The 141,116-nt window shown below is 39.6% G+C and overlaps 11 protein-coding genes across 14 annotated transcripts; 6 read left to right on the top strand and 5 right to left on the bottom strand.

Annotated features, from left to right (window-relative positions):
• The first annotated feature begins 14,476 nt into the window (after positions 1-14,476).
• LOC131682690 (mediator of RNA polymerase II transcription subunit 15) lies at positions 14,477-17,186 on the top strand. The gene is made up of 3 exons (XM_058964375.1): positions 14,477-14,672; positions 14,735-14,874; positions 14,933-17,186. Exons 1-3 carry the CDS (start codon positions 14,614-14,616, stop codon positions 17,095-17,097), a joined length of 2,364 nt encoding a protein of 787 aa, XP_058820358.1. The 5' UTR covers positions 14,477-14,613; the 3' UTR covers positions 17,098-17,186.
• Positions 17,187-24,264: 7,078 nt separating this feature from the next.
• Positions 24,265-26,809, bottom strand: LOC131682692 (zinc finger protein 271-like). Its single transcript, XM_058964378.1, has 2 exons — positions 26,738-26,809; positions 24,265-26,664 (listed from the first exon to the last, which is right to left on the bottom strand). The coding sequence occupies exon 2, from the start codon at positions 26,609-26,611 to the stop codon at positions 24,416-24,418; it is 2,196 nt and encodes a 731-aa protein (XP_058820361.1). The 5' UTR covers positions 26,612-26,664; positions 26,738-26,809; the 3' UTR covers positions 24,265-24,415.
• Positions 26,810-36,816: 10,007 nt separating this feature from the next.
• On the bottom strand, positions 36,817-53,591 carry LOC131682694 (uncharacterized). Its single transcript, XM_058964380.1, has 6 exons — positions 53,485-53,591; positions 53,222-53,341; positions 44,335-44,489; positions 44,070-44,278; positions 40,216-40,270; positions 36,817-38,886 (listed from the first exon to the last, which is right to left on the bottom strand). The coding sequence occupies exons 3-6, from the start codon at positions 44,426-44,428 to the stop codon at positions 38,606-38,608; spliced, it is 639 nt and encodes a 212-aa protein (XP_058820363.1). The 5' UTR covers positions 44,429-44,489; positions 53,222-53,341; positions 53,485-53,591; the 3' UTR covers positions 36,817-38,605.
• An 11,533-nt stretch (positions 53,592-65,124) lies between these two features.
• On the bottom strand, positions 65,125-67,742 carry LOC131682691 (zinc finger protein 271-like). 2 transcript variants are annotated; one of them, XM_058964377.1, is made up of 2 exons: positions 67,598-67,742; positions 65,125-67,518 (listed from the first exon to the last, which is right to left on the bottom strand). In XM_058964377.1, exon 2 carries the CDS (start codon positions 67,472-67,474, stop codon positions 65,210-65,212), a length of 2,265 nt encoding a protein of 754 aa, XP_058820360.1. In that variant the 5' UTR covers positions 67,475-67,518; positions 67,598-67,742; the 3' UTR covers positions 65,125-65,209. The 2 variants fall into 2 exon arrangements, with proteins under 2 accessions (XP_058820360.1, XP_058820359.1); XM_058964376.1 differs by having other exon boundaries at positions 67,612-67,742.
• Positions 67,743-73,338: 5,596 nt separating this feature from the next.
• LOC131682688 (zinc finger protein 271-like) lies at positions 73,339-82,606 on the bottom strand. Of its 3 annotated transcripts, none has more exons than XM_058964370.1 (5): positions 82,370-82,606; positions 76,790-76,924; positions 74,783-76,580; positions 74,312-74,736; positions 73,339-74,251 (listed from the first exon to the last, which is right to left on the bottom strand). In XM_058964370.1, the coding sequence occupies exons 3-5, from the start codon at positions 76,122-76,124 to the stop codon at positions 73,490-73,492; spliced, it is 2,529 nt and encodes an 842-aa protein (XP_058820353.1). In that variant the 5' UTR covers positions 76,125-76,580; positions 76,790-76,924; positions 82,370-82,606; the 3' UTR covers positions 73,339-73,489. The 3 variants fall into 3 exon arrangements, with proteins under 3 accessions (XP_058820353.1, XP_058820355.1, XP_058820354.1); XM_058964372.1 differs by lacking the exon at positions 82,370-82,606 and having other exon boundaries at positions 74,783-75,734; positions 75,813-76,580; positions 76,790-78,202; XM_058964371.1 differs by lacking the exon at positions 82,370-82,606 and having other exon boundaries at positions 76,645-78,202.
• A 4,922-nt stretch (positions 82,607-87,528) lies between these two features.
• Positions 87,529-99,655, top strand: LOC131682689 (uncharacterized). The gene is made up of 5 exons (XM_058964374.1): positions 87,529-87,876; positions 97,080-98,464; positions 98,523-98,621; positions 98,683-99,114; positions 99,181-99,655. Exons 1-5 carry the CDS (start codon positions 87,736-87,738, stop codon positions 99,617-99,619), a joined length of 2,496 nt encoding a protein of 831 aa, XP_058820357.1. The 5' UTR covers positions 87,529-87,735; the 3' UTR covers positions 99,620-99,655.
• A 10,015-nt stretch (positions 99,656-109,670) lies between these two features.
• On the top strand, positions 109,671-113,066 carry LOC131682687 (zinc finger protein 28-like). Its single transcript, XM_058964369.1, has 4 exons — positions 109,671-109,907; positions 110,038-111,586; positions 111,648-112,075; positions 112,131-113,066. The coding sequence occupies exons 1-4, from the start codon at positions 109,785-109,787 to the stop codon at positions 113,049-113,051; spliced, it is 3,021 nt and encodes a 1,006-aa protein (XP_058820352.1). The 5' UTR covers positions 109,671-109,784; the 3' UTR covers positions 113,052-113,066.
• On the bottom strand, positions 113,055-114,105 carry LOC131682693 (uncharacterized). Its single transcript, XM_058964379.1, has 2 exons — positions 113,881-114,105; positions 113,055-113,785 (listed from the first exon to the last, which is right to left on the bottom strand). Exons 1-2 carry the CDS (start codon positions 114,001-114,003, stop codon positions 113,159-113,161), a joined length of 750 nt encoding a protein of 249 aa, XP_058820362.1. The 5' UTR covers positions 114,004-114,105; the 3' UTR covers positions 113,055-113,158.
• A 4,682-nt stretch (positions 114,106-118,787) lies between these two features.
• LOC131679421 (uncharacterized) lies at positions 118,788-120,374 on the top strand. Its single transcript, XM_058960153.1, has one exon. The coding sequence runs from the start codon at positions 118,788-118,790 to the stop codon at positions 120,372-120,374; it is 1,587 nt and encodes a 528-aa protein (XP_058816136.1).
• A 121-nt stretch (positions 120,375-120,495) lies between these two features.
• LOC131679420 (uncharacterized) lies at positions 120,496-122,385 on the top strand. Its single transcript, XM_058960151.1, has 3 exons — positions 120,496-121,107; positions 121,204-121,910; positions 122,340-122,385. The coding sequence occupies exons 1-3, from the start codon at positions 120,496-120,498 to the stop codon at positions 122,383-122,385; spliced, it is 1,365 nt and encodes a 454-aa protein (XP_058816134.1).
• A 3,155-nt stretch (positions 122,386-125,540) lies between these two features.
• LOC131682685 (zinc finger protein 16-like) lies at positions 125,541-129,310 on the top strand. Its single transcript, XM_058964368.1, has 4 exons — positions 125,541-125,743; positions 125,945-127,766; positions 127,821-128,245; positions 128,304-129,310. The coding sequence occupies exons 1-4, from the start codon at positions 125,612-125,614 to the stop codon at positions 129,087-129,089; spliced, it is 3,165 nt and encodes a 1,054-aa protein (XP_058820351.1). The 5' UTR covers positions 125,541-125,611; the 3' UTR covers positions 129,090-129,310.
• The last annotated feature ends 11,806 nt before the right edge of the window (positions 129,311-141,116 follow it).

Below are 141,116 nucleotides of genomic sequence, written 5' to 3'. Positions count from 1 at the left end.
GTATGCTACTTCATTTCGGTTATGTCTCTGACATTATCTATCCATCCTTTTAATCTAAACTAGAAAAATTGTTCTGGAAACTTAATAATTGCATAACCTTTTGCAATAACCCTGCAACAGTCACGTATGACAATCGACAACGAATGCAGTACCAGGACAATACTTTTAATGGAGCTTTTCACTTGTTGAGCCGCGATATTCGCAAACAAAATAAGTAAAATGCGCATTGCGTCATTTAGTCGCACATAAAATAAGCCGGTCTTAATGTGTTATACAATTAAGGTTCAAGTTACCTTTTTTAAGCATGTGTTAGAATTGAACGCTTGGTAGTGTGCGTTGGAAAAATTGTGTTCAGCTTTGCCACCGGATTATCCATTTAAACCTTTTTAAAACTCTAAAATAAGAATATCAGTCGATTTATTAGATCATCACGATTCAATTCATGCAAAATACCTGCTGGAAAAACCATCGGCTTAGCTAAATGGTGCTTTTGAAAAAGTGGCTGTGGTTTTTTCATTGCGCAGTTGTGTTACGTACCCCAGCTCGGTGTGGTAGTGTGATAAAAAATCACAGCCACTTTTTCAAAAGCACCATCCAGCTAAGCCGATGGTTTTTCCAGCAGGTATTTTGCATGAATTGAATCGTGATGATCTAATAAATCGACTGATATTCTTCTTTTAGAGTTTTGAAAAGGTTTAAAGGGATAATCTGGTGGCAAAGCTGAACACAATTTTTCTTACGCATACTACCAAGCCTTGAGGTAACTTGAGCCTTAACCTGGTTTTACGGATCGTTATTATAGCAAGATGATACGTAAAAGTTTTTCCCAGTTTGCCCCGAGGACCGAGTATTTTAAGTTTCATCGTGTAGTGTAAAAATGCTCTATAAACTCGTAAATAAGCTTTACGAAGTAACTCATATCAAATCATCAACAGAAAATCATAATTATCTAATTTATCTGAACACGTACTTGACGCAGCAGCTGCTACGCTTTCAACGTCAGAACACAAACTAACGAATTTTTCTTATGTTCCCTTTTTATACGTGTCGAGGTTCATTGGATTACAATGGGGCAGTCCTAGCAACGCGCGCTGCTTGGTCGAAATGTACCGACCAATCATGGATCAGACACTTATTGCTTTTATAAAATCCATTATTTCCGTTATTTTTAGTAATTGTAGATTCTACGGAATTGGATACAAAATTGTTGTATATATTTCCAATCAGATAGCGCAATAATCTTATTTTTTCATTCAGTGCAACGGCAGATATCTATAATATATTAGCCTTCAAAAATCGGGTAAGATTCCGGCAGAAAATTTTGAAACGGGACCCCTATATTGAAACGTTAGAAGTATTCTATTTCAAAATGCAACTCCTAATTTGATATTTTGCAATTTGGCGTGTTTTTAAAAAAACTCCCGAAGTTTCTGAAAAAAATTTTACGCAATTTTGGCTACTCCTAAATAGCTTGTAATACATCCGTTTAGTGGATACTCAAGGACTGGTTCGAACATCTTTACGCGAAAATGTTGTAGAAGATATTATATAGAAGACTTCGCGATAAAATTTCTAAAATCAATTCTAGACCGGTATTGATTACTACAATCATAAACAACAGATGATTACTTATGCAGGTATTCAATAGAAGTTAAACGGTTTGCGAATCTAGTCATGAGGTGTTTTCATGTTAGCAAGAATTGAGTACGTATATAGTAGTATAAGACAAAATGTTTAAGGGGAGGTTTTAATTGAAAATTAGCAAAAAATAGATTTTTTTCTTAGCATTTTTTGAAAGGTTTTTGGTGTCTACTATATTGTGTTAAACGCGTTTTTCGATTCGCGCATCAAACAAGTTCCTACAGGCCATTGTTCGGAGCGACGTTCTGGCCGCCATGGGACGCTCTCGGTTTGAGACACGTTCTTCAGGTAGAAAAGTACAGTGTATAGGTCTCGAGAACGTATTTCACGGCTTGATCTGTAGAGGCATCGCAGACTAAACGTGAGTAATCAAACAACCACAGTCAAGAACATTGTTAGCCATATTTTGGTCGACCATATTAGAATCGCAGTTTTTTGTATTTTAATACATATTAACTCAAATTCTCGTTTATAAACCACAAAACCTTCATTTGTCGATTTTGGCTGAAATACCACTTATTTTTAGTAGGGGTTCGCCATATTGGATCGGCTATTTTGAATTTTTTAAAAACTCCAGATTCGCAATCAGCGATGTCCAAAACCCATAATTCTATGTAGTATTGACATTCTACCACGAATAATTCATCGAAAATACGCTCAAAACTTTGAACGTGTTCTCAAAAGTTTTTAAGTCTTCATCTTTTGACCTCTTGAAAGAAAAAACTTTTTTGTTGGAGGAATGACCCATAAAATCTATAAATTATTCGTATTCACCGTTTTTAGTGAAGCCTAAAAGTGAAAAAAACGGTTAAAAATCGATCTCAAAGTTTGCATTTGCACCATTACAACCAATTTGAAGTATTTTACCCATTCTTACATCATTCCTCCAATAAATTTAGTTTACTTTAGAGCCTTATTATTAGTTTTGTGTTTCAGATCGATCTTAAAGCACCAGGCTATACGCAGTTTTGGTATTCCATGCGCACCTAACCTTAGACAAAACGTCACCACGGGCGCCATTTTGTTTTTTGAAAAAAAATGTTAAATGCAGACGAAAATATAAGTTTTTTGAATCCTAAAACCATTTTCTTCTATAATTTTTCATTGCCTCACAAAGAATTCCAAATTTTGGTCAGTTGAATTAAAAACCTCTCCTTAAAGTAATCTACCTCATTCAATCGTCTATTTTGGTCAGATGCCGATCACATATAACTTTATTAGTTACATCAATATGTATCAATTTTAGCTTCAATCATTCGCTCTTAGGTAATTTTATCATGAGGAACCTAATGTTGCTATCAGTAGCAACATTTTAGTCGCTTTACATGATTGTATATATACACTAGACTGGTTCAATTTTTAACTTTTAGCTCCACCTGGCTTTACTGAATCCTTTTATGGCCCTTAGTAATTGTTCAAATTTTGGTAGGGGAATTGTGGGAAAAACCGACACTGTGGGTAAAACCGACACCCCACAACATTTCCTAGAAATCAAATTTTTATAAAAATGCTTATAAAAATAAACAAAACATACGACAGCAGCGTTCATACTCGTCTGGATGTTAAATTTCGTTGGTAGATTTTAAGGTTTTAACCGAACAAAAGCTTTTCAAATCACCACATTTTTCAGTACCTATTATTATCGGCCTGTCCTATGATCAACTAGGTGCATTGAAGACGAGTTTGAGAAATTCAATATTTTTAATCGCTTTTATAAAAAAATGTGCGCTGTTGGGGTAAAACCGACACCCTATGGTTAGGGTAAAACCGACACGCTGTTAAGATGGTTGTGTATACTTGCGATTCATTTCAAAATACTGGGGATCTTTGTGACACTTCAATTAGCCTATTAGAACACTATAGTATCAACAGAAATGCACGGAAATACTTTTATTGTGTTTATTTCTTGTAAGTCTCTTTAAAAATCAAAAATTGCAATTTTTGCTTATCTGATTCTATCGAAGCTGTTGCTATTTCTGCAAAAAGCTCATCAAACCGAATTTCTAGTGTTCTCTTGGTTTGTCATAGACGAACTTTATCACAATGAGACAATGATCTTATGTATACCCCAATAGATCGTTGATGATCAGAGACCGAAAAATCAAATCTGAAAAAGATAGTTTTACTAAGAAGTGTGTGTGTCACTTATAAGTGAATGAATCCAATTAGCAGAACGTAGAACGCTTGCAAATCTTCTCTTACGAAATAATATGACACTGGAGGTTGCAATGATGTGCGCAAGGATTATTTGGAAATACTCATCAATAAATAATCCTATAGCATAAAATACTCTTATTTATAGTACTACGCTTTCGAACTTTCTCCCCCTCACTACATGATGAAGCAATAAAAAGCACATATTTGCATCATACATACTCACACTTTATTATTCACGCATATATCTCATTTTTAATAAAGATAAAGATTTTAATAAAGTGGAGAGAAAATAAATTAAAGGGGGTGTCGATCTTACCCCTATAGGGTGTCGGCTTTACCCGCAGTGCCTACAAAAAGTCACTGTTTTCCAAGTTTTACAACCAATAATTTTTAATGAAATTAATTTTTTGAAGCGCTGAAAAAATTAAGTCTTGTTAAGAATTTTCTGAAGAAGAATTCTGCATAAAAACTATAATTTTATTGGTTTTGTGGCAACTTAAAAAAATTGTAAAGCTTAAGGTGTCGGTTTTAACCATAATTCCCCTACCGATCGGTTGTGTCTACGGACCCTCCAAAAATTTCAAAGTTTGTATGGAAATTAGTATGGAAAATCGGTTAAAATTGAAAATAAATTTCTAAAAAATCACCTCATCAATCAATTCGTGAGAACACTATATATTTATAAAGGTATTCTTCGACTGAACACATTTGTGGAACATTGTAAGTTTATGAAAATTCGCTGGGAAAAGTTATTAACTAAAGAAGCTGCATGACTTCAAAACAAGTGAATTTTATTATTAATCATAGCAACCCTGTTTGAAAATCTGCATCTACCATACGGGAGCGGTGGGTGGTAAGCCTAGTTTACACTTGTATAACTATTGAAGCAGGGTTGCTATGATTAATAATAAAATCCACTTGTTTTGAAGTCATGCCTCTTCTTTAGTTAATAACTTTTCTCAGCGAATTTTCACAAACTTGCAATGTTTTACGATTGTGTTCAGTAGAAGAATACCTTTATAAATATATAGTGTTGTCATGAATTGATTGATGAGGTGATTTTTCAAGAATTTATTTTCAATTTTAACCGATTTTCCATACTAATTTCCATATAAACTTTGAAATTTTTGGAGGGTCCGTAGACGCAACCGATCGGTACCAAAATTTGCACAATTACTAAGGTCCATAAAAGAAATCAGTAAAGCCTGGTGGAGCTAAAAGTCAAAAATTGAACCAGTTTAATATACACACAGGTGCAATGTATGATGAAACAACAAAGACACCAAAACGTAATCAGTCTAAAACCAGCGGTGCTCATAGCCAAGACAAACATATTAGTTAAAAGCTGCGTCTGGTACCCCCCCCCCCCCCAAAAAAAAAGAGCCAACAGGAAGCTAATACCAAAGACGGCTTGTTATCCGAGGGGCTGAAACAAGGAAGAAGATTTGAACACATGAGCGATGCTGATAACGACATCGAGAATGATTCTCCGAGATGAAAGATCTCTATGTAAAATAGCAAGTTACATGTGCGTGATCTGGCGCACCTACTTAAAAAAATTTGTTTTAAGTTTTACGCATTGTAAATATATGATAGATCCATGGCTTCGTTAAGCTAGTGGATTGAGCCGTTTACGCAAATTTTGGCATCGATCGCGATGTAAATGGAATTGGAGAGTAACTGCATTTCCGAAAACGAACCTTTGCGATGACAATTCAATTTGTTGTCTCCTGCGCCTCATTTTGGTTTGCAACTTGCTCGATCATCTCAAGTCGCAAACACTATTAAAATTGCATACTTTTAGCCCCTCCAGAAACAAAATCCTGGCTACGGGCCTGATCTTTACAGTAAAAGCAATTATCATACCAGAAAATCTGCAAATATAGCTTCAATCTATAGACTAACTTAAACTAAAGAAATTCTGGTTATTCGAAAATTAACCGGGGGGTCTGAAGAACGATTTTTTTTTTGTTACTGGGGTCTGGTAGCTGATACCCAGTTAAACACATTCCGGAACCGCTTCGGATTTTTGAATGCAGTCAGTATAGATTCCAACTCAAATGCAACAACCGGTTCCGACTCAATCGGTTTCAGAATCGGTTATTGCATTTGAGTTGGAATTCACACTTACTTCATTCAGGATTCAGAATCAAATTCCGAACGGTTTGACCGGGTATATTCGCGGGAATTTTTCGATTTTGCTGTTTTGTGCGTTTTGTGATGCAAAAAAAGTGTTTCATGGTCCTAGTTCATGCTACAAACTAAAATTTCACTTGCTTAGTAAAACTTGCAAGAATTCAAATTTAGTTTTTAACTCTCGATGTAACATTAGGCGGTCAGTTTAGTAGTTTTAAGCACAACAGGTGCAATCTAAGTTTTGATCAGAGCTTCAATAATGCCATAAATCCGACATTGTTAATAGAAGAATCAATTCGAACCAGAAAAGAGTTACACTGAAATATGTCCATTGATATCCATTTCATTCGCCTGATCAATTTCGCACCTAGGGGCAGATCACTCTAGGAATGTATAACAAATTTGCATCAAATTAAGTAAAATGCATTTAATTTCCATTTTCGCATCAACTTTGTACTCTCTCGCAGAAAAGTTTACGTTTTACGCTGATCTACTTTGTTCTACGTTTTGTTGAATGTAGGGCTAGCTTTTGTAGGATTTTGACGTCTTACACGCAACCGCAAAATACATTGTAAATTTCAATTTTGATGGAAAGAAATGCATTTAATTTCGCTGATTTTTTTAAAGTACATCACAAGTGTTCTGACCCTAGTTTCGCACACTTTCCCTCAGTTGAGTTTATTGTTTCTACAAAAAACCAGCAACAGTGCGTAAAGCACAATGTAGTCAGGAATCAGGACGTAGAATATATTGGCTCAAATGGCACATTCCCCTTATGTAGTCGGAGATTTGTGCCTTGCCGTGTCTTCTCGTCTGGAGGGAGGATGTAGAATTGAAGGGGGGTCTAACAGCACAAAAACAAACAGGTAAATTAACCTCACAAGTTGAATAAATACGATTTTTATATTGCAGTTGAATTCAATAATTCAATTCCATACGTTCAACTGTCGGTCGGTGAATTAAAATGCCAATCGAAATTAACCGATAAATTAGTTTAAATCAACAATGCGATCAGTCAAACTGTTTGTGCACTGTCTGAAACGGTTGTGTAACGGCATATGTGGTTGTATCCAGTCGAAATAAAAAAATCGTCCGTCACTGAATCGGATCGGAAAGGTGTAAATTTGGCTTTAATCAAGAAATTTTCTGTAAGGATAAATGTTGAACTATAGCACGATATATTTCCAGAAGTCTGGCACTCTTCTATCTTGTAATTCTCAACCCAAGACCCAATCATTTCTAAACGATTTAACCTAGTCAAAAAAGTGGGAAACAGAATTTGAACTCAAAGGCATACTACAACACCTATTCTCCCATCGTTTAAGCGTAATATTGCCTTCTTAACACGATGCTATTAATATACAAAGTACAAAGAACAAAAATACAAGCCAAACCCCGATCATAAATATTATGCGCGAAAAAAGTCATTAAATTTAATCGACCATACAAATAGAGTTTATCCACTAACGTCCTGATAAAGAACGCGAAGCAAAGTGTAAAGTAGAAACAAATAATGAAGAGCAAACAGAGCTAATCACTAAACAACGTGGTCCAAAAGCTGTAAAACATAACGGACTCCTGCGTTGTTAAGTTTGAGGATTGTTGAAAATTTAATGTAGAGTGGTAGAGAAACAGAATTAAAAAATGCAAGACTGAATGAGTTTGTACCCAAGAGATTGCGTGACGAGATCGTAGAAGATGACCTTGATATGAAAGGTACCAAGAGTATTTTTAACGCCAGCGCTTGTAGCTATAGAGTTCGCAACTGTCCAAATTCACCAGTACTTGAGTTTAAGACGTTTCTGTTAACTGCCAGTTTTGCAAAATGTTGTTGCTGGTCTTATTGATGTTTTCCAATTTTGATGAAAATTACAGCGTTTGTTTGTGTATACATTAGATTCGCACTTTGACCAGGACCGGCGATACACTTTTAGCACGAGTGGGTAGTAAGCATAGGGTGAGGGTAATAGATAAGGGATTTGTCTCATTTTCGTAATGCATACACTTGCATTACATTTACATTAAATCACTTGCAATGTGTTTGTGTAAATCAAGTTGTTGTGCATCGATATTTTCAAATGTGTGACCGAGATACATACGTGGCAGATTTCAAATTTATGAAAATGTCCAAAATTTCGAGTGGGTAATTACCCACTCGGTTATTTTCGAGTGGGTAGTACTACTTATACTACCCACGCTATCCGCCGGCCCTGACTTTGACGGAAAGTGGTGGTTAAACGGGCATTGAAAATTGGCCAGAAGAAATAGGTATTTCTCTGATTTAACTTGATGGAAACTAATTCTGTTTAGTTTTTGTGGAAGGGTTTTAGGATGAGTCAAGAATAAGATATACCTTTTCAATTTGTTATCGTTGAATATTATTATACCTGAAAAAATGACAATTTTAAAAACTTTATAACTCTTTACAACAACTTAATTGAGCGCAAGTTTGTATGGATTGATTTTAGAGTAAACTTGCCCGTTTTTTGCGGTAATAATGCTATCACCATTACACAAATGTCATGCTATTAGAAAACTTGAATTGGCTGTCATTTTCCGCATTGTGGTTTTGCAACGATTTTTCACTAAATCGAATAGTAGCTAATAGATTATTTTTCAATTTACTATATAGTAATAGTAATCGATTAATGGAAATAATCGATTGATTTAAAGAATCTGTGTAAAGGTAGTGTAAAGGTTTTTCGGAGGGTATGTTTTATTTAAGTCATATAGATAACAGGCGCCAATCTCGAGTCTCCTGAGGTCGTCCTCATATACAGTACTTCTTTGACATGATTCAAAGTCTGCACTAACAGCCCAACAAACATTGGGAGCTGAACTATAAGACTACTTGCTGATTAAAAGCAGATTAAAGGCTATTTAAGCTGAATAATACTTTCGCTGAACTATTTAAACATTAACAGTTTATTCAACCTATTTAAACTCCAGTACTCGCCAGTTCAAACTAAGCTGAACTATACTACTAACAAATGTAGTAGCGGCAATATTAATGCTTTTATTGAACCATCTTAATTAGACTAAATTACGAGTTGAATAAATGATGATGTTGCCAATACTATTACCTTTAATCAATAAGCTGCACTATGTCTTCAAAAGGTTGTTTCTGCCTATACATTTGCCCTTATACCACCTTTGACTTTTAGCTGAATTATGTGTTTAACATAGGTAATTGTATCTACTCCAAAAATTGACACGATTAGCGAACCATGACGAATGGTAACCGACCTGGGTTCGAGTCCCAATACACGAAAATTATTTTTTTTTATTTTACTTTTAACTGAAATACTGCTCACTTAGAACCCTTTTCTTATTCTATTTGTTGCTTCAACGGTAACATTTATACAGTGTTTTTTTTTACAATTTCATGCAGTCAATTTGCAATTTTAGTTTCGTCCTGAAAAAATGTCTGCTAACAAAAGAAGCTATAAAGTTGGTTCGATGCATTAGTAAACCAAAAAAATAATTCATACCAAGGACTTGCATATACATACACACTTAGTTGAACCCAGCCAAATCCCCGCACAGTCGAGTAATAAGTAATGTTTTATACTGATATATCGGAAAATTCATGATTTTTCGAGACAAAAAGCTCGATTGTAAGAAAATCGTATCTTTTTCAATGACAATTTTGAAACAAAATCGATTTTACCAGATCAATTTTTTTAAGTTAACAACATCGATTGTGACAATCGATGTTGTTAACTTAAATCGCCCGTTCCTATTTCGAAGTAAGTACCTATCTGTGGACTATAAAATCCCTGGAAAAACGTATGATTATTACATTGGCGACAACCGTGCTCATAAATGTTTCAAGTGAGAAAACAGTATATTTTCTAAATGTTTCGGTACATTCCAATCGAGATGTTTTCATATATTACGGTTTAGAAGCAATAACAATAGCAAATTTATTTTGTTGTTTTAGATCTACTGAGTTTTCAGCATGTGAAACCAACGATTTACAGCTTTTCAATGTAAAAGCTTACCAAATCATACGAACCCATTTTTATGTAAATTTACCTTTTAACACAGACTAACAGACATAACACTATGAGGAAATTCCCTCAAAAAACATCGATCCGACAATTTTCCCAGAACACTAGCTCCACCTTTTATTCACGGTCCCAAACACTCATTTACTGGTGGGATACCCCTCAGGTTTGGGAACAATTTTTCACTAGTGGTCTATCCCCAATAGCCACAGTCCCAACTACAAATATATTTGAAATGACCGTTAAAGCGGACGAAGTTTTGTTTTTGAGTGTTATGTCTGTTAGTCTGTGCTTTTAATTCAAAATGGTCTGTTTACTTACTGAACACAAGAGAAAATGTTTGTTCGAACGATTCTGTAAATTTTTAACACCAGAATTGTTACCATGGACCATTTGGTAAATAAATCGACGAGATTGCCACCTTAGAATTATAAATGGCATCAATCCATCATTCAGTCACCACCACTTTCACATGACACAGTTTTGTGACATCCGTAAGTCCTCATCTTGGATACAAAAACGTCTACAATCATTAGTTTTTGAAATTAGTAAATTGTCCAATTTAAAATTTCCGAATGTTCTAAAAATTATCGCATAAAAAAATTATCGTAGGTTGGGATTCGAACCCGAACCAACTAGGTTCACTTAAATCTACAAAAGGCTAGTGTAGTCTTTGTACAGACTCTATTTAGCAGCCTAGACTTTTCGGTACATCGGTGAAATCTTAAGCATTTGATGTATGCAAGATTAGTGCAGACAGTAAGGTAAGTGCTTAGTATTCAACAGGTTTCTGGTTCGAATCGAGGTACGTGATATGATATCCAACAAGGTAATACATTTTTCTCTAATTGTAACGTAAACTAATAAAAGTATATGGCTTCTAAAGAGATTGATGGCGTGTGTAACTTGAAATAAATGTCTTTTTTAATATTTTTTCTATGATAATTTTCTCAGCTGAATAGCGGTAACGAAAAGGTTTATTGATAAAGCTGAACTGTGGTTTTCTTCAGGCTGTATACATGGTGAAGAATTGTTCTTTAATGTGTCTTAATCAGACAAGCTGAATGGTTCATGGTTGAAAACAATCCCATTTGCTTTTGCCGTCTTTGTTTATTATTTGCGTTGCGTTGCGTTGCGTTGCGTTGTGACGATGATTTTGGCGGATTGCACACTGACTTCATCATGTTTGACTGCTGATTATCTAATAAGAGTTGCTTAGGAAGTGGTAAGTAGGAATTCATACCAATCCGACCCATATTAAAACCTCAACAGCATGATAGCCATCATTGCCGGCCGCCCCCATCTCCATCGTTCACGGGGAAGGATAAAGGATAAGGTAGACGGGAAGTGTTGATGCTCCACCTACTTAACGGAAGGACGACGATTCATCAGACTCTTCCATAGGTGTCGCGGAGTTGGTGGTTTGGAAGGGTATCAGGTCTAGGATTCGCTCCAAGCAAACGATGCGACCTGTAAAGCATGTTTTATTAGGTAGTTGTTTAGTTAGTCTTCGAGTGCACGATCACTCGAAAAAGAGATGATCTTGTTTAGTTTTTGGTTATTTTTAAACTCTGGGCAGCCGGCTACCGAGAGTATACTATGTTCCCTAAACAAAAGCAATTTGAACTCCACACGGCCGACCGTGGGAGTATTGCCTAGAAAAGCTAATCTTATCCGCGTAATGGGCCGGATCACTATTTATTGCAACAGTATTTGGACAGAATTCGCTACTTCTTCTCTACGATATATTTATTGGCTTGAAAACTACCGAGTGATAACACATTATACAGGCAAAAATAGCGAGAGATGTTATAAATCAAGGAAAGTATTTCTTATTTTCCATATCGGATTGTTTGTGGAATACAAGTATACGAGCGATAATACCGAACACTGAAGGGAAATATAAAGGATTGTTAACCTGATGCACGGGCTTGTTAGCAATAACGGAGCTTTAAATTAGGTTCATAAAAACAGACGCGGCGAATTTTCAATACGTATTGACCCGTGTTCATAGATACTAGTCAGATTAGTCGTATTGGGGCTAATTTCCGATCAACTATTCATTTTACGGCAATGTTTTCTCGACTAGATCTGTTCGCACCCTCTCATTCTGTTCGCACCCTCTCATTCTGCGGTCTAAGGACCAAATGTCATCAATAGACTTAGACTCGCGTGGAGGCATGAGATAGGAAACTTGTAAGAATTTTGCTATCCCACCGTTTGACTACCAGAATGGATGGGAGAACAGTAATTCTAGCAAATACCGACTACCATAAGAGCGGTGCAAATTTGAACGAGTGACGTAGAGTACTGCACTGAAAAAAGGACCAGGAGTGCGATTTTACGAAGTTTTAGCTTCCGATGGCCCTACATTTTCTGACAAAGTGAAGTTCTTGAATGTTGAGATTTTTATTACTGTTTAGAAAAGCAAACGTATCATAAAGCTAGTGTCAGGCCTTCATGAGACCTCAAGGAGTCACTTTTGGAGGTATTCGTAAATGTAGATTTGTCGGTAGACGGTTCCAAATATAATAGAAAAATACCTAATTTAACACAACTACAGATCACTTGCAACATAAAAAGCTTTTTGTGAAATTCGACAGCTCCATCTTAGGCCAATTCAATAAATTTCCTACATGAAAGTTTCCATTTTTTAAAAACGGTTTTTAAACCAAAGCTTTGGAAGTTAAACCTTGGCGTGGAAGTGCCGGTATATTAATATATTCTGTTACTTAGTGTAGAATTAGATTTCGTCATTTACGGCTAATATACAACCGCCAGAAGAAACTTAAAACGTTGGTACACAATCAAGAAAGGCGAATCAGAAAAGGTGAGTATATGTCAGTGATTCACTAAATACAGACTGGAAAGAGGGTAATATGGAAAACCTTAAGGTCCGTCCAGATTAAGTCTTCGGTACGGAGCAAAACGTCGGCCTAGGAACTCCTAGCATGTTGTTAGTCGCCTCTTACGACATGGGAGCAGTTCCCAGAGGTTCTATTCTTGGTTGAAATAGTGCAAAAAGATTTCAGCCCGCCGGACACCACACGGCTTTTTGCCGTCTTTGTTTATTATTTTCCACTAACTAGTGATGTAGTATTTGTGTCATGCCACGTGTACGTACATGAGCAATAGAAAAGCCTATGATCTGATATATGATATGATTTTTTCAATAGTTTTGGTCTTAGAAATGAAAAAAGGATTGAGACATTAACTCACTGTAATAATCTGCATTAGAAAATTTCGTAACCTGTACATACAGAAAAAAAAAATATTGGTAAAAATAAGAGTGTTCCGCGCTTAGCAAGAAACAACCAACGCCAACTATTAAGTTGAAAGTAAAACTTTCTAATTGATCAAGAAAAATTATCAAAGTAAAAGTTTTCCTTTTAAGAAAATGAAGAATAGTACTCAAAACGAACGTTTTATTTTTAAACTAAGAGTATGCGTTGGTTGTTTTTTGCTAAGAGTGAAAAACTTATTTTTACCAACATTTTTTTTTCTGTGTGCATACACCTAAAAATCCTTATTTATTTTAACTAAAATAAGTTTTCCAGAAATTAATAGTGGCGTAGCTACTCCCCACATATCACCCTCCAACCACCCTTTCCCCTCTCAAGCCTCTTCAGATTCCACCCCATCAGACCCACCTCAGACCACCACCCTATCCCACCTCCCTCAGACCCATCCTTCTCTCATTCCCATCGCCTTCACCTACCAGGCATACCAAAATAAACTGGGAAGTGGTTCGGTTGTCTGTTTTTCACTTCATCACACCAACATTCGAATGCTAAAATAAGTTAACAGAAAGGCAACATTGAACTAATTAGGGTTTCATACAAACATATATGCATTCCGTTGCCACAGAGAACAGACGTCCATCTTCAGCATTCAACTTGTGTAAAATCGCTAACGGTTTCGAAGGTAGTTGTGATATCCAAACCAGGTGCGCTATTGTCACCATGTTTTTTGTGGCTGAGTTCGACAGAATTGACAGCGGTTATTAATCTACCCAGTCAAACTAGTTCGGTTCGAAATTCCAGCATGAATTCCAGCTCAAATGCATCAACCGATAGAGACGAAATCGGTTGTCTTTTTTGAGCAAGATTCCATACTGAATCCATTCAAGATTTCGAACCGGTTCCGGAATGTATTTGACGGATAGTTGGGATAGGTTGGTATGGCGGCGCTAGTGTTTATTGTATATTAATTCAAATGTTTACACACGGACGATGTATCCGGTCATGTGTCCTACTTGTACGTTGTGTTGGCATGTCGGTGCGTCTATGGGATCATATGTTTCGTAACTATATGTATTACTATATTTAGAAAGATTAATTCTGTCAGTTTATGAAATAAAAGAATTTAAATGACCCAATTCGTGTGTATCAAACTCAAAATCTTTTTTGGTTCATGATATGACACATAGGCGGCGCATACCAAGGCATTTTGCATTAGACAGGCTGTTGTCACCTTTGCATCTGATGGTCTTGAACTGCTGTAACATGCTGTCAGTTTTATCATCCCAAACTGTCAAATCGTCAGATTTACATGAGAATATTCATTTAATGTGCATTGTGTCCTAATCGTCCTAATTACTTTAAACGTTGTCAAATCTGTTAATAATTAATGCAATTATTGTAAAAACTGTTTAAATTTTTGGAATAAAATGGCAGATGATAATTCTTGGAAAACTCCCAGCTTTCGACAGAGTGTCGTTAACAAAATGTAAGTATCTTTTCGTCCATTCCTACTAATTTCTTAACTAAATTTGGATTTTATTCGCAAAGTAATGAAGCCATCCAACAATCCGGGATGACTTCCAGTAAAAATGCACTCGAAATGGAGAATCATGTTTTTACTAAGGCCCGAAACAAGGACGAGTATCTTGGTTACGTGGCTCGACTTATTTTACACGTCCGAGAGATGAGTATGTTTTCTATGATCCGACTGGGTGTGCAAAATTTACTATATGGTAATTATTACAGATTCCAAGAATAAGAACCAGCAAAGTGCTGCCAACACTAATCAAGACGGTGGTAACCCTGGTCAGCAGGGTGGAATGCCTGATCCTATCAATGCTCTGCAAACACTGGCTTCCCAAGGAACGCGACCACAGATGATGGGTGGACAGATGGGACCAGGTGGTCCAATGGGGGGTCAGATGGGTGGCGGAAATGCTTCAAATTTGCTACAGACTCTTAATCGTCCCCAGATGCCCATGACGGGAGGAATGGCTGCAATGCAGGGAGGCAACCGTGTCGGGGCAATGGGAGGGCCAAATCAAATTGGTGGAATGATGCCTGGACAGCTACAACCCGGTCAGCCGGGAATGCCCAATCAAATGGGTGGCGTAATGGGACCAGGGGGAATGAGCGGTGGTAAGATTGTCGGTATGGGAAACCAAGCCCAGATGGGTCAAATGAATCCGATGCAAATGCAAGGACAAATGACAGGTGCCGGAATGCAACAAAGTCAGCAGCAAGCTCAACAACAGCAAGGCGCACTAGGAGGACCAAACCAAATGAATCCAATGAGCGGTGTAGGGGGTATGCAAGTCAACCCCGGTGGGCAAATGAATCAAAATGCATTGAATCAACAACTGAATTCAGCGGGCATGAATCAAGCTACAGGACAAATGGGCCAGATGGGTGGTAACAGCCCTATGGATCCAGGAAACATGGGCATCGGCCCAAATCAAGTCTTGCGGCAGCAAATGCCTCCAGGAATGAATCCGAATCAGCAACAAATGGGAATGGGTGGAGGTCAAATGAATCAAGGAGCTGGCGGTCCTGGAGGAAACCTTGGCCAAATTCAGCAGCAAGTAGTTTCCCAACAACAGGCACAGGGTGGAATTGGTGGCATGGGTCCGGGTGCGCCGAGCAACTTACAACAGCAAGGTAATCAGCAACAACAATCACAAGGAGTGCAGAATGTTGGTCCTGGACAGATGAATGCTGGTGGAATGGGACCGGGTGGGAATATGCCAGGAAATCAAATGGGTGCACAAGGTAATTTCGTTCCTATCGGAGCAAATCCTATGGTACGAAAGCCTCAGGATATGATGAGTGGCGGACAGGTGTATCCCGGTGGAACAGTACGTAGTGTAACTCCGAATCAGTTTTTACGACAATCACCTTCTCCATCAGTTCCATCGCCTGTTGGACCGGGTTCTATGGGTCCACAGTCTCATCCAGGCCAAATGATTCCTAGTCCGGCACTGATCCCGTCTCCCAGTCCACAAATGGGAAGTGTTCCGCCGAGAAACATTGGTCAATCTCCTGGATCGAGCTTGAATACTCCCGGGCAGCCTGGCGGGGCTGCTCCCAGTCCCTTGAATCCACAGGAAGAGCAACTTTATCGAGAAAAGTATCGATCCTTAACAAAGTATATTGAACCGTTGAAGCGTATGATTGCTAGAATGGAGAACGACGACGTTGACAAAATCGGAAAATTGAAACGGCTGTTGGAAATTTTATGCAACCCGACACGTCGTATACCTCTAGAAACGCTTTACAAATGCGAAGCTGCTCTTACCAGCCAACTCGGCTCTATTCGCGAAACTTCGCTTAACAATCCACTAGTGGAAGCAGTTTCTGCCAACCTTCAAAGCCCACTCGGGAATCATACGCTACAACGTACATTTCGTCCATGTCTGGAAGCTTTGTTTGGGCCCGACATTAAAAATCTACCAACTCCAGCAAAACAACCACGCTTGAATGTAGAGGAACCACTCACCATTTGTTCCGGTGGTTCGCAAGAAATTCCCCACATTCTACAAGGTGAAATTGCACGTTTAGATCAAAAGTTCAAGGTTTCCCTGGACCAATGCGCCGTCAGTGGAACTAAAACTATCAAACTTATCTGTTGGCTAGATGACAAACACTTGCCGTGCGTCCCTCCGGTTGCCGTTACCATACCCGAGGAGTACCCGTTTACTTCTCCAAGCTGCACGCTGATCGAACAGGAGTACAATGCAACACCGTTTCTAATCCAGGTGCAGAAGTCGTTCCTGGCTAGAATCTGTAAGCTGCCGGAGATGTTCTCGCTGTCGCACCTGTTGGACACATGGGAAATGTCAGTACGCCAGGCATGCTCACCCAATCCGAGCCTGGTGGCCCCTAGTGCTACCAGCGTGCTACTCGGAATGTAATATGATGATGTTTAACCTTTTTGAACGTTTCATACAGATTTGGTCATCCGATTCACAGATTAGCATGCATTTTCATATCATTATATAAAATAATAACTTGACTATCTCATTTATTAACTGAAAGAAATTCGGTATTGTTATTGCTACAACCTACAACCTAGTGAAAATGGCTCTTGTGGGTGAATGGAGAACAGTGAGTCTAGTTATGTAAGGTATGCAAACTAGGCTGGATGGAACTATCCAAGTCAGTCTTGGATATCACATATATTTGGAGCAGCATCAGATGTTGCTTCAAGCGGTTCTCAACTCCCATTCGGCAGTTTTCACGCCGCCACCCGCGTTACGGCTTGGTAAGGCCAAACTGGTGTCGAAGGGGGTCAATTGAGGTTGTCTGACGTATTCTTGATGGTCACATCATTAGCGTTTCTGCGCTAGAATCGACAGACAGCCTTAGTTGATTATAAGATTAGGGACGTATATTTAATGTGGTAAATAATGTCTTTTTCGCTTCAGAAAGTTGATATTCGAGCCAGTAGAACTCCTTGAGCGTCTGACATACGTAAGCTGACCGAATCTGACGAAAAAAACCGTACACTGTGAGGACTGTTTGCCTGAGCGTGGTGAACGATTTCGCTTCGTTGCGGTACGGTGTACGGATTTTTTTTGTCGGAGTTGGTCAGCTTAGACATACGAGTTCCGACGGAAATTGAGGACCCGATAGAGATCCTTTCTATGAGACGGTCGACCTTCAGCGTCGATATGCCGGAAGAGATGAGCGGCGGCAAGCGAGTTTAAAGGCCTATTTACACCCTAGGTGAAAATGAACGTGAACTCGATGCGCACCAAATTGTTTTTTTCCAATATCTCACATATTAGTGTATAGAAATTGATGAAACTGGAACTAAACGATAGTACATTAATATACTTAGCGAATCCATGCACAATTATTCGATATAATTGAATCAGTGCAATAATATTCCTATTCCCCGATCATTTTAAATATTCCACGGTGAAATATGTTCACAGTGGATTTGTCACTTGTTCACCGGGAGTTTAAACGCGGCGATAGACGGAATTGATACGAAGTGGTGAATATAAATGTCATTGCTGTTCACGGTGAACGTTCGTCTTCGAATACCAGATTGCATTCTGACAAACTGTAAACTGTCAGTTGAGCGTGAAATCGTTGTTCACTGATGAAACTGTTCACGGCGTCGTCCACCGTGAACAATAGAAGGTATTCAACACTTGTTCACGTTCATTTTCACTGAGAGTCTAAATAGTGCTTAAGGACGAATACTGCTAGTATGTTTACCGTTTCAATTAATAGTTGATTGATCGGTTCTATCACATTCGCCCGAAAGTCATATACCCGAATGACGTTCGCCCGAAAACCATTTACCAGAATAGACCATTTACCCGGATGTCATTAACCCGAATGGACCATTTACCCGAATGCCATAAACCCGAACATTCACTCAAGCATAATATAAAATCGGTAATTGTCGAGTTTAGAGACTTTAGTGATAGATGTCCGATTTTAATGCGGTTTTTGCCAAAAGGGTGTATTTCAACCTAAATAAACCAAATCCGAGATCGGAAATGTGAAATTTTTAACCAAAGATTGACAAACTGAACAATAACACGTGTGCTTATGCAGCGGAACTGGTGTGATGCGGCTTGGCCGCATATCCGAGGCCAAGGATCCGAAGCGGCGCAAAGATGCTGAGGTTCCGTTGGATGAGGCGCTGATCCACCTGTTGCCGGAGTTATAAGTAAACCTGCAATCCTCTCGTTTTCCCGGTTTACTCAAACATAGGGGCTATAGCTAGTTTAAAGCCGACTGAGCGGCAGCGAACCAGAAAGCGATGTGGCACTTTTAGGTGTACTGTCCGACGCCGCTGATGTTTGCTCTTCAGGTGCAAACTGATGCATAATATGCATTGCATATACGGCACAGTTGTCAGCTCGAGCGGTGGAATCTCGTGATAAACCGGACAAAATAATAAGAAATCTTTCGGAAACATCATCAATCGAGGTAAATATATATTAAGATGTACCGTTAACAAATTGAATCAATTAAATTAGTAATTATATCATGCATGGTGGAAGTTCATTTGACATAACGTCGTTATAGTAAATAGTAGCTCATAAAGGTTATGTGGCGAAGCTAGTTTGCGGTTTTGCCACAATTACCGAGGTCGAGGAACCGGAGCGGAGGTCCCGCCTCAGCAAACCATTGGTATCCATTAAAAAATAGGGGTTGATTCCTTCTTTAAATATGAGCAGTTCTTTGAGTTTGCATATCAAATAGCCCTCGCATTAAACTGGTGATCCACTCGTTTGCCCGGTTTACTCATAGGGATTGATTCCTTCTTTTAAACATGAGCACCTCTTTTCCCACAATTAGGGGTTGATTGCTTCTTTCAAACATGAGCAAATCCTTGGATCTGTATGCCAAATACGTTTGCAAGGAAACTGCCCTAGTAACAATTGTGGTTTTATGATAGTTTTGTAGCCACTGATAGATTGCACTTGTAGCGTGCTATAAAACTTCAATTGTTACTTGGGTGCTGATCCACTCGTCTGCCCGGTTTACTCAAATATAAGGGTTGATTCTTTTTCAAAACGAGAAATTTCTTGAATCTATATACCAAATAGCTCTCTACATAATATTGGATTTCGAGACAGCTGTGATAAACGTTGCATAGAAGAGTTTTTTTTTCGGTGCTGCCCTTCACGGATGATTCTTCCATTTAAACCAAAGTTTTTTTTTCAGAAAACTAACACAACTTGTTCATCAGACAAAATATTCGGAAGCTCATCGAATACAACTCATTTACAAGTTGTCGCCTTGGCTTTCTTGCCCCATCAAGGTATTCCAATGGCACTCGAAGAATTGAGAAAAAGTTGTCCAAAGGTTCTCGACTATTTTTTGAATTACATTAGTAAAAATTGTATTTTCGGTAGGAAGGAAGCTAACCAAAAAGTTTCTCGATGACCGCTCTTTCCCCCCGCTTTGTGGCCAGTTTTCGAAAATGTATCGAAAAAGATTCCTACACTGAAAAAAATCCAAACGTTAATTCTATGTGCTTCAAACCGCTTAAAATTCATATGAAGAAGAAATGCTATTGTTATCACGCGGACACATACCTTCTATGTGTCAACTGTATAAACTATGTATGCACAGTGTGCATTGCACACACATAGTTATATGTGCATATTGTTATAGAATGGGGTTTTATGTGCCTAATAGGTAAGAAATGTGAATGTAAGATTAATACTTCTTGTAAATACACACATTAGGTTTATGTGCCAGCAAATAGTGTCTATATGCCTCCGTTAATTGCAAAAATCTATGTGTAAAATCAATAGGCACAACGTTTACCTTTTTTGAGTGTAGGACCATCAATAATGTGGAAGGCAGGTACAACAAATGGAACGGTTTGTTAAGCCGTGGAAATCCTACATTCTATGGTGTGTTGAAGCAGTTGCAGCTTGAAGAGAAAAACCCTAGTACGGATGTTTTACGTACACTACAAGCGGTATCGATAGCTAAAAAGTCTAAAAAGAACTCACAAAAGGACCTAAAACTGGAAACTCTAGTTAAATCATACAGACCAAGTGATAGGATTAGCTATTTGACTGGTATAGCTTTAGTGTTAATTTCTTCATAGCATTAAATGTAATAAAATTTGTGTTTCAGCTTAATAAATTAAATTTTTTCGATTGACATTTCGATATTTTTCGGGTATACGTATATGGAATTCGGGCGAATGACATTCGGGTTTATGTGACAAATGTCATTCGGGTAAATCGACACAGATCTTTCATTAGGGCCTAAGTCGCAATGTACTCAAATGGAGAAAAATCAGTTTCAATATTCGGCGAAGGTTTTCTAAATGTAGTTTTTATTGTAGGTATAAATTACTTTATGACCGTGTTTTTCCGGAAGCATTTTTCGTTAAACCTTATGACAATATAACAAAGAATTCAATTCCTATGTGCTTTTAGTGGGTAGAAACTAAAAAAATGCTTACGCCCAATTTGCATCCCAGTCGTGATTTCGGCCTTCAGCAACCACCATTTGCGGAAGGGCTAAACCGTGTACATAATTTTCAGAAGGGCGCGGCAAATGGGCTAAACTGACTCTGTCTTGCTAGGTAGGGCTGGGTAAATGGGCGAGCTTGACAGTATACTTTTTAATAGGGCTCAGCAAATGGGCGCATAGAAACCCAATGTAAAAGAAATATTCGGATGTTTATGTGCAACAACTATCGAGTAGACATGATCATCCCCAGGAGGGAACTTCAGTCTCAGAACCCCGTCATACATGAGGTTCCATAGCACCGGGCCAAGGATCGAGCCCTGCGGGACTCCGGCGGTAATCGGAACCCTTTTCTGACCGGCATCGGTCTCGTATAGCAGTACGCGGTTCTGGAAGTAACTTTCCAAGATCCGGTACAGACCCACCGGTAGACTAAGCCGGTGTAACGAGAGCGCGATGGCATCCCAGCTTGCGCTGTTGAATGCGTTCTTCACGTCAAGTGTCACTAACGCACAGTATCGAATACCTCGCCTTTTCCGTTGGATCGCTATCTCGGCAGTATTTATCACTGAGTTGAGAGAGTTCACTGTGGACTTACCCTTCCGAAAGCCAAACTGGTTGCTTGACAGACCATTCGTACCTTCCGCGTACGGGGTTAGCCTGTTGAGGATGATCCTCTCAAGCAGTTTGCCAGTCGTGTCGATCAGACAGATTGGTCTGTACGCCGATGGGTCGCCTGGCGGCTTCCCGGGCTTCGGCAACAGCACCAATTTCTGCCTTTTCCGGGAAATCGGCACTCGTCAAGGCATCTCTGCATAGCTAGCCTGAACATGTTCGGGTTCGCTATGATCGCTGCCTTGAGAGCGTTGTTTGGAATTCCATCCGGCCCTGGAGCTTTGTTCATTGCTAGGAATTTAGCCACTGCGAGTAGTTCTTCATTCGTCACTGGAGCCACCATTTCGGCCGTGCCCGCACTGTCTCGTAGTGCAGGTGGCCAGGGGCTTGTGGCTCGAGACGGGAAGAGTACTTCGATAATCGTTGCCAACCGGTCCGGAGACCGTTCTGGGGGTGAAGAGTCCCCTTTGGTCTTGGCCATCGCAATCCTGTAGGCGTCACCCCACGGATTCGCTTTGGCACTCTCACACAGGTTGTCGAAACACGCTCTCTTGCTGCTCTTGCTCAAGCACTTCACGGCAGTTCTCTCTTGCATCCTCGGTGCGAGCTCTTTGCATCCTACGTCTAGCTCTGAGGCAGGCTGACCGTAGAGCTGCAATCTCGGCACTCCACCAGTATACAGGGCATCTGCCGTTTCTTGGCAGTGTTTTTCTCGGCATAGTGGCGTCGCACGCGCGTGAAAGAACAGCTACCAGCGCATCCCCGTTTAGACTGTCGGTGTTGGCCTCCAGTCCCAGGGCCGCGGTGAAAGCTTCGCTGTCGAGGTGATTGGACTTCCACCCGCGTACCTGACAGCGATCTCCCGCCCTCGGATGCTGCACACCATAGTTGATCCTAAAGCGGATTGCTAAATGATCGCTATGGGTGTAGCCTTCGTCTACCCTCCATTCCATGCCTGGAGCCAGACTCGGGCTGGCAAATGTTACGTCAATCCACGCCTCCACTCCGTTTCTACGGAATGTACTAGCGGAGCCATTATTAGCTAGCACAGTATCGAGTTTCGCAAGCGCCTCCATTAGCGCTTGACCCCTGCTATTTGTACAGCGGCTGCCCCACTCCACTGCCCAAGCGTTAAAGTCTCCCGCTATGACTACCGGTTTCCGGCCCACTAGGTCCGACGAGAACCTGTCGATCATCTGGTTGAACTGTTCTATTGGCCACCTTGGTGGGGCGTAGCAGCTGCAATAGAACACACCATTGATCTTGGCAATCGCCACACCCTCGGCGGAGAAGTGTATTGCCTCTTGAACCGGGAACCGTCCCGTTGTACAGATTGCCACCATTCCAGACCCGTCCGACACCCAATTGCCGTTGCCGGCAGGGATGCGGTACGGGTCTGATAAGAGGGCGACATCTGTCCTCGACTCCGAGACCGACTGCCACAGCAGCTGTTGGGCTGCTGCACAATGGTTAAGATTTAGCTGGGTGACGTTCACGGCTTCTTCTTATTTGCCTCACCGAAGGGACACGAAGGTCCGCCCATAGCATGTTTATGGGCTTGCTTCTTAGCGGTGCAGATAAGGCACTTGTACGCCTTAGTGCAACCCCGCTCCTTATGCCCCTCCTCGCCGCAGCGACGACATAGTTTGCTCCTGTCTATGTTCTTGCACTCGTAGGCTTTGTGGCCGGACTCAAGCCACCGATAGCACCTATCCACTGAAGGCGGTTGGGGTATGCTAATAGGGCATACCGACCAGCCGATCTTCAGCTTCCCTTTCTCGGTTACCTTTTTGGCATCCGCCTTCAGTAGCCTGAGGTAGGCTACTGGGTGCCAGAGGGTTCATCTCTAAATCGCACAGAGGCCCGCTCGATTGTGACGTCGCATTGTTCCTTAACGGCTGCGACGACATCTTCCGCGGTCGTGAACTCGTCCAGATGCTTACACTGGAAAGTCATTTCCGCCCCTAGCGACCTGACTTGGGCGCCTTCACCAAGGACCTCTTGGGCCAAGGCCTGGTATACCGCACTAGATTGTGCGCCTCGCTTCAGCACCAGAAGCATTTCTCCCGTGTTGGTGCGTCTCACGCTACGCACATCTTGCCCAAGGGCTGAAAGGCTTTCGGCCGCCTTCATCGACTTTAGGACGTCGGCGTATTTGTCCTTGTCGCTTTTTAACCACAAGGCCTCGCCTTTGTCCTTGGCCTTCTTCGCGGGCCGCGGTACCTCCGGTGTCGGTGCCGGCTTCTTCCTGGTGACCAGCCTCCAGCGGTTAACGCCCCCCTGCCCGGTCGCGCCGGGTTGCTGGTACCAACGCTCTGCTCAGCGAGGTCACTCTCGCCCTCGCTTACCTCGGCCAGACGGCGTTTGGCCTTAACGGTTGCACGCCGTGTGGTGTCGGTTTTTGCACCCTCGCCTGGCGACTTCCTAGGGCGCTTCGTGTTTGATTTGTATTTCACTTCTAGTTCTAATTTTGATCATCGTCATAATTTCAATAAGAAAAGTAATTTATCGAACAATGCTGGGGAAAAAATTTATTCAAAAGGATAATTTCCTTGACTTGATACAAAATTTCTGTAACTGACAAGTTTTCGTTCTGCTTATAAATAAATTACAAATAAAATAGTCACTCGATCAAAGTAGCTACACGTTCGATCACTATTCATTCGGATGATGTGTCTCATAATGAGCCCGTAGTTGCTTGCCGATGTGGGTCGTAAAATCACACCCATCATACATACACCGGTTAAGTTTGTTTCCAGTGTGCACTGCCATATGCAGTTGAAGATCCCGATTTCGGATAAACCGTGCCTCACAAAACGCGCACGGAAACGGTTTATCGTTGAGGTGAATTGACCGCTCGTGACGCTTACAGTCAGTCGCATAACGGTACGTGTTGGAACAGTATTGGCATTTGTACGGCCGGTTATCAGTATGGGTTGCCTTGTGTCTTTTCAGGTGCGGTTTCGTGCCGAAAGCCATCGAACATTCAGAGCATTTCCAAGGACGGTCTAGTAGATGATTGATAGCGATGTGTGTTCGTAGTTCACCCTTAGAAGCGAAGCATTTACCACATGTACTACAATGTTCCGAAAATACCTTTTCGTGACACCGACGAATGTGGATATTAAGGTTGTATTTGCTTCTGAATATTGCATCACACTGATGACAGAGAAACTCCGGTTGGGTTTGTTCGTGACGGTTTGCATGTCTTGCGAGAGCATCTCGAGTTACATACTTTTGACCACAGCAAGCGCATTCAAATTTTCGTTCAGTTTGCGTTCGAATGTGAGCTTTTAAATTATTCTCTTTCGGAAAAGTACGTTTGCACAAATAACATGGAAATCCATCTGTAGTTGCAGCAAAGAACGTGTTGTGACTTAACTGCTCCACATGATCTTCACGACAATGCACTTCCAAGTCTTCCATCGACGGATATGATTGATTACAACTGCGAAAGCAGCAAAAGTATTCTTTTGCTTTCGGAATCTCAAATTTCACCTCAACCAACGTATCGTCTGTGCAGTGTTCACCTTCTTCGACATGTTTCTTTATGCTATGTCTCTGATCAGACTCAAACTGACAATTTTTATCCTTGCAGATGTACTTTCTAGTTCCACCATATTCTCGTTGGTGTTTCATAAGAAGTCGTTTTTCGGTTAAACTTGTGTAACATATTAAACATACAAATGACGGTTTATTGCCACCGACGTTGAAGTGAACTTTTCTGGAATGTTTCAACAAGGACGTGCCATCCTTGAATTCTTTGTCGCAACCACAGCAGCGATTGTCTGGTTCGTAAACTGTTTCAATATTTTCGTCGAATTTGTGTCTTTCCTGTTCAGATGAATCCAATATAGGGTGAAATCTGGTAAATTCAAAATGCAATTCTAAGTCTACTCTTTCCTTCGTTAAGACGTTGCATATTTTGCAACGGTAAAATAATTTTTGATCTCGTTTTTCGCGGTGTTGTAAGAGTTCTCTTGTCGTATGAAATCGTTTATTACAATCCGCGCATTTAATTTTTGACCAAGCCTTTTCTTGGCTCTTTTCACAAATTGTTTGATGCTCTACCAGATCATCTGCATTTTTCAACAATTTACAGCAGCAACAAATAACACCACTGAACAACACCTGATCGTAAAGCTCCGTTTCTTCAACAATAGAGAATAGTGATAATAGTTCTCCCAGCTTTGGATCCAACTCTGGATAATGAAATGGATCTATGTCAGATTTATTTTGCCTTGTTACTGCTGTTGGCCGATGCTTCGGATTGAAGCTATTCTTTGGCCCAGAAAAGACTCGTTTTCTAAATTGTCTTTTCAGTGCAGCTTCTGACTTTAGGATCCGATCCCTCAAGCGACAACTTTCTGCTAGCTTGCCAAAGCAGTCCATGCATATATTCTGAGGAAGTTCATCTCGTTCGGTGGGACGCGCAACTCCAATGGTTTGATGCATCATATCCGTAATCAAATCACCCTTCCCTTCGCAAATACAGTACAATGAAATAATCTCGTCCATATTGGTCGATGTACAGGTACGGCAGCGCCGCTCGACGTAGGTCACCGTTCCTTTCTGCAGCAGCTGCTTCCGAAATTGACGATTTGAGGCATGACATTTTTTTCGAAAAGTACAAGCCTTGTTCAAATCTTCCAAACATTTTTCACATACGTACTGCGGAAGATTAACAAACTGTCCGTCTAACGACGTCGGGTCAATGGATATGATATCTTTCATCATATCCTTCACCAACTGCTGCTGGGTGTCACACATGCAGTACAGCGATATAAACTCCTCCGTTTCACTCCGAAAACATATGCGGCACCGTAGTACCTTCGTCTGCTCATCTTCCATCCTTGTTTGTTATCGACTGTAGCACGTTCGTATTTAGACAATAATAAGTTGAACTACAAAATGAATTAGTGGTTTGTAAATAAATTTTACAATGAAGGCCAAAATAATTGAAATTATTATGTTTACCTATGTTTATAATTTTGATGGCAGCACAAAGTATCGTTCGATTAGAGTATATACACGGTCAAATGAAACAACCCAAAATTGAGTTCAATGAAACTAATTCGGCCCGGTCAACGAAAAAGCGACTGCACTCTCCCTGTCAAAAAAAGCGGACGAACATGGTCAGGCGATTTAAAAAGTTTGACGTTTCACTCAACTCGCCTGTGCTGATTGCCCCTAGGAACAAATGCAATTTGCGAATGCGATTTAAAGGCAATTTCAATACTTAGACAAATTTTCTGGCGGCTGAAATGGACTTGGTTGTTTTTTTGCGTTTTTCAAACATGGTGGCTCATGTTTGGCTTAAGCTTAAAATAGTTTTTTTAAACAATTGGCGTGTTCTCGCTTGTATTTTGTTTGTCTAGTGCACTTCATTTAGCCAACGAATGTGGGAAATTGTGGAATCGTGTGTAAATATAGTGGAACAAGATCTCTGACCTAAACTCAATTGAAGAATCAAAGCAAAACTAAAACGTGTTGTGAGACACCTGTCTGTCAGGCCTGCAATTACAAAAAGGATGATAGGTTAATTTTCATAGAGGAAGTGAATTTCTAAACAATATTCTTACAGGTAAATATGTACAAATTATTTTGATATAGAATATAAAAAAATGGTAAGAAATTACTTTTACTTTATTGCGCAATTTGGTAAAGTTATAGTTCATGAAGTTTTCGAGTATTGATAAAACTACTCTGAATTATAAAAGGTTATGTTATTTTTGTCATATCGCAACCATGAACGTCCTGCATTACGTCGGAGAATCCATCCGTCCAATAAAGGAGGCTTACCAGAGAAGTGCAAGAGCTGCTTTCATTTATGAAACACTGGATAGGGAATTATGAAAAAGGTGGTAAAACCAAAGATAAACTCAAGATTACCATGTTCCATATAAAACAGTCATAATTCATGGTCCACGCAATGTGAACCAGTGAACCAAATAATAGCAAGCGTATGCTAACCCCTTGAATATAAGCGTCGTTGCCGTCCAAACGCTAAAGTGAAAACACCATGGATACCTGAGAAGCATTGGTAAACAATAAACAATCCTATTTTTTTCGTTCCATGTCTTTCAACGAAAGTTGTAAAAAAATCCCATTTTATGGATACAGTTAAAACAAGTATCACACTACAGAAAAGTCTTTTATGTAATAAAAGTGAACTTCTTTTTCGGTCCCGGAATGTGTAGAAGGAAGCCCACGAAAGCAAAATTATGTGTTATCACGGTTTTAGACCAAATACTATTGCCTTTCACGGCAAATCGATTTAATAATATAAATTTAAAAAAATGTGTAGTGTGACGGTGACTGATCGCAATTATAATTATACCACCAGTGTCGAGAAATATCATAATAAAAATGCTTATCAGAGCCCTTTTCAATGTTATTCCAAGGTGCAGAACAAATTAAATGCGATAAATGTTTGTCAATAATGTGATGTTGCTATGCATACGACACTAGGGACGACGTCTACAAAGACGTCATTTGTTCAATTAGCAAATTGTCACTTTGACAGTGAACCGCATTCACCGAGGGGTCACATGTGAGTGGTACATGAAAAAAGCGTGACCATTCTATCTTGAGTTTATCTTTGGTAAAACTTCCGAATGCACCAAAATAGCTCAGGCACGCGTGAACAACACATTTTTTCTTTTCTGAAAAATAACCAATGTCAGCGGTTATTAAAACAGAAAACTATTTAAGTAACGTCAGGTTTTTGCCGTTATATCTTTGATAGATTTCTATAACTTACCTAACGTTTTTATTGCCGTTTTAGATTCCGTGTTGAAGATATTAGAGAAAGTTTCGTAAATACCAAAAAAATTCACCGTAGTTTGACGGATGCCAAATTTCTCATCATCATTTTTACATACTTGGCATCTGTGAGTCAATCACGCTTTGATTCGCCAATAATAGGGATCTTTAGGGGTGTGCGGGTTAAGGCATATTCTGATGCAGATTAGTACCGTGAGTTAATATCTCAGTCCTTTTTCAATTTTTTGGCCCGAAACTATTGAAAAAAAACATTTTTTAGTTTGTTTCCTTTTAGGACAATAACACATCCAAACCCATGCGACTTGCACGACCCTATAGGTTGCCTTATCAGATCTACCATAGTTTGCAGATGAAACTTGGGATGGCAGGTTGCTAGCGGATTGACAAAGTACCAGATCATGCTGTGTGGGGTGCTGTCCCGGTTAACAATGAGGCGAACGAGATATTTGTAGATACGTCATTTAGTAGGGCAACTGTCAGTTTGCTGGTTGAGTTTAATTTGGTTTTTTTAAATTTAAAAATCATAAAAGAATAATTAAGGTTTAAGAATGATATGAGTGTACTCGTAAGGACACCCGCTACCAATACATATGAAAAACTGGCACAATTTTTCCAAATTAAAGATCCCTATTGCCAGGATCTTTGCACAGTTTATGTTCGAGTTATGTCAGGGTTTAGCTCGGTTCTTGTCAAAATTTGCCAGAAAACGCAAGCGAAACCGAGTTTGCCCTAGCTCAACTAACCCGACAGGATACGGGCAGAAAACTGACAGGGCTGCCAAACCAAGACTTACAGAAATCTAGCAGAGCGGTCTCTGCCAGAAAATTTCCTCACTGGGTTATCGTTTTTCCATACTCGACCATACAAACAACGGGTTGTTAAGAACGGTCACCATACCAAAATATGCTTTTTTCCATATACATTTTGACAACATACCATTCAAGAACCGTCGAATAGTCGAATGATAGCGATAGAATATATCAATAGTATTCCCAATATGGTGAGTATTATATGAATAGTTTGGAAATGGTTCCGAAGCTTTCTGTAATGGTATTTATTTATGCGGGTTACTTTCGCTGTATAGCACATTGGCCTTTTACTTTTGGCTCTTTGCCAAACTTCAAATATTTTTTGGCTGATGGCTATTATGTATGTTTTTATGTTTTAAAAATTATTCTGAACACATTTAAAATATTCATAGCATAATTTCACGCGCATTTGATTAAAGTATTATTAAATTAGACGAACAGGATCGGGAAAAGTTCTAGTTCTACTGATTTGTCCCAATTTGATTATCAATCAAGATATAGAAGCAATTTACACCTTGTACGTTTTTTATGTATTTGATAAGTTCCTCTTCGATAATTTTTTTTCCAACAGCCAGGCTTCAGAATCGGCTTATTTAAGGTGTGTATAAAGCTTTGTTAGTGTCCATTTGATGTAAGTATTAACCGGAATAGTTTACGTTTTGTTTATGGGCCCATTTGAAATGCTCTCGTCGATTTGTTATGACCAGGGTGGCCAGTTAGAATTCCTAAATATCGGTAGGGTCACTAAAAGTTTATCGGTAGGCCGGGTTGTTGTCCCAAAAACGTAGTATTGACATAGAATTATAAAATCTTGACAACACAGATCTCAGACCAAATCCAACCCAAAAAATGAATGTTGAGTAGGATGTGCCCAAAATCAATAAAAATCGGTAGTTTTCGGTAGGAATAACAAAATATCGGTAGTTTTGCCTTGGTCGTCTGTGGATCGGTAGGGAAGACCAAAATCGGTAGGACTACCGATAAATCGGTAGGTCTGGCCACCCTGGTTATGACCTCTGGCCCTCGCTTTTGGCCACAGAGAACAGACGTCCATCTTCAGCATTCAACTTGTGTAAAAATCCCTAACGTTTTTGAAGGTAGTTGGGATGTCTCCACCAGGTGCGCTACTTTCGTCATGTTCTTTAGTGGCTTAGTTTTACTGAATTGATAGCGGTTATACCTCTATTCAGTCAAATCGTTCCGGAACCGGTTCGGACTTCTGAGTGGATTCAGTATGAATTCCAGCTCAAATGCATCAACTGATTAAGTCAGAATTGGTTTTCTTTTAGCCAGATTCCACACTGTATCCATTCAGGATTTCAAACCGGTTCCGGAATAGATTTGACGGATAGTTGGGATAAGTTGGTGTGGCGGCGCTAGTGTTTTTTCGTGTATTCCGTGCTTTTCCCAAGGACTTGTGACGATTATTTTTCGTCGCAGCAACCCAGTCACCGTGGCAAGCAGAAAGTTAGCAAAAGTTGAGCAAAGGGAAATTGATTCTGGCAGCGTTTCTGCCAGTATTTTACACGATTTGTGCGAGAATTCTGGCAAAGAATTTGCTCAAATGCAACAACCGTTTCTGACAGAAGCGGTTAAACTAACCGATGCTGCTCACTTTTAGCCAGAATACAGCCAGGAATGTACGGTCAAGAATTCGCTCAAATGCAACAACCGTTTCTGACAGAAGCGGTTAAACCAACCGATGCTGCTTACTTTTATCCAGAATCGAGCCAGAAATGTACGGCCAAGATCTCTGCACGCTTCCTGTCACATCTTTGTCAGATGTTTTGCTCGATTCGTGCTAAATTCTACCAGGTAGGAATTGCCAGGATCTTTGCACAGTTTATGTTCGAGTTATGCCAGGGTTTTGCTCGGTTCCTGTCAAAATTTGCCAGAAAACGCGAGCGAAACCGAGTTCGCCCTAGCTCAACTAACCCGACAGGATACGCGCAGAAATCTGACAGGGCTGCCAAACCAAGACTTACAGAAATCTAGCAGAGCGGTCTCTGCCAGAAAATTTGCTCACTGGGAAGACTGACTGAAATCTACACGCAACCATAAAATAACCTACAGAATAAGTTCTTTTAACTTAAATTTAGGTACTTTTGAGTAGACATGTGCGCCGATGTATTTTTGATCGGCGGCGGCGTAAGCGACATTTTTGACCGGCGGCGGCGGCGTTGGCGGCGTCACGCCGTTGGACCCAACCGGCGGCGGCGCGCCGGCGTATGTCGGCGTGTGAATATTGATGCCTATGTAATTAAAAAAATTCTTGGCAGTACCATTCCTTTCCCAAATTTTCGGTTTCTTTTGTAAGGGACTTCGCAGCATACAGCCACATACAAACTGACCTGACAGATTGAAGAGAATTCTGAAAAAAGTAATCGCCCACGGTATACTGGCGACATCTGTTGCATACATTGCACAAAAGGTGATTCTTGCAACCATGTCAAATGATTCTTTTTCAACCGTAGCTCTAACAGTACCCACCCTGCTAGCCAAATCATAAATGGAAGGCGGGATTATTTTTACAGTTGTCAAATTTAAAGAGCTAAATAGAAAAATCGTCGATGTCGCATACTACGACTTCCCATGGAATAGTGGTTGCAATGGGCAAATTTAAAGAATGCAGAGTAACGACTGCAAATCTACGTCCCATCATAATCATTTATTGTTCTATATTTAGGAAATTGAGCAATGGTAAAATAGTTTTTGTTTTGTTTTTAGGAAATCAATTCCTGTTAACGTTTCATTGTTTTTTGTTTCTATTTAGTATTCTGTGCCATCGCTCTTTTAGAATCCTGCAGACATCAGGTACCATAACACGAGGCGTTAATAATGGCATTAATGCGCAGAAATGTCACTTTTAATGATCGTGTAAGGACACTTATTACACTACTTCATTTTTCAGGCTGGCGTTTACTTTTACTTCTTGTAAGTATAAAATCGCCCCGATGATAAGGCATACAATTCCGTGGCACTTTATTTCCTTTCAACGGCAGATTTGTTTCTAAACATGTCTGATTGACAATGGTCTGAGCGTATCTTTAGTTTTCGCAGCTCCTCCCCCCGCCAATTTCTCTATCAGTTCCGATTAGATTCGATACACCGAATCAATTAAATTAGTAACATCCTATTATGTTCTTACTCACCGATCGGCATCCTGTAGTAACCTATGAAATGATTTTGAACAACTCTGCCTTGGGCACTTCGACAAGAATGCATTTCGCATTTCCGGCCCATTTTGTTTGTTTTGGTTTGCATGAGATTAAAAAGGCGGTAACATTTTCGGGTTGGTGCGGAAACTAATGTCGCTTTTGTTTGAAGCGAAACTGAGTCAGCTTTAACCCCAACTGGTGTCAAAATGTATAAGCTGACAGCACTTGGGGTTAGAACCTGACTCAGTTCCGGGGTCAAGCAAAAACGCTATTAGTAACGCATTTAGCTCTGTGTCAAAATTACAGACACTTTATACACAGACTAGCGAAGTGTTCAAAATTATGATGAAAATTCATATCATATTGCGTCTATTTGTCTGTGATACCGGGCTGGTGCAACTGACACTGAAAATCTTTCCGAAGTTAGGCTCAACCACACGACGGTTAATTTATGAGACCAGAAGTCTTACCCTCTGCATAGCCACTTCAGTGCACCAGCGTCGCGAAAAGTTAAGATAATTCTGCCCAATAATTTTTTGAGAAAAACATTTAGGTCACGATTTAATCAATGAACTTCGTATTGAAAACAATTTTTGTGTTTTCACAAAACTAGCGCACACAAAAAAAGAAACAAAAATAGCGTTATACTCTAATGTAAAGTTACTGTGGTTGTGTCTGAATACGTTTACTATTTTTATGATTCTAATTCATAATTTGAGGATACACAGATTTGTATTAACTTTATCAACTAAAATAGACCACAAATTCTCTTCGTGGTATCGTGATATTTTAGTGCTGAGCTTACCGTCGGATTTTTTACACAGAGTAACGTGTCTAAGAGTTTTCTTAATATTTCACGGACATTTTGGCTATGTAATGTATTTTTGGTGTTCAGTACAGTTTCATTTTATTACGAACATTACACTGAATCCTAACAAGAAAATAACAATCCTTGTATCTAATGCTCGCGCCTACTAGACTGATCGCTAGCAGTTGTACACAACAGATCACGTAGAAATTTCAAGACCAGAAAGCAGGGTGGCATTCGGAAGCGCACAAGAAACAGTTCTCGAATCCATGAATAGTCTGAGTTACTTGAAATTGTTTACGTAAATACATTAAGATCATGCAGAAAATTAATTACTTCGTGAACTATACCATGACCTGTTTACTAGGAATCAAGCACAAAACCGCAAATTTCATTAACTATAGCTTGAAAGCCGAAGTGTTTTTTGAATTTGAATTTTAACTTATATGCTCGGAATCATATCCAGTTCACGAAGCAAGAATGGATCCATGAATAATATTCCGAGTGTCGTGTAATGGTTATCGAGAAAATATCAAGGCTATTTTAATTTTGTAATCCAAATGAAAACCACTAATACCAAATAATGATCAAGATGTGATAAAACATGAATCAGTTAACGTCGTATATTCCGTACATAGATAATGTTACTAGATTTGTGGATAAAATTATGAGTCAACAATTGAATTGTCGGCGTGGGAAAAATGCAACGGCGGCGCGCCGCCGGTCTACCGTTCGGCGTCGGCGTACGTTAAAAACTACCGGCGGCGGCGGCGTGGCGCGGCGGCTCACAGGTCTACTTTTGAGCTGTGCATCGCTTTCACACTTATATTAGTGTTTTCAAAAACAAAACGAGAGATTCGACTCAGTCGAGGTCTTCCGTGGAGGAAGGTACTTTTGAGTTGTTTGGGGTATACTCAAAATTAGGTAAATTCAACTTAAATTTAGGTAAATTAAACTCAAGGTTGAGTTATTATTTTTGCCGTAGTTCAATGGAAACTACCTTCAACACCGAGGTGTATACAGGTGTACACATTTTTTCTATATGTGCATCAGCTGTCACTTTTTTCGGACAACAAGAAGAAATGAAGAAGAAAACAGAAGCACGTGGTCCCATACTTCATTCTGATTGGTTAGTGATGTAAACATTCGCTCTTTTGCGATCCCGGACGCCATACTTATTTTTACCACGTGCTTACAAGCTTCGTTTCGATTGTTCGGTTTGTTGATTATGTGCTTCGTGGTCCTGGGCCGCCACGATTAATTTCACTAGCAACAAACCAACACACTCAAACTTGACGAATGTGAACACCTATACTATAATGCATCTCGCTTCAACACGGTTTACCTAATTTTACCTTCCTGCACGATACCACGAGATTGAGTCAAAAGTACTCAATTTTAGGTAGTTTTTCGGTGGCGTGTAGCAAAACGGTCTCTGCCAGAAAGTTCCCTCTAAGAACGGTTGGTTTCAAAATCGTCCAATGAAGGACATTCGTTGAACCAATTTGGACAACGTCCAAATAACCGTTCAACAAACGCCCATCGTTGGACCCGCGTTGAACGATTTTGAAACAATTTTTTGGACGTCTCAGTGGGTTTGGTGACTGGGATGCTTATTTAGAGCCTTCTAGTTAGAGTATGACCAAGAGGCCATGCCGTATCCAAACGAACATGAAATTTGACGTATTCACAATAGAAATACGTCAGATTTCTGTTCGTTTGGATACGTCAAACGCGTCTTGACCGCACTCTAACTAGAGTGCTCTAGGATGCAGGTCTTCTAAAAATAAGTTTGGTCGGTGAGGTACGGGTTTTTTTTTCATTTTCCGGGAAATAGTATTCCGCGATATGGTTTTCCGGGAAAGGATACATTCCGGGAAATGGAACATTCCGGAAAATAGTTGAGGAGGGGGGCGGTCTTGGAAGTTGCTACGTTATTTACAAGGTTAGAATTTTGTGACAAAATGCCACGAGGGCCGAAAAGAAGCTACGTCATTTGTGTACGGCATCCTACCCAGTGAGCAAATTTTCTGGCAGAGACTGCTCTGCTAGATTTCTGTACGGCTTGGTTTGGCAGCCCTGTCAGATTTCTGCGCGTATCCTGTCGGGTTAGTTGAGCTAGGGCGAACTCGGTTTCGCTCGCGTTTTCTGGCAAATTTTGACAGGAACCGAGCGAAACCCTGACATAACTCGGACATAAACTGTGCAAAGATCCTGGCAATTCCTACCTGGTAGAACTTAGCACGAATCGAGCAAAACATCTGACAAAGATGTGGCAGGAAGCGTGCAGAGATCTTGGCCGTACATTTCTGACTGGATAAAAGTGAGCAGCATCGTTTGGTTTAACCGCTTCTGTCAGAAACGGTTGTTGCATTTGAGCGAATTCGTTGCCAGAATTCTCGCACAAATCGCGCAAAATGCCACGCTGACCGGGTACTCGCAGAATTTTATTTATGCATCGATAGCATACTTTTCCATCTGCCTCTCGTTTCTTCTGCTGTAAATTTTATGCATTGGGCATATTCGGTCAATCCACTCATTGAATGCTTACTAGAAGTATATGCATGAAAATGCATAAAAATCACAGCAGAAGAAAAGAGACGGGAATAGAAAGTATGCTAACTATGCATATTTTTGTTTCTCAGTGTAGCCACTACACAGCAAAAAAAAAATTGTGATATTACATCATAATCGCTGCACAGCGCTCTTTAGATTGAGTATTGTGATATTACTCGATTGAGCGCTACACTAGAACGACGTACGCGAAACGATGTAATGTGAAAGACGTGTTGTAAAACGGTGTGGCGATCTCGATGTAATAGCGAACGATTGAATGGCGAACAATGTAATGTCGAACAATGTAATGGCGAACGATGTAAAGACGAACGATACAATGGCGAATGATGTTTTGGAGAACGACGTAAGAGCGAACGATGTCATGACGAACGATGTAACGGCGAACGATGTAACGGGGAACGATGTAATGGCGAACGATGGAATGGCGAACGATGTAATGGCGAATGACGTAAAAGAAAACAAGGTACGATGAGGTACAGAATAAATATCGAGCAAAATTTTATGCTCAGAAACGCTTGATTCAGTTTTCTGTTACATTGCTTAAATTTCGCTATTTTGGATGAAAGTTTGGCAGCTTCATTCACACACACCACACACACACACACACACACACACATATATATATATATATATATATATATATATATATATATATATATATATATATATATATATATATATATATATATATATATATATATATATATATATATATATATATATATATATATATATATATATATATATATATATATATATATATATATATATATATATATAATGCATGAAGCTGAAAAATTTTCAGCAGAAATATCAAGAAATTTTATGTAAACAAGAATACCGCGATCGAGTATTTCTGATAGCAATATTTAGCTCGATGTTTATTTTGCACCACCATAAATAACCATTACCAAGGATTATATTTTCGTATTCACTCGATTCACGAACCAATACTAAAGACTAAATAAGTTGATTGCTGGAATTCTTTATAATTTTTTTTGTTCGATCACGATACGAAATAAAGTTAAATCAAGTTTAGTTTTTGCTATGACTATGACTATTGCATTGGACCTTTTGGCTATACATGGTTCATGTAACTGAAAATAATATAAGCATATTGAACATTTAATCAAACATCAATCTTAGTAATTACTCAAAATGAACTTTGAATCACTTTGTACTTTCCAAGAATAAAGGTAGCATGCTGTTTCTCCAAACCTCCATAATTTCGCTAACATTTACCGTTACCAATTTATTTTTGTCTAGTCAAGTTACCAATTTATTTTTGTCTAGTCATTCCTACAATTTTTAATCAGGATTAGGTCAATATCCTATATAATATTACTGCAGTATCATGTCTTTGATTATCGCAAATTTATCATTTTCGTGTAGCAATTATTCGTTATATCTGGTTATATTTGCAGCGCCTTGAATTGCTGTATAATTGATGTTTGTATGTACAATTTCGTATTTCAATATAAAGCCTCGCTGCAAAAAATCGGCTGATAATCCGTTCAGTTTCGCTCTTTTCTACCCTAACATAGAAGCTATGATTTGCTGTGGTGTGATTTCTCGCATTCTGCATAGTTGGTTCTAGCTCCAACTTTGCATATTGTCTTTACTCTGTAAACACAAATCCTGAAACTGAAATCGACGAAAAGGTGGTCAATCCGCTAAGTTGTTGAATCCAGATGCGCTCCCAACCGCAAAGTAGGCTATAGCGCGGCGGTACAATGTACTGGGGTCGTATTCGTTGATATAATTAACTTATATGATAATCTTCAGCTAACATTCGATCCTTCCGAAACTACACTTGGAGTACATGCATCGACATCAATGCAGCATTTTGTAAATATGTTTCGCACTTTGCATATTACCCAGCTGTTTAATTCGTAATAATTACAACACTTGGTTATATTATAATCGATTAAATAAGTTATAGGAAACTAAGGAGACTTGCTGTGAAGTACTTCTCAATTATTAGCAAAAACGTGTCTATATTTTCGAAACATAATTGTATACTTGATCAAGCTTCCCTGACGTGACAAGACTTGTATGGAAAAATACACGTAATTTGTAAGAAATTGAAGGATTAATTCTTGCATGTTACAGTGCCGTTTTGTATATTACATTGAACACGTTTATTGAATTTTGCATTAGCTGAAAATCTGGTCGTCTTTCTAATTTTCCCTACCCTACCGTTTGAAGTACAGTAATGTTTCGATTATATCACGCTTATATATCCATATATGTATGCATGTATCTGTGTATATACATATGTATATGTACGAATCAAAGTATGAAAATGTAAATCAGTATGTATATATTTAAATGACTGTATATACATGTAGCTCTATATTGTTTTATACATATATACATCCACCTGTATATATAACTAGGCGTGATATAATCGAAATATTACTGTATAAATCATTTTCGTATCCAAGAATAGGAGGGCATCCTTGACATGGAGGGCAAAACACTATTATTCGAGTAATACCATATAATATCAATATAATGAATGAGCAGTTCTAATATATAGGTATGCTAGCTGATCAACTCTGACGAAAAAATCCGTACACCCTGCTGCAACGAATCGCGATCGTTTACCACGGTCATGCACACAGTCCGCATGGTGTACGGATTTTTTCGACAGAGTTTGTCAGCTGTATGCATCATTTCGATTGTCTGTTTATAACAAACATGTCTATACGGTGCTTTTAAATTTAGCTATTTTCAGCATCAGCGCACGTACTAATCGTTGCTGCTGCCCGACTAATGTGGCCTTTGATCGAGATCCTTTGAACGGGTTAAGTTTATAAAAATATAGTTGCAAAAATTCCAAGGTTTTAGATAAGTTAGATGGATATGAAAAATAATACACAAAATAGACCATAACTAGATGCTGAATGGCTAAAATAAAACTTTCGAAGTTTTCGCTAACCCTACTGTTCTGTGCATGAATGTAGTATGATTGTCTCGTCGAACCTGGAATAAAAACAAATATGGTATTAAATTTAAAATTGTAATGTGGTCTTATAGCACTGACAAACCGACAAGACTGATGAAAGGATTTTTGTATAAATTATAAGCATACAATTTTAAATAAATTACGTTGAAACAGTTGAATGCCCGGCATCCAAAAGGGATAAGCCACATTTATTTGGAAAGTGACTTTTTTGCATTTTTAATAGTTTTAAGTAATCTACCTGTACTGTAATTTGAGAAATTTAAAAAATTATTTTTAGCATTTTTGCATTTAGCAATAAAAGTTGACCATAGAGGTAACCCCAGTACCAGCTGGGATCGAAAAGGGTGTAACCCACTTTGTATCTTATGGAAACTCGAGATTTCTCGTTCGATTTTCCGAGACTTTAAGAAGTCAGGGCAGTTTTTTCTTATGTAAAAATTAATGCTGGTTTAACGTACGCTTGGGGGCACGATCTGTCAGCCATTTGGGGACATTATAGGTCACTACTATTAATGTAGTGTCAAGTGATTAATTTCAATTGAAGACTTTCAGCCATTTCCCAAAGCTCCACTGCGCAAACCGTCGAATCGAGGCCGCAAGCGAGCAGCTACAGCTCTTAAAAACAACACCGAAGCTAGAAAAATTTAATGAAAATTGTGGGTTGCTCCCTTTTGGACGTAGGCCATTCAGTTGTTCCCTCTTTATAGTGAGTTACACTTTCCGATTTCATGCGTCAATTGTAATAGAATATAAATCTAGACCTTTTATTCAAAACGTCATATCTACAATGAGTGACTCTCTTTATTTACTTTCTCTTCTGTTAATAATTCGGTCACTTTAACATTTACCCCTCAACTCTTTGCATAATATGCTAGTTAAAACCACCGTCTTTCGATCTGTACTGTAAAATAAGTGAAAAGTGTTATAGTGACGCCGTAAAAATTGAAAGAGAAAGTAAACAAAGAGAGTAACTCATTGCAGATATGACGTTTTGAAAAAAACGCTCAAGAAATGTCTTGTAGTAAAAATCTGGGCAAGATGCATTTGTCATAGCACGAGTCGCTGAATTGTGCATCAACTCTCTAATAATCTCGTGCCAAATCTTAAAATAGAGTCTCATGTCGGTTGTAGTAAACTTATACAGTAATAGATCGCTGAATGAACCACTATATCGATCCAGCTAAAGAAGTTGTGCAAGTAATCGAGTTGTTAATCAGTTCGAGTAAGAGATATCAAAAACTAACCAAAAACAAAAAAATAGTAAAGAAGTTAAAAGTCATTGTGGGTCTTTCAATAAAACTAAAACTATAATCTCAGTTTTGTACGTATATCATAAATCCACTAACCTACTATAACAATCGTTGGATGAAGTTTGTTTATCAGATCGCTTGAAGTTTCTTCCTGCAATGAGAGAAAGTTTCGTTGTGAGCTTTATTGGTTTTACTTGTTTTCACGATAATATATTCTCGTTGCAGTTGAATATTGAAACAGCCTGCTTTCAACACGCGTTTGTTTTCTGTTCTGGATGTAAACTCAACGTTACAACTAGCATAGAATGATTCAATATATCGTAAACAAGTTGTGACGGTATGCGCCCTCATAGAACAAAACAAAAACACGTATTTGGAACGAACGCAGCGCAGATGGAAAATTGGTTGCCTTGTACCAAAAACTACATATAAAGAAGACTGGTAACTCTGTCCAGAATCTGGAGACATCAGCAACACCTCTTGCGTGTAAAGGTAGTACTTTTCAAAGTGATTCACCAACACATACATACTTTTACGTCGAGCTTCCTACCTTCGTACAATAGAGGTGCTGTACTGGGAAGGAAAGGGGCATCAGTCTTCTTAATATGTAATCTTCACATGTACGCAGCCGAATTTTTTACCTTGAAGAAAGAGGCGAAGAAGCCTTGCGTAAAACTATTTCTAAACTAATCTATTTTTAACGTAGATATTTTGCTAGCTACGCAAACAGGCGTTATTTGCATAATTGTACCATGTACATATATTGCCATGACATGGGAGAAAAATGCGATTTAAAGTTAGTTAAAAAATACTGTAGCACGACATAGGAAATATCTGCAACCTTTAACTAGCTTTTATTACTGCGACTTATGGGTTTTGATCAGTAGAGTTGCATTAGTTTGAAATAATTAAAGAATAATCAGAATATTAATTTATGTACCTCCAACTGACAAATTATTTCGCTGATATCTTCTTTCAACATCCTGGATATTCCCACCATTACATCCATATCCTCAGCTGTATCTGCAATGTGCACGTTTTCGTCGCGGTATGTTTGAGATACCTTGATTATTTTTTCACGCTTTTTAATAAAATTTTCAATAAATTGATCTGGTCGCACTCCCGTAGCTTCAGAAAAATGATATTCAATAAAACTGTGTTTCATTACAATTGGAAAGTTTTCCATCAATTGACTCAATGGGCAGTGATCAATTTTGTATCGTAGGTAACATTTTGTGGTTTCGAGCAGTTTTTTATCCCAGTCTTGGTTTTCATACAATTGCTTCATTAAGAGATTATCAAGTAGGAGAGGTTCGCCAGAAAGGGAATACTCCGCTTTTATACCAACTCTGCACTGCCTCATTGGATCGTCGCCAAATTTCTGCTTTTTGTCATATTGACCAGATTTATGCGCTCGGTTCAAATATGAATTTCTATTCTTCAGTTTTTCTGTTAAGCTACTAGATCCGTTCCCAATTATCATGCCATCGTCGTCCATATCAATGAAGAATGAGTACATCGAAGAAACAGTTTCAGCTACCCGGCGAAAAGTTGAAATAGGGATTGACGGCGTAATATTTCGCAACTGACCAACGATGTGGTCAACCAATCGATTGTAGTCAGTTTCATTCAAAAAACTTTCTTTATCATGATCCACAGTCCGATCTAATTGAGTCACAATATCACGTGGTATACTTGACCAATCGATTTCGAACTTGGATAGCAGTACTGCCGTAGAAGCATCTATTTTTGTTTTGCGTTTCAAAGCAACAAGATTGGAACCGCTGCAAGATGTAGTGTGCGATCCTACAGGTTCGTTCGAATAGTCTAATTCTAACTTATACTCTATTGTAACATCTTTTTGCTCGAATGATCGTTTCATCGTACATGAAGGTTCTTGATCTTCACACTGATTGGCCAAATTCATTCCTGGAACGTCATCGGGTAGCAGTGATTGAATCATTTTTTTAGGTGGGATACATTCATCTGCTGCATCAGACTGCGAATTATGTACCGATTTAGATACTCGGTTGGGTGATTGGAGAATTGAATTTAATGTAGATGTGGTCGGCGAGCTGGATTCGATATCATACTGAAATTTAAAAAAAAAACATTGTAGTTTCATTAGTTTTACCAAAATAAGGAACTTTTTGACAACTCAATTCTTTTGTCGTGATTACGACATACCTTTCAATATTGGACCCCTTTTCAAAATTTTTGAATAATGATAGGTATACTATATTTGCACTAAACAGTCGGAAAAATGTGCATCAATATTGTATTATATTTTGAAGTATTCATTATTTCTATAAACTGAGCCAGAGCAGATTTTTAGAAAATCTACCGAAAGCGACGTACAGAAAAACTAAATTTATATTTTAAATGACCGTTAAAGCGGTCGGAGAATAGTTTTGGAGTGTTATGTCTTCTAGTCTGTGCCCAAGATGCGCTTATTTGAAATATGAGAAGATGGTATTGCTTGAGGCTCTAAAAACTAGATTCTAACAGCACTGCGCACTTACTATTCTTCTATAAAATTCTTCTCAGAGACTGGTTAGTTCGAATGATCTGTCTATGAAAGTACCATCTCTATCATTTGAAATACATGTGTTTTGATAGCTCGCAGTTTTCAGTAGCAGTTTGATCCCTCGCACTTTGAAAGTGCGGAGTCCAGGTTAGTGGGAAGCGCGCAATAATATAGGTTTGTTCTAGTACACCATTCCTGTTCGGAGCAAACAGGAGCAAAAAACCAGGATTATCTCTCTGCTCCGGAGTGCTCCTCTGTTTAATTGATGTTTGTTGTTAGGCTCATTTGCCCACGAATCACAACTACTTGCGCACACCATTGTACCGTCATATCAAATGGACAAATTTATCAAACATGATATAGTTCAAGGAATCCGCACGAGGCGGTGATAGTGTGCAAAGTAAATTTAAATTCGAAATGATGATCGTGTTTTATTTAGCGAACTCTTCTCAGTGCCATGTCTGACAGGTCTGTGATTTTGTGTTATTTAAGGTGATTTTTCTATTTCACAAATAATTGTATTTTTCGGTAGTGCGCAGAAAGAGCCTTCTATGTCGGTATGGATATCACACCTAATCACAAACGAAAGCTGTTTTTCAAATATTTTGTATATAATATACGGTTGAGGTAAGTTGGAGGTGACGCATGCGGGGCAAGTTAACGGCACTATTCACAGTGCAAAAATAGTCATCAAAGCAAGAGATTTTTTTCTTGTGTATCTCGGCAATGCAAGGGACATTTACTTCGCCCAATCGCCTGCAAATTTTGAAAATTTGCTTTTCTTCGCTTCACATATTATTGTCTACAAAAATAAAGACAACGCAACAAGTTTATAAAATTCAGAGATGTTGTCAACAGTCTACCCTTTATGCAACGTGTTCTATTTGGCTACCTAAATCAAAGCAGTAAAAAATCACAACTAGAAACACCACCAACTAGCCTCGGTCTCTCCTACTGAGTGTTCTATTATCTGAGGCGCACAGTTTCCCTATTAAGAAAAATCGCAAACTTCGAGATTTTGGCTATGGAACATTGTCCGCGTGCTCTTTCTCTAGGTCTTTATTACCCCAAAACATCACAAACACTTTCAAAACAAACTCAGTGAATTTAATAAAAAAAAGGTAAAGCTTTGTAACGAATTCTTTAATATTGCTCGTAATCACAGAGTGCTAATTAAGTATGTATATGGCACCACTACCCAGTTAAGCTCAGCAGGAAATGAACCTGGCTGGTTCCAGTTCGCACACGGGCTCTAGTGACACAACCGACTCTAGTTAGAATCGGTTGTGTCACTAGATCCCGTGTACGAACTGCAACCAGCCAGAATTCCAGTTCATTTCCGGCTGAACTTTACTAGGTATGCGTGTTGTCAATTTGAAACTGAATGCGATTTCCTATTCATTCCAATAATGATTGTGCTTACCAGATATTGAATGTCATCATACACAAACGTCGATGCTTTCGAAGCAGCGTCGATCGATGATTCAAATGGAGTCCAACTCTCATCTTTCTTTAGTAACATCAGTACTAATCCTCCATCCGCACATGCATCCACAACGTCATTCTCCATAATGCTGGATCCGTCCTCTTCCAAAACTATTCTCGCATACTCCTCATTAAAAAAATGTTGTGCTGTTAAGTAATAGAATTGCTTTAATTGATTGAATTTGAATATTTCCCCATACTACCTTTCTGAAACAAATTAGCCACTGTTGGAATGATTTTGACGAAGGTCTTCTTTCGTGATGAATTGCAAATCCTAATTAACTTCGATGTATTCATTATTCGATAGGATTGTTTTGTTGAGTTGATAAGATGTATTGTTTAAGATGCGAAAGTAGCCCTGATGGGATGCAAAATAAAAAGAACATTTTGGTTTAGTGTCATATTATAAAATCATATTAGGTATTCTTCCAATTCAAAAGATCAGGTAATAGATAGTAGCACAGAGAATAGACATATAAGCTAGAACAAACTTTCCCGAAAAACCTGTGTAAACATTTAAATGAAAATGCGTTGAAAATCACCATCGCATACTGGTTTGCATGCGTGAGTCACCATTGTATCCAAGTTTGCATACAAGTCCTGTATAGCGACGACTGGCCGATCGAAGCGCCGACCAGTGGCAAGTTGCTACTTGCTGTTGTCATTTCAAAGCGACAGTTTAATTTATTACGCAAGTTGAACACTTTACTTTTATGTCAGTTCTCAGTGATAGTAGTGGCAAAAGTATGGAGGACAGGAAAACCAGAAGAAGCAGACCAGTAAAAACTCTAGGGAAAAGAATTGTAATGAGTTTCATTAAAGCTCGTGTAGAATAATACCTCACTTCGTTATATCAAACAATTCTACACATTTGCTAACCTATTAACGCGAAATTTGGCCTAGCCAGAGTTCATGTTGAAAATTAGTCAGTTAGGGTTAATATAAATTGTCAAAGGTAAACTGAAAACATGCGTTTGATAACCGCACTCCAACTGCATTGCATTGATCATTGCGCCACCTACAAATGTTTGTCCACCGTTCCAGACGTCTGATTTATTCGTAATTTCAGTTGCGAGTGTTTATACACATTTTGAATCAAGCCTAAACGTCTGTTATTCTAGCACTATTAGCATAAGCGCAAGTATACCGGAGACAGACTTGTTCCTGCGCATTAAGGATAACTGACTTGCAAAGAAACGTTTGGAACCGTGTAAAAGGTTGTTCTGCTCCGAACGATAGTTCTTGGAGTAATTTCCTCATGGTGTTATATCTGTTTGTCTGTGGTTATAGTTTTCAGTGGATTAATCATGTTAGTAAAATATGAAAGGTAAAGATCCTTTCTAATATACACCCATGCAGACTACAAAAAGTGAATATATACTTCCTTTGAAAGACTTACCCTATTTAAGCGGTATAGCATGCTGATGGAAAATGAAGGTTCGTCTATCACAAGTGTAAATTTTAAGTGGCGTGATATCGGCTAAACTAGAGAGCTCTACGCACTCATATGTTGCATTGACGTCTTGATCCTCTATGTCCACTTGGTCGACTATATTTAAACCTACGTCGGTAATTGATTCAACTGTGATTCTTTTTCCGTAAACAGTTATGCTTTTTGAATCGGTATTATATATAATTCCTTTTATGCGCAGCACAAAATAATATGTTTCTGAATTGTCGTACTCCAGAAATATACATACATCTCTCTTAAACGAATATCCGTAATAAATCATGGATTCTGCGTATGTATACGATGCATCACACATAGCAAAAATTTTCATGAGTTGCTTTTCATCTTCGTTGAGGTCGTCATAAGTTTTAACAACCTGATCGAATACTATTTTGTTATGGAATCGGTTCTCATTATTGCCTAGTAATGCTTGCCAGTACTGATGGCGTTCACTGCATAATTTGAGAATGTTTTTGTAATTACTGGCGTGACGCAAGGTTGTTTTGAAATAGGAATGCTTTCGTTCTCCTGTCAGTGTACAGAAAGGCATTAGTGGTCCCAACTGCAGGATCAAATGGGGATAATGCCATAGATAGTGATGTTTAGGCCGAAGAGGTGAGGAGAAAAGCTCTGCTCTAATTCCAATGTAATGATTAATAGCCAATCGCAAAATTCCAATTTGTCTTTCTGAAATTATTGGAGCAGTTATGAGATCAGTTATTTGTTTAAGGAGCATCAACATCTTAAACTCTCTGGTATCGTATACTCCGCCAGTTTTCATCAACAGCATTGGTAACAGTTGTATTAAACGCCACACATCTACGGCTTTACTTGTAATACAGTCCTTTTTAATGTTCAGGGTTATTTGAGAATGCAGCTGTAATTTTTTGAATAAATAATTTATTCTACTCGCGAGAAACTTTTCGCCAATGAATCGTTTCCTTATAAACGCACGAAATACTAGCATAATATCATAGTTGAAACAACCAAGAAACAAATCATGTGCTACACACGGTGGTAATCCATAATCAAACAGTTGGAATTCTTGCAGTTCGTTGAAAATAGTCCGTTTTTTAATACCTTTTACAGCTTTTCCAGTCATTTCCATTTCATAGATATCCTTCTCATACCGCAATTGATTTCGAAGTTCACATCTTTGCAAAGGAGCACTTCGAAATTCTTTCAAAGTGGTATAATAGTATCTCGAAAAATATTCCTGTGTGGAGAAATTCGCCGACAATCCTGCCATTTGGTGTGTGCCAAGATTATCTCCTAGAATTGCAAACAGTGTCCCCCGAACAATACGTGACGATCCCCGAACGGTAACTGTTATTCCGAGAGTCTCTAGTTCCATTAGATCCTGGATCAATACCTTGAAAATGTTCTCTGTTGTGAATTCTAGTAGGTCCTTTTCAAGACAGAGTAGCGCAAGGAATGTGTTTTCGGTGCTAGCACGTTGTGAAGGATGAGTATTTGCTATTGTGTAATAAACTCCAACTATTTTGTGACGGTTTTTAGCATCACCTAATGGGTTGACGATCCCGAAGGAATCTTGATACAAGAATATTGAAATAACATTTGCTTGATTATAGAATCGACTGTTCTTGTAACATAAACCATCGGTGAAATCGGACATAAATCCTGTTACTCTTCCTTTTTCAGAGAAAATTGCATCGTAATTTGATTCGACTTCGAAAATAGATTTCAAGGTTTCGAGAATGGGAACATAATAAAGAAAACATTCTTTTCTCATTTTGTTCAATCCGAGATGAACTTTGACGGGATCTACGTATTTGAAATTTTGTTTAAAATATTTTTTGCGCATGTAATCCGAGCGAAATATCCCAATTCTCTCACTGAACAAAACAATGTTTAAATCTTTAGTGCTAAAACGTGTCACAATTTCATTTTTCTCAAATTCAGATAGATGAAGCTTGTCAGCAAGCTTTCCAATAGTTTCTGCGTTGTGTTTCTGTTGTATCATAGATAACTCATTCAAATGTTCTACCACTTGTTGTACTGCTTCATTAGCTACATGGTGCTTTGATAGCAGGTTCAAAAACATCAAACCAATTGATTTCTCAGCATTTAGAATATAGCTTTCATCGTTCTGTGTAACAGCACTGATATCAGTTTCCTCCGTATTATTGGATTGCAGGGATGACGATCCCACTGTCCCATCTATTTTTTCGGTTTTCGAATTGAAAGTAACTGGCTGCTTATCTCTATGATTATGATAGTACATATTGTGAATGGATAAACTGTTTCTAGTCATAAATGGCTTTGCTCTACAATTCAATGGACAATAAACCGATATGCCTTGCGAAAGGTGATCCCTGAGATGTTTGGCCATTGTCTGGAAACTATTGTGGAAATACAGGCAACCGTCAGCAGTACACTTTAATATTGAATCGTCTGATACACGTTCGATTGAGTGACAACGCCTTATATGTGCTACAAAAACGGTGTAGGTCTTGAAAGTGATGTTACATCCGTTTATATTGCATTGAAATGATCTGCTGAATCGATGTACGTGAACATGGGCTCTGTAAGCATCGACATCATCGAATACAGCTTTACACTTAAAGCAAATAATTTCCATAACACCTGTTGAATCAAAGACATAGACATCAAATTTATATTAATGATAGCATTACACAGTATTTAAATATGGCGCCGTGTCAGTGCGTTCTGTGAGTCATAGGAATACCTCACAGGATTCGATGCTTGATATTCACGGACTGCATCATAACGTTTCAAAATCGGTGTACTTGAAAAGATTCCGGGAATGGCCAGGATCGATTGTGTAATACTAGTCAAAAGCGCGTTAGCCTATACGTATTTATAAACGCAGCTTCAAGCACAATCATACAAACGCCCGTTTCCACGCGATCGTGAATTGTACACTCCCGAGAGCCCCGACTCTCGGTCTTAGAAGCCTAGGTCTTTGCCTACAGTTGAATTTGCTGCATTTTTCCAAGAACAAGTGCAGTATTCTAGTCAGGGCACTGACAGGACATTGCAAACTCAATCATCACATGGTAACTATTCAGCATGCTGCATATTATTCGTGTGATCTTTGTGAATCAATAATGAAACTTCATATTATTAGATATGTAACTGCCATGCAGTAATGCAATTACGTATCCGGATTTTTTGTTCTTCATACATAGATGAGCCTATGTACAGAGAGCTGAAACTATGCTATTGTTCCTAACCCAGTGTGATTAAGAGCTATAGCTTAAGCCGTATTTGAATGACAATATCTCTTCGGGGGTGTTGTTGGTCTGTTACCCCAATATCCCCTCGGGGGTGTTGATATATCCGCTCACTGTTTAAATAATAATTCTGAATCCCTCCCGGGGTTGGATATTTTTTTGCATTATTTTCCTTACCCCTCACCTTACCACTTTCCCAATCCTTCCCATCAGAGAAATGATGAAAAAGCAAATCATGGCAAGGCAAACCCGTCTGTCCGTTGACTGTGCATGTAAATTTGCCAAAGAGCATATTATGGCATTCACATGGGAGCAAGCAACATCATGGCAGTGTGAGGACGGGATTGCCCCTCGTATATCAACTATAATTCATGGTCGCAACATTTTCTCGTTCATCCGCATTGAATAGATCACCTGAACAAAGAATTTTCAAATATTTTCTATAACTAGAGATAGCAAGTGAAACTACTTTATTGGTTAAACTTACTTTTCAATGTATTTTTTAAATTATGCCAAACGACCATTATGCCAAATGACCATCATGCCAAACGACCATTATGCCAAATGACCATTATGCTAAATGAAAGTATGTGTCACCTAGTGTTATGCCAAATGAACATTATGCCAAATGAACTTATGCCAAACGACGTGCTCCCGAAACAAGGATTGATTCCTTCTTTAAGACATGAGCAGTTCTTTGAATTTGTATACCAAAATACCGAGACCAAGGGAGCGAGGTGGTCATCGACCCGCCGTCAGAATCGGCGACCCCTCACCAGCAAACCTACGACCCACTCGTTTGCCCGGGTTACTCAAACATAGGGGCTATCAACTAGTTTAAGTACCATACTTATAGCGTTGTGGCGTAGCCACATTAAGTGTCACTATTGAACATAACAGAGATTTCAATGTATATTTCAAATTATGCCAAACGACCATTAAGCCAAACGACCATTATGCCAAATGACCATTATGCCAAATGAACATTATGCCAAACGAAAGCATGTGTCACCTGCTGTTATGCCAAATGAACTTATGCCAAACGACGTGCTCCCGATAGCTCGCATAGTCAAAATATAATATCAATGTTTCCAATAACTTTTATTTTATCGATGTTCCTTGATGTATCAATCGATAAATAAACTTCCTGTTAGCTATTGTTAGATTTTACACATCGGAGGACAGAGGTACCAAGAACAATAATATTAATTTCACAAAATGCTCTACAAAAACCTGTTTTAATCCACCTAGCGGTGCAATTGTGCCTTTCTCATTTCTCTAAACTATGGCACGGAGGCTTTTTATGTTCAACATAATTGTGTAAATGTCCATTACATTCTTAGTACACTTTGCACTTATACACAATGGCATGCCAGCCACGAACTTGATGAGCTACTTGTCGACGGTGAAACACTTGAAACAAAAAATATCATACTCCATTAGCCTAATCAGCATTAGATCAATGTTATCTGCTATCTGTTATCTGCAATGTTGCTAACTCATTTTGTCACGCAGGGGTGGGTATGTGAGGAGGGCGAAAGTCCCATGAACGAACGACTTCCCAGCTTAAATTGGTATGCTTTGTGATATAGTGGTGAAGATGATGGGGTTGAAAGGTAGGGGTATGAGGGCTGGATGGGGTGGTGGTCTGAGGGGTGATTTAAGGAGATTTTTAAAGGAGGGGAGTGAACAGTAAAGGGGGGGGGGTGTAACCCCTCTCCGTAAACCATCAACTACGCTTCTGTTAAAATCCAGAAACCTTATGCGAGTCGAAAAAAAAATTTGGACCTCCGGGATTAGGTTAACGTTTTTCAGAGTGATTGCATAACCTTTCTATATGAGAAAGGCAAAAATGTGCCAAAATCCAAAAAAGTGAATCATCGTCAAATTTTTTTCGAGTTTGCATCAAATCTCGACGTTTCATGCACCTTGAACACATTTAGCATCAAAAATAAAAATTCTATTTTTAATTTTTCCTATAGTTTATATGAGAAATTTCTGAAATTTCCTATAGTTTATATGAGAAATTTCGGTCGTAGTGCAATATATACCCAATATGCAAAAATAACAGTTATCATCCCACCCGCAGCAAACGTCAAAACGGCCGGGAAGTTAAAATCGTAGATTGGACTATTGGCGTGCGGTTAGGGGTTAAGCACCCTTCACACCACAACCATGAATATCAAAACATAACTTATCAAGTTAGCATGAAGACAGCATTGAACAGTGTCAACACGTAGCTCATCAGGTTTGTGGTTGTCTAGCACTTGTATATATGTGCCAAGTGTAATGAGAATGTAATTGATTTTTCTCCAATTTTATTGAACATAACTCGCCATGTAATCTAAGTTTGGATATATGACAGACACAATTGCACCACAAGCTGGATTATAATAGATTTTTCATTAGCAATATTGCTTTGAGGAGCAGAAACATAAGGCTTGTTCCAGTACACGTTTCTCCTGGTACTGGAACAAACCTATATTCAGTTCGCAGAATGCCCTTAATCACATATACATATATTTGAAACCCTATACATGTTCGAAACGAAGATCGAACATGCTATCATGAGCCTACATTAACGCATACCTCATCAAGCAGCAAGCATAAACACCGATGTGGCTAAGCAAACAATATTCGATGCGACAAATGTTCACTTTAGGTACCTCTTTCCCTGTAAAACATTTTTCTTTTAGAAATATGCCGTTTAGTGTTGTAGATTCATAAAAGCAAAAAAACTTTCCATAATTCATTATTAAACTTGAAAAATAAGGTTGTTACTGTGCTACCGAAAGTAAGGTTTTTTGACTAAGCTAATGTGGCTATGGTATATAGCTGAATACGCCGGACGAGATAACCGCTTACTCACCATCTCTGATCCAGATTTGCTTGCGTTTTCTACGATGGGTTTAAAGTTAGCTCGGCCGGCGGATCCTCAGCGCTATGCGGTCAAGTCGCATCACTCCAGCTTCATCCAAAACCACACTTTCGGCAGCACAATATTACTGTAAGGTTAGTCAATAAAACAGTTCGTGAATAAATTATAGAATTTTTCTCTCTACCCCTTTTTGAAAACTTTACAAATATAGCGCCTTATGAAAAACATGTTTTCAGTTTACATGGGAAAAGTACCTAATCAGAGCCTTCGTTTCCGATGCATCCAAACACTTGTTTTCGATCAGGAATATCGCCAGCATACATTTCAAATTCATTCGTGAACACCTATGTGCTATTTTGGGCAAATTTTGTCGTTCCGGTTTGTGCAATTCAATAATTATTGACAACTAACACAATGCAACTAAAACATGGCCTCCTGGCAGCGGGCAAGCGTGTACAACGAAACTGATTTATTATTCGACAAAAAAAACCGTGTACCCGATAACAATTAGAAAATAAAGCTCAAAAATGTAAATATGAAGTGCAAATGCATAGATATTGATAGAATGATGATGACGCTTTACTAAACTTTTTGTCCATAATTTTCTACTAGTTATTGGGTATAAGGCAATCAGCTTATGTAAAATGTTGTTACAGTTCTGCTGTTTGGTTTTTATGAAGATCTAACACCCTGTGTGGAAAAAACTGCTTTTTCCGTTTTTGATTTTTGTCGATTCTCTCTCCAACCTTAACAAGTGAGCTTATGCAGCGGAGCTAGTGTGATATGGCTTAGCTGAGGCCGTTGGGCAAGGTGTTGATCAACCCGCCACTGGAGTGATAAGTAAACCTGTGATGATCTCGTTTGTCCGGTTTACTCGAACATAGGGGCTATAGCTGGATTCAAGTTTTCGGTTGACTAATATGACTACGCCACATAGCTTTCTGCTGTACTGTTCGACTACGCTACCGCTCAGTCGGCTTTAAACTAGCTATGGCTCCTAAATTTGAGTAAACCGGCAAAACGAGAGTTTACAGATTTACTTGCACTTCCGGCGACGGGTTAATCAATGCATCGTCCTACGGCCTCGGCTATGCGCCCAAGCCGCATCGCACTAGCTCCGCTCTATACGCTCACTTGTTGGACCATTATGTCCGCGTTAAAATTCAACTTCTATCATAAAGAAAAGAGAAAAGCTAAATTTTACAAGGTGTAACTGATCAAAAAGGATCAAGAATGCTATCATGAGCGACGATAACGCATATCTGATCAAGCATCAAGCAAAAACATAGATCTGGTTCAGCAAGCAATAGGTCTGTTACAGTACACGAAAGTTGTTCCGGAGTAAACAGAAGCAAAAAGTACTTACTCCGGTTAGCTACCAGCAGAAGAAAATACAGGAACGAGTTTCTCCGTTTGCTCCGGAGTACTTCCAGTTTCACCTGGTACTGAAGCAAACCTAATATTCGCTTCCAATGCATCCAAACATTTGCTTTCGACCGGGAATATCATCGGCATTATATTTAATTTTATTCGTCGATACTTACATGTAATTCCGGACCAAATTTTCTCGATTGATCTCTAAAATATGGTCGCCTGACAGCGGGTAAGAGTTTGTGCGAAATGTAATATTTTCGGACTAAAAACAAACATCTACGTCCATAAATCTAAAAAAACAAACAATTATAAAAAAATTATGTTAAAAATGCAAACATGAAACGCAATTAGCACAGATAGTAACAGAAAGATAAATTATATTGGGTATATAATATATTGAGCGATGACAAACAGAAATGCAAACGAAACTTACAAGATTTGTTCACTTATCCAATGGTTGGATGATAGAATATCGGCACGGGAGCGTGATATTAGCAGGACACGATTTTTTAAAGGAAACTATTAAACAATTTTAACGAAACAAATTAAAACATGAACGGCGATCGCCAACAATTGAATCAAGCATAAATATTCTCACACGAACGAAATCGAGACGAAAGAGAAAGAGGGGCGGAAGTGGAATATGTAACGCGTCGAAAGTTATCGATACACTGAAATTTTTTTTTATTCTTTTTAATATAGCGTTGGTACGTGTGATATCACTATAATTTGACGAAAATAATGATGTGCATACATTTGATTGTAATGTTGTGTCGAAACGTGTAATAGTACAAATTTATCAATGAGCGATATCACATGCATAAATGGAACAAACGTTTATCAGTTTAATATTACATTATTTTGACAGGACTATTTTCCTACATCGTTTTCATTACAATATTATATCAATTCGAATACAATGTACTGTTAAAACGATGTAATAATCTCAGTACGTTGTTTTTCGTTATATTAGGAGATTGAGGTATAATTGTATCTAAAGTAGCACAATATTATACTATTATTTACCATTACGTCTGAATGTCATGCACATCATGAACATCGCATCAACCATTATTACAATTCTTTTTGCTGTGTAGGCTGAATGAATGTTTTGTCTGTGTTTTAAGTGATTACACAAATCTAGGGTGACCATACGTCCTGATTTCCCAGGACATGTCCTGGTTTTTCACTGACTGTCCTGGTGTCCTGGGAAGTCGAGGAAAAAGCTTGATTTGTCCTGGTTTTTCTTCTGTAAGTCTGATAACGGGTGTTCAAAAAAAAATATTGGAATTTTTTCAGTCATGTAGTTAAACAACAAAAAACAAAAGAAATCGACGAATTTAGTATTTTTTAATAAAAACAATGTTCATTCTTCAAAAAACCTCACCAATTATTTTTGTACACTAAAGCACTGAGGGAGCCGAAAAAATCGCCAATGGGACAAGCTGGTCGGATTCTTTTCTTTCGGCACGTACGCTCTCTTTTTCTGCTCAAAATACTCCAGCGTTTTTTTTTTTGCGTAATGGGTAGACGCCTTGTCCAACCAGAAGACTAGAGATGGGCCATTCGTTCGCGAACGGTTCAAGTGAACTGGTTCTTCGAAGAGAATGAGCGAACGGAAGTTCTTTTTAAAAGAACGGTAGTTCTCAATTCTCTTCAAAGCGACTGAACTGAACCTGACCCAAAGCCGTTTGGCGAATTTCTCGGACCGATTTTTAGGCGAACGAATGAAAATGAACCGACGTGCCGTCCCACAAACCGCTTTCTGTGCTCTCCCAGAATGGAACTGGCGAAGAACGACTCATCACATTCTCTATTTCTCTAGTTATACATCATGAAGAAATCGCTACCCTTGATGAACTTGTTAAGCATACAGGGGTATAATAGTTTGGGCACCATCTGTTTTTTTTCAATTTGTTTATTTGATAAGGCACGTATGCGTTAGCTTAAAGGTGCCATTTTTTCATTGTTTTACATTTTGAATTTCTTAGAACTAGGGGGTTACACAATTTCAATATTATTTTGTTTTATGTAATGAAACTAAAAAAAAACTTTACGGCTAACTTATACATATAAAAGAGGGTATAATATAATATTCGTAAGATTTGGGGGACGGGTCATTTTGTGTGTTCTTTGTATAGTAATTCACTTTATGATTTTTAGAAGGGAGATTGTAGGAGAAATTAATTATTAACTAAGCGGAACATTTTACAAGCTTATTAAATAGAAATAACTAGAAAGAGTGGTTCAAGATTAAGGGGAATTAATTAGGGCTATTTTAAAGTAGTGGTACTGTTGGGCATTTCTTAACGAGATTAAATATTGATCAACTAAACCTAAGCACTTAAGTTTTGGGAATATATTCAAGGGGAGAAGGGGGTGAAGTCATACATCTGTGTATCAGAGACATGGGAGGGAGAGCGGACAAGGCTGAAGGGGGGGGGGGGTGAGATATAAACTTTCAGTTTCCGGCATCAGGAATCAACGACCAGGATTACAGATTCGAACGGATGTATCAAGTATTGGGACGCCGGGCGGTTTTCCTCGAGCCGGCAGGGGTTCCTCCAGACGATTTCGTAGTACGGCTCAGATACGGATCGGGAACACACCGCGCTGCGTGTGTGATGTTGTACTGTAGATCTCGTGTTGTTGGTTCATTCGACAGATGTTTTGTCTCGTCTTGGAGTCGTATCAAACCATCGTTGGGGTACGGTAGGCGGAAGAGGGCACTTCTGGGAATAATAAGAGAAAAGATAGGGGCATTTAAATTTGGATATTGATGGTTTTGAGGAACGTGTATATAAGGGACATGTAGAGAATATCGCGGCTTGCTAGTACATCTCGAACCGGGACATTGGGTGATCTTCCTCGGGCCCGAAGGGAATCGAATAGTTGAGATCTGGCAGAACAGTACTCGGCGCATGCCCAGACAACATGTTCGATTTCGTGATAACCATTGCCACAAGCGCAGATACCGCTATCCACGAGCCCAATACGCCGGAGATGTGCGTCCAGCGTGTAGTGATTGGACATGAGCCGAGACATCACGCGAATGAAATCCCGACCCACATCCATCCCCCTGAACCAAGGTTTCGTCGATACCTTAGGGATTATCGAATGTAGCCACCTTCCCAGTTCACCATTGCTCCATGAAGTTTGCCAACTTTCGAGGGTTCTCTGATGAGTAATACTGAAAAATTCGCTGAAGCTAATTGGTCTTTCATATATGTCACCTTGCAAAGCGCCCGCCTTAGCTAAAGAGTCCGCTTCTTCATTACCTGGAAAGGAGCAATGCGAGGGAACCCAAACTAAGGTAATCTTGTACGATCTTACAGACAAAGCACGCAGGCGCTCCTAGATTTTCCCCAGAAAATATGGAATGTGCTTTCTAGGTTTCATTGAACGGAGAGCCTCGATTGAGCTGAGGCTATCCGAGACAATAAAGTAATGATCGGTGGGCAAAGTATCAATGATCCCAAGGGTATACTGAATAGCAGCAAGTTCTGCGACGTAAACTGAAGCAGGATCATTGAGTTTGAATGAGGCGGTGAGGTTTTGATTGAATATACCGAAGCCAGTGGAGCCGTCGAGGCTTGACCCGTCGGTGTAAAACATCTTGTTGCAGTCGACTTCTCGAAATTTACTATGAAAGATGCTTGGGATCACTTGCGGACGTATGTGATCCGGGATTCCACGAATCTCGTCTTTCATGGATGTGTCGAAGAATACAGTTGAATCAGAAGCATGAAAGAGATTGACACGGTTGGGATAGTATGAAGAAGGATTGATATTTTGTGCCATGTAATCGAAGTACAAGGACATAAATCGGGTTTGAGAATTGAGCTCGACAAGCCTTTCGAAATTTGTAATTACTAACGGGTTCAAGATATCGCATCGAATGAGCAATCGATATGAGAGTTCCCAAAATCGATTTTTCAGCGGAAGGACGCCCGCCAGCACTTCTAAACTCATCGTATGTGTCGAGTGCATGCAACCCAAAGCAATACGCAAACAACAATATTGGATTCGCTCTAGTTTGATGAAATGTATGTTCGCAGCGGAGCGGAAACAGAAACTCCCGTACTCCATCACCGACAATATTGTTGTTTGGTACAGCCTGATCAGGTCTCCTGGGTGGGCACCCCACCATGTTCCGGTTATTGTACGGAGAAAGTTGATCCTTTGCTGGCACTTCTGTTTCAGATACCTAATGTGACATCCCCAGGTTCCTTTGGAGTCGAACCAGACCCCGAAATATTTGAAAGATGAAACCTGAGCAATAGTTTGACCCATTAATTGAAGCTGTAGTTGCGCTGGTTCACGCTTCCTTGAAAATACGACTAGCTCAGTTTTCTCCGTGGAGAACTCGATACCTAGCTGGAGGGCCCAAGCAGACAAATTGTCCAAGGTATCTTGCAATGGTCCTTGCAGATCGACGGCTTTGGGACCTGTAATAGAGACCACACCGTCATCTGCAAGCTGCCTTAGCGTGCAGGAATTGACAAGACATTCGTCAATGTCATTCACGTAAAAGTTATAGAGTAGGGGGCTTAGACATGAACCCTGGGGAAGACCCATATAGCTAATTCGTGATGTCGATAAATCACCATGCGAAAAATGCATATGTTTTTCAGACAGCAAGTTTAGCAAAAAGTTGTTTAGAGTCGGTGAAAGACCATGCTGGTGCAGCTTCTCAGAAAGAATGTTGATAGAAACTGAGTCAAAAGCCCCCTTTATATCTAGGAAAACTGATGCCATCTGCTCTTTGCTAGCATAAGCCATTTGAATTTCTGTTGAGAGCAACGCAAGACAATCGTTCGTCCCTTTGCCTTTGCGGAAACCAAATTGTGTATCTGACAGTAAGCCATTTGCTTCAACCCAATTATCGAGGCGAAACAAGATCATTTTCTCGAACAACTTTCGGATACAGGACAGCATTGCAATCGGTCGATACGAGCTGTGGTCGGAGGCTGGTTTTCCTGGTTTTTGAATGGCGATGACCTTCACTTGCCTCCAGTCATGAGGGACAATATTACCCTCAAGAAACTTATTAAATAAATTCAACAAGCGTCTCTTGGCAGAGTCTGGCAGATTCTTTAACAAGTTAAATTTGATTCTGTCTGGCCCTGGGGCTTTATTGTTACATGATAAGAGAGCAAGTGAGAACTCCACCATCGAAAACGGTGTTTCGTTCGCGTTATTGTGAGGGGACGCGGCGCGGTAGATCTTCTGTGCCGGGGCGGAATCCGGACAAACCTTCTTGGCAAAATCGAATATCCAACGGTTTGAATATTCCACGCTCTCATTGGTACTGTTTCGGTTTCGTAAGCGCCGGGCCGTACTCCAAAGAGTGCTCATCGATGTTTCTCTCGTTAGTCCGTCGACGAACCGGCGCCAGTAGCTACGTTTTTTGGCTTTTATCAAACTCTTCATGCGCGTTTCCGCCATCGCGTACTGTCGGTAGCTAGCTGGCAGCCCGTCGTCCCGGAAGGTCTTATACGCAGCGGCCTTCTCCGCGTACACGTCTGAGCACTCTTTGTCCCACCATGGATTGGGAGGACGCCCGCGTGAATTCGCGTCTGGTACGCGTTTAGTCTGAGCTTGAATCGCGGTATCGAGAATCAAGCCAGCCAGGAACCCGTACTCTTCCTCCGGAGGAAGCTCTTGTGTCGATTCTACTTTTTCGGATATCGCGGACGCGTAGCTCTTCCAATCAATATTTCGTGTGAGGTCATACGAAACATTGATTGTATTCGGTGGCCCTGAACCGTTAGCAATATTAATTACGATTGGCAGATGGTCGCTGCCGTGGGGATCAGAGACTACCTTCCACATGCAATCTAACCGCAGCGATGTCGAGCAGAGGGACAGATCTAAGGCGCTCGGTCGCGCTGGAGGGGCAGGAATCCGTGTCATTTCACCCGTATTCAAAATGGTCATATTCATGTTGTCGCAAAGCTCATGGAGTAGGGTAGATCGATTATCGTCATGAAGGCAACCCCATGCCGTGCCGTGGGAGTTAAAGTCACCTAAAACTAGCCTCGGTGCGGGGAGGAGTTCCGCAATATCGCAAAGCCGTCGGTGGCTAACTGAGGCTCTAGGGGGGATGTAGGTGGAAGCAATGCAAAGTTCTTTGCCTTTAATTCTGGTTTGGCAAGCGACAACTTCAATGCCTGGTGTCGAGGGGAGGTCGATCCGATTGAAAGAATAGCACTTTTTGATCCCCAAAAGTACTCCTCCGTAAGAGTCTTCTCGATCCAAGCGAATAATATTAAAATCGTGGAAGTGTAGGGTTATTTCTGAAGTGAGCCATGTCTCGCATAGGGCAAATGCATCGCATTTCAAATTATTTAGTAAGATTTTAAACGAATCGATTTTCGGGATAATACTTCTGCAATTCCACTGTAGAACAGTGATTAAATCCTTGATCTCGTCCGATGAATTAGCCATCGAAGGATACAATCGCTGAAAGGAGCGGCCATTTCGCAGTGAACTGCATCAAGAATGTTTTTACTGCGGGGAGAAAGCTTATCAAGATACTTTTAAGGGGGTCAGAAATGTTCAACGCTGTAAGAATACGGTCCACAATGTCAGAGAAATTTATTAAGCCAGCACTGTTTTCTTTCTCTGGCTGAGATATGGGAACACTTGGGGTTTTTGATGTTCCTGGAAGTGCTGGGAACTCCTTTTCTGAGCTCAGGTTACTGAGACCGGGAGCGACTTGCTTCGGTTTTACAACAGTACTTCCTTGAGTAGTTATTTTAGGGGGACCATGAAGAGACACCTTCTGGCCTTTACGACGAAGCTTGGAAGAGGAAATGTTCTTCCTTTTTCTACTACTTCTAGGCACAGCAGAAGATGTTCCCTCCTGGGGTTCATCACAGTCGCCTTCGTCAGTAGACAAGTTGGTAAAGATGTTCGTAGAGACAGGTGGCGTAGCTATCTTAAGCATTTCTGCAAAAGATCACTTAGAGCGTCCCTGAAGGGAACGCTTAAGATTTTCCTCGCGCTGTTTGTACGCGGGACATGAAGGGAGATCATGTGGGTTTCTCCCACAGTAGAGACACTTTTCGACATCTCTACCACAGGAATCATCCGCATGATTCCCACCGCATTTCCCACAGCGGGCTTTATTGCTACAATGGGAGGCTGTGTGTCCCAATTGTTTGCAATTAGTACAGTTCATGATCCGCGGCACAAAGAGGCGAACAGGTAGACGAACCTTGTCAAAGAGGAGGTAATTGGGCAGGGCAGAGCCGGCGAAGGTCACCCGATAAGAGTCTGAGTTGACGTATGTTTTCTTCCCGTCAGCTGCGACTGATGCTGAATGCAAACGGTTGCATTCCAGAATCTTCACTGGCTTAAGCATGGGGTCTTTGAAACAGCCAGTCCCATATTTTAGCAGGTCCTCGCAATTCAGACTCGAATCGGAAACGACCCCACTGACTTCAACCCTGCTAGCTGGAATATACACCCTGTACTCCCTCGTAAAGGGTTCGTAGCCAGCAATATCATTTGCCTGAGTTGAACTGTTAACAACCACCCGAAGCTTATCAGGGCGAATTTTCGATATTTCTGTCACGGCCGAATACCGGTCTGTCAGAACGCGAGAAATCTGCAACAGATTCAAACACTTTTTTTCTTTGGTCCGAAAGAAGATCACAAATGGCCCGGTGGCCGAGCTCGGATATACTTTGAGCCGGGGAGCCGATTTTGTTTCGACGTCCATCTCACCTTGAGACGAACCGCCGTCAGGGGAAGTCATTTTTGCACGGGCCTATTGCCCAGTGCACGTTATTAAGACAACCAAGAAGGGGAAACGAAAACTAATACTTAGCTTGTGTAGGTAACGGTATCCAGACGGCTTACTAGAAGAACACTGCTTCACTTCACTGACCGGCTAACGGTACAGAAACAGAAACACAAAAGAAGGGAAAAAATACTGAAACCTCAACTAGGCGTAGAGTGTGCAAATAACCTTGAACGCGGATTAACACTATTTGTCGCTATAGAGTGTACGGACCGATGACAAAAGACTTCTATCTCGACTGAGTGCTCGATAACGAATGAGCACCATCTGTTTGGTTCCTCTCCAAGAATCGAATGTTTTGAGAGACATTCGCTAGATACAAGTAAAATATCAGCTGAACGGAAGAACGGTTCATCTGAACTAGTTCTTTTTACAGAACTGTTCAGTCGGGAATGGTTCTTCGAAGTGAACTGGTTCGCCCATCTCTACAGAAGACGTACTTCCTATCCGCATGATGCTCTTTTAAGAAAGGCAGAATAATATTCTCAAAACACTCCTCCTGGTACACTTGTTGATTGATGGCCAGACCGCTCGGCTTGAAACACGGCTTTGAAATCTGTCTGCCCGATATGGTGATCTACAGCAATTTTTTTTTTTAAATTTGTGCTTAAGCTTATATTTTACTTTGGTGAATGTGGCCGACTTGTCGCTGGAAGAGAAGCTGTCATTTCCTCGAATGTGGGTCTTCAAGAGCGGAAAGTAACTTTCGTCGTCCAGCACGAACGACGTCTCGTGGTAGTTCTTCGTCATCCACCGGCACTGCGATTTCACGATCGCTATCTGCTCGTCCGTGTACTCGGGGAACCGAGTCTTCTTTCGACAGATGATGTCCTCCATCTTGAGGGTCCGGTGAATCATGATATGGAATATGGTTCCGTCCTTGTTGTCTAACAGCTGTTTCAACGCTTCCTTCTTCTTCGTAATTATCTCCGCCGGCCTTCCGCTCCACGCTCCGGGATGCCAGGATCCGGTAAACTGTATTGACGGGAACGTTTTCGTCTCGAAAGTGGTCTACCGTAAACTTTTTCCACGATGACCATGCGTTTCGTAAAACCGTACAACACGCTCGCGGAGTGCTTGCTGTTTCGACGCCATCTTCGATTGAACTGACAGCACCCGAGCGAAAAGAAACATGCCACCCATTTCTAGGGTGTCCAGAGAGCAATATATTTTGGAGACTTAAAAATTACGCCCTTTACTTTAATTACAACATGGTATTGAAATCATTCTCATCTATTTAACACCCGTTTTATTTCTAGTTATTGAGCTTTCGCTTTATTTTCTCTGCTCCAGAGTACGACAAACAAAACTTAATTCACTCGAATCTCCCAATTGTATCATACGATGCCTTTTTTAATCTCTCGATAGTACCTCGTTATTTCTTTGTCAAACTTACTTTTTTACATGGAAATTGAAAAGAGAAAGAGGCGTTCGTATGTACTTAGCATATGCATGAGCTGTAGTATTTTTGCAAGAAAATTTGGCAACCGAACAAATCGAACCGATTTCAGTTGTGGACCAAACTCTGACCGCTATCAATGTCGATGAAACAATGATTACCAGAGTTTCTTTTTGGCTTAAATCGTCTTTCAATCTGGGATCCGAAAAATTTCCTTTCATACATCTGAGAAGGCACATTGAAGTTTTGGTGACTCTGCTTCTTCTAGAGTTCTCTTGCTAGTGGCAGTTTTTCGTTTTACCGGAAATCCACTTCATAAAAAGGAAAATGGCAAAAAATCAATAACTATCGTGAAATAACTTCATTGAGCGCTCTCTCGAGCTGGTGATTATGGAATTCCTCAAGGATCAAAGCTAGTTCCCAATTATTCTAGTTTTCCATCTCAATCGGATCGGAAGCTAAAATCGCTCTGCTTGTTTACAGTGCAATGAATCAAACGAACGTTTCTACATATTGGTAGTACGCGAGGATAGATCGTGCAGACGCGTGTCAGCCTTATCATCGTCAATCTAAACGAATATCTTGATTCTAACATTGTCATGCACAACGACGTGTTGCATGTTGTTTCCCACGGCCAAACTTTTCGCCATGGCCAAAGTTTTAAATGCTATTAGTACCGCATCACGAGTATGAGCCTTTATTAATTGTTCCACCTCGCGAACACAAGAGCGACCACAGTATTGTACCGATGATTGTTAAATTTTGCTGCTGAGTTCCAACCATTTTTAAATAAACGGTCGATGAAAGTAACGGTTCTTTATTGTTCACACTGCCCTCTAAGAACGGTTGGTTTCAAAATTGTCCAATGAAGGACGTTCGTTGGACCAATTTGGACAACGTCCAAATAACCGTTCAACAAACGTCCATCGTTGGACCCGTGTTGAACGATTTTGAAACAATTTTTTGGACGTCTCAGTGGGCAGTTAAACTCATTCCGGAACCGGTTCGGACTTCTGAATGGAGTCATTATGGATTCCAAATCAAATGCAAAAACCGATTCCGACTCAGAATCGGTTGTTGCATTTGATTTGGAATCCATAATGACTCCATTCAGGATTCCGAATCAAATTCCGAATGGTTTGACCGGGATGTACCGCGCTATAGCTATAGTAAAGCAATCGAAAGATAACAGTTGTCCCAAGCCACCCACTGAGACGTCCAAAAAATTGTTTCAAAATCGTTCAACACGGGTCCAACGATGGACGTTCGTTGAACAGTTATTTGGACGTTGTCCAAATTGGTCCAACGAACGTCCTTCATTGGACGATTTTGAAACCAACCGTTCTTAGAGGGCAGTGTGAACAATAAAGAACCGTTACTTTCATCGACCGTTTATTTAAAAATGGTTGGAACTCAGCAGCAAAATTTAACAATCATCGGTACAATACTGTGGTCGCTCTTGTGTTCGCGAGGTGGAACAATTAATAAAGGCTCATACTCGTGATGCGGTACTAATAGCATTTAAAACTTTGGCCATGGCGAAAAGTTTGGCCGTGGGAAACAACATGCAACACGTCGTTGTGCATGACAATGTTAGAATCAAGATATTCGTTTAGATTGACGATGATAAGGCTGACACGCGTCTGCACGATCTATCCTCGCGTACTACCAATAAATTCACTACAACCATCATGTCAGAGTACGTATCCAATGCGAGTTACGAAACCGATTCCTTCATCCTTCAATATGAAATAGAAGGTGTAAGCAAATCTCAAATCACGCTGTGCACATATGAAGGACAGATCCCTAAGTGCCAAACCATGTGCGAAAACCTCTAATGAAAAACATCTACTGCGAGCAAACCCAACAACATCAACTAAATCACCAACAACCGAAGTTACAGCTCAGCCACCAACGAATGCTGGAACAACAGAATCTACACACAGCGTGTCCGATCATTGTGATGCGCCTGCTACTTACCATTCAACTGCCAGCACCTCCAACAAAAACTAAATGACAAAAAATACGGATACACGATAGTGACCCGTCCGTCCCACAAACAACTCAAACCAGGTAATCGTGAAACCCCATACGACATCAAGAGGGCAGCATGGACGAAAACGTCACTTAGACTAAGTGACTTACATAGCTTCGCGCCTGGGCATGGTTTCATAGCTGGACAGTGAACAGCGACTAACAAAGTCAAGTTGACTAAATAACAGGGAGTATGAAAAATTGCGCTCAAACTGATACTACTGATAAAATGGAGAAATTTGAAATCAACGGTAGGTTGTGCAACTGTTTCGATCATAGCTTTCAGATCGAAAGAAAATGGTTGTGATTGGAGATTGCCAGATATAGCATAGGGAAGCTACTTGGGACCGTTGATGTTTCTGCTTTACTTCAATGGCTACTTTTACATTCCTGCACAGACGATCTCATAATATTTCGTCTCATTTGCTCAATTCAGGATTTCCAATTTCTGGTTTTTTACTCGCGTCATATGGTCACCCTACACAAATCTATTTGCGATATAACAATGGATTGAGTTTGTTGGATATGAGCTATATAACCAACTGAAGTGTAATACAGTTGGAGCAGAGTTAGATCGAACACGTCTTTTTTGTCGCGACTCGCAAATGTTGGATGATTTTTTGCTTTGAGCATATACCGATTCGCGCTGCTTAGGCAATCATTCGATTCAATCTCTCAAATTGTTCTCTGAACAAGAGTCGAAATTACGCAGTCGGTTTCTAAAATATGATAACGAAAAAAGCATGTTTTTTCATATTCATTTTATTTATATGGAAATTACATAGTTTACATTAAACAGTTTTAGTAGAAATAAACTTAAACCTAGTACATTGTTATTCAAAAGAAAATTATATATTTGACGTAAAACAGATTTTATGGAATTGAGAAACAACCCAAAACATCATGCGGGTCAAATCAGTGAACTTCGCTGCAATGCTTCTTCAAAAGTTTTGCAATGTTGGTCGAAAATTGGCAATCATCAATGTTACAAGCGTGTAGCTTTTTGCCGGTGTGTACGGTCATATGCAGCTGTAGGTCGCGATTCCGAATGAAACTGGCGGCGCACATCTCGCAGTGAAAAGGTTTGTCGTTCAGATGAATAGCTCGTTCGTGTCTATTACAGTCACCCGAAGTACTATACGCATTTGAGCAGTACGAACATTTGTAAGGCTTGTTGCCGGTATGGGTTAGCTGGTGTCTTTGTTGCTGTGCCCGTGAACCAAAACCCACCGAGCACAGGTTGCACTTAAAGGGCTTATCTGTAACATGAACATTGATTATATGCTGCTTCTTAGAGAGTTTGTTATAAAATCCTTTTCCGCATGTTTCACAAATTTCGGAATACGGCACCTTGGTATCTTCGTGAACGCGTACCACATGTTTTGTGAGCGAAGATTTACTCGCAAAGACAGCTTCACACTGCGAACAAGGGTACTCATAAGTAACCCGAACAGACGCCAAATGATTACGCTTTTCGTGGTGTTTAAGAGCATCACGAGTGGGAAACTTACAACCACAGAAACTACAGATGTGGTTTCGCACGGTTTGCGACTGAATATGAGCCTCGAAGGATTCTTCTTTTGGGAAATGCCGTTTGCAAAGTGGACATACTCCCTCGGTTTCATCCTGGCTAAAGTAGCTGTTTGCGAGCTGTTGTTCGCCATGTTCAGTACTGACATGTTCCTCCAAGTTTAACATTGTCGCGAAACTCTCCAAACAATTGCGAAAACAGCAAAAGAACTCCGCTGCCTCCGGCTCAATCGGAAGATATTCCAATGGTTCTGGGATCAGATGAACCCCAGCGTCTATGTGCTTTTTCATAAACGTACGTTGATCCGTACTATATTCACATTTCGGTTCACGACACTCGTACATTCTAGTCCCAATGTATGCCATTTGATGTTTCATCAACGCCTGTTTATCAGAAAAACTACTGTGACAAATCAGACAAAGAAATCGGGGAAACCCTTCCATATCGCCCTGATGTACTTTTTTGATGTGTTCAAAAAGTGTTTCTCCGTCAGGAAAAGCAAGATTACAGCCACAACAGCGATTATCTGCGTTATGAGTTGTTTCCACTTTCTCATCAAAGCTCAACCGTTCCTCTTCCGACAAATCTAGTATTGGATGAAAACGAGTAAACTCGAAATGCAGCTCCAGGCTCAATTTTTCTTTTGTCAATACATTGCAAATCTTGCATCGGTAATAATATTTTCTGTTGCGATTTTCTTGGTGTTCTGCTAATTCTAGAGAATATTTGAAACGCATGTTACAATCATTGCACTTGATAGGGCTCCATGCTTTCGTTTTGTTCGAGTGATAAAGTGCCCGATGTTTTACCAATTCTTCTTCTTTTTCCAATAACAAACCGCAGCAGCATATAACTCCGTCAAAGTACAACTGTTCATAATATTCGGCATCTTCAGTAGTATGAAACAGCGGCAACATTCGATCTGCTTCTAAATCGGGTGAATCTAAATAAATGAACGGATCTTGCTCTTCACATTCTGTTTGACGTGATCTAGAGGGGTTGGTTTTTCGTTTCTTTTCTGGGATCGTCCAACCATCCTCCTCTTGGTTCAAATATTCAACAAGATAAGTAGACGGATCGTCGATACAAGGTTCGACTTTAATCAATTCTGACATTTCTTCTTTGAATTCCATAATCGAATTGAGCATAAACTCTCTGAATGTGCAAGTCGTTGTCAATTGTTCGAAACACTTCGTACAGATGTTTTGCGGAAGTTTATCATGCTCTGTCGGACGCACCAGTCCAATGCTATCCTCTATAATATCAGCTATTAATTTGTTGTCTCCGGCGTAGATACAAAACACCGATATAAATTCGTCCACATCCGTTTCGTTGCAAAGTCGGCAGCGTTCTTCACTACCTTCGATTGATATTCCTTGGAAAATGTTCCGTCTGAATATGCTGTTTGTACGAATGCACTGTTTACGAAAGCTGCAGGCGGTGTTCAACCGTTCGACACAGTCATCGCAAACGAACTGAGGCAGTCCGTCGTTGGCGTGAGGACTGTCGAGTTTTCCCTGCCGAAGCGTGTCTCTGATCATGTTCGCAACCAGTTGTTTTTGGGGAAAATACGTACAAAAAAGGGATACTAATTCGTTCACATCGTACCGTAGGCAGATACGACAACGAGGATTCGAATCTGAAGCCATTGATAGATCTTAGTGAAACGTAAATCGATGGAACAGCTTCGGGCCTGCAGAATGATATAATCGATTTATTACAATGTTCCTAACCATATACAAAGGAAATGCTTTAATAAGAAGATACGTAACCGATAATAATTCACCTTTTACACTATTTTTAACCTTTAGTATTCACTAATAATTTAGTATTTTATAAAGAACATCAACAATCTTGCAAAAATGTGAGAAAGAGAAACGGACGCGTATTTATACTGTCATGTCCGTCATGCCAGGCACTTTCAGACCAGTGCAGCCAGAATTAACCCATTCCCGGTCAAGAAACCGGCGCACGAGCAACGTCGGGCGAATTGAACATTTTGACGTTTGACTCTACTCGCCCTCTAAGAACGGTTTGTTTCAAAATCGTCCAAATCAAAGGCCTTAGTGTAAAGGTACGCAAAGAGTGTGCAAAAAGTGAAGCCGAAAAAAGTCTACCTATCGAGCAAAATTAGAATCCAGCTTTGCTGCAGAGGTATCAGAGATGGATTCCAATTGTGCTCGATAGGTAGCCTTTTTTTGACTTCACTCTTTGCGCAACTGTTCTCTATAGACTGTGGTCCAAATGAAGGACGTTCGTTGGACCAATTTGGAGAACGTCCAAATAACCGTTCGACAAACGTCCATCGTTGGACCCGTGTTGAACGATTTTGAAACAATTTTTTGGACGTCTCATTGGGCGCCTTTGGTAATTGCTCCTACACAGAGAATAATATTTTAGTAAACAATACAAAAAAACTATTACAGAGAACAGACGTCCATCTTCAGCATTCAACTTGTGTAAAATCTCTAACAGTTTTGAAGGTAGTTGGGATATCCAAACCAGGTGCGCTACTGTCGTCACGTTTTTGTGGCTGAGTTCGACAGAATTGACAGCGGTTATTCCTCTACCCAGTCAAACTAGTTCGGAACCGGTTCGGACTTCCAGCATGAATTACAGCTCAAATGCATCAACCGATAGTGTCGGAATCGGTTGTTTTCTTTGAGCAAGATTCCATACTGAATCCATTCAGGATTTCGAATCGGTTCCGGAATGGATTTGACGGATAGTTGGGATAGGTTGGTGTGGCGGCGCTAGTGTTTATTGTATATTAATTCAAATGTTTACACGTTTTTTAAATATTTTTGTTCGATCATGGATGTCTGTTCTCTGTGCCCAAAGGGTCGCATTGCTTCATCACGATTCGTAGCATCTGTCTCTTCTTCGCAACTGTTCGGATACTGCCCGAAACGTCTACGACGCCATACCAGACGAAGGGGAAGCGATTCACTGATGGAACCCACACTACACCTAAAACACGCTCATATGTGTATTCATTCTCCAGTATTAACATGCTGTGCGGCGAACTAGGTTCCCCGAGACGGTCGAGAACCTCCTGCGAGTTGGGCAGAATTTCAACGAATTCGAAGCCCGCTGATGTGTGGATAAACTGCACTTGTGTAAGCTGTATTGCTTCCTTTACCCAGTTGACACTGTCAAGGAAATCATTTACGTAACGGTTGTAGATTATTGCGTTTGCCGCTCTGATTCCACGTATTCGAGAGCGTTTTTTAACTGGTTGTCCCGAGCATAACGACATTAACTATGTATGTCTGAATTTCATCCGACGGACAGTTACGCCACAGAGAACAGACGTCCATCTTCAGCATTCAACTTGTGTAAAATCTCTAACGGTTTCGAAGGTAGTTTGGACACAGAGAACAGACATCCATGATCGAACAAAAATATTTAAAAAACGTGTGTAAACAATTGAATTAATATACTAAAAACACTAGCGCCGCCACACCAACCTATCCCAACTATCCGTCAAAGCGATTCCGGAACCGGTTCGAAATCCTGGATGGATTCTGCATGGAATCTAGCTCAAAGAAAACAACCGATTCCGACTCCATCGGTTGACGCATTTGAGCTGGAATTCATGCTGGAAGTCCGAATCGGTTCCGGACTAGTTTGACTGGGTAGAGGAATAACCGATGTCAATTCTGTCGCACTCAGCCTCAAAAAAACATGACGACAGTAGCGCACCTGGTTTAGATATCCAAACTACCTTCGAAACCGTTAGAGATTTTACACAAGTTGAATGCTGAAGATGGACGTCTGTTCTCTGTGGTTTGGATATCTAAACCAGGTGCGCTACTGTCGTCATGTTTTTTTGTGGCTGAGTTCGACAGAATTGACAGCGGTTATTCCTCTACCCAGTCAAACTAGTCCGGAACCGATTCGGACTTCCAGCATGAATTCCATCTCAAATGCGTCAACCGATTGAGTCGGAATCGGTTGTTTTCTTTGAGCTAGATTCCATGCTGAATCCATCCAGGATTTCGAACCGGTTCCGGAATCGATTTGACGGATAGTTGGGATAGGTTGGTGTGGCGGCGCTAGTGTTTTTAGTATATTAATTCAAATGTTTACACACGTTTTTTAAATATTTTTGTTCGATCATGGATGTCTGTTCTCTGTGGTTACGCCATACGAAGCAAAGTGACCAGAATTTTCAGGAAGATCTCTCGGATATTCGAGCATATTGCTAGCTTGCCTTCCCTGAATCGTAACAAAACGTTCACTAGCGATAGTAGTATATCCGAGTCCTTGATGGACCGTACACAAATGACGCATCTTTTTTATTGCAATAGCAAATTGCGTTCAAAATAAGCCCATTTCATGACGATATCACAGAGAACAGACAACCATGATCGAACAAAAATATTTAAAAAACGTGTGTAAACATTTGAATTAATATACTATAAATATTAGCGCCGCCAAACCAACCTATCCCAACTATGCGTTAAATCCATTTCGGAACCGGTCCGAAATCCGGAATGGATTCAGTTGGAATCTTGCTCAAAGAGAACAACCGGAAAGAAAAGGTGGAATTCATGCTGAAAGTCCGAACCGGTTCCGGAATAGTTTGACTGGGTTGAGGAATAACCGCTGTCAATTCTGTCGAACTCAGCCACAAAAAACATAACGACAGTAGCGCACCTGGTTTGGATATCCCAACTACCTTCGAAACCGGAAGAAATTTTAAACAAGTTGAATGCTGAAGATGGACGTCTTTTCTCTGTGACGATATAGTGTTGATAGTATTATTTTGAATTCTATGTCATGGAACATGGAGAGAAGTTATCTCAGTTCACAATCCTGTAGCTGCCAATGATTCTAAGAAGCATACGTTTAACTAAATTACTAAATTTTGTTTGGTTGATTCCGAAGAGAAAATTCAATTCAGCTACTAAACTAAGTCTACTAGTTAGTAAGATTAGCTAAGTAGCGAAAACGGAAAACTTACCACATGAAAAACGCGTGAAATGTAACTTGCGTCAAATAAAACTTATTTCTCTGTGGAATGGAGGAACATTAAATTGTTCTCTCTAATTAATGGGTTTTGAAGCCCGTCAAAAACAACTAAACTTAATGCTACGACGCACAACTTATGACCCTACTCTTCTCCTAGTCACAAATTTGGTAATCCCCCCCTGCCACCAAAAATGCTACGTCATTTATGCATGGTCCCTGAGAAGCATGTCGTTGAATGCAACTCCACCAGCCTTCGCCGCCGCATCATCACACCAGTCGGATTTTATTTGGTTTCTTAAGATTCGTCACCACTCCTAACGGAAGGTACCACACTTGCCGAGGGTTCGCGTAACTCTTTATACGATACTTTTCAGACGTACTGCTTCTGTTCGTAGCTCTCAATTTGATCGTTGACCCTACTACATAGCTCAGGATCTTTTGCCAGTCGTTTCCCCAAATCTTTCAATCGGCTGATCGCCATTTGGTAGTTATCCGAGAAGTTAACGTCACCCTTTCATTAAGTGTAGATTTTTTGTGTTTCGAATTCATCTCGCCAGTAACTAGCATCATCTGAATTGGACGATGTATCTACACTAGTACCCAAATCAGCACTAGTTTGTCACAAAAAAATCCAAACAGTTCACACGACATATGTGAATGTCTAAGCAACTGACTTATCCTGGGTGATGTCCCGGGAAGCAAAACAGAAGCTCTGGTTTGCTGATGAGAAAGCGAAAACGAACTTTTGTCTTATGGCTAAGGTGCTACACGCCCGGGATTATGCAATCCTAATTCCCAAAAGTGAAAATTGGATTAAACCAACTTGCGCATTAAAGGCACAAAACCTAATTTAAGTGTTGATTTTTTGTGTTTCGAATTCATCTCGTCGGTAACTAGCACCATCACCCTTTCGTCAGAGCATATCCGCTTAAATACGAGTTCTTCTTCGTACCGCAGTATCTTCCAGAATTCCAGAACGTGCTCACTTGTCCTCGTCGGATTCAACCTAGTAAAGTTCAGCCGGAAATTCCGGGTCCAGTGACACAACCGATTCTAGTTAGAATCAGTTGTGTCACTGGATTCATTCCCGGCTGAATTTTACTGGGTAGCTACTGCGTCAAAGCGGCATCTTCAACTCCAAAGAAAACATTCGCATCCAATCGTGTAGGTCACTGTTTCTCATCTCTCTAGAAGCATGAACGCGCACCTGTTCAACTGAACCTTCAGTACAGTTCGATGTACCTTCCCAGTCTACTAGACAATTATTACGCAGGACTAGAAAAACTCTAGAAAGAGAACTGCGGAGACTCCATTTTGGATCGATTGGATTCGCGTTTAGCTGTCAAAAAACGAATCCAATCGAACATTGCCTATCCAAAGAGAATAGGGAAAGAGACGAAGAGTGAAAATCAGTCAAAACGGCAACACTCCCTTTATGATGATTTCAACACTAGAATTTTGGCAACCGCTTCCACAGGCAGCGCTTTAAATGACTCCTATTGAGTTCTACAAGATGACGACACAAATGAACTCATGATGAATAAAATTCATGTTTGACAATTCTCGGTGGTTTGTTTACTTTGTCAGTTGCGTGAGTGCGAGTGCAACGGGTACTCATCTGTTTCATTCGAACTCACGTAACTTCAATGTAAACAAACCACCGAGAATTGTCAAATGAAGTTCATCCGGTTCATTTTGTGGGGTTATGTCGGTGGATGTAAAACCTAATTATATTTTGAAAACAAACCGTATGTCGATCGGTGGATTTGTTTATCAAACGATGCGCATTTCGAAACAAAGACATGAAATAATTTTAAAGCTTGTTTTTACTCATACATATACTCTAGAATGCACCTCACAATCACGATTGAACCAAATTCTGACGAAAATTGAAATTTATTTTTTGATAGATGTACAATACTTATCTCCTCCAACTGAGGCGTGAGTAATGTTTATTTACATTGCACGATTGGTCTGCTCAATAAGGTATTTTTGGCTTCACACTATTCGTCTCTTTTCCTATTCTCTTTGGTGCACGGTTAAATAAAACAACCTGCAGAATAAGTTCTTTTAACTTACTTTTGAGTTGTGCGTCGCTTTCGCACTTATTAGTGTTGTCAAAAACAAAAAGAGAGATTCGACTCAGTCGAGGTCTTCCGTGGAGGAAGGTACTTTTGAGTTGTTTGGGGTGAACTCAAAATTAGGTAAATTCAACTTAAATTTGAGTATAAAAAACCTATCAATGAGTTGTAATTTTTGCCGTGGTTAAATGGAAACTACCTTCAACACGGTTTACCTAATTTGAAGTTCCCCCACGATACCACGAGATTGAGTCAAAGGAACTCAATTTTAGGTAGTTTTTCGTTTCCGTGTGTCAATCCGGCTTTAGCTTAGTCTTCTCACTAAGTTAGTGCCGGATTCTGATGAGACGGAGTCGAAACGCAAATTCTATAACTAAATAATGGTGAAATCAGCATTCAGTCCTGCAAAATTGCCAACAAAACAAACAAACAATAGATAAAACAAAGTCAAAACAGACATTTAATCCTATTTGGATCGATTTTATGTATTTGAAAAGTATTTTCAAATATAAATTTGATACCACGGCGGGTTTCTGACATCTCTCATTTTCACCTCATAAAACTCGATGCGAGTTAAATATGGTTGGTGGAAACTTAACTTACATGCTATGAACACTTGTCTTTGTGAAGTTTGAACTCACTTAACTTATCAAAATCATCACCGCGAAAATCACAAGCATACAGCTTTCGGCCAGTGTGCTTCCTTTCGTGCAATTGAAGGTCCCGTTTGCGAACGAATGAGTCGGAACATGTCAAACAACTGAATGGTTTGATTCCCAAATGAACAAGCTTTTCATGTCGAGTACGATCGCCAGAACCTTTGTACCGATTATCACAGCCATGACGGCATTTGAACAGTTTTTCTCCGCTGTGAACTCTGTGGTGGTGTCGAAGCATTGTCTCATTATTGAATCCCATTGGACACAATGAGCATTTCCAGGCTCGTTTGTTTTCGTGCATCAGCATGTGATTTAACATGCCAGTAGCAGACAAATATTTTCCACAAATGATACAGACGGTCTTACTTGGGGGTACGATGTTGGGCTTTCGTTTCCATTTGAAAGACTGATGATTGACCAATGCTGCCGAATTGCGGAATCCTTTCATGCACACCGGACAGTTGAGATTTTCTTTCCTACACAAATTAGCGTTGTATTCCCGCCTTTCAGTGTGACTTTTGCTGCTGTGCTCGATTACGCTATCGTGAGAATTACTAACGAAATCGCAAAACTTCATACAACAAGCATACTCCACTTGATTGTCACCGATAACGTAGAACTTTTTTCCGTCGGCAGTATAGTGATACGCACCGGATATATGGCGTACTATTGCTTGCCGTTTTCTAGTGCGGAACGCACACGATGGTGTCTGTAAATAACGAAAGAATGTTATTGACTCAAACATAGTGCTGATATTAAAACGATATACCTTACATAGGTATATTTTTCGACTTTCATACATTGCTTTATGCTGCACCAACTTTTCCGCGTTCGCAAAAAACTTGTTGCACAGATCGCAGCGTACGCTTTGTAGTGTTTTTCGCTTCCCATATCGTTGATGTTTCAATCTGCGGTGTCGCACCAGCTCCTCTTGTTGTTGAAATTGTTTCTCACAACCGCAGCATGTGAAGCAATCCTCGAATGTAGTATCGTAGTGCCCTTCAATTTCCACTCGCTGCTCGTCGGCGTGGATGTGGGACTTGTGATTAATTAGGTCCGTTTTTCTCCACATAACGGTTCGGCAAGGTCGGCAATGATAGTGCGTTCGAATAGAAATTATAAACGCGTGGTGAGATAAGCCGAGCTTCGTCCTAAATCCTTTTCCACACGCTGAGCAACGATATTGACATCCATCTAGAACAAAATGTTTTTAAAAGGAATAAAATGTATGTAAATGTACCTTCAATTGGCAAATGTTTTTCCTTGTAGTGTCTGTTAAGATCTTCTTCCAATTCAAAAATTTTTGAACATCCACAACACATTCCACTTTTTCGTTGCAGTATTTCGGTACTTTCATCTATATTACCGATTACATTGAAATGTTTTAAATCAGGCATATATTTTTGCCAACGAAAACGTGGAAACTTTTTTTTGTGCCCTTTGGTACAATGCCGTACTATACAGGACAATCTATCCGTAGTGAATTTACAACTCTCAAAAATACATTGATATTGGTTGCTGTCAACTTTTCGATCCATGTGTTCCAGAAAATCACGTTCATTTGGAAAATGCAACCCACAGTATGGACAAGTCGTATCTTCTTCGTCTATCGTTCCGGTTCGTTTATGAACCAGATAATAATGGTCAATAAGCTGTTTTTGGTTTGCGTAACCATTGCGGCAAGAAGGCACACATTTGTAGATAATAGTGGTCACTCGTTTGTATTTGCCTGAAGCGATCATTAGTGCTGATTTGTCTATGTGAAACTTGATTTCGTGCCTCATGAGCTCTATCTCAGTCAAAAAAATCAATTGACATGGTTTACAAGATTCGTAGCAGTCTTGTTTCAATTTGTTCCTGTGAGCGCTAAAAGATGAATCAGACTGGAAGCTTTTAAGGCAGAGTTTACATGTAAATTCTCCACTGCCACTGGACTGCGAGTGCTCCTTCTTACGATGTTCTTCAATATCTGCTTCCGTGAGAAAAATGTTATTGCATCCACAGCAAATCGGGCCTTTTCGTTGTGCGTTTTGATATATGCTTCCAGAAATCTCGAAAACATCAAACAATCCGGTAACATCTGAAAGTTTCCATTGTCTTGGCATTTTAAAACCAGCTGAATCATCTTCATCGAATATATTGTCTACAAGGATCTCATTTGGAACTTCTTTATCTGATTTCTTCGGCTGTTGCTGCAAAAAGAAATCATCTGAATCATCATCCTCATCAGAATCTATTTCAATATCGTTGCCAATTATACTATCCACAACCTCAAGGGTCTCTCTTGGGACTTCATCAGATTTCTTTGACTGCTGCTTCAGAACGAAGTCATCTGAATCATCACCCTCATCAGGATCTGTTTCAATATTGTTGTCGATTATACTATCTACAACCCCAATCGTCTCGTTTGGAACTACTTCATCAGATTTCTTTGACTGTCGCTGCAGAATTAAACTTGAAATTTCACTGTGATTCGAAAAATTCAACATACAACCCACGCATTGGGGGCTGACCTGTTCCAGCTTAAACTCCAAGCTGCAAACAGAGCACAAGTATTTTTCGATTCGTATTTTTTCAAACATTTCATCATCTTCTCAAATCAACCACAGAGGTATGATTTCAGCATACAGATCAACGATCAAATCGGTTGGATTCTCCGACTGAAACTCCATCCTTTACCAGGTCTTCAAAGCAGCATTAATCTATTGATTCTTGTGTCCATATCCCTCTTCTAAATCCACCAAGCAATTATTACAGACGTATGGCGGTAAACCATCGCGATTTTTTCGGCAAACACCAGTTAGAAGTAGCAGTAGCTGATCAATTTGGACATTCCAGCGGTCACTAAGACTAGTCATTTCGATTAATTCTTCAGTGTCTTCCCGCTTACAAAGTCGACAACGGAAATAGTCTTGCTCTTTCCCTTCGGTACACTTTGGTTGCATGTGAGACTGTTTGGAACGTTCGAATAGCAAATATATCCGGTGAATCTGGCCTAAGCAATATACACATACATGATTGGAAGAGTTAGTGCCACACTACAAGAAAAATAACAATATTAAATTTATAAAAAAATGTATTTACAACCTTAGTTAAAAGTACTTTTCAGGTCGAGTAGATACACAAACAATTCTGAAAAAGCCTTAGCTTTAATTATTCTAGAAATCCAGTAACTATCTTTAACTGTTTATTATTTAATACTAACTGGAAACTACTACCTACGGAGCTGACTTGCGCCGACACTTACCAAGGAACCAAGCGTAGCATCGAGTATTTCTGACACTTTTATCTTGTGGATATACCGTACATGAATTCTCAATCAAACTGTTCGTCGTGGACTGCAGGCATAAGCGGCATCGTACATCCATGGCAAGGAAATTCGCTTATCAGATGAACGAACGGAATAAATAGTTGTTTTTATTGATATTAGTTGGATAAAATTTATCTACTATTAAAATTTAATAGTGTTGTTTTTGTTGATATTTAATTCTCAAAAATGATATCACAGTGTTTAGGGCAGCTATAGGTTCCACAGTCTTAATTCATGAAATATTGTCGCGCTTATAATAAAATCTCACATAGCGGGCGTCTGAAAGGCGCATCAAATATAGCCGCAGTTGCTCCGCAAGCAGATTTCAGTGGAGCTTTATTTTTCTGCCAGCTGTGTGCTTTTCGAAAGCTTCAAGGAAAAAGCAAGGAAATATTGTGCCTTGCAGGATAATTGCTCGATATGCGATTATATGAAAGATCAAATGAGATAGGCGCGTGACAGCCGCCTATATAAACTTATGGACAGCTTTTCCCTTGAAGCTTTCGAAAACCACACAGCTGGCAGAAAAATAAAGCTCCACTGAAATCTGCTTGCGGAGCAACTGCGGCTATATTTGATGCGCCTTTCAGACGCCCGCAATGTGAGATTTTATTATAAGCGCGACAATAGTTTTAAAAACGTCGTGTTGAGATATCGTTAAGGCCGATTCCCAGTAAAGTTCAGCTGGAAATGAATTAAAATTCTGTCTGGTTCCAGAACGTATTCCGGCTCCAGCGAAACAACCGATTCTAACTAGAATCGGTTGTATCACTGGAGCCGGAATACGTTCTGGAACCAGCCAAAATTCTAATTCATTTCCGGCTAAACTTTCCCAGTCACCGTGACAAGCTGAAAGTTAGCAAAAGTTGAGCAAAGCGAAATTGATGCTGGCAGTTTCTGCGAGCATTTTGCGCGATTTGTGCTAGAATTCTGGCAAAGAATTCGCTCAAAGGCAACAACCGTTTCTGACAGAAGTGGTTAAACCAACCGATGCTGCTCACTTTTATCCAGAATCCAGCCAGAAATGTACGGCCAAGATCTCTGCACGCTTCCTGCCACATCTTTGTCAGATGTTTTGCTCGATTCGTGCTAAATTCTACCAGGTAGGAATTTCCAGGATCTTTCCACGGTTTATGTGCGAGTTATGCCAGGGTTTTGCTCGGTTCCTGTCAAAATTTGCAAGAAAACGCGAGCGAAACTGAGTTCGCCCTACCCACTGAGACGCCCAAAAAATTGTTTCAAAATCGTTCAACACGGGTCCAACGATGGACGTTCGTTGAACGGTTATTTGGACGTTGTCCAAATTGGTCCAACGAACGTCCTTCATTGGACGATTTTGAAACCAACCGTTCTTAGAGGGTAGCTTAACTAACCCGCCCTCTAAGAACGGTTGGTTTCAAAATCGTCCAATGAAGGACGTTCGTTGGACCAATTTGGCGTCAACGTCCAACGAACGTCCATCGTTGGACCCGTGTTGAACGATTTTGCAACAATTTTTTGGACGTCTCAGTGGGTTGCCACGGTGACTAAGATTTCATATTGAATGCACAGAGAACAGACGTCCATCTTCAGAATTCAACTTGTGTAAAAATCCCCAACGGCTTCGAAGGTAGTTGGGATATCTAAACCTGGTGCGCTACTGACCGGTCAAACCATTCGAAATTTGATTCGGAATCCTGAATGGTGTCAGCACAGAGAACAGACGTCCATCTTCAGCATTCGACTTGTGTAAAATCTTTACCCACAGAGAACAGACATCCATGATCGAACAAAAATATTTAAAAAACGTGTGTAAACATTTCAATCAATATACAATAAACACAAGCGCCGCCACACCAACCTATCCCAACTATCCGTCAAATCCATTCCGGAACCGGTTCGAAATCCTGAATGGATTCAGTATGGAATCTTGCTCAAAGAAAACAACCAATTCCGTCTCTATCGGTTGATGCATTTGAGCTGGAATTCATGCTGGAAGTCCGAATCGGCTCCGGACTAGTTTGACTGGGTAGAGAAATAACCGCTGTCAATTCTGTCGAACGCAGCCACAAAAAAAAACACGACGACAGTAGCGCACCTGGTTTGGATATCCCAACTACCATCGAAACCGTTAGAGATGTTACACAAGTTGAATCGCTGAAGATGGAATTCTGTACTCTGTGCTTTAACGGTTTCGAAGGAAGTTGGGATATCCAAACCCGGTGCGCTACTGTCGTCCAACTGAGACGTCCAAAAAATTGTTTCAAAATCGTTCAACACGAGTCCAATGATGGACGTTCGTTGAACGGTTATTTGGACGTTGTCCAAATTGGTCCAACGAACGTCCTTCATTGGACGATTTTGAAACCAACCGTTCTTAGAGGGTACCCAGTCAAACTAGTCCGGAATCGGTTCGGACTTCCAGCATGAATTCCAGCTAAAATGCATCAACCGATAGTCGGAATCGGTTGTTTTCTTTGAGCAAGATTCCATACTGAATCCATTTATTATTTCGAACCGGTTCCGGAATGGATTTGACGGATAGTTGGGATAGGTTGGTGTGGCGGCGCTAGTGCTTATCGTATATTAATTCAAATGTTTACACATGTTTTTTTAAATATTTTTGTTCGATCATGGTCTTTGTGGAGTCAGTTTGGATTCCCACTGAGACGTCCAAAAAATTGTTTCAAAATCGTTCAACACGGGTCCAACGATAGACGTTTGTTGAACGGTTATTTGGACGTTGTCCAAATTGGTCCAACGAAGATCTTGCTCAAACAAAACAACCGATTCCGTCTCTACCCACTGAGACGTCCAAAAAATTGTTTTAAAATCGTTCAACACGGGTCGAACGATGGACGTTTGTTGAACGGTTATTTGGACGTTGTTCAAATTGGTCCAACGCACGTCATTCATTGGACGATTTTGAAACCAACCGTTCTTAGAGGGTATCGGTTGATGCATTTGAGCTGGAATTCATGCTGGAAATCCGAACCGGTTTCGGACTAGTTTGAATGGGTAGACGAATAACCGCTGTCAATTCTGTCGAACTCAGCCACAAAAAAACATGACGACAGTAGCGCACCTGGTTTGGATATTCCAACTACCTTCGAAATTGTTAGAGATTTTACACAAGTTGAATGCTGAAGACGTCCGTCTGTTCTCTGTGGTTCGTATAAGGGAGCTGGATAAGCTTCTCGTTTTAAGTAATTTTTCAGTGCGTTTTATGGTCTAATAGCGGCTTAAGCAGCTTTCAAGTTCCATTAAAGCTTAAGCAGCTCGGAAGTTCTCTGAGAACTTTATGTGAACTTTAAAGTGTGCTTTTTAAGTATTATTCGAACTTTTGGTTGCTTGGGACATGACCGGGAACTCTAGTGGGGAATTCACTCTTCTAGAATCTGAACCGCCCACTGAAAATTAAGCATCCTATCCTGAACACGCGAATATGCAAATGGCCACACGGTTACGAAACCGAATTTATACACTCGAAGCCACATACGTGCTGGCACATGCGACAAACATGTGGACATACAAACGCTTGAGCCCTTCGCGATTATCCACGCACACTGTGCTAAAGTGAACTTTTTAGCACTTATAAATAATTAACCCTACTCCAACCCACACCAAATCCTCTCACATGGCGTTTTGGTGGTCTACATGGACCATTCGGCCATTATCCCTCCTATCATCGGTCTTTAACTTACTTGCGCTCTCATTGCCCCACCAAACGCTGCAAAATGAAAATCCAAGTAATTTGAAAAAGGAAAAGCATCTGACATTTTATTTATTTCTTTAGTGAAATCAACAAAAGTTTGCATCAACCTAAACGTGTGACTTATCAAAGCAATGCGCTTGAATTGTTTTCAAATTATTTGCGGTAAACCCACACTTCTCAAGTAGGCAGTGATATACACGTGAAGTTGTATGATAAGTTGTGTCACAGGAAATGTCATTCGCATACAATTTCAACCAATGAACATCCATACTGTGCTGGACCAGTTTCTGAACCGTTTCACATACACGTCTGCAGCTTTTGCACTTGTAGTGAATGTGATTCTCCGTTCGGAACTTTTCTCTTTTTTCGAAAACGAACGAATGCTTGCCAAGCCTATCATGCTCATGAAAATTTTTATCCTCTGTGAACATTGTTTCGCAAGGCTTGCAATAATAATATGTATCCTTTTCCATCTTTTTCTTGTGATAATTTAAACCAGATATACTTTTATAATTTTTCAGGCAAAATTCGCAAGTATTTGGGGAATTTTCTACAGTAGCTTCTTTGGGACGATGGGTTTTTAGGTGCGCTTCTCTATCTGCTTCGTTTATGAAGATCTTATTGCATACACAGCAAATTGGACCTCGTCGACGAATTTTCTGGTAAAAACTACCTATATTTTCCACCACTTCAAAACGTTTAAACGCATTCGATTTAGGTTTAGCGATAATTTTCGGTTCGCTATCGATGATGATATTCTGTAAAAAATAGAATATTTTAAGGATGGCAAACTCATTTCTAATCACAGCTTCGAAACAGCAGACAGCTAACCGTTTTCTTATTTATTTACATAGGTACCTGAACAGTCTTGTGGCCACTATCTGAAGAAGAATCGCCAGTAGTTGAGTTAGGTTTGCAACTAGAGTCGTGTAAAGTCTTGTGTGCTCCATCGTTTGATTGACAAACGACCGTATTAATTATTTCATCACTTTTCCCTGTCTGCTTGGTCTTTTTTATTAAAACGTTCGTCATTCGCTGATTATTGGTTCTGTTACCTAAATTGCTATTTGGTGTTCGATTGTGCCGTTTAATCACGTCGTTTACTTTATCGTAATTTATGAATTTAAGCAAGCACCCGTCGCATTTCGGGGCAAACAGATTCACCGGAATTTTCAGCTCGCAAATTGAACAAATAACTTGTACAATGTAATTAGGTCGTAATCTGCTTTTAAACGGGATAGCCCTCGCACTTAAATCAACAATCAAATGAACTTTATTATCGTCCTGGAATTCCATCTTCTCCCAAGAGCGGAATTTCTCGTTACGCAAGAAAAATTCCGAATCCAAGCTCTGTCGTTTCAGATCATAAGCAACATCCAAAGCCTTCAAGCAGATTGCACAGATATACTGCGGTAAGCCATCGCCCGGTTTAACGCTTATACCGGACACGACATCAATCATAACCGCAATCGATACATTCCACGCATCACAGATACAGGGCAATGCTGTCAACTCATTAACGTCCTGCTTCGTACATATTCGGCAGCGAAAGTATTCGTTTTCCTGTCCTATCGGACACTTTGGCTGTAGATGCGAAGCACAGCACATTTTCAACAGCGCATATGATTGATCTAATCTCCCCAGACAGTTGTCGCAAATATGCTGCGGAAGTCCGTCGGTGTCGTGTACCTACAAATCATTAAATTCTTCGCTGTAGGTTAATAAATTGCATTTTATATAATTACATGAAAACATTGTCCAGTGCACATTTAGTTGTAAAGATCTCGAAATATTGTAAAGGTTCGTATAATACATTGCATTACCTTCGTACCAACGAGAACGTTGATCATCTCCGAAATCAATTTCCGTTGGGTGTATGTTTCACAGGACAGGGAAATCATTTCGCTCGCTTCGAATTGCAAGCAGACACGACAACGTAGACTCATTTCTTGATTTAAGATTATTGTGAATTATATTAGGACCAAAACATAAAACCTTCAATCTGTTTACCAAAATCAACATCGAATTCAGAAGAAAATGTCATCCGGTCGCTTGGGAATGTGGTGGTGGCTAGTGCATGAGGTCCAACGATGGCGTTTTCGCGCTCGTATTTTGAAATACATAGCCAGGGCCGAAATTAGTCGAGTCGAACTTGTTTCACTAAATTCTCGACGAACATATGATTACGGCTTAAAAGCCAACTGTCAAAATTCTCTTTGAAAGGAAATTCTGGACAAACCGTTACTGGCTAAACACAGTTCGTAGCAGTTAATGGAAGAGAAACCTTTTCTCCTACGTTTATTATTAACATCTGTGATTGGCGAGTAACGGTTTGTCCAAAATTTCCTTCCAAAGATAATTTTGACAGTTGGCTTTTAAGCCGTAATCATATGTTTGTCGAGAATTCCACTTAGGCTGTGAACCATTTGGCGATTTTTTTAACCTTTAGTTAAAATTTGACAGCTGCGATGACCACAAGTTGGTAGAAGTGTGAACATTTGTCAACAGTTGTTACGGCATTTAATTAGCAAGGGACTGGAAGGTGAAGTATATTTTTCAATATTTAGCGCCATAGTACTCAAGGGAGAGCAAGGAGTTGAAGGGAGAAAGTTTAGAAAAGCGTGGAAGGATCATATATGCAAGCTTAGAGCTCACCGGCGACTTAACTTTTTGTCTGCTACCGCAGGAGTCAGGGTCTTTTGGCATTAGAAATGCGAATCACTTGAGTCTACGGCATGTCCGGACAAGCGTAATATAACTTGTTACTTCATGCTGTCGGAACCGAAGTAACAAGTCATTTTACGCTTGTCCGGACATGCCGTAGACTCAGGTGATTCGCATTTCTAATGCCAAAGGATGCCCTGATTCCTACGGTAGCAGACAAAAAGTTAAGTCGCCGGTGAGCTCTAAGCTTGCATATATGATCCTTCCACGCTTCTGAAAATGGCATCAATTCGGTTCTATAGTCGCTTATAGAACAAAGATAGCAGAGCTTATAGCACAGAGAACAGACGTCCATCTTCAGCATTCAACTTGTGTAAAATCTCTAACGGTTTCGAAGGTAGTTGGGATATCCAAACCAGGTGCGCTACTGTCGTCATGTTTTTTTGTGGCTGAGTTCAACAGAATTGACAGCGGTTATTCCTCTACCCAGTGAAACTAGTCCGGAACCGGTTCGGACTTCCAGCATGAATTCCAGCTCAAATGCATCAACCGATAGAGTCGGAATCGGTTGTTTTCTTTGAGCAAGATTCCATACTGAATCCATTCAGGATTTCGAACCGGTTCCGGGATGGATTTGACGGATAGTTGGGATAGGTTGGCGTGGCGGCGCTAGTGTTTATCGTATACTAATTCAAATGCTTACACACATTTTTTAAATATTTTCGTTCGATCATGGATGTCTGTTCTCTGTGCTTATAGGTTCAATATTGTACTTTAGTGCTGCTTAAAAGCCACTTTTTGTGAAATATTCGGCTGATGTACTAGCAACTCCAACTTTTTCCACAGCGCCTATGGAGATATGTCAAAACAATTTGTACTGGGTAGAACCCACTGGTTGAAAAAAAAACAAAGAGGAAAAAGTTATGTTTTAGTATAAAAGTACACTTAAGCGCCAGTATGTTACTTTTCCTTCCGAGGTTCCTTTTTCTATATATTAAAGATACCAGTGGCAATAATTAATACCATTAATACGTCAATCCCTAGATCAATCCCATTAATTGCACATCAACATGTCAATTTTTTTCCATTACAAGATCAATACTTTTATCTTGTACTCTCTACTCTAGTATTTGTATTTGTATTTTATTGATTACTTCAACTGACCTTGTATGTGGTCTTATTGAAAACTTATAGCTACAAAAACATAGAACGTAATCATTCCATCGGCGTCATACAGGCTAGAGAACATAAAAATCAGTTCAAATTACAGAAAAAAAATTACACAGGACATCACTCGACTCATTATCATACACTGAAAAAAATCCAAACGTTAATTCTATTTGCTTCAAACCGCTTAAAATTCATATGAAGAAGAAATGCTATTGTTATCACGCGCACACATACCTTCTATGTGTGAACTGTATAAACTATGTATGCACACTAGGGTGGGGCATCGTTATATGGAAAAACGTAATCATAGCCGCATCAACCGAGCACAGCACTTTTTTGGTTCCTTTTGGGGTCCCAAGCAACTGTGCAAAATTTGTGGTCGATTGGTGTTGACCCGGCGTAGCGCATTGCGTTTGAAATTTGTATGGAGATTAGTATGGGAAAACCTACATTTTTGCATTTTTAATTTTACAGACTACAATTATTACTTTAGTATGCAAACAAATAGATAGTAGTGTAGTCCAGGATATGCTGAACAACTTTGCCGAAGGATGTATGGTGTTAGTATGTCTCTAAGCCAAGTTACAGCTGTTCAAAGTTTGATACATCGAATTAAATACCAGAAATCATTTTTATTGCCAACACTGCCGGTGTACCAATGGTATTTCATAGAGCATTTCAAAATAACATTATATATTTTAGTTTTACCACATTGGTATGTTTGGATGAATTATTCAAAAGCCTTAGCTCAATTTCATGAGCGTAGGTAGTTGAGCAATAGGGCGTAGTGAGGGGGGGGGACTTTAATATGTAGAAATTCGAACTGAAATGTTGTCGAGTTGGAATGTTCAGATGAATTATTTCAAAACAATTACACAATGTCCTACGCATAATAGTAACGATGAAATAAAACATACTGTATCCTATTGCCTTGACTTTTATCAATAGAAGTTACGTTACAGACTGAATCAACTGATGTCGAGTTGATATGTCAGAGAACTGCATTGATTATATTTCAGTTTAATAGGCACTATGATTTGATGGGATGCTCATTTCGATGCTGTTCGATCACCTGAAGCAAAAATTGTTGTAGGGATCTGGTGGATTTCATGTTGAAATCCAGAAATTAGCTTCACGCTTCGTGATCGAACAGCATAGAAATGAGCATGCTCTCAAATCATAATGCGTATTAAACCGAAATATAATCCTCTGACATATCAACTCGACATCAGTTAATTCAGTCTGTAACGTAACTTCTATTGATAAAAATCAAGGAAAAGGGATACAGTATGTTTTATTTCATCGTTACTATTATGCGTAGGACATTGTGTAATTGTTTTGAAATAATTCATCTAAACTTTCCAACTCGACAACATTTCAGTTTGAATTTATACATATTAAAGTCCCCCCATCCCCTCTCACTACGCCCTACTGTTCAACTACCTACGCTCATGAAATTGAGCTAAGGCTTTTGAATAATTCATCCAAACATACCAATGCGTTAAAACTAAAATATATAATGCTATTTTGGAATGCTATATGAAATACCATTGGTACACCGGCAGTGTTGGCAATAAAAATGATTTCCGGCATTTAATTCGATGTATCAAACTTTGAACAGCTATAACATGGCTTAGAGACATTCTAACACTATACATCCTTCGGCAAAGTTGTTCAGCATATCCTGGACTACACTTCTATCTATTTGTTTGCATACTAAAGGAAGAATTGTAGTCTGTAGAATTAAAAATGCAAAAATGTAGGTTTTCCCATACTAATCTCCATACAAATTTCAAACGCAATGCGCTACGCTGGGTCAACACCAATCGACCCCAAATTTTGCACAGTTGCTTGGGACCCCAAAAGGAACCAAAAAAGTGCTGTGCTGAAAAAACGATCATTTTGCCCCACCCTAATGCACACACATAAGTTATATGTGCATATTGTTATAGAATGGGGTTTTATGTGCCTAATAGTTAAGAAATGTGAATGTAAGATTAATACTTCTTGTAAATACACACATTAGGTATATGTGCCAGCAAATAGTGTCTATATGCCTCCGTTAATTGCAAAAATCTATGTGTAAAATCAATAGGCATAACGTTTACTTTTTTTTGAGTGTACATATACGAACATGAAAATCAATAACAATGCATGTATAGATCTAAGCATATCGGGAACCGGGTTTCCATGTAACATTTGCACGGTTGATGAATTCGCGATATTTGACACCACGGGGCCATGTCGTTGCATCCAATACAATAGACTTCCATTCCACACCAAGCTCGATTTTAAATGAAATGTAGTCCAAAGTATCACTGGCCTTCCAAGCTGGTACTAATTTTGTTACTTCTAATTTCTCGCCTTCACTAATCCCAACAGCCTGTCTAACCATATAGCTCACATCAGATTCGGTTGCGCTAGTATCGATGTTAGAGAGAAACAGCAATGCTCGTTATCTTCATTCGTCGTATTGCCCGGTGGAAGAATATCCGTTCTATTGACATGATTATTCTTTGGGCGACTTTGAAGAACTGGCGAAGACACTGGTGTTGATTGGCGGATCGCTACTGTACTGAAATTGGATGCCATCACCGAGAGCGTGTTCAAAATATCCTCGATCTTCGCATTCATGCTTGCCATCTCATTGTTGATTTTCGTAGGCGAACATTTAGGAGAAACAGGCACTGCGTGTTGTGTATCGCACATCATTAAAAATCCCTTCAAACAGGTATCACATAGCCAAATAACGTTATTGGTACAGTAATGTTTCGATTATATCACGCTTATATATCCATATATGTATGCATGTATCTGTGTATATACATACCCGCATATTTGGTGACCATTCCTTTACAGGAATGTTTGTTAATTTCTCATCGAGAGGTCCTTTTAGAAAAACTTAAAATTATTACAAGTCAAAGAAATTGCTTACGTATGCGGGAACCCCTCGACGCGGTTAAATTTATTGACAGCCCTTTAAATGAAAACCGTCCTTTGTTGGTCTAAATCGTTCTCTATATTCCTTATATTGGTCGAAATTGATTTTTTGTTGGACGTCCAACAGTGCAAACGCGTCAGAAACTTTAGCCAGAATTCTGGCTAGGCTTCGTCGGAAATCCGACGTAAATGACAACCGCTTCCGAGTTGAAATCGTTTGTTAATTTAACCGGAATTCTAGCTCTTTTCTGACAGGCATTACCGGCTCATTTTCTGGCAGGCATAATAAACGTCATTCAGATTCAGCCGCCTTTCGATTTTGTGCGTTTTTGTGATTAGTATTAATATTGTTATTCTGCCAACTGGTTAGCTGCGTGAAGTTTTTGCTGATAGCTGTAATTTTCAACGGAGCAAAATGACTAGTGAAGTTGTTGAAGATTTACGTTGTCGCGTTTGCCTCGAGACGGAAGTAAATGAACTAATGTCCTTGTTTTGCGTTGCCTCCACTCAAAAGATGCTGCTGGCACATATGGTTCTTGCTTGCACAGGCGTCCCGGTAAGTATACTTTATCAATGAGTTATTTGAAAAGCGTTTTTAGGAGCAGTTCAGCGAGAAATAAGACAATATATATAGACATAAAATTCTGTGAAAAATTTTCGAGAATAGCATTTTTGTCGTTTCGCCACAGTTGCCGTACGGCCGACATTCGGCCATGTTAGAATAGATGTGGGAGTATATTCTGACCAATTATAGTTCAACATTTTATCGTACGATGAGAAACAGCTACACTTGCCAGAAGTTGGGTCGAAGTCGTGTTTTTCTGTTCCACAGGAGAAATCTTTCACAAGCATTGTAATAACTGCGGGTTACACGGCAAGCTCCCACTGAGAAGCCTAAACAAAATCGTCCTACGATGGACGTCGACCAACGTTGGTCCAATGAACATCCTTCGATGGATGAGTTTGAAACATATTTTACTTATGGCGTTTTCGTTTCTGACCGTGCAAGTCGATGCTATACTCATTAAAACTTAGGTGTAATCAGTGTCTATTTTTGCAGTACATCTGTGAAGCATCAAGAAAAAAACGAAAACGAGTTTCCGACTCCACCCAGTTAAGTTCAGTCGGAAAATGAGGCGAAGTTCTGACTGGCACTAGTTAGTATTCCGGCTCCAGTGACACAGCCGATTCTTATAATCGATTGTGTCGCAGGAGCCGGATCTCACCGAGAACCATTCTTAGGGGGATACTAGAGTCAGCCAAAGTTCCGGTTGAACTTACTGGGAGATATCGTGTTTGGATCCGTGTTAGAATAGTCCCGGTAAGACCATGCGGAATCCTGAATGAAGGTAAGTAAGGATTCCAGCTCAAATGCAACAACCGATTCCTAAACTGATTGAGTCAGGGTAGGTTGTTGCATTTGAGTTGGAGTCCATACTGACGATTAAGAACCGGGTCCAGGATGGGTTTAACTGAGATAGCCCCATAAGAACGGTTGGTTTCAAAATGTCCCAATGAAGGACGTTCATTGGACCAACGTTGGATAGTCAAAATAACCGTTGAATAGACTCCATTGTTGGACCCGTGTTGATCGATATTAAGTTTTTGAGCTTCTCAGTGGGATGGAGACCACCTCATGTTTTGAAGCCAATCTCTGGTCTTACGTTATATATCTCCGGGTGAGACGAAAGATAACACACTTCTTAGAACGGGTTTTAATTTTTCTTTGTAATATACTTCTAGGGGTGGACGTAGCGTAGTTGGTAAATCGATTAACTTGTACGCAGCGCACCTGGGTTTGAGTCCCGACCCCGCACATAGGGTTAGAAATTTTTCATAAGAGATTTTTCTATCCCGAAGAGGCGAATGACCTTAAGGTTAAAACCTCTATAATCTAAATATAAAAAAATTGAACAGTCTAAGTAGGGATAGGATTTTTGTGGAAAAAGTCGTTTTGATCTACATGACCTGGTCTACGCGGAGGGACAAAACAGCAAGTAATATTGGATATTCTAGAGGTACTCTGAGGAATTTTGATTAGGTTGTACTTCCCACAGTTCACATTGACACGAAAATCAATGCAAAAATTTTATTTGTTTACGTTGCAGGGTTACGTTATTGTTCGGGAGTAGGTTGCAATTGGACGAATTTGGCTGAACTGCCGTTCTACGCAAAATTGTCCCATGTTATATACATGGGACTCCCGTAGAACATGGGACAAATATGCTTATAACGGCAGTGAAGTTATTTCAGCAGTTATTTAAACACGGTGAAATGTTTCTTATCAATCAGCTAAAGCTACATGGTTCAGACACAGAGAACAGACATCCATGATCGAACAAAAAATATTTAAAAATCGCATGTAAACATTTGGATTAATATACGATTAACACTAGCGCCGCCACACCAACCTATCCCAACTATCTGTCAAATCCATTCCGGAACCGGTTCGAAATCCTGAATGGATTCAGTATGGAATCTTACTCAAAGAAAACAACCGATTCCGTCTATCGGTTGATGCATTTGAGCTGTAATTCATGCTGGAAGTCCGAACCGTTCCCGGACATTTTTGGCTGAGTAGAGGAATAACCGCTGTCAATTCTGTCGAACTCAGCCACAAAAAACGTGACGACAGTAGCGCACCTGGTTTGGATATCCCAACTACCTTCGAAACCGTTAGAGATTTTACACAAGTTGAATGCTGAAGATGGACATCTGTTCTCTGTGGTTCAGATAAAAAAGATGGTAGTTGTTAAAATTTATACCAAGTTCACCTTCTTCACTTTCAGTTTGTTGCTTCTTCCTCCTATTCTTATTATTATCATCTGATTATACTGTCACCTATCTTATTGACACTCGCGCACATGATCGTCCCTTAAACCGCCATCGTCAGCGTAAGAGGTTAAAATTATTTCGTCGCAACAGTTATAAAACATTCTAATCACAGAGAACAGACGTCCATCTTCAGCATTCAACTTGTGTAAAATCGCTAACGGTTTCGAAGGTAGTTGGGATATCCAAACCAGGTGCGCTACTGTCGTCATTTTTTTTTTGTGGCTGAGTTCGACAGAATTGACAGCGGTTATTCCTCTACCCAGTCAAACTAGTCCGGAACCGGTTCGGACTTCCAGCATGAATTCCAGCTCAAATGCATCAACCGATAGAGTCGGAATCGGTTGTTTTCTTTGTGCAAGATTCCAAACTGAATCCATTCAGGTCTTCGAACCGGTTCCGGAATGGATTTGACGGATAGCTGGGATAGGTTGGTGTGGCGGCGCTAGTGTTTATCGTAAATAAATTCAAATGTTTACACACGTTTTTTAAATATTTTTGTTCGATCATGGATGTCTGTTCTCTGTGTTCTAATCATTCGACCGTTCCTATCCTAATGCATTATTGATTTCTCGAAAGAAAATGAAAAGGGATAGAAATTTATTTCGGTATAGTGTATCATTTGTTTCTACGCTGATTGCAAATCGCGGGTCAGTAAGGAATACCACCAAATTGATCCGACTATGTACCGTTTATCACTACTACGTTATGCTCTACTGACAACATATGATCGTTGCTTATTGAATATTCCTCTCCACGAACTTACTGCTTCTGGCCGTTGGAAAATTTTTGAGTATAGGCTTTGACAACTACCTATTGATTCAGCTGCTGATAGTCTAATCTGCTGGCATGTTGTTAACACAAGGACAGGTAATCCTATGTTGGACAATTTCTTTTGAAATTACTGCAAGCTTCCCTAACAACCGGCAATTAACTTTTGTCGGCGCTCGTCTTTGGTATTTCATTGGCGGTTGAGTTGAAAACATGTATCAGTCAATCAAAAACAATGAGGAAACAGCTCATTTGCTTTCTTCCAATGTTGATTTCGAAAGAGGAAAACGTTATGATCTCCTTAGGTATATCTAATGGGGCTATCGAGATTCTTCGATTGGATTTTCTCAGAGGCGACGCGTCGGTACGTTCAACCTGTTCATTGAACAGGTAAGCCAAATCAGACAAACCGAAACCCATTTCAAGTTTAAATTACCTGTAGAACCCTACAAAAAATTTCAATGAATAAAATACAATAAAATAAAACACTAGTTATTCAGATTTGAACGATAAACCAACTGGTCTCCAGTAAAATTTCAGAAAATGGATTCACCAGTTCATCCTCAAACATGCACGCATCTCGTACTCTCACCGCACGCTTTTGATGGAGTAGCAACAACAGTATGGGTGATGGCTGCAACAGGTTTTTTTCCATTCTCTTTTGCACCGGTTCAAATCAAATATTGAACCAGCTCTGTGTGCGAAACGAGAGCGCTTTTTAATTTTCCAACACGCTTTGCAGTAGTGGCATACGTTCACAGCTGTCGGTCGAACGCTTGTTTTCTTGGGTAGTCTAACCAGATGTTTCTGCCCTTGGGACATATTAGTTATAAGCACGTATGGATTTGGTTGGTTCAACGAAAGTAATGAACCATCTTTCTGCTTCGTAGAAATTGTTTGTTCTTTGTATTTACACATTGAAAACATGTGACTGAAAATGTAAAATGGACATAATGGATTTCATTCGAATCGTTTCGCGTTCTATTGCAATAATGTTAAGTCTCTTTCTTACGACATTTTGCCAGGAAAATGATTTTTTTGGAATTGAATGTGGAACATTTTAATTTCTCTCCTGTTTGGTAGAATTTATAGATGATTTCAAACAGGTTAATAAATGTTTCAACCTCTCTTATACAGAAGAAGGAATGATTCTCGGTGTAAAAAAAAGATTCTACATTGGAGGTTAATTCCAATCATAACAAGACTTATGACATTCAATAACGCCTTTAGACATGTTTGTTGAAATTTAAGTTGAGAAATCTTTTTCAATGCGAAGTAAGTGGTTGCCTATACGGACAGGGATGCCGTTATGCCAGATTTATCTGGCACAGCCAGAGTTTTTTGCAGCTTCCAGACAAAAAGACAAACTTCTCATTCTGCCAGATTTTTAAATTAAAGAAGTATTTGCACACATATTTTGACAATTTGGGGCATATTTTGCCAAATTTATCAAAAATCGATTGAGAAATTCTGATGACTTTGAGATCGCTGTTAAGTGACAGATTTTGCCAGACATTTTTAGATGATCACTCAAATATTCTTTGAAACATAGTAGCAACCCTGTATACGGATGTAATATATCTTTTTTGCTTTTTTGTGCGGGACTCTCTTGAATTAGGTATTTCACAAGATGTTTGTTTGATAATTCACCGATGGGTTTTGACAACAAATTTGTTTTGCTCAACTCCTGCGATCACAAAAACCCGTCCGCCGAACATCTTTCGTTGGTACTATTCGTTCGATGTTAGAATCGTCGATTTTGAGGGATTTTGTGGTATTGAACAGGTTGACGGTGGAACCACGCGTCGCCTCTGGATTTTCTTTTGTTAAAAGGTATTGAAAAAATACCTGCTCAATATTTTTATTTAGTGAACTTTTAATTCCTTTGGCTAGAAACTGCTTACCGTGTTGGTTGATAATGGTTGACAAAGGATCGGACTTAAAATTAGAAAGATATATGATGAAAAATTGCGCTCGATCCCTTAAACATATGTAACTTGGGTATCGCCCAGCAAATACGAGACTCCCTTCCTCAACACCTCAGGGTCGGCAAACGCTCGTGGCTAATCGCGGCCAACAAAACACCTGATCTTTATCCTCGAGCAAATACAACTTCGATTTCCATTTTCGTTGACATTTTTATTATTTTCTCCCACTTTCTTGCTGTCTATCTCCTACCTTAAAACTATTCTTCGGTTTTCTTCGGGGCCGTTGTCGCAGCCACACCACCACCGTATTCCTGGTTTCCTCCATTGATTCTGCGGTCCCACACTGTGTTGTACGGATTCATAAAACCGGGGAACGAAAAACTCGTCTGCAAGCTGGAACGCAGTCTCTATGGATTGAAGCAAGCCGCGAAAGTCTGGAACGACACAATTAATGGACTACTAGTGGCAATCGGCTTCAAGCAATCTAGGGCAGATCCATGCTTATACACTAAGCGTTTTAAGGGTGTTTGGATATACCTGCTAATTTATGTTGACGATATGATCGTGGCACTGTTTCGGATGAAATCAACAAAATTGAGAAGGATTTGCAGAAGTGTATCAAACTATCTTGTCTTGGAGATATTAATTGTTTCTTAGGAATCCGAATAACGAAGGATAGCGCGGGTTTCTTCTGTATGGATCAGCAAACTTACATAAAAAAGATTGCGAGTAGATTCGGACTAGAAAACGCAAAAGGTTCGAAAGTCCCTATGGATGCTGGGTATTACAAGGGCCGTGATGGAAGTCAAAAGCTACTGGACAATCAACGCTATCACAGCCTTGTTGGGGCGCTTCTTTATGTGTCTGTGAATACTCGGCCTGATGTGGCAGCTAGCGTGTCGATACTTAGACGAAGAGTGAATGATCCTACCGAGGCAGACTGGACGGAGCTGAAAAGAATAGTCCGCTATTTGCTCAAGACAAGTGATTATCGTTTGAAGTTGATTGCGAAGAGAGAAGTGCTAGTAAAACTTTGCGGATACAGTGATGCGGATTGGAGCAGTGACACTTCTGATCGAAACTCGAACACGGGCTATTTATTTCAACTGGGCAATGCGACAGTAAGCTAGGCCAGTCAGAAGCAAGCTTGCGTGTCACATTCTAGTATGGAGGCGGAGTATATTGGCTTATCGGAAGCATGTAAAGAATTGGTGTGGCTACGGCGACTTCTTGGGGAGTTCGGTGAAACACAGAAAAAACAACAGTGATTAACGAAGATAACAAGGGATGTATCGACTTCGTAGAAGTCGAGAGACAGCCGAGAAGGTCGAAGCACATCGACGTTCGGATGTTTAATACCAAGGATCTCTTGAAGAAGGGTATCGTTACGCTACAGTACTGCTCGTCCGAAGAAATGATTGCTGACGTTTTGACCAAACCTTTGGGAAGCATTAAACAGGTTAAGTTCTCGAAGGAGATGGGTTTGGTGAACACAGAGAGTAACAGCGGTGTAGCTTATTGAAAAAATCGAGGAGGAGTGTTGGTGTGAGCGATATTTTCCTTTCGCCGCCACTGGTGAAGTTCATCAGTTGCTTGTTTGGCAACCCTATAGAGAAATATGTGCTATACCTTTTAAAAATATCTTTGTCATTCCACGCCAGTACGTTAAATAAACAACACGCATATTATAAAGTGTGCCGTCTCTTTATTTGAAGCGCGAATTACCGAAAGTAATTCCGGTCGGTTGTGTCCACATTCCGCTGCATAACCTGTGTTGTGGTCGTTGGTTCCCACAGAAATAACTGCAAAAGTGATCCGAAGATTGAATGAAAAGGGCCTTAAATTGAATAAAGAGAAAGGTGTATTCAATCGGCCTGAAGGTAAGTTCTTCGGCCAGGTGGTAACAGAAGACGGCCTGAATGCGGCCCCTGAAAAACTGGAAGCCATACCAATACTGAAAACATCGACGAATAAACAGGAGCTTCAAAAAGTCCTAGGGATGATCACCTATTTATCAATATTCGTACCAAACCTGTCGGAAGTTACGGAGCGTATGCGACGGTTACTGATAAAGGATGTGGCGCGGATTTGGGACGTCGAACAAGAGACAGCGTTTCAAGATATAAAAAATCTAATGTTACCACAGGCATTCTATGATGTGAACACACCTGTCACATTATCCGTTGACGCCAGCTCCAAAAGCGCTGGGAGCCGTCCTGTTACAAAATGGAAAGCCTCTCACCGGCAGAAAAAAAACTATCCGCAGATTGAGAAGGGAGCGGCTGGTATCAGCTTCGACTGCCGAAACTTCCATCGGTATGCTGGTGGAAAAAAGCTGATAGTTAAAACTGACCATAAACCCCTGGAGTCCATTTTTAAGAAGCCTATGGAACGAGCACCACCAAGACTGCAAAAAATTCAGCTTGAAGTTGCCCAGTACAGCCCTACTATAATATACAAGAAAGGATGTGATATTCCAATACCTGGCTCCAACGACATGGCTAAAAAAGTGCAGCTGCAGCTGCCGAAGGAAGTTGCATCGGAGTTAAGAGAGCACACAGCTAAAGATTTGGAAATGCAGTCACCGATAAACATGGAACTAAATGGCTGGCCCAGTCAAAAAGATGTTTCACCACTTCTGCGTGCTTCAGGGATGAAATTAAATCAGTTAATAATTCCATTCAAGTTAAAAAAAGATGCTCGAAGCAGTACACAGTGGCCAATTACTTTTTTGGATCAACATGAACAAAGATATTCAACAGCTGGTTGACGGTTGCAACATGTGTCAGCACAATCAGCGCAGTAATTAAACTTTATTATTAAAAGAAGTTCCTGATCTGCCGTTTCAAAAAGTTGCCTGTGATATATTTCACTTCCTAGGTAACGACTACGCCCTGATAATCGATAGCTATTCAAGCTTTTTTTGATTTTAAGCGGCTTTCGGAGGCATACATCCGAAAACATAGTTCGTGAGTTGAAGACATGGTTTTCTGTTCATGGGATTCCACAGATCCTACAATCTGATTCCGAAATTTTTCTGAAGCATGGGGTTTCGAGCATCAAATATTGAGTCCACATTTTCCCCGTGTTAATGGAATGAAAGATACGTGTAGGTGGCCAAAACATCCTCAAAAAGTGTCGAATGAAAGATTCGGACGACTGGTTCGGTCGAATCTACCAATGACGATGGAAACATTGAAACCCAAAGTGGTTACTAACGTAATGCCACAGAGAACAGAACAGGCATCCATAATCGAACAAAAATATTTAAAAAAGGTGTGTAAAAATTTGAATTAATATACGATAAACACTAGCGCCGCCACACCAACCTATCCCAACTATCTGTCAAATCCATCCCGGAACCGGTTCGAAATCCTGAATGGATTCAGTATGGAATCTTACTCAAAGAAAACAACCGATGCCGTCTATCGGTTGATGCATTTGTGCTGGAATTCATGCTGGAAGTTCGAACCGGTTCCGGACTAGTTTGAATGGATAGAGGAATAACCGCTGTCAATTCAGTCGAACTCAGCCACAGTAGCGCACCTGGTTTAGATATCCCATCTACCTTCGAAACCGTTGGAGATTTTTACACAAGTTGAATTCTGAAGATGGACGTCTGTTCTCTGTGGTAATACTCTACTGCAGGAAAGGCAGGTGCAAAAACTATATGCAGATAAAGGAGCGCAGGATCCATCGAAGTTTGCAAGAAGAGATAAAGTGTTGCTGCAAGATCCGAAATCCTACCTGTGGTCGCCAGCTGAAGTGCTTCGAAGTTTTAATAAGAAATTCTCACAATTTACATCGTCGTAAAGCGGATGATACTAACGATATCGAGTCCTCAATTCAGCAAAATGAAACGGACAATAACGAAGAGGAGAAATGAAATGAAAATAACCCCCAGCAGTCACAACCGTGACTACAGAGGGAGCGATGCATCCATGCCAGAAATGCTTTACCTATCAGTAACAGATGAAGCGAAAGAAGCTGTTTCACGTGGTATGACCCAACTTGGTACAATAGTTAAAAGCGCGAAACGTTCGGATTCGAATATTATTGAATCGTCTAAAAAGAGAAGATGTGACGTAACCTATTAATACATACTTAATTAATTGTAAGCTCACCTATTCTTGTATACACTTTGCACTCAATAAAGACATCAGTTTAACACGAACCTTATAATAACTATCAGACTCTTCTTTAATGTTACATCAATCTATATTTTTAGATTTCAACTCTGGATCAGCTACCGCAGCTGGCATGTGATGGTTGCGTTGGTAAGTTGGATGTGGCCTACGCTTGTTGGAAACGCTGTCGCCAATCTTGGGGAAACTACAAAAGGAATCCCGTTGCAAATGGTAAAGACGACGATTACTGTTGCAGAATATGCCTTAAGCAAGATGCGCAGGAATTTGTTTCCCTTTTCTGCATTTGTGACAAACATTTGTTAAAGATTAGCGAAATAATTAAACAATATGCCGGTCTGGACATAACTGAAAACGACGAATTTCCTCAATACATTTGCAACGAATGCCTGATCGAGCTGAATGTTGGTTTCAATTTCAAACTGCTTTGCCAGCGTTCGAATCGCACGCTACGGAGACAACTACCACAAAACTATACAGTAACACTGAGTGAAGATATACGAGCAAATATTACGCAGCAATATCAATCAAGCCCAGAAATACCATTGGATACACCGTTGGATGGTTCACCTGCTCCTGAACCAAGAACAGTAGAAGTTCCTCCAGCACTGAAAACCCCCATAATTAAAAAGACGCAGCAAAGTGGTGGGTTTAAAACTAACACAACCATAACAAAGCAGGTCAGTCATCCCAGTATTATAATCAATCCAGCGAGAAAGATAATTCGTCCAGCAAAAGTCCATATGACAACGACTATATCCAAGACTGTTGCTGTTGACCGTTGTGTAAAAACTTCACCACCAAAACAATCAAAAGTACTTTCCTTTTCAACCCCAAGGGAATTTAAAAAACTTGCAAGCACAATTGTTCCCAAATCAAAGTTTATCAGTACCCTAACTCCTTGTCGATTCAAAGTTCTAAGTAATGAAGGTCGTTATTCTGTGTCACAAATAACAACTTTTACATGCTCCGCATGCCAAATGCACTATACACTAAATGAGATACGGGAAAAATGCATTAAATGTAATTTACCTTTCAAAAACTTTACACCATTCAAGACAAATATTAAACCAACTTTGGGTAAACCACACGCGAGCTTCTGTTGTAATCAATGTAGTTACTTCAGTTCAACGCATCCCGCAATGGTTAATCATTTAAAGCAACATGATAAAAAAGCACCGGTCAAGAAGAAAACATCACCGCCGTCCCCAATAACGCAGCCAGCAGAAATAAAAGAGGAAATGGAATGTGTTATCGAGCCAGAGGTGGGAACAGATCCACTGGCAACGACTACTACTACACGACGGCAAAGTATTGACACGGAAGAGGCTTTTGAAGGGTTTTCGGACGTCCCTGCGGCTAAGAAATCGAAAGATTGTGACACATTTGATGTTATAATCGAATTGGACAGCTCCGATGATCTTGATGCACAAATGCAAGAAATGTTTGGACTAGACGAAAGCCAAAGGTAGTTGTTTGATTTTAAATTTTATTTAAGGTACCTAATTTATTACATATATATACAGTACAACGAACGTACCGATAGCTTCGAACAACGAATTGGACAATATAAGTTCGATGAATTCAGGAAGCGACGTAGACCAAGACGTACGTGGATACGAAAGGTATCTGTTAGCAATGAAATGAATAAATGTTAACTTTTATTAATACTATTTGATGTTCTAGTGACAGCGTCAGCGACTCAGAGGAAAATAGAATCGATTCAAAAATATTTGACCTATTGCAAGAAACTGAACACTACTTGCTTTTGTTTTTAAATGGAACTCTTTGCTGTGGTTGTTTGAGGTTATTTGAATCACCTGAAGACTTGAATCTCCATCACAAAACTGCCCATATTCAGCGTCGGTTCAACATTGCAGAGTTGAATTGTACTATTTGTAAGACAATTTGTAACGCCGTTCATGAAATCGGAATGCACCGATTGCTAGCGTCGAAGAAGATTTTCTACTTTTGTAAAATTTGCTCACAGCTTCTGATATCGGATGCAGACTTTGAAGACCATCGAATTTCCGAACACCCTACAGTCGCAGCAAGACCGAGCGAAGCAGACTCGTTTGTCTCACCTAATATGTTGGTTACAAGGCTGGACGAAACAAGGTACGTTTTTGCGATCCAAATTTATCAGACATATAAAAGCAACTATAACAATAATATCGATTTCAGCGCACTAACTGAACTTGACGCAAAGCTAACTGCTGATGACAACGTCACTTTTGATGTGATTAAAGAGACCGATACGTACCAGGTTTTGTATCTGAAGTGTTACTTGTGCTGCAACTGCAATCGGATGTACAGGTCTAAGCTAGCACTTCAGGTGCACTGCGTCGAATATCATCAAGTTCATAAGAATCAATCAGCGCCTAACCAGTGCGATAAGTGTCATACTACTTTCAAAACGGAATCACAGCTTGTACGTCACCAGTTGCGGGGCGCCAAGAAAATGTACTACTCATGTAAATTATGCCGAAATATTGTGCTCGAGAATGAAGTTGACTTCGAGATGCACTGTGCCGCTAGACACTCCAAAATGAAAACAACGGCCAAACTGCTCGATCCTACAGAAAAAGTAATGATGCTTATCCAGAAGCAGCAAGTTGGTTGATTCAATTGAATTTCACAAATAAAAATTTTCATTGTACCTATTTGCTATGAATACTTCCTATTGCATAAATCGGTGAAAGAGCACCTGCCAATTCGATGGTCTGCATATGTGTATATTTGGGGCATTTCAAATTTTTACGATATAGGGGGCGGGTATAGCGTAGTTACTAAATCGATTGCCTTGTATGTAGCTCACGTAGGTTCGATTTCCAACCCCGCACATAAGGATTTTCCCAATAGAGATTTTTCTATCTTGTAAAAGGAAGTGAGTGACCCTACAGGTAAAACATCTATGATCGAAATAAAAAATCTTACGATAGTCTGAGATGTAGCAAGCTGATATCAACTCGTTTGTGGTTTAGTTTCGCGAAGACTTGAGATTTTCGCGTTACGTAATTTGTGAAGATATATGTGTAGTAAGTGTCAAGAAAATAAATGTAAGATCTGACGGCTAAAAAGCCCACCAAACACCCACAGAGCACGCAGCCATCCATCACAGGCAGCAGTTTCTATCACCCACCACTGGCAGCACATATCGAGTAGGCGGATGGTGGCGAAAACCACACAACTTCAGGGCGGGAATGGGGCGGAATATTGTGACGACTAAGGAATCAACTGTGGGTGAACGACCAAGCCTAAGAACGCCATTAGCCTGACAACCATATAGGAAAGCGGTACGAGAAAGTTGAATACTAGTTGAAGCTGGGAGAAAAATGGTGAAGCAAGAAGAAAAAAAGTTCCAGTAATTTTAAGTGCAGTGTCCATTGCGTGACTAAGAACCTAACTGATCGCACCCAGGTAGAATTTCCTGAACCCAACCAACCGCATACACGAAAATTACTAAAGTCCAATATCAAATATTGCTACAGGACCCTTATAACCTAGAAAATCTCTAGAACGAGGTAGGCCACCGGAGTTTCACGACCCGCCAACCATCATAAAAAGCGCGATATAGTTGACCGCCATTGCAGTCAACGCCGACGCCATTGCCATCTTTCGAGCTGCCTGGTGCCTGGTGTAATGCCACCATCGACACCCGGAATAAACTGGGTTTTATAAGTATTTTCTTGGCAATAGTTCGCGATCGCAAGCCTTCCCTGAGAGGTGTAGAGAGGGGTCGCATATGTGCTGAGAGTAACGACCCCACCAGTTACACCTTTTCGGAGGTACCCACATTACGGCAAAGTAAAACCAAGCCGGTGTGGCAGTATGATGCGAGGAGTCGATTTTGGGATTAGACTAGTTCACCAATTTCTGTGTTCCTACCCCGTTCGTCGTGACGAACGACTTACCTATCAAAATAGTGGCCTTTTTCAAAATTTCATAAGAAAAGTCATGTAATATTTGTTGTACTTGTGAGGTGTAGATTTATCTCAGTTTCGTACCCCTCAGTCTCTTACTCAACAGTGTCCTACACCGCCAATAATGCCTAGTTGTGCTGGCACCGCTGCCACTGCAAAGCGCTAACATCCGCCACGATAGTCCTTTGTCAGCGTCATTGTGCATCAGATTCTCGTGGAGGTAAGTCATATACAAAGGAGGCATCTACGTGTCGAGTGATTTCCTAAGTAATAATAATAAATGGCGTCCTGTAAGATATCCGGCGCAAATCGTGAATTTTACAGTACTGAGCAGAATTAATCAATTTCTTTGCCATTTTGTCGAAAATATGTTTAGCAATGTTGTTTTGAATTTTGGAGTATGCATGCCACACATTAATAACGAAAAAACTTCTTTTTTTTTAATCTTTCGAATGGAACAATTAGGTGAAAATTTTCAGCCCACCACGGCCAGAACTGTCAATATGGTACAGTAACCAAACACTAAAATAATGAAAAGTTTTAAATTTGGGTCCACTACATTTCTATTATCATTGGAGCTGTTTGGAGTAAACGGGGCTTCGAATGGCTGTAAAACACCGAGAATGAAATATTTGTGAGCAGTGCACGGCTGAAGGATTACAATTCAACTAGTTTGTGTCGTAATGTGCTACTAGCAGAGACCATTATTTTTATTTCAGATGGTTGGAAAGTAGCTTATACATCGGAAAATCCTATTTCAAAACATCCGACTGACTCAAAAACAGTCGAATCAACGTCGAATCGTTGGTCGAATGGTGCTATTTCAGCTCGTCAGATTACATTTTTTCGGGAGACTGCATATCAACATCCGGATAGAAGATGATTATTAGGATGCGGCCGCCTCCGTGAACTGACTGCATTATATGCTAAGATATATTGAAGTAGTTCGAAAATAAATTTTGAAACATCCCAACAAACATTTCGTGGTTTTATAAACGTTTTAACAGTTGCTTTATTCAGCTCTAGCTGAACATTGGAAGTATACGTATAATCATATATCGTTTATTCCACCCTTAAACATCCGGGATTTGGAGAATTTATTCAGCTTATCTGATTAAGACACATGAAAGAACAATTCTTCAGCACGTATACAGCCTGAAGAAAACCACAGTACAGCTTTATCAATAAACCTTTTCGTTACCGCTATTCAGCTGAGAGAATTATCATATTGTTAAAAAAGACATTTATTTCAAGTTACACACGCCATAAATCTGTTTGGAAGCCATATTCTTTTATTAGTGTCACGTTACAGTTAGAGAAAAATTGTATTACCTTGTTGGAAGTCATATCACGTACCTGGATCCGAACCAGCAACCTGTTGAATACTAAGTACTTACCTTACTGTCTGCACCAATCTTGCATACATCGAATGCATAAGATTTCACCGATGTACCGACAAGTCTAGGCTGCTGAATAGAGTCTGTACAAAGGCTACAGTAGCCTTCTATAGATTTGAGTGAACCTAGTTGGCTTGGGTTCGAATCCCAACCTACGACAATTTTTTATTTCATTTTTTTAATTAATAATTTTTAGAACATTCGGGAATTTTAAATTAGATAATTTATTTATTTCCAAAATGATGATTATAGTCGTTTTTGTTTCCAAGGTGAGGATTTATGGTTGTCACAAAACGTTTAGATAAGTAAAAATGGGTGTTATATGAAAGTGGTGGTAACTGAATGATGGATTGAAGTCATTTATAATTCTAAGGTGGCAATCTCCTCAATTTATTTACCACTCCCTGTCAAATGATGTTCTTTCCATTGTGATTTTTTTTGGTAAGCGGACGTCGCTGTTCGAATTCAATAGTTTATTTATTTATATCAACTAAGTTCGCCAGCGTGAATAATCATTTCTTTGTACCTTTGTTTGCAAGTCGATGGATAGAAAAAAATCATGGTGACAATGCTGGTGTCAAAAATTTATAGCGACGTTGGAACAAAAAGTTTCTCTTGTGTTCAATATGAGAATATTCATGTTTCAAGTAAACAGACCGTTTCGAATTAAAAGGTAAATTTACATAAACGAGGGCGCGTGTGATTTGGTAAGCTTGTGCATTGAAAAACTGTAAATCGTGTATTTCCCGTGGTGAAAACTCAGTAGATATAAAAAAACTAAATAAACTTTCTTTATTTCTTTATTCATTTATTGATCTATAGCTCCTTAACTGTAATATATGCAAAACATCTCAATTGGAATATACCGAAATAATAAAAAAATCCTTCACTTAATAGTAAAAAAAAATTGTGTGTGTGTTGGGACTCGAACCCAGGTCGGTTGCCATTCCTCATGATTTGCTAATCGCGCCAATTTTTGTAGTAGTTACAATTACCTTTGTTAAACACATAATTCAGCTAAAAGTCAAAGGTGGTATAACGGCAAATGTAAAGGTAGAAACAACCTTTTGAAGACATGTAGTGCAGCTTAATGATTAAAGGTAATACTATTGATAACAGCATCGTTTATTCAACTCGCAATTCAGTCTAATTAAGATGGTTGAATGAAAGCTTTAATATTGTCGCTATTGCATTTATTAGCAGTATAGTTCAGCCTAGTTGGAACTGGCGAATACTGGATTTTAAATAGGCTGAATAAACTGTTAATGTTTAAATAGTTCAGCGAAAGTTTTATTCAGCTTACATAACCTTTAATCTGCTTTAAATCAACACGTAGTCTTATAGTTCAGCTCCTAATGTTTGTTGGGATATCAAAAGAGATTCTAAACTCGATAACTGGCTTTTTATTTGAAATTGTTTTATCGCACTTTATGAAACATTTTTTGGCATGCTTTTTATTTTTTTTATTAACAGATTAAGGCCGAAGTGGCCTGTGCCGTATACAAAAGATTCCTCCATTATTCTCTTCTGTATTGTTCGTTATGCGGGTTTTTTTTAAGGGGCGGCTTATAGGGCCTACGCCAACCACCTGTCTCGCCGGTGGGCCGTCGTGCCAGGACTGCTTAAGGTCCCACCTGGACAGGTTTACATCTTCCGAAGAAGGGTAACCCCCCCCCCTTCCCTGCCAGCATACGACCAAAGTTCCCACCGGGGTTGGTTACCCGATCTTCACTAAGGTTACTCGTATCCCAGTCGACGCCACGAGGAGGCCAGGGCTAGGAGTTACTGGGCAGGAAGCTAAGGACCGCAAGTGGGGTCTATTTTATGCCTTCAGGTACAAGAGGCTTACGCACTGCCCAGTCATTGTCGACCATTTTTGGCATGCTGCTTTGGATATATCTTGTACGATAAAATTGTACATACGCGAGTTTAACCCAGTTAACGTTAGAATGTATCCCGGTCAACGTGGCAAGCAGAAAGTTAGCAAAAGTTGAGCAAAGCGAAATTGATGCTGGCAGAGTTTCTGCGAGCATTTTGCGCGATTTGTGCGAGAATTCGCTCAAATGCAACAACCGTTTCTGACAGAAGCGGTTGAACCAACCGAAGCTGCTCACTTTTATCCAGAATCCAGTCAGAAATGTACGGCCAAGATCTCTGCACGCTTCCTGCCACATCTTTGTCAGATGTTTTGCTCGATTCGTGCTAAATTCTACCAGGTAGGAATTGCCAGGATCTTTGCACAGTTTATGTCCGAGTTATGCCAGGGTTTAGCTCGGTTTCTGTCAAAATTTGCCAGAAAACGCGAGCGAAACCGAGTTCGCCATAGCTCAACTAACCCGAGAGGATACGCGCAGAAATCTGACAGGGCTGCCAAACCAAGACTTACAGAAATCTACACTGTACCAAAAACGAAGAGCAAATTCATATGATATTGTTTATGACCCAGCCCTTTAACATTTGACAGTTGTGTTTTGGATGGCTGCCATTTGATTTTGGTTGCAAACTACATTTCGTTCATGTATGCAAGTATCAAATAATAGTCATACAGAAGTTATATGCAAAAGTTTTGAATTTCAAAATAGCTACTGTACAGGATTGAAATGCGATAATTAATTTTTCAACATCCAAGATGTCGAATTTTAACAGATATTCTCTTATTTACTGTATATATCAAATAGGGGAATCAAATTACTTCCATTATTTCTTAGTATGCGAGTCATCACAAAATTGAATGAAAAATGCTCGAAGAACAAGATGATATTTTATTGGTTTTTGAGTGGACCGTCAGTTCAAATCAAGGAATGTGTTATCTATATTTAGTTCATATATAAAACAGTTCGCTTTTATTTTATTCACGGAATTTAAATCTATGTTTAATTTAGCCTGTCATGCGGCACATTGAAATATTATTACCACGATCTATGTACTTAGTCCTATCTATATCTAAACCTTTAATATCACACAAATTCAACCCTAAATTTTTAATATAACCTAGCTGCCTATAGTCACTTTTTATGATTTTTTTTATAGATGTCAATATTTTTGAATGCATGGTGAAATACAATATGTTGGTTATGTAGTGCATTATATAAAGAGTTAAGTGCCATTTACACGATTTGTCAGTCTTTCTTCGTACTGCACGTCAACGAAAGGTATAAATTAATTACCTATAGAACTTTTTTTAAAAGGGCTAATAAGCATGCTGTCAAATCTCACTCTGAGGGGAAATTCCACACAAACCATTACTTGCCGATCATTAGTAACAGCAGTAGACGAAAGAGAAAACTTTTCTCTTTCATAAATTGTGGACATCCGTTCTCGATGAGCTACGGTTTATTCGCAATTGTCTCTTCAAGTAAATTTTGACAGTATGCTTATAGGCCGTTTACAAAAACACGCGAGCTCATGATGACATCCTAAACGAGCTTGTTTACTAGGTGTTGGAAAGTAAAAGTTTCAAGTTTTTGAAGTGTGCTATAATCAAAAATCCCCATGTTGACGTAAAAAAGCTCTCTAAACTATCAAAAAATAAGGTTAAAGTTTCATGCAATACTCAATGGAAACGTTCACACACAATGACACAACGGCACGAAACGTTTTAACGTACGGAACGTGTGAATGTGCGCATAAGACATGCATTCAACTTATCCTGGCGAAACGGTGACGTGACTTTGATGTTGTGTTCCGTTGATGGAAACTGACGAATCGTGTAAATCGTATTTTAAGGAGAAACGTGTACAAGTGATAAAATTATTAATAAAAAGATACATGGTATACACATTTAAACACATTTGTAGAGAAAAGAGCTTATAACTACTAGAGGACGCATGTCACTGCTACCAGATTCTGAAACCGATTGAGTCGGAATCGGTTGTTGCATAATCCATACTGACTCCATTCAGAATTCCGAACCGTTTCCGGAATGGGTTTAACTGGGTAGAGGTCGCATGTCGCTGCTAACACTGAAAATTTATCATCTCGCTCTCACATATGCTAGGCACATTAGTACTTCCACCACCAGAACTTGTAGCGGAGTTGTTTAAGGCTGATCGAAATGTACAATTAAACTGCATTACCGGGTTGTGGTCATTTTAGTAGTTAGGCTCACAAACAAAGAATCCGGTGGTGAGCGTTAGCTAGAAAATATTCTCACTATAGATGATTTTGAATCACATATAGTTGGAAAGCTGGGAATTTTTTTCGCCTGAGGAAAATTGCTTGTGCCACACAATTGGACTAACAAGCGATAGGATTATCAATATTTCGTTAGCATTACATTTTTCTAAAAGTTTAACGATATTGAAGACGTATTGAAGATTTTGTCCTTTGCTGTTTTACCCATCAATTTCTTCCTAATTATCAAGGTCACATCGATGTCGGTTGATGGTATTTTACTGCAGCTTTGTACAGTTCTTTCAATTTAAATTCCAATAACAATAACTCTATGCTGCGATTAGAAAAAAAGGCAAGTGCATTTGATTTCTGACAGCAGGAAACATTTTCCGTCGAGGAAGCGTTTTCTTCAAATGAACCTCTCCGATTAATGTGATCTCCACCGGATTCAGTTATCATTTCACAGATGCTTTTATTTCGTCGTACTCGTAGTTTTCTTTTTCCGTTGTCGCCTTCTTTCGCCTTTAAAGTACGTTCTACCAAGGTCTCGCAAAGTTGTACCAGATAATCGGAACAATGACAGTGTACTTCTTGAAAGGCATCGGCCAAGCATCTCTTTGGCCACAATCGAACACTTGAGCGATGGCGATTTATGATAGTACATATTCGACGAGGTTGACGGTCATTGAAACGCCTATGATAGTATATATCTTCAATGCGAGTTTTCTGTGAAGTGTTATTAAAATTAGTTAATGAATAAAGCTATTTTTAATACTACACACCCAGCCTGTATGGATGCCGACTCGCAGAATCTGAGCGGTGGCGATTTTGCTCTTTCCGTAACAGCGTTACCCAGCGCATCAATGGCATGGTCTAGAAACTTGTTACCGATCAGAACATCGACAATGGCATGAGCAAATATCTCTTTTTTAAAGTCAACTTTGATACCGGAAGAGAATTGGGTTTTCTTCATTTCATGCACACGAAAGATACCGTCACAAACACTAAAAAAAATCCGGCTTCCAACAAATCAGCCTACGGTGCTTAGTTCAGGATTGTGATTCCGATTTTGAATCGCAACATGGAGCTTGTGGGTAGCAATCTGAGCGACTTCGACGACCTGCAAATACGGAAAATACAAACCTCAACCAATTTCACTTTCCATCATCTGATATGCCTCATAACTAACACAAAATGCATAGAAATGCTGAGTTTAATTAATTTTATTACAGAAACGATTTTCTCTGGAGTACTTCCAGTTTCTCCAGGTACTGGAACAAACCTAATATAAACAATATTTTGCTGAAGTTACCCGACGCACCAACGAACGAAAATAGTGTATACATTACACTTCCAGTGTTGCGGATTTAATTGTTTCGTTGCTTTGATTTTCAAAGTTCGTATTGTAATTGTAAATGCAATTGATACTGAAACAAATGAAAGCTTTTCATGTTAAAGATATTTTTCTTTTTCGAATCACATTAATGATTTTGTATATCCTTTCAAAAGAAAAGTTAAAAACTTTTGAAGGTACAATATTATTTTTTGTATGCAGTGCAGATCATGGCAATCCCTCATGGGTTCAAACTCCACACAGCCCTTCAGAAAGACTATAAATATAGTTCGTGTCATATTGCACAGTAAAGTACGATTCAGACGATACATCAGCTTCCGTCAACGTCAACGGAACGTCACCGTTCCGTCAGGATAAGTTTAATACTTTTCTCTTGTGCCCGTTCACATATGCCGTACGTCAAAACGTTCCGTACCGTTGATGTTGTGTGTGAATGCTTCCATTTAACTGCATGTAACTTATCCTGACGGAACGGTGACATTCCGTTGACGTTGACGGAAGCTGATGTATCGTCTGAATCGTACTTAATTAATACCAGAATACCGGACTATGGTGATGATGTTTTTATGGGTTCAACCGGTTCAACTCATTTCAAACACCATGAGCTTGGGGTATTATTGACTTTTCGTTTGCTCGGGACATCGTTCGCTTGTGTCACAACATCCTGAAATTTATTTAATTCTCTTTCGTGATCTAGTGTATCCAATAAGGAAATCAGACCAATATGCACACAGGATTGGCCATTATCCAAAGCCGTAAGCGGAAGACAGTCGAGCATGCCCGTGAAAAATTTCCAGATTTGGCATACCTTTTAACCCTCCGGAAGTCGCGCTTATGGCCCACTGAACGAGCAGCCGCTGGTGCACTAAGACGATATCGCTAGATTTTCAGAGCTGCGTGCACTAGCGCGACAGGCGGAAGGTTAACTAAATTTCTAACTAGCAGGACCGCGATCCTCTTACGATTCAGAGCCTTTATGATCGGTAATAGCGTCATTAGTTCGACCGAGCAATAATTCCGACTAATGTCCAATTAACAGATAGTTAGTGTTCGGTGCCCTTCCACCTATTCTAAAATAATTCATCTGATCGTAAAACTGGTCGTACTCAAACTGTTGCCGAAGTTTTATCTCTTGTACATTTGACTACTTAGACAGTATTTCCTTTACCTTGTTACATTTGAGCTTCGGTCAGCTGTTTGCTCTTTTGTAGTTCCAAGGAAGTTGCTGATGATATCGTACATGCCCAACTGGATCTTTGAATCAAGACGCTTGTATCCTTCCATAGCACCGGTTTAGATTTTTTTTTGGGAACGCTACAGTGGAACAAGCAACGATATTTGCAAAACTTTTTCGCAAACGCATGCGGTTTTTGCGACTGCACTGTTACCATAGAAAAGAAAACAAAATATAGTAAAGCTTCTCTCATGATCGCATGAAGCGCTTCAAACGATTGTCATTTGATTCAGTCCTAACACTGAAAACAGATGAAACACGAATGATGGAACAGTGTAAATTGTGATGATAATCATATATGCCATCGCTTACTTTATTCGAGTGCAAGTGATTCATTTGGTGTTGTGCTCATCATGTGAAAATCATAAACCAGCTCATTGCAATACATACATGAAGTCATTCGATTTTGAACTCATTCTTTTTTCGGATGATTGCCATTCGAAATCATCAACATCGAGTTTTCAGATAGTTCGTATTACAAATCATTCGCTATATTGCAACAATTTTTGTTCAGTGTAGCAGAGCGGTCTCTGCCAGAAAATTTGCTCACTGGGCTCTGCCAGAAAATTTGCTCACTGGGAAGACTTATACACAGAAATCTAGCAGAGCGGGCTCTGCCAGAAAATTTGGTGACTGGGAATGTTCGACGTTCGTCCGCCTTTTTCTTGACTGGGAAAGTCCATCTGACTTTTTTGTCAATGTTTGGAATATTTTTGTTTGTATCGTATGTATTTCTAACGCATCATTGACCAGTGGATTGCCTTATCATGGACATCCGATGCCGCTTGTGCCTACAATCCGAGACGGATGATATGACTTCGATTTCGTGCACGGTATTCCCACAAAATAAAAAATTATCGGAAATACTCAGTATTACTCTGGGTACGTTGGTAAGTAATTTTTACTGTGATCAGTTCCGTAAATTTTTAATTTTTTGATAATACCTATAGGTATTATAATTCAATTATTCCTTGTAATCATTATTCCTTGTAATCATTATAAATATTGGTTCCTTCTCAGTTTCATAACGATAACCAACTGTCGATGCATGTGTGTGAGCAATGCTTAAGCCAGGTTAACCGGATGTATTTGATGTGGGAACGTTACAAAAAGTCGCATCTACTACCAAAGTGTACGAAAGGGAAAGAACAAGACTATTTCAGTTGTCGACTATGCAGACGAGATGACACCGAAGAATTGATCGAACTGATTTGCCTCAGTGAGCGCTGGGGCGTGCGAATTGATCGGATGCTGTTGTTTTTAACTGGATTTCACCAAAAACAACGCGATGGTTTACCTCCGTACATCTGCAGAAGTTGCCTGGTAAATTTGGAGGACGGATATGGATTTAAGAATCAATGCATCGATGTCGCTCTGAGGGCCTGGCAAAGGATGGAGTTCCAATCGGATAATCCAAATGATTTGATCATCGATCCATACGCTGAAATTATTCCTCTCTGGTTGGTTCGGGAAGAGACGTTTGAAAAGATACGAGTCGAAAAATGCTTGTGCTCAGTTTGTAACCTAGATTTCAAGCTGGACGAGTGCAGTTCACGATGCATGGGGTGTATGTTGAAGTTTTCGAATCACCATGAATTTTCAAATGATCTTGTGCAACCACAGTCGAACGAAACTGTTTCCACTGTAGCTTCTGAGGTTGTAGATACTATCGTCGTGAAACCAAAGGAAATAGCCTTTGAGCCAGACCAGCGTAACTTAACGGATCTTACGAAGCTTTTCGAGTTTATCGAGGAGGAATCTGAAGGCCTTTATAAAAAGATACAACGGAAGGGTCCGATTTGTTGTGGATGCAACAGATTGTTTCTCACAGAAGCCAGTATTGAGAGACACCGTAAAAAGGAACATTCGGAGCCCAGCGGCAGTGGTGAAATGACCTGTGAGCTCTGCCTTAAAAGTTTCCTAAATGTTGCAGCTCTCAGTCTTCACAGAAATAAACTGAAAAAAGATATCTATGACTATTGTAATCAATGCAAAGTGATTCTTTATTCAGAGGCAGGACTTCTAAGGCACGAAAACGCGTATCACATGGAAGAATGTTCACAAACAAAGGTGGCAGGCAAATACATACGGACAATTTCTTTTTTCTATGAATGTTGTGTGCTATCCTGCCGTAATCATTACGTGACCGAGCAAGAGTTGCTTGATCATTGCAATCTGGACCATAAGCAAATCAAAATGCTCGACCAAAACAATATGTGCCAATATTGCGGGTTGAGCTTTGACAGTGAGCATTTTTTTCTGGAACACAAGGAACGAAAAGTGAAGCGTAAACAATATCAATGCATTATTGATAGTTGTAAATTTACAGCAAATGTACAATCCAGTATTGTAAAGCATTGTGAGAAGAAACGACATAAATTATCTGGTTCATCGAAACGTTCGAAAAAGTCTGTTCCTGAAGCTAAACATTTTGATGTTATTGGTAATGCAGACGACATAACCGACATACTTCACCGGAAAAGTGAAGTGTGTTGCGGATGTTCTCAGCTTTTTGAACTGACAAAAGATTTAAAAAAACATTGCACAGAAAAACATCCGCCCATTAATGGTAATTGTTTACGCCCAGTTTTTCTTTCAAGTAACGTAGACTAACTCAATTTTTTTTTCAGATGAAAGTTTTTATCGTTGCACGGAGTGCCAAAAGAGTTTCGATACGGCATTCGGTTTATCTTTACATGCACACGCAGCTGCTATTCGAACTCACTACTATTGTCGACCATGCCAAACTTTTATGTGGAACAAAAGTGATCGGAACTATCACAAGTCCCGCTTCCACACGAATGATCTACTAGACGAAGTTGACGGGTGCTACGCTGTCGTGCTTGAAGATTTCTTCACTTGCTGTGGCTGTGAAGAACAATTTCAACTGCAAGAGGAACTGACACAACACCGCTTATCGAAACATCGGCCTACTGTGCAGCGAAAAATAAAACCACCATACGTACGGTGTGATTGTTGCAAAAAGTGTTTGGCTGACTCAGATAGGCTAGCTCAACATCAAGAGATGTACGAAAGTCGAAAGATATATCTTTGCAAGGTAGGGCACACTACCGACGATGTTTACGCATTTTAAAATATTCCGTTATTTTTAGGTATTATCGTGTGTGTTCCGAACCAGAGAGTTATCGTCAATAGTGCGCCATGTGTCCGCTTCGCATCACCGTGCTGCTGATGGAAGGAAGTTCTACGTTGCCAGAGGACATCAGGATGAATACCGTTGTTGTGTCCCAAATTGCGATTTTGTTAGCGATTCCTATGATGGCGTAATCGAGCACGGCAGCGACAGTCATGCTGAAATACGGCAGCGCAACTCCAATTTTTATAGGAAAGATGAACTTCAGTGTCCCGTGTGCCTCAAAGGGCACCGCGACAGTGCAAGGTTGGCCAATCATCAGTACGCGAGAATGAAGCAAAAAACTAATCGCAGGTGTTGGTTTTGCCAGAAAATCTTCCGATGTGATGAATATAAGGTACATCTGGAGCATTGTAAGGTTGAATATAAGATGAAATGCCAGTATTGCCCTAAAGAACTAAGCAATGCAGCTGATTTGACACAACACATGCGTACGCACCGTCGATCCCAGAGAGACGCTCAGAAAACCGTTTGTATAATTTGCGGCAAATATTTGTCTAGAAACTCAATGGTATATCACATGAAGGGACACGAGAACAAACGAGCCTGGAAATGTACTTTGTGTCCGTTGAGATTCAATAGTCAAACACTGCTTCTATATCACGGTAGAGTACACAGCGGAGAAAAAATGTTCCAATGCCGTCATGGATGTGACAATCGGTACAAACGGTCTGGTGATCGTGCTCGTCACGAAAGGTTAGTTCATTTGGGAATCACACCGTTCCGTTGTTTGACGTGTTCCGACTCATTCGTACGCAAACGAGACCTTCAACTGCACGAAAGGAAGCACACCGGGCGGAAGCTTTATCCTTGTGATTTTTGCGGTGATAGCTTTGATAAGTTAAGTTTGTTCAAACTACACAAGGAAAAATGTTCATAACCATTTTACATTTTACTTGTATTGGTTTTATTATGTTAGTGAAACTCACATATCTCATACTTTTTTTTTTTTCTAAATGGGTATATCGAAAATCAACCGAAATCGACTTATTTTTGGGTCAACCCAAGCAAACTCAATCCGTGCAGTGGAGATCCGTGGTTCAAGGGATGTTGATCCATCATTTCAACCTCGCGAAATTTAGCCCGTTTCATAGCCTGCCGTATTCGATCCCGTTCTCGTTGTGCACGTATTTCTTCATCGGTTCGATTGGCACGGCGCTGAGCCTGTCGATGTCGGGCCCGTTCCCTTTCCTTCTCTCGCTGTTCCGCGCTCATCTTGGCACGACGCTTAGCTGTGGATATCCGTTGACGTTCGCGATGCAAACGTGCCTCTGAAATCCAGTCTTTATTGTTCCCTTTTCGGGATTCGTTTTCGATTCCCGGCAGTATATCAAATGAATTTGAGTACTCCACTGGAACGCTTAGCACTTCCGGCACCAATTCCAGCTTGATAGACGTAGTGTTATTGTGACGATTTAGTTCTTGTCCTTTTGTCTGTTGATCTGCAGACTTCGGTGGGTGTGTTGTTATATCTGTATGATGCTTTGGCTGGGGAAATAACTTCAAAAAGATTTCTTCCGATTCTCGACACAAAAGTATGAATGCATACGTCTCATCTAATCGTACCGTACAGGAATCGCACAAGAACTGTGGTAATCTTGTGTCTTTGACTAGCTAAAATGGAACCGTATTCAATAAAATTACAATTATAACATGCACATGACATTTTATACTGTGATGTCTTTCTAAAAGTAGAAATAAATAATTACCATTATTCTTGTACATTCAAAGATCATCTCCTGTATTGGTTTGTTGTGCCTTATAGAATTGTTAGAAATTGCAGTTGGTAGTGAAAAGATTTGTATTCGACATAATCGACAGAATACCGACATTTTTATAGAAAACTTGAGAAAAATGGCACGCAAATTGTATAAAATAATCCAGTTTTTGCAATAACAACAATCACAAAAAAATTTTCGACCTCGCAATCGCAACTGTCATTACCAGGGATGCCAGCAAATATTTCTTGAAATCGGTACCCTTTTTTAACCCGTTCCCGGTAAAGTTCAGCCGGAAATGAACCGGAATTCTGGCTGGTTCCAGTTCGCATTCCGGCTCCAGTGACACAACCGATTCTAGTTGACTTTTGATTGAGGCAATATCCCAGTCACCGTGGCAAGCAGAAAGTTAGCAAAAGCTGAGCAAAGCGAAATTGATGCTGGCAGAGTTTCTGCGAGCATTTTGCGCAATTTGTGCGAGAATTCTGGCAAATTCTGACAGTAACCGAGCAAAACCCTGGCATAACTTGGAAATAAACCGTGCAAAGACCCTGGCAATTCCTACCTGGTAGAATTTAACACGAATCGAGCAAAATATCTGACAAAGATGTAGGAGGAAGCATACAGAAATCTTGGCCGTACAATCCTGGCTGGATTCTGGCTAAAAGTGAGCATCATTGGTTAGTTTAACCGCTTCCCCAGTTACCAAATTTTCTGGCAGAGACCGCTCTGCTAGATTTTTGTTAGTCTTGGTTTGGCAGCCCTGTCAGATTTCTGCGCGTATCCTGTCGGGTTAGTTGAGCTAGGGCGAACTCGCCCGGTCAAACCATTCGGAATTTGATTCGGAATCCTGAATGGAGTCAGTATGGATTCCAAATCAAATGCAACAACCGATTCTGAGTCGGAATCGGTTGTTGCATTTGATTTGGAATCCATAATGACTCCATTCAGAAATCCGAACCGGTTCCTTGAATGAGTTTAACTGGGCGGTTTCGCTCGCGTTTTCTGCAGGGATGCCAGGAATATTTTTCAAATGTTTTCACATTTCATAAAAAATGTCATCATTTGTCTTCAACAGCCAGAATTCTGAATCGATTATTGATTTTGAGCCAGAATTCTGCCAGAAATCAGACACATCCGAACACATTTGTCTTCAAAATGATGAACACGTCTTCACAACATTTCAAATATCTTCAAAATGAAGACAAATCTTCAAATCTGACATCCTTGGTTTTCTGGCAAATTTTGACAGGGACCGTGCAAAGATCCTGGCAATTCCTACCTGGTAGAATTTAGCACGAATCGAGCAAAACATCTTACAAAGATGTGGCAGGAAGCGTACAGAGATCTTGGCCGTACATTCCTGGCTGGATTCTGTATAAAAGTGAGCAGCATCGGTTGGTTTAACAGCTTCAGTCAGAAACGGTTGTTGCATTTGAGCGAATTCTTTGCCAGAATTCTCGCGTAGATTGCGCATAATGCTCGCAGAAACTCTGCCAGCATCAATTTCGCTTTGCTCAACTTTTGCTAACTTTCAGCTTGCCACGGTGACTGGGTCTGTCAGAAAGTTAGCAAAATTTGAGCAAAGCGAAATAGATTCTGGTAGCGTTTCTGCCAGTATTTTGCGCGATTTGTGCGAGCATTCTGGCAAAGAATTTGCTCAAATGCAACAACCGTTTCTGACAGAAGCGGTTATACTAACCGATGCTGCTCATTTTTATCCAGAATCCAACCAGGAATGTACGGCCAGGATTTCTGTACGCTTCCTGCCACATCTTTGTCAGATGTTTTACTCGATTCGTGCTAAATTCTACCAAGTAGGAATTGCCAGGATCTTTGCACAGTTTATGTCCGAGTTATGCCAGGGTTTAGCTCGGTTCCTGTCAAAATTTGCCTGAAAACGCGAGCGCAACCGAGTTCGCCCTAGCTCAGGTTTGACAGGATACGCGTAGAAATCTGACAGGGCAGCCAAACCAAGACTGACAGAAATCTAGCAAAGCGGTCTCTGTCAGAAAATTTGGTGACTGGGATGCTGTTGCCAGCTAATAATCAATATATTCGCAAAGTCAAATTTACGTCCTCATATGGTAACTGTCACCATATATTTTTTCTTAATGTGAGATGTTCTATTTTTCGAGCACTTTTTTGGATCAGATTTAGAACAGCTCGACTATTCTTTTTTTTTTTAATTTTTCACTATTTGAAACATGAGTAGAACACTGTTTTAAATATTTTTCATTGGAATGTGTGACGACTGATAGCAGAAAAAACAATATGTGTCACGAAAATGATAAACAATAACAAAATCGAATAAATAATATTTAGAGCAGGTGACAAAATCATCGTATCGTTCTAGACCATGTTCTAGATGTATTTTGACAGATCCAAATTATCCGACGGCTTGTCATTTTGTAACAAATTTACATCACAGCATAGCGAACAGTCTTAGGCGGTGATGTAAAATAGAACAGCCCTTCTCAGTTAAGCTCAGCCGGAAATGAACTGGAATTCCGGCTGGTTCCAGTTCGCATTCCGGCTCCAGTGACACAACCGATTCTAATTAGAATCGGTTGTGTCACTGGAGCCGGAATACGAACTGGACCCAGCCAGAATTCCAGTTCAGTTCCGGCTGAACTTTACTGGGTTATAGAATACTTCAGCGTTGCGAACAGCCTAAATTTGCATCAACTTGAGAAAAAATCATCTCAATTCCATGTTTGCATCAATTGTTCAAAACAATCGTTTTACACCAAGCAACTGGCGTCCGTATCTCTACACACAGAGGCAACATCGTTTTTCTACCGCTCAATGGGGATCAGTTTGACAACGTCAAAATCGCTTGAAATGTCATCAACAAACAGCAGTAGCAGTAAACAATAGAAAACAATGCACAGTTTCTCTAATTTGATGCAAACTAACGTGCTCCTCGTTTGTATTCAGACAAATTTCGTCAATTTTGTTACAAAGTTTTTTATGTTGACTACGCCTATATGACGTCATGTCATCCTCTTGTTTTACACTGATCCCCTTCGACGTTTGGTTGGATTAGCACAGCATTAGAAAACGGTTTCGATGTTTACACTTCACTACGCCGGTGTACACGAGTGCACATCAAAAGAAAAGCCCATTTGTTTTTAATTTTTCACCAAGTTATGATGTAGTGTTTGTGTCGCGTGACGTGTACGTACATCCCAGTTAAACTCATTCCGGAACCGGTTCGGATTTCATAATGGAGTCCTTATGGATTCCAAATCAATTGTTGATTTGGAATCCATACTGAGTCCATTCAGGATTCCGAATCAAATTCCGACCGGGATGGTTTGTAGAAAATTCTGTGATCGGGCGAAACTAAACACGCCAGTGACAATCGAGCACTAAAGATTCGAGTACTCGAGTAATTCATTCCGCAGTCTGTCTGAAAAGAAATGTGGGATACTGTAAACATCATCAGATATCTCTGAAAAAAGATTGGGACGGAGTAAAGTGCAGTGCGGAAAAATCTCGCGTGTTCGGGATAGCGATCTAGACAGAGAAGAACGAAAAATAAAACACATCCAAGATGAAGAAAGGACCGTTCAAAGCAAACAGAATTACACGATCACAAATTCCAATATCAACAGCTACGTGATCCCAACAGAAAAACTCACAGGCGGATCGGAAGGGAATGACAGTGGGAAGCACACAGGAGAAAAACAGTAGCACTACCAAACAAGCGACGGTGCTGTCAGAAGTGGCTTACATCGAGCCGTATGACTATAACCAGGAATCACCAAAACATCCGGTGGAGCTAGAAAAACTGCTTCTTGTGGCGGGATTCACACGGTACAAAGAAATTACGAAAATAGGAAAATTTCGCTTCAAGCTGGAGCTGGAAACAGGAAGTGACTTCGAAATATTGCAAAGCATAAATTTAAAAGACGACAACTTGCGAGTTTTCTTGCCAACAAGGAAACCATATGCTTCGTTCCAAACGTGCCACTGAACTTCGGAGAAGAAGAGCTAAAGAAAAACACCAGAGCTGATGCCACAGTGGTTAAGGTGGAACGGATTAAGAAAAAGGATAAAGAGGATAAACTCATAGAAACGACGAATTTGAAAGTTACGGTTTCGGGAAAAGAAGTACCGAGAGTAATAAAAATTTTCGGATGCAGCTTCAGACCACAGCTTTACATTTTCCCGGTGAAGCAGTGCGCAGCCTGCTGGAAATTCGGCCATAAGAAAAACGTGTGTAGATCAAAACCAAAATGTCAGAACTGTGGGGAGGAACACCTCCAGTAGATGCGATAAGAAAACCCATTGCGCAAATTGCGGAAAACCACATGATGCAGCAAGCAGAAACTGCCCTGAGAGGGAAAAAAGGACGAAAATAGTGAAGATGATGGTGACAAATAGAATCACTTTTGCAGAAGCAGAAAATCTCTTCGACACTTCTAACCGTTTTGAGTTGCTGGATGAAGCAGAAGACTATCCGAACTTACAAGGGGGAGCCGGCAGCCTGAAAAGTGGACGACCCACCACCAGAGCAAATCACCGCCGATGGAAAAAACCGGACCCACGAAAAGAAGCCGAAATGGCAGTTGTCGAGGAAACTGAGGAACACAGACGTATAACGAGGCCAGAAGAGGAAATCCGGCCAATACAGACGAATAAACACAAAGCTACTGAGTTCGAGATCTTCATTGCGCAGCTCAGAAAAGACTTTTTAAAGTACTTTCGAACGCAATCTTGGCTAACCCAAATTGTTGATCTGCGCGACAGGCTACACTCCAAACTACAAGAACCAAGATCAGAGATAGACACGGACCACATACTGATTGAAGTTTCTTCCGAATTAAACAGAATTATAAATGCAGAGCTGGGACAATCCAACGAAATCAGAATAGACAGTACAGGAAACAATGGAGAATAAAACGCTCAGATTACTACAATATAACATTCAAAGTATGCGTCCAGTGGAGAAACGAGAAGAACTATATACAAACTTGGTGACCAACGATATAAGCGTGGCCTTGCATCAGGAAATCAGGCTTAAGGAACAGGAACAGGTAGTAATAAAAAAGTACAATTTTGTGAGCAAAAGAAGGGAAGGAGGGTATGGCGGTGTAGGAATCCTACTTCGAAAAGGAATACAATATAAGAACTTGAAGCTACCGAACTTTGGGCCACTAGAAGCAGTGGGAGTTGAAATCAACCAATCTGTCGGACACCAAGTTAAAACAATTAACCTACTTTCGGTTTATCTACCGCCCGGAAACAACCTAACAGAAACAAAGAAAGCACTTCAAGATATCTTTACATATCTGGAGAGCCTCGTAGGCGAAACCATCGTCGGAGGCGATCTGAATGGGCACCACAGTTCATGGAGTCCTGAATATCCGGAATGCGCACGAGGTAGGTACATAAACACACTTATAGAAGGCTCCAAGTTGATGTTGTTGAACGACGGAACGGCAACGATGATCGGAGCTCCAGGCGGAAAAGAATCAGCAATAGATCTAACGTTGGCAACAACTGGAGTAGCGAGGAAAGTTGCATGGATGGTTCAAGATGAAGAGCTCGGTGGCGCACACCTTTGTATCTGGATTGAACTAGAAACGGATATTCCCATTGTCAATAGACGAATTACGAGGATCAACAAGAGTAAGGTGGTAGAAGAACTAGACAGTATGAGGCCACAGTTCATATACTCGCTGGAAGAGATGGTAGAAGTTTTCGATGAAGCGGTTAAAAAGGCGTCCTTTGTGGTGAAAAATAAAAAGGCAAACTATCTAAAAACCTGGTGGACAGACAAAATTGGAAAGTTGTACAGCGAGAAAAGAGTATCACTACGAGCGTATAACGTGAACAAAAACCAGCAAAATTACATCGTTTTGCAACGATCCAGGGCACAATTCAAAAAGGAAGTACGAAAGGAAAAAAGGAAATATATAGGGGAACTATCGGAGAAAATAGACGAGGCAACCCCGTCTAGACATCTTTGGAATATCGTAAAGGGAATCGATACGTCACTGTCCGGAGAATACAAGACACGAACAGAGATCACACTGGAAAAAGGAACAGAGTTCAAGGAGTACTTCTTTAAGGACAAGGTTAAGCCAATCCAAAAACCAACAGCTTGCACGGAGTATGAAATCGAGGGGTACCAGATGGCGTTAAAGGACAAGGAATTGTTGGGGGTCCTAAAGAGCAAGAAAAATAGCTCGGTGCCGGGAGAAAACAAAATTTCATATGATATGCTCAAGCAGCTAACTCCAGAAATGCAAATGAAAATCTGCGAGATGCTGAGTCGTGTGTTTGTCACTGAGAGGATTCCGGAAAGATGGCGTCTCACGGAGATTCGACCGATCGAGAAAAAAAAATACAGACCCACAATTGCCAAGTGCCAAAAGGCCCATAGCGTTGATGAATGTAGAATTGAAACCTTTAAATGCCGTGGTCAAAAACCGTCTCTCGGAAATAGCAGAAATCAAAAATCTCATCCCTAAGCTGTCTTTCGGTTTTCGGAAAAATATGTCGGCGACAACGTGCATAAACTACGTAGTAAATACTGTGCAAGAAGAGAAACAAAACGGAGTAGAATGCTTAACTGCCTTTTTGGACGTTAAAATGGCGTATGATTCTGTAGATACGAACCTGCTCTTACAAATATTAGCTAGGGATGGTATACCGGATAAACTCCTTTCCTGGCTATATCAATATCTGAGGAGTCGGCAAGTTTTCCTAGCCACAGAAGAAGGTACAGTACAAATGGAAGTGAGCGAGGGTTTACCACAAGGATGCCCTCTGTCACCAATCCTATTCAACCTGTACACAGCGAACCTGCATGACCTGTCGAACGATGAATGCGAGCTAGTGCAATTTGCGGACGATTTTGCTGTCATCGCCAAGGGAAAAACAATGGAGGAGGCTACAAAAAGACTGAACAAATTCTTGCCGAAGCTAACGCGACGCTTAGAGATGCTCAATCTCAAACTAAGTGTAGCTAAATCTGCTGTCATACCATTCACTAACAAAAACATTGACCACCTCCGTGTCAACGTTCGAGGGGAGCGACTGGAAATTGTGAATACGCACAGATATCTTGGATACACACTGGATAGAAGTTTGAGACACCGAAAACATATCGAAGCGATCCGAAATGCAGCAGGAAAAAAGTTTACCCTACTCAAGCTACTGGGACGGAAAACAGGGAGAGCAAACCCGGAAACGTTGATCAAGGTGGGAAATGCTATAATCAGGAGCAGAATGGAGTATGGGGCATCGGTCTTTGGAAATGCAGCACCAGCGAATATAGGCATATTGTAATCTCTACAGAACTCGTACGTAAGATACGCGATGGGTTACTTTCGTACCACCCCGGTGAATGTGTTGTTGGCCGATTCAGGTCAGCTACCGATGCGCCAACGGATTGAGGCACTAACAAAAAAAGAACTCATCAGGAGCATCTCCTTCAAAACCCCGAACCAGAAGTTCATCTGCAGCACCCTATCACGAGAGATATCCAATGGATCATATTTCACACAGGTCGCAGAAAAACACGTTGATCTACTATATCAAGTTCATTCAGCGGAAAAAAATAACCAGTGGCGAAGACGAATGCAGTATTTCGGAATGATCGACATCGGAAAAATAGTACATCGAAGCTTGGGAGAAGGGCAATATAAGAAGGGAAACGTGTCCAGTGACGTGTGGAACAAACTGTTTAAAGAAACAATGGAGAATGACTACAAAGGATACAACAGGATATTCACGGACGCATCCAATAACTCTTTTGGCGAAGCTATCGCAGTGTACGATGAAAAGGATGGAGAAGTACTGACGGAGAAAATAAACGGCAACTTCACGCTCACAAACGCTGAAATATTGGCGATCCAACATGCGGTGGAAATGTGCAAAAACAAAGGATACAGTAAGACGGTAATCCTGACAGACTTCAGAAGTGCCTGCGAAACCCTCACCAAGGATAAAGCTGTAGCCGAAAACTACATAATATGGGAAATCTTCAAAGAGCTGCAGAGCATGCCTACCCGGATAGAATTTTACAATAGTATTTACCCTACAAACAATCATAAAACAATAAATATTATAGTTATTACTGTTTCAACATTGTTCGATGCCAAGTTCTCACAGTAGATTTACAATAAAATTTCATGTAACAATAAATTTCACTGTTCAGCAAAAAACTGATACAGTGCATTCACATTAAATTTTGCTGTTTTCGAGAAAAAAATGTATAGAGAAAAATTGATTTTTTTAATGTTAAGATACATAACCACCCTCCTTTTTCACTGTAAAAGTCTATTTTACATTGAAATTTACTGTAGAAACGTTAAATTTTATTGTTTTTGTATTGTAGCATAACACTAAAACTTACTGTAAATTATTGTAAAATTACTGTACTGTCACAGTGAAAATCATGCTTTTGTTACTGTACATTTCTATTCGGGTAGGTCGTACGTAAGGATTCAGTGGATCCCTAGTCATCAGGAGATCTAAGGGAATGAAATTGCAGATAGAGCAGCGGTGGCACGAACACATGATAAACAATCTTTCTTCAATGGGATAACAATGAGCGACGCTATAATACTGAGCCGAAAGGAAATTTGGGACGAATGGGAGAGAAGGTACAAAGCGGAATCCACGAAGAAAGGGAAATGGCATTTTACGATATGCGAAACGCCATGCAAAACGATCTGGGCAAAACACCTAACACTGAATACCGAGCAAGTAAAAATAATGAACAGAATTAGAAGCGGACACACATTGACAAAAGAAAGGAGAGCACAGTGGGGATTAGAGATGGACGATTTATGCAACCTTTGCGAAGAAGTTGAGGACCTAAAACACTTGCTTTACCACTGCCCAAAAAACAACAATATAGGAATAAATTACAACATATTGGAATATACGGAGCCTTTGGAGCCAATTCTACGAGAAAAATGTGAAGAAAGCATGAAACAAATAGCAAACTTCATCAAGGAAACAAAAATAATAGTATAAGAAACAAAGAAAACATAACGTTGAAACCGATGAAAGGAAAAAAACTGAAGTATGTTGGCGAGATGGATCAACCATGGTCTTAGCCTGTCGAAAGACAATCCAAACAAAAAAAAAGATATCTCAATTGGCGATTCTACGTTGAAACAGCTCACAGATAGCGCAGGAAGCAAAGTGTTGCTGATTTCATTCTGTTCTGTCATAGTGCATATATTTTCTGTAAACATTGGTAAAAAATAACTTTTAAACACCAAATCACCGAACAATTTGTTGATAATTGTTTATGAAAATGAAGGAAAACCATCATTTTATAAGATGAAGAGTAAACATCTTGCGAAAAGCGTGTAAAACATGGTGATTTCTAATATTATTCACAAAGCTTCACGCGAGGAAAAATATATCCGGCTAATAGGAGCTTTGTATCATACACAGCCAATCCTTCTCTCTGATAGTCTTCACTGAATCTCCTACGTAGTCCAAAATATGAAGGAGTTTGGCATTGGAACTGATTGGGTCTCGGTTTCGAGTTGGAACTCTATTTACAGAACGATTTTTTATAACCACAATACTACCCCGATTACATTTAGAAGAAATGTATGAGCCAAATAGTTGCAAATGGCTGTTATTTCAGAATAGTTGCAAATAAAACTAAATTTCTTACTCGTTTCATTCATATTTTGGCAGGGGTAAGCTTTTTCCGAAAAGAAAATGAAGTTTTAGTAGTAAGCTACGACTCACTTGCGGGTGAAAAAAAGCAAACTGTATACTTTGCCAGTTCATGAGCTGAATCATAGGTGTCGCATGACTAATTTTGGTTTTGCCGCAAATCGCCAATACGACGTAATGAAAACTATTTCATGAATTTAGTACACTAAGAAAAATTATATAGTAACACTTACCATATGAGGAGGTTAATTAGACTTTGCGAGTATAGTGGTTTTTAACCGACATAGCATTAGCTCACCTTAACTATATCCATGCTCACTTTCACTATACTTGAGCTTTGTACCATAATAGTAATATTGAACATTCTATTGAAAGCATGACTATTGTGAGTGGAATGTTCAGTGTAACAATATGCGTAGTTATGTTGACCTAACGTTTTATCATAATAGTGAAATTGAACACTATGTTGTTAAAATGACCATTATAAGTGGGCTGCTTGGTATAACAATAAGCATAGTAATCCTGACCTAGGCCTGTTTGTAATAACTAAAACATTGGGACTTTGACATTTGTTGACTAGTTATTTTGAGAAAGGATATTGTTATTCTGAAAATGACGCCTGTTAATATAACTAAATGGATGGTAAGAGTGAATTAAAGCGTTCCGTATATTTTTTTTATTAAAATAATAATTTACATAATAATCACAGCGGCAATTTACCAGCAGACAATAGATTGTGCCCAAATACCGCTCGACCGAGGATGGTGAGCCTGAAGCAAGACTGCAAAATCCTGCTGCGCTGATCGACGAATGATACGGTCCAAATACATTTTCTCCAAAATAGAATATGCAGGAAGATATGGACAGCGCTCATCTTTGAAAAGAGCAGCCAGCATGCGCGATTTTTGTTGACCAGCCGAAGCAAGAACGGTACATATTAATACTTGCTTTCACCCTCTTCCACAATAGATCGGTAGGACAGTTCATTGTAGCATTGGACAGCTTCGATAAACTTACGACGATCTAATCTAATAATCCTCGATAATTATCTTAAAAAAGCTCTTTTAGTCTCATTTTTCTGCAGTCACGCTAAAAAAATAGATCGTAAAATTTATGGTTTGAGAACGTTACAGTTCATTATCATATGAAATTTCAGTATTTACTCACTGGTACTGCATTCCGTTGCGACTTTCTGTTTCGTCATACTTTTAAGCCGATTCTTAGTGTAGAGACCTTTAAGGCTAGTGCTAACTCCTATTTGGTCACTAAGAATCCTTTCCGGCTGGGACTCGATTATGCGATGGTTTATAAGGCCTTACCACAAAATTATAGTAATCGTAAAAAAAATTGAAGTCTTCGAAGCACGCCCGTATGTTATGTATACGGTTTTTCACTGTAATGGCCGCGACATGTAGGAATACATTTGGGAACGCAAAAATTGACCAGTTTTATAGTTGATAATAATACAAAGTATAGTCAGCTGAAAAGCACTATACGCAAATGGTGCTTTCGACATGGGTCTCGTCCACATAAACGATGTATTTAGTTAATTTAACCTTTGTGTTTTCATAAAAACTATACATTAAATCTTCGGGACTTATTAATACATTGTTCAGAGAACAATGACACAAAAAGTATTTATAACAATGACACTGGTTATATTTAAGATGCTCATATTTTCATTTTAACTTTATTTTAATAGTGATTCAGACTATTCCATTATCAGTTTTAAGATGACAAATATTGTTGGAGTGAGCATGATCAAATTGTCATAAATACCAACATTATAGTTGAGCGGTAATCGATTTTTCTAGTATTGTTTACGATACAGAAGTTTAGTCTTACCGATCTCATGGTCATTCCTACTTTTTTGGCAAATAGTCAAAACAACCATAAAAGTCTGGTCATATATACTATAGATTTTTTCTCAGTGTAGGTGAGATGGAGATCTGGTTACCCTAATCACTGCGATACACAATTTTTTAGAGAACGCGTCTGCGAAAATATCATTAAACAAAAACAATTTCGTTACTTCAGCTGCTAGGCGAATTTTCTTGCCATGGACATACGATGCCGCTTGTGCAGGCAGCCCGCGACGAATAGTTTGATTGCGATTTCATGTACGGTATATCCACAAGATAAAAATGTGTCAGAAATACTCGAAATACTCGATGCTACGCTGGGTCCCTCGGTAAGTGTCGGCAAAAGTCGGTTCCGCAGATAGTAATTTTGTTAAAAGAACGGTTAAAGATACTAGGTCCTAGGTTTCTAGAATAATAAAGTGAAGGCGTTTTCAGAATTATTTGTGTGTATCTATTTGACCTGAAAAGTACTTTTAACTAAGGTTTTTGTAAATACAAATTTTTTATAAATTTTAATATTTTTCTTGTAGTGTGGCACTAACTCTTCCAATCATGTCTGTGTACATTGCTTAGGCCAGATTCATCGGATATATTTGCTATTCGAACGTTCCAAACAGTCTCACATGCAACCAAAGTGTGCCGAAGGGAAAGAGCAAAACTATTTCCGTTGTCGACTTTGTAAGCGGGAAGACACTGAAGAATTGATCGAGATGACTTGCCTTAGTGACCGCTGGAATGTCCAAATTGATCAGCTACTGCTACTTCTAACTGGTGTTTGCCGAAAAAATCGCGATGGTTTACCGCCATACGTCTGTAATAATTGCTTGGTGGATTTAGAAGAGGGATATGGATGCAAGAATCAATGGAATGATGCTGCTTTGAAGGCCTGGCAAAAGATGGAGTTTCAGTCGGAGAATCCAACCGATTTGATCGTTGATCTGTATGCTGAAATCATACCTCTGTGGTTGATTCGAGAAGAAGATGATAAGTTTGAAAAAATACGAATCGAAAAATACTTGTGCTCTGTTTGTAACTTGGAATTTAAGCTGGAACAGGTCAACCCCCAATGCGTGGGTTGTATGTTGAATTTTTCAAACCACAGTGAAATTGCAAGTTTACTCCTGCAGCGACAGTCAAAGAGATCTGATGAAGTAGTTCCAAACGAGACGATTGGGGTTGCAGATAGTATAATCGACAACAATATTGAAACAGATCCTGATGAGGGTGATGATTCAGATGACTTCGTTGTGAAGCAGCACTCAAAGAAATCTGATGAAGTCCCAAGAGAGACCCTTGAGGTTCTAGATAGTATAATCAGCAACAATACTGAATCAGAATCTGATGATGATGATGATGATGGTTCAGATGACTTCTTTTTGCAGCAACAGTCGAAGAAATCAGATAAAGAAGTTCCAAGTGAGATCCTTGTAGACAATATAGTTGGCAACGATTCTGATGAGGATGATTCAGCTGGTTTTAAAATGCCAAGACAATGGAAACTTTCAGATGTTACCGGATTGTTTGATGTTTTCGAGATTTCTGGAAGCATATATCAAAACGCACAACGAAAGGGCCCGATTTGCTGTGGATGCAACAGCATTTTCCTCACAGAAGCAGATATTGAAGAACATCGTAGGAAGGAGCACTCGCAGCCCAGTGGCAGTGGAGAATTTACATGTAAACTCTGCCTTAAAAGCTTCCCGACTGATTCATCTTTCAGCGCTCACAGGAACAAATTAAAAAAAGATATTTACGAATCTTGTGAACAATGTCAATTGATTTTTTTGACTGAGATAGAGTTCATGAGGCACGAAATCAAGTTTCACATAGACAAATCAGCACTAATGATAGCTTCAGGAAAATACAAACGAGTGGCCACTATTGTCTACGAATGTTGCGTGCCTGCTTGCCGCAATGGTTACGCAAACCAACAACAGCTAATTGATCATTATAATCTAGTTCATAAACAAACCGCAACGGTTAACGAAAAAGATACGACGTGTCAATACTGTGGATTGAGTTTTCCCAATGAACGTGATTTTCTGGAACACACTGATCGAAAAGTTGACCGTAAGCAATACCAATGTATTATTTATAACTGTAAATTTACTGCGGATAGATTGTCTTGTATAGTACGGCATTGTACCGAGAGAGGGCACAAAAAATCGATTACATGTTTTCGTTGGCAGAAATATGTGCCTGATTTTAAACATTTCAATGTAATCGGTAATATAGACGAAAGTACCGATATACTTCAACGAAAAAGTGAGGTGTGTTGCGGATGTTCCACTTTTTTCGAATTGGAAGAAGATCTTAACAGACACTACAAGGAAAAACATCTGCCAATTGAGGGTACATTTTATTCCTCTACATACATTTTATTTTTTAAAGAATATTTTGTTCTAGATGGATGTAAATATCGTTGTTCAGCGTGTAGAAAAGGATTTAGGACGAAGCTCGGTTTATCTCTTCACGCGTTTGTAGCTTCTATTCGAACGCACTATTATTGCCGACCTTGCCGAACCTTTTTGTGGAGAAAAACGGACCTAATTAATCACAAGTCTCATACCCACACCGACGAGCAGCGAGTGGAAGTTGAAGAGCACTACGACACTACGTTCGAGGATTGCTTCACATGCTGCGGTTGTGAAAAACAATTTCAACAGCAAGAGGAGCTGGCGCAACACCGCATATCGGAACATTCACGACGTGGGAAACGAAAAACACCCCAAAGCGTACGCTGCGATCTGTGCAACAAGTTTTTAACGAACGCAGAAATCTTGGTGCAACATAAAACAATGTACGAAAGTCGTAAAATATACCTCTGCAAGGTATGTCGTTTTAATATCAGCACTGTTTGAGTATATAACATTCTTTTATTATTTATAGACACAATCGTGTGCGTTCCGCACTAGAAAACTGCCAGCAATTGTGCGCCATGTGTCCAGCATGAATCACTACACTGCCGACGGAAAAAAGATATTCGTTATTAGTGACAATCAAGTGGAGTATTTTTGTTGCATGAAGCACTGCGATTTTGTTAGTAATTCTTACGATAGCGTAATCGAGCATGGCAGCAAAAGTCACGCTGAAAGGCGGGAATACAACGCTAATTTCTATAGGAAAGAAAATGTCAGTTGTCCAGTGTGCATGAAAGGATTCCGCAGATCGACATCATTGGTCAATCATCAGTCTTACAAACGGAGACAAAACCCTAATAAGAAGGTAGACATTGCACCCCGAAGCAAGACCGTTTGTACTATTTGTGGGAAATATTTGTCTGCTACTGGCATGTTAAATCACATGCTGATGCACGAGAACAAACGAGCCTGGAAATGCTCATTGTGTCCATTGAGATTCAATACTGAGACCATGCTTCGAAACCACTATAGAGTTCACAGCGGAGATAAACTGTTCAAATGTCGTCATGGCTGTGATAATCGGTACAAAGGTCCTGGCGATCGTACCCGACATGAAAAGCTTGTTCATTTGGGAATCAAACCATTCAGTTGTTTGACATGTTCCGACTCATTCGTTCGCAAACGGGACCTTCAACTGCACGAAAGGAAGCACACCGGGCGGAAGCTTTATCCTTGCGATTTTTGCGGTGATGGTTTTGATAAGTTAAGTGAGTTCAAACTTCACAAAGACAAGTGTTCACAGCATGTCAGTTAAGTTTCCACCAACCATATTTGACTCGTATCGGGTTTTACAAGGGGAAATTTGTCAATAACTTTGGTTTAGTTCATGTGTAAATGCTGTTGGAATAAGAGACATCAAAAACCCAAAGGCCCTATTCTCACAGTCACGTCACTTAGTGACTAGAAGGAAATTTTGCTCTAGTCACTAAGTGACGTGACTGTGAGAATAGGGCCCGTGGTATCAAATTTGTACTTGAAAATATGTTTCAAATGCATTAAATTGATCCAAAAAGAAATAAACGTTTGTATAGAACAAAATGTCTTTTTTTTCTCTCTGAATGACTTTTGGCTCAGACCTATTGGTCCATAAAGCCAGGTCTTGTGAATTATGGTGTTGCAAGAATGATCGAATTGACTATCGCGTAATTTTGCTGCCGTAAGGTGTGGTGATAGTACTTTTATGCGTTTGCGTTAAGACTTTATCAGTAATTGATTATTTTTTTTTTTTCAAGCGATTTGTGTGGATAAGCTCAAACATTTTTTTCTGCTGCATCCAAGTAGCGAGTCAATGACTTGTACTCATCGAGTTTTCTTCTGGCTAGTATTGTTTGGAGAAGTATTTTATTTTGAAGTAAATTGAAATTTGAGCGTATTGTTTTATATTTTGGGCAATCGTATAAGATGTGGTGGAGATTCTCCGATGTGTTGCAATTGTCGCAATTACCTGATGGTATAAAATTCCATTGTGCTAGTCTGTCTTTGGTTGCGTTATGTCCTGATCTTATTCTTGATAACATTATTGCGTCTAAAGTCTGTAAGCTCATTGATTTGAACCAGGGTACTGGTTTGACTGTTTTTGAGTGTTCGTAATGGAATTTTTCCTTATATTCTGAAATTTTATTATATTTTTCTTGCCATTGGTTCCATATTTCATTTTTAAATATATTATACAGGTCACTTTTGCTGTAGTTTATGTATTCGATGTAATTTTTTGTTGTTCCTAGTTTTGCTGCTGTGTCCGCTCTGTCGTTTGCGATTAGGTTGATGTGTCCTGGTATCCACTGTATTTGAACTTTTGTTATGTTAGACTGTAGTATTTTGTTAATTAGTTCTGTAATGAGTACATTGTCCGTTTTAGTTGGGTTTAGTAGAAGTGTACATGCTGCTTGACTGTCGGTGAAGATGATTATGTTTGTAATATTTTTCGATATGGTATATTCTATCGCTTTTGAAATAGCTACTATTTCTGCGCTCATAATAGTGAAGCCCGTGTTTAGCCTACCACTGTATGATAGCTTCTCTTGTGGATCATAATAACCATATCCTACTATGGCGTTAATTATAGATCCGTCAGTGTACATATGATATGCCGATTTGTAATTTTTGCCTTTCTCAATAGAAAGGTATTGCAATTGCTCTGAAAACCGACTTTTTAACGGAGGCCCGGAGGGCCGAGTGACATATACCATTCGATTCAGTTCGTCGAGTTCGGCAAATGTCTGTGTGTGTGTATGTATGTGTGTATGTATGTATGTGTGTGTGTATGTGTGTGTGTATGTGACCAAAAATGTCACTCATTTTTCTCAGAGATGGCTGAACCGATTTTGACAAACTTAGTCTCAAATGAAAGGTGCAACATTCCCATAGGCTGCTATTGAATTTCTAATGGATCCGACTGCCGGTTCCGGAATTACAGGGTGATAAGTACGAACACGCAGAAAATGTCGATTTTAATAAATTCTGCAATGAATGTATAAAGGTGAAAAATTTTCCAAAATATGACCACAACTGCTTCGATTTGTAGTATTAGGTCACTAACATCCATTCAAAGTCTATTTGGCCACATTGGCCACCATCCTCGGTTCCGGAAGCCCCGGCGGAAGTATCTAAATTCAGAATAACAGTCACATCGGTTTCTCGGAGATGGCTAGACCGATTCGACTAAACTTGGCCTCAAATGAAAGGTATTGCATCCCCGTAAATGGCTATTTCATTTCATCCCGATCCGACTTCCGGTTCCGGAGTTACAGGTTGTGGCGTGCGATCACATAGCAAATTGTGATTCAAACCGATACTCCGATGAAAGCAAAAAAGGTAAAAATTTCGCTAAAATGTCTCTCAAACAACTTAAATTTGCTGTTCTAGGTCACTGACGGCCAACCAAACTTTCGTTGACTACATTAACCACCATAGACGGTTCCGGAAGTGCCCGGGAAAAGCGGCCATCTTTCAAAATTTACGAACTCACATCAGTTTCCCGGAAATGGTTGGGCCAATTTTCACAAACTTAGTCCCAAATGATAGCTATAATATCCCCATAGATGTCTATAAAATTTCGTACGGATCGCTTATATGGTTCCGGAAATATAAACTAAACCGTCCGGTCACATATGAAATTCCCATATAAGCCGGAACTCAAATTTTTTTTCAAAGGGGGGACCTCATGAAATTTCAGAAATCGAATTCCTATTTTTGATGCCAAACATCTTTAAAATGCATGAAACGTCGAGATTTTATGTTATCTCGAAAAATTTTTTTTTTATAAAATTCGACTTTTTGGGACTTTGCCGATTTCGCACCTTTTTTCAGTTCAATATTACCGTGGCTGTTTTTTTTCAAAATTTTAGAACTCGAACTCTTTTAATGAATATAAACAACGCACACATTCTCGTGATTCATGATTGAGAAAGGCACAATTGCACCGCTAGGTGGATTAAAATAGGTTTTTTCTATTAGGTTTAGTACTATATTCTTTTGTATTTTGCTTGGTAAATTTTTCTTCTTTAAACCGGTTATTTCGTTATTTACTGCGATCCTGTTTCTCACTATTTGTTCAGAGGCTGTTAATTCTACATTCTTACCCATTTGGAAAAACTGAAAATTATTGAGCGATGCTATTTTTTCTAGGTAACTGCTATGCTTTGGAATGTAGTTTAATTTCATCATGGTGGATAGATTATCGATTATGGGGTTTTTATTGTAATATAGTGTGGTTGTTAATTCTTTTAATACCAATTGTTCTGCTCTTAGCTTTAATGGGAGTTCACCTGCTTCAAATAGCACTACTTGATTTGGTGTTGAACGGAGCAATCTAAGTGAGGTTCTGATTGCTAAGTGGTGCGTTGACTCTAGTTTCGCGAAGGCTGTGTTAGATGCTGATGCTATTATTGTAATTGCGTATTCTAAGTGAGGTCGTACTATTGCTTTAGTTAGTTGTAGCATTTGAGCTGGGTGCGCTCCACTTCTTTTTCTACTTATCATTTTAAGTATATTTATTTTTGATTTAGCTTTTACTATTGCTTGATCAATATGTTTTTTTAAATGACATTTTATGATCTATGTGAACTCCTAAAATTTTATGGCTATCTTTTATACTTATCGGATTATTGTTGATGTTAATATTTATTGTAGGATTAAATTTGTTTGTGAATATAATTGAAGCTGATTTGTCTGAATTTAAACTCATAGCCAATTCATTACATACTTTTGATATTCTCGAAAGAAATCTATTCATTTTATTACTAGCTACTGAAATGCTGTATCCTGTGACTATTGCCGTGAAGTCGTCTGCAAATTGAAACAACACTTCATCTTCTTCATCTTTGACTGCTGTATGGATTATTTTGGTGTAGATATTAAATAGAACTGGGGACAGTGGGCAACCCTGTGGGAGTCCTTGGTTTGTGATTCTTGTTATTTCTCGGCCGTCATTGAGTTTGAGTATTGTTATCCTTTCTTTCAGATATGCATTTATCCAGTTTAATAATTCTGTGGGTGTATTTTCTCTCTTTAGTGTTTTCAATAGAATGTCTATGTTGACTTTGTCAAACGCTTTGCTCATGTCTAAGAATGTCGCTATTGATATTTCTCCTTCTCGTTTGGATTGTTGAATTCTGGACACTATTGTATTCACGCAGTTTATGGCCGATGTGTTTTTACGGAATCCAAAGGAGTATGGAGAAATTGTGTGGTTTTTGCTCAAAAATTCTATTAATTTGTCTTTGACTGTGGAGTTGATGAGTTTGAGTAATACGGATAGCATTGCGAGCGGTCTGTATGAATCTGGTTTGTTCGGATCTTTGCCTGGTTTTAATAAAGGAATTATTCTGATTTTTCTCCATTCATAGGGTATTTCTGTAGTATTAAGAACGTTTTCTAACATTTCTGTGATTTTAATCTTCAAGTCTAAATTTAGATGTTTTAGTATATAGAATGATATTTCATCTATACCAGGTGTGGAGTGGTCTTTTTTTGAGAGGACTGTTTTGTTTATTGCTAGGTAGTTTATTCGAATTATTTTATCAACTGACTGCAATGGAAAATCAATTTCTTTGTCTATTGTAGGGAAGCTTAGATCCATGAATTCAGAGGCTAGTTGCATGTCATTTAATAGGTTTAGGTTGTTTTTAGCGGGTCGACCCCCACTCAATATCCTAATTTTGTTCCATAGTTCTTTTTGATTTATATCTGCGTTAATAGAATCTATTGTTTCTTTCCAGGTTTTTCTTTTTTCGGTTCTAATGTGGCGTTTTAGTATTGCTCGGGCTTTTTTAAATTCTAGTAGGTTTTCAATCGTGCTTTTGTCGTGAAATATTTTCATTTTAGTATTTTTTATTTCTAGTAGTGTTTGAATTTCTGTTGTCCACCATTTTTTTGGTGTTCTGTTGTTCTTGGATATTGTGTATTTTGATGTTTCTATTTGTTCTCTTAGTATTGGCACTATATCTTCTGGTTCGTGTATCATTTGTGGTCTTAGCATATTCATTTTGTCTATTGCTTGCTTTTTGTTGAAGTATTCTGTGTTGTGTAAATATTGTGTTGCTGTATTTTCTATTTCTAGTTGGATTATTCGATGATTACTGAAGAAATCTTCATTAAGTACTTCCCATTTTGTTTTTGCAGCTATATTAGGAGACACTAGTGTTAGGTCTATTGCAGAAGGGGTTGTGTTTGGAGCTTTTATGGGTGTGTTTGTACCGTCATTGAGTAGCATCAGATCACTAGATTGTAATAAGTTTTCGAGCAATTCTCCTCTCGGGCAGTTCGGGTGAAGAGGGTTCCACATTTGATGGTGAGCGTTGAAGTCACCTGCTAAAATTGTTGATTTTTTTTGCGTTTCTATTATACCTAGTAGTTTTTTCAAGGGTGTTTTAATTTGACTATTGTTAATAGGTAGGGGTGGTATGTATATTGATATTATTAGTAGGGGTGGTTGGGTATTTGTTGTTTCTATTGCTAAGGCTTCAATTGGGTGTAAGTTCGGTAGATCGAATTCTTTTGTTGTGATTTCGTTTTTGATTAATAGACCTACACCTCCGTAGCCTGTAGGTCGTACTTTGTTGATGAATTTGTATCCTGGAAATTTGAATGATTCGTTAGGTTTCAGCCAAATTTCACAGAGTACTGCAATATCTATGTCTTCTCTATTTAAGTACTCTTTGATGGCTTCTCGTGTGTGGGATGGTCTTATGCTTGTTACATTATTTTGAATTATTGTGAGTTTCCTGTTGGTGTGTGTATTCATTTTGGGTGGGTAAATTTTCAACTGTATCGTAGATTTCAAATGGTTGTACTATAGAGTTCAATTCATTACTTATATTAATTAATAGTAAGTCCTGTTCTATAGATTCTGTTTTATATGTGTTCTGTATGATTATATTTTGGATAGTTTTTATTTTGTCTACTATGTTTCGCATATTGAGTTGTTGGATGAGATTTTCTTTTATTTGTTTGGTTAATTTTTCGATGTCTGTTGTTTTATGTGGGTTCTGGTTAAATTGATGTGGAATATTCGGGATTTTTTCGGGTTGTGGGAAGGTGTTTGTGATGATTTGATTTTTTTCTTTTTTGCTGGGGGTGGTATGTTTTATATTGTTTTGAGAATTGTTTGGAAGTTGAGGAAAGTCTATTATTGAAGTTAGTCTGTGCTGCACTGATGTGTTTTTGGGGTATTTCTTGGATGCTTCAAAGAACGTCGTCTTATTCATTGCCATTTCTGTTCTTATTTTATCTTGTCTTGATCTTTCGGGGCAATTTTTGTCCGATGCTTTGTGTTCTCCTGTGCAGTTTGGACATATTGGCATTTTCTCTTTACATTCTTTTTCCCAGTGACCCTGACCGCAATTGTTACATCTTGGCATGTTTGCTTTACAGAATTTATCGCGATGGCCGAATCGCCAACATTTAAGACATACTTTAAGGGGAAATATGTAAGGCTCGCAGTATGCATTTATTCCAAATATTTTTACAGACGCTGGTAGATTTTCACCTTTAGCATATATTTTAATGGAGTAGGTTGGGGTGTATTTATTTTCTGATACTTTTCTGTTTATTCGTTCGATTTTCAGAATTTTGATATTATCGCTTTCTATATTATCGAGAATTTCTTGCTCAGACAGTGTTGGTGGTACATTCCTCACTACGCCTATTGTTTCCTTAAACCTTGTCGGTACGAATACCCTGTAACCAAATTTCTCTGTCAACACTTTTGAGTTAATCAAATGTTCCGCATCTCGTGGTTTTACAAAAGAAATTTGGAAACGACCCCGACCTACTGATTTCATCTCAGAATATGTTTTTATTTCAATGTTGTGCAGCATTTTTGCTACCTCCATTGGATGCGGATTCTTCTCCTTGACATTATCTCCCTGAGCGGAATGTTGAACAGCGTCATTGTTGTGTTTTTCGATGATAAATGTTTTGTATGTGGTATTTTTCAACCACCCGTCGTTGTAATCTGCGTCTGTCTTGTCTTTATTCAGTCGGTTATTTTTTCCTGTCTTCTCTGTTTTTTCCTTACCCGTCAAAATGGCGTCGGTTGGTTGTTTGTCCGTTAATACGTTATCAGATTTCTTATTCTCTGATGGGTTCGGTTTTTCATTGACCTTATCGTGGTCTAGGTCCATGTCCTCATCCGAGTTAGGTATTTGTCTTTGGGTGTCGAATTTTTTAACCTTTTTTTCCCTCATGGTTTTTCCCCCATTATTTTCGTTGTCTGTTTTTAGTGTGTTGTCTTCCAATTTGCGTTTTTCTTTTAAGTACTTCGATGAGGTTCCTCGTGGAGGATCATCACCACATCTATCATCATATTCGTCCATTTTTATTTCATGAGGGTAGTCGCTTCGGATGAATTTGAAGCGTTCTCCCAGTATAACTCTTATATGTACAAGTCACTGAGTCACCTAAAGGAACAACAAATCGAAATGGTGCTTAAAAACTTACGGCTTTAATGATCTTATCACAAATTTAATTTACAGTACTGTTTCTTCTTTTACTTAGGCAAAATTTTGGTTTCAAGAAATTTTCCACGTGGTTTTAACGCGAATTCACAAGTCTGAGCTTTCACTGCGATGTAGCCACTTTGGCGGTTTTCGAGAGAATGAACAACAAAATGTCTGTTTCGACTTTTATTTATTGTTTGTTTGTTTTGTTGACAGAGGAGTTCTGCACTGCAAAGGTGATGAAGTGATTATTTAAATAAAATAAATAAAATTTAAATTGTAGCCAAGATGGACGTCCCAGTCACCAAAATTCTGTTGGCAGTGGGAGTAATATTAGGCAATCCATTAGACGTTTGTCTGACAACAGAAAAACTCGTCCGACAAACAACTTTGTTAGTCCGATTCGTTTGATGTTGGATCGAATCAACGATATTGTCGGACGTCGCACCCCTCGGAGTAACGTCAGAATACGTAAACAAGAAATAATCAGCTGATCAGAAACGTCCCATGGATTGCCCAAAGAGAATAGGGAAAGAGACGAATAGTGTGAAGCCAAAAATACCTTAATGAGCAGACCAATCGTGCGATGTAAATAAACATTACTCATGCCTGAGTTGGAGGAGATAAGTATTGTATATCTATCAAAAAAGATATTTGATTTTCGTCAGAATTTAGTTCAATCGTGATTGTGTAAGGTCCATTCTAGAGTATATGTATGAGTAAAAACAAGCTTTATAATTATTTCATCTCTTTGTTTCGAAATGCACATCGTTTGATAAACAAATCCAACGATCGACATAACGTTTGTTTTCAAAATATAATAGGAGTCATTTAAAGTGCTGCCCGTGGAAGCGGTTGCCAAAATTCTACACAGAAAATAATATTCTTGTAAACATTACAATAAATCCGTGTTCAAATTTACTATGGATCAAAATGGTAAAAATAATGGAAAATTAAGTCAACACAACCACTTAATAGGAAAAAGGACTATGCATCAATTAAAATTCTGTGGTGTTGCGGACTATATTAATGATTTAAACCAACTATACTTTTGCGTTAAAATTCACTTCATTACTGGTAGTATTTATTATGCGTGTTGTTATCGTCCCGTCATTTTCTTATTGTGTGGTAAAAATTTTACTACGACTATGGTAAAATTAAATGCAATGTACCGAAAAATTTCAGCTGACTATGATTTCCGTTTAAATATACTAGAAACATAGTATTTCTAAGTGTCAAGGGAATCTTGACGTGCGCCATTTCGATCCAATCAACTTGTTTTTGTTTTCCGTTGCAATTTGTATTGCTTATTTTATTGTGAGAACGAATTTTCTGCAAAATAAATATAATTTATCATACACAATCACATGTCCAGAAACCATTGCTGAAAAGTTTGGTGGTAAGTTTGAAAATTAAATTTTAATAGTGGTATGACAAACTATCGATGTAATTGATTCTTTTAGGATGATCATAAACCAGACTAGTTGAATTTTGTCTGGAATTTGAGCTCAAGCTTCATCATAGTCATCCGCAAGTACTCGTAAATAAGATGGTAGAAATGATTGTTTACGTTGTTGCAGCGAAATCATAACATTATCAGCTGAAAATTGTGGGTACAATGTAATTAATTTAACTCTCTAAAATAGTAATTTCAACCGAAACTTTTTTTTGTAGTGTTGAAATCATCATAAAGAGAGTGTTGCCGTTTTGACTGATTTTCACTCTTCGTCTCTTTTCCTATTCTCTTTGGGATTGCCTAATTTATACCTGGCTCCACTGGACAACTTAGTTGTCAGCTGTCAGCAGACAGAGAAAGCAAAATGTTCCATTCATTCCACTGTAGCATTAGCTTGAATAAACACGTTCACGATATGCGTCCCGAGTTTCTTTTACATATCACGCGTTGTTCCGAGGTTGTTCCGGTCATTCGGTGTACTGTGCTGCCTGTTGGGTGTTGCCTCTGAGTTTATCTCCAAGAGGTTGGGGTTGGGTGATGTGAAAAAACTGTTGAAGTGTTAAAATTGGCGACAATTTTGTTTTTTTCCTTTGCCCGAGTGCAATCGAGGTTGGCTGTTTACGGCTCGTAAAAGGCGCGTGTTGTGTAGCTATATTGCAAGTTCATCATTGTATCTTCTTTTGGTTGGAGTGTGCGCTGCGGTTAACGTTTTTTCACTTGTTTCTATTCGTTGATAATACGAAAAGTTGATGAAAATGAGCGAGAAATATGTTTGCATGACTCAGTAACCAGAACTACCAAGTATGGAAAAAAACGCATCGAAATGCTGCTAAAGCGCGAGGAGCTGTGGAATGCTGTGGCAGGGATAAAACCGGAACCGGTTACAAGGGCCTGGATGAAGGCCGATCGCTCAGAAAGCTTTGGCGACTATTGTTCTTTATGTCGAGGATAGTCAGTTAAATTTGGTTTGAAATGCTGTATCTGCTCAAGCGGCATGGAATCAACGAGCCACGAGTCTAATTACTGCGGCGTATTTGCAGCTTGAACATGGATGAAAGAGGTGACATAGAGAAGCATTTGTGTGATCTCGAGGAGCTATTCGACCGACTGGATTGTGCGGGTCAGAAACTAGAGAATCCGTTAAAAATAGCGACGATATATCGCAGTCTTTCTGAATCGTATAGTTCTTTGGTGACGGTATGGTGTAGACACTGGTGAAAAAGCTATGAAAGCTCATAACAAGGAGCCGAAGAAGTTTTGTAGAAAACCTGGTCATTACCGACGCGACTTCTGAAGAAGAAGCAGGAGCAGAGCGACGAAGATTCCGATGATGGCAAGCAGGAGGAGGTGAAAGCGAAGCAGGTTTTGAATAAACAATCTTCGATTTGTTTCACTGCTGGACACAGTCGGCGCAAATGCTGTTCGTGCTTAGACAGCGGGTGTTCACATCACATGACGGACCATGAGGACTTCTTTTGCAAACTGGACGAAAGTTCACGGATCAAGATGGTATTGCCGGATGGTTCTGTAACTATGTCGGCAGGAGTTAGCGAAGGAACGACAAAGTGTTTTGATGGCCAAGAAAAAATGATTGATATTCTATTTAAAGATGTGCTCTACGTGCCTAATTTGGATAGTGGATTGTTATCCGTACATAAGCTGACGCAAAAAGGGGTTGAAGATAGAGTTTAATGCAGATCGTTGCGATATCGTGAGTGCTACGAGGGGCAATTCACATCTCTTCTGAACTGGATTTAAAATACACCTTTAAAAAATACATCGGAAATACCAAAATACATGAAAAAATATTATTACTTGTAATGCGTTCAAAAAGTCGGAAAAGTGCGCTAATACACGAAAAATACGAATACTGCTTTCAATACTCCAAACCACGAAAAATACAATAATTACATGTAATACTTTCAATACGTCAGTAAAGTGCGCCAATTTACAAAAAATGGATGAAGAAAGTACAATACGCAGATCATTTCCGCATGTCTAGTTATTTTGAAATTCTGTGGCTAATAAATAAATAAGATTTACTTGTCGAAACTGTTCAGGTAAGTTTTTGTACGCACGTCAAATTGTTTTGTAATTTAATAGTAATTTTAAATATTCCAGACCATGGAGGAATTTGGAATTGATACGCAAGCCTTTTGGTTGGCATTTGAAGACAGCACAGAGGAAACAATACCAACTTATATAAAAAAAAACTTATTTCCGCGGCAGGCTTTGCGAGGTACAATTCTTTGAAAATAATAGACCACAGCATGATATCGGCTTTAGAAACATTTGCTCGCGAGGAAATGTTCAAATTTTTCGAAGCATCATCCGAAACACATCACATTTATTACAAACATCCTGCTCAGTTCAAAATCGTCCCAGGACACGTAGAACTTTTAAAAGAAGCAGCTGCAAAGCTTCCTGGCAACAGCAAAGCATTCTTGAAGGTTCTATCAATAATGTGTGGTATATGATTTAATTTATACATCAAAATTAATTTTAGGCATACCGTAAATACTATCTGCGACATGAATCCCTACCCGAGTTCACAACTAAAAACAGAAATATTAACAACAGCTTCCAAAGTGGTTCAAATCCACTATCAGAAAAAAATCTAAATCGACATGTTGACAAACCGTTCAATAAATCCAATGATGTTGCAGTAATTAGAGAAAAAATATTGCATTGGTCGACAGCCAAGCAGAGACAATTAAAAGGTGATCTGGAAGCATGCATAATTGGTACCTATCAAGCCAAAGTGAAATGCTGTTTCTGCTTGAAGTTTGTCAGCCTCAGCACTCGTAGCAACAAAAATGGATCAAAGGGATCGATTATTTCAAATTTTACTTAGCACATAACTGAACACTTTACTCAACGAACAAAAACAACAATTAACGATTTTTTCCCAAGAAGTGTACTGCCCATGATCGCATATTTGTCCCGTTTTCTATGGGATTTCCTATCTTTATGGGACTGATATGCGATCATGGGCAGTGTAGTCCACGTGAGAATACAGAATCCCTGGACCAAAACGTGTCAGGTCAAAACCGATATACGAACGTTACCGATTTAACCAAGGAGAGTGGTATTCAACTTTTCTAAAAATCAGGAGCTCTTCGCGAGTCCACAAAATATAACGAAGCCCAATCTACTATAGATTACTCGGATATTATTATTTTTGAACCGCAAACCGACGAAGAAGCCGCATTAGATACGTCAGATCTGCTGAATGATTTAGCTTAGTATCCTTAACTAAAAGCTTAGTATCCTCAACTAAAAACGATCATCCTTGACAGTCCATTGCTGCCACATTAGTAGCTCGATTGGTAGTACACTTGGCATTATTCTTCAGCCGAAACAAGAGAAGTCATCACTGTTTGGT

The sequence above is a fragment of the Topomyia yanbarensis genome, chromosome 2, assembly GCF_030247195.1.
Source record: "Topomyia yanbarensis strain Yona2022 chromosome 2, ASM3024719v1, whole genome shotgun sequence".
NCBI classification, from domain to species: domain Eukaryota; kingdom Metazoa; phylum Arthropoda; class Insecta; order Diptera; family Culicidae; genus Topomyia; species Topomyia yanbarensis.
The sequence above is the reverse complement of the archived record's forward strand: the minus strand, read 5'-3'. Positions and strand labels throughout refer to the sequence as shown.

Coding starts and splice junctions, on each gene's coding strand:
- LOC131682690 (XM_058964375.1), top strand. CDS start 14,614: ATGGCAGATGATAATTCTTGGAAAACTCCCAGCTTTCGACAGAGTGTC. Junction 14,673..14,734: donor CAGAGTGTCGTTAACAAAAT/GTAAGTATCTTT, acceptor TTATTCGCAAAG/TAATGAAGCCATCCAACAAT. Junction 14,875..14,932: donor TTTACACGTCCGAGAGATGA/GTATGTTTTCTA, acceptor TAATTATTACAG/ATTCCAAGAATAAGAACCAG.
- LOC131682692 (XM_058964378.1), bottom strand. CDS start 26,611: ATGGAAGATGAGCAGACGAAGGTACTACGGTGCCGCATATGTTTTCGG.
- LOC131682694 (XM_058964380.1), bottom strand. CDS start 44,428: ATGAATACATCGAAGTTAATTAGGATTTGCAATTCATCACGAAAGAAG. Junction 40,271..44,069: donor ATGATGACATTCAATATCTG/GTAAGCACAATC, acceptor CTCTCATTGCAG/GAAGAAACTTCAAGCGATCT. Junction 38,887..40,215: donor TCCAACGATTGTTATAGTAG/GTTAGTGGATTT, acceptor TTTTTATTCCAG/GTTCGACGAGACAATCATAC.
- LOC131682691 (XM_058964377.1), bottom strand. CDS start 67,474: ATGGCTTCAGATTCGAATCCTCGTTGTCGTATCTGCCTACGGTACGAT.
- LOC131682688 (XM_058964370.1), bottom strand. CDS start 76,124: ATGTTTGAAAAAATACGAATCGAAAAATACTTGTGCTCTGTTTGCAGC. Junction 74,737..74,782: donor AAAACATTTGCCAATTGAAG/GTACATTTACAT, acceptor ATTTTGTTCTAG/ATGGATGTCAATATCGTTGC. Junction 74,252..74,311: donor GAAAAATATACCTATGTAAG/GTATATCGTTTT, acceptor CGTTATTTACAG/ACACCATCGTGTGCGTTCCG.
- LOC131682689 (XM_058964374.1), top strand. CDS start 87,736: ATGACTAGTGAAGTTGTTGAAGATTTACGTTGTCGCGTTTGCCTCGAG. Junction 87,877..97,079: donor TTGCTTGCACAGGCGTCCCG/GTAAGTATACTT, acceptor CTATATTTTTAG/ATTTCAACTCTGGATCAGCT. Junction 99,115..99,180: donor ACAAGGCTGGACGAAACAAG/GTACGTTTTTGC, acceptor TATCGATTTCAG/CGCACTAACTGAACTTGACG.
- LOC131682687 (XM_058964369.1), top strand. CDS start 109,785: ATGGACATCCGATGCCGCTTGTGCCTACAATCCGAGACGGATGATATG. Junction 111,587..111,647: donor AAAACATCCGCCCATTAATG/GTAATTGTTTAC, acceptor TTTTTTTTTCAG/ATGAAAGTTTTTATCGTTGC. Junction 112,076..112,130: donor GAAAGATATATCTTTGCAAG/GTAGGGCACACT, acceptor CGTTATTTTTAG/GTATTATCGTGTGTGTTCCG.
- LOC131682693 (XM_058964379.1), bottom strand. CDS start 114,003: ATGTCGGTATTCTGTCGATTATGTCGAATACAAATCTTTTCACTACCA. Junction 113,786..113,880: donor TTGAATGTACAAGAATAATG/GTAATTATTTAT, acceptor GTTCCATTTTAG/CTAGTCAAAGACACAAGATT.
- LOC131679421 (XM_058960153.1), top strand. CDS start 118,788: ATGGAGAATAAAACGCTCAGATTACTACAATATAACATTCAAAGTATG.
- LOC131679420 (XM_058960151.1), top strand. CDS start 120,496: ATGGCGTATGATTCTGTAGATACGAACCTGCTCTTACAAATATTAGCT. Junction 121,108..121,203: donor ACCCGGAAACGTTGATCAAG/GTGGGAAATGCT, acceptor TAATCTCTACAG/AACTCGTACGTAAGATACGC. Junction 121,911..122,339: donor TTCAAAGAGCTGCAGAGCAT/GCCTACCCGGAT, acceptor CTATTCGGGTAG/GTCGTACGTAAGGATTCAGT.
- LOC131682685 (XM_058964368.1), top strand. CDS start 125,612: ATGGACATACGATGCCGCTTGTGCAGGCAGCCCGCGACGAATAGTTTG. Junction 125,744..125,944: donor ATGCTACGCTGGGTCCCTCG/GTAAGTGTCGGC, acceptor TTTTTCTTGTAG/TGTGGCACTAACTCTTCCAA. Junction 127,767..127,820: donor AAAACATCTGCCAATTGAGG/GTACATTTTATT, acceptor ATTTTGTTCTAG/ATGGATGTAAATATCGTTGT.